The 121896-nt window shown below is 49.5% G+C and overlaps 7 protein-coding genes across 12 annotated transcripts; 3 read left to right on the top strand and 4 right to left on the bottom strand.

Annotated features, from left to right (window-relative positions):
• Positions 1-16605: 16605 nt before the first annotated feature.
• RHCG (Rh family C glycoprotein) lies at positions 16606-28801 on the bottom strand. Its single transcript, XM_053988416.1, has 11 exons — positions 28715-28801; positions 24301-24681; positions 20776-20962; positions 20166-20316; positions 19686-19833; positions 19136-19302; positions 18323-18460; positions 17831-17967; positions 17177-17301; positions 16921-16994; positions 16606-16826 (listed from the first exon to the last, which is right to left on the bottom strand). Exons 2-11 carry the CDS (start codon positions 24509-24511, stop codon positions 16761-16763), a joined length of 1404 nt encoding a protein of 467 aa, XP_053844391.1. The 5' UTR covers positions 24512-24681; positions 28715-28801; the 3' UTR covers positions 16606-16760.
• Positions 28802-29330: 529 nt separating this feature from the next.
• TICRR (TOPBP1 interacting checkpoint and replication regulator) lies at positions 29331-46661 on the top strand. The gene is made up of 22 exons (XM_053988415.1): positions 29331-29997; positions 30548-30833; positions 31388-31629; positions 31892-32135; positions 32614-32749; positions 33434-33576; positions 34295-34507; positions 35151-35299; positions 36038-36132; positions 36490-36583; positions 36754-36833; positions 37154-37390; positions 37816-37912; positions 38133-38205; positions 38891-39031; positions 39537-39627; positions 40153-40214; positions 41007-41159; positions 41885-42042; positions 42248-44540; positions 45779-45883; positions 46228-46661. Exons 1-22 carry the CDS (start codon positions 29350-29352, stop codon positions 46344-46346), a joined length of 5859 nt encoding a protein of 1952 aa, XP_053844390.1. The 5' UTR covers positions 29331-29349; the 3' UTR covers positions 46347-46661.
• Positions 46662-48344: 1683 nt separating this feature from the next.
• Positions 48345-59317, bottom strand: KIF7 (kinesin family member 7). 2 transcript variants are annotated; one of them, XM_053988735.1, is made up of 18 exons: positions 59017-59317; positions 57333-57533; positions 56671-57082; positions 55588-56119; positions 55160-55297; positions 54790-55014; positions 53867-54030; positions 53464-53570; positions 53006-53161; positions 52499-52701; positions 52191-52388; positions 51880-52005; positions 51231-51407; positions 50718-50933; positions 50307-50513; positions 49639-49837; positions 49397-49546; positions 48345-49191 (listed from the first exon to the last, which is right to left on the bottom strand). In XM_053988735.1, the coding sequence occupies exons 1-18, from the start codon at positions 59315-59317 to the stop codon at positions 48806-48808; spliced, it is 4098 nt and encodes a 1365-aa protein (XP_053844710.1). In that variant the 3' UTR covers positions 48345-48805. The 2 variants fall into 2 exon arrangements, with proteins under 2 accessions (XP_053844710.1, XP_053844711.1); XM_053988736.1 differs by having other exon boundaries at positions 48345-49188.
• A 653-nt stretch (positions 59318-59970) lies between these two features.
• LOC128813587 (ras-related and estrogen-regulated growth inhibitor-like protein) lies at positions 59971-63015 on the top strand. Its single transcript, XM_053988844.1, has 4 exons — positions 59971-60258; positions 60681-60734; positions 61000-61076; positions 61590-63015. The coding sequence occupies exons 1-4, from the start codon at positions 60120-60122 to the stop codon at positions 62013-62015; spliced, it is 696 nt and encodes a 231-aa protein (XP_053844819.1). The 5' UTR covers positions 59971-60119; the 3' UTR covers positions 62016-63015.
• A 237-nt stretch (positions 63016-63252) lies between these two features.
• PLIN1 (perilipin 1) lies at positions 63253-69684 on the bottom strand. 3 transcript variants are annotated; one of them, XM_053988843.1, is made up of 9 exons: positions 69216-69684; positions 68529-68587; positions 67714-67912; positions 67501-67583; positions 66901-67153; positions 66380-66714; positions 65714-65860; positions 64816-65049; positions 63253-64294 (listed from the first exon to the last, which is right to left on the bottom strand). In XM_053988843.1, the coding sequence occupies exons 2-9, from the start codon at positions 68571-68573 to the stop codon at positions 63920-63922; spliced, it is 1671 nt and encodes a 556-aa protein (XP_053844818.1). In that variant the 5' UTR covers positions 68574-68587; positions 69216-69684; the 3' UTR covers positions 63253-63919. The 3 variants fall into 3 exon arrangements, with proteins under 3 accessions (XP_053844818.1, XP_053844817.1, XP_053844816.1); XM_053988842.1 differs by having other exon boundaries at positions 68529-69684; XM_053988841.1 differs by lacking the exons at positions 68529-68587; positions 69216-69684 and having other exon boundaries at positions 67714-68309.
• A 4999-nt stretch (positions 69685-74683) lies between these two features.
• PEX11A (peroxisomal biogenesis factor 11 alpha) lies at positions 74684-77647 on the bottom strand. 2 transcript variants are annotated; one of them, XM_053988615.1, is made up of 4 exons: positions 77517-77647; positions 77145-77327; positions 76878-76993; positions 74684-75351 (listed from the first exon to the last, which is right to left on the bottom strand). In XM_053988615.1, exons 1-4 carry the CDS (start codon positions 77570-77572, stop codon positions 74786-74788), a joined length of 921 nt encoding a protein of 306 aa, XP_053844590.1. In that variant the 5' UTR covers positions 77573-77647; the 3' UTR covers positions 74684-74785. The 2 variants fall into 2 exon arrangements, with proteins under 2 accessions (XP_053844590.1, XP_053844591.1); XM_053988616.1 differs by lacking the exon at positions 77145-77327.
• Positions 77648-77732: 85 nt separating this feature from the next.
• WDR93 (WD repeat domain 93) lies at positions 77733-89196 on the top strand. 2 transcript variants are annotated; one of them, XM_053988614.1, is made up of 16 exons: positions 77733-77919; positions 78414-78725; positions 79468-79663; positions 80290-80354; positions 80594-80676; positions 81511-81634; positions 83078-83165; positions 83711-83888; positions 84082-84149; positions 84624-84710; positions 85031-85162; positions 85676-85907; positions 86569-86629; positions 87338-87494; positions 87618-87819; positions 88906-89196. In XM_053988614.1, the coding sequence occupies exons 2-16, from the start codon at positions 78462-78464 to the stop codon at positions 89015-89017; spliced, it is 2049 nt and encodes a 682-aa protein (XP_053844589.1). In that variant the 5' UTR covers positions 77733-77919; positions 78414-78461; the 3' UTR covers positions 89018-89196. The 2 variants fall into 2 exon arrangements, with proteins under 2 accessions (XP_053844589.1, XP_053844588.1); XM_053988613.1 differs by having other exon boundaries at positions 77734-77919; positions 80594-80672; positions 81507-81634.
• Positions 89197-121896: the final 32700 nt, after the last annotated feature.

Genomic DNA, 121896 nt, shown 5'->3' with positions numbered 1-121896 from the left:
GTGACTTTTCACCTGTGACTCCCAGCTTGGTGACCCTGCACTGTAGGAGCTGATGGATTGCAGCGCTTGGCTGGGAGTGTCCCTGCAGGGTCATCCCGTGGGACAGGGAGGGAGGGATGCAGGCTGAGCCACCACTGACTTCCCAAGGTACGTGGGTGTGTGCCTGGGAAATCCTGGGAGCTCTCCTGACCCTGCAGCATGGTTGCTTTCTGGCATGGGTAGGAAGCATCTGGAGCATCTGGGCCCTGAAACTGCAGGGCTGCAAGGAGAGCTTTCTTCATCATTCTTCCTGAATACAACCACTGCTCCAAGCTGCTCTCCCATCACAGCATCTTCTTCCCCACCCCTCCACACACACTGTCTTACAGGGCAGGACAAACCTCTGTCCACGCTTTGGGTTTATCTCATGGGGCTGGGTTTTGGCTCCTTCCAATCCCTCCAGTATAACCAGCAGTAAGTCTGGTAATGAGAATGGCCTGAGGAGAGTCCAAGAGATCTGGGGAGAGGTCAGAATGTGAGCAAGTCTCGGGCTGCAGCACCATGTGACACACTGGAAAGCCTGGAGATAAGGGCTGGTGTTCCACACTGGACTGTCCCTACCTGGGGACAGGCACAGGGCTGGCACCCATGGCACGGAGGTGCCAGATGCCAGCTGTACCCCCAAAATGGGGTAGAATGCGAGGTTCACTCCCAGTACAGGATCTGAGCAGCTCTGCCTCTGGCTGCCTGATTGCAATAGCAGATGCCCCTCTTATGCTGGGATAATGATTTGATCCTGACAACACCTAACAGCACAAGTTACAGGGTGGCTGAGCTGTCAGTGCTCTGATGAACACCCTGGCAGGAATTCTGGGGCTCCCCAAGCCTCCTGCATCCACTGCTAATCCAGCTGCAGCAGCTGAAGCCAGGGGCAAAGACACAGTGTGAAACATTTTTGCAATAATCTTAAAGAGGTCTTTTTTATTTTAAACCCGATGTGTTATTATAATGGAAACACACAATTTGAAGAACTTAACAAAACAGTTCAATGAAGCCAGGTTAGCATTAGAAATCAAAGACTGAGATCTTTCAACCCCTTGCAAATCACCATGGCCTGGGAAAGTGTGCTCCCCCGGGCAGATTTCTCTGACCATCCAGTGGTGGATGCAAAAAAAGTGAAAGTTTTTTATTAGGAGAGAGAACAGCCCTGAATCTGTGCTCCCTTCTCACCTGCTCACCTCTGGGTGCCCACTCTCAGCCAGGGGCTCATGACCCTCTGGCTGTGCCCACTCTTGGGGTTGCTGTGGACAGCAACTCTGTGGGCACTCTGGAATGAAGCAAGACCTCAAACACTGTTTGCATCAGGAACAGATCGCTACTCACAGCATCCATAACCTTTTCTGGCTCTAGACTGAGGCAACTGGCAGAGCAGGGCACCCACACCTCCACATCTTAATAAAGACTCCCAGTTGCCCTGTCTGCTGCGGGGCAGAGTCAATAGGCAGCAGTTTCAGCATGGAGTCTGGCTCCAGGCACGTGTGCTGGGTGGGATGTGCTCACTCGGCAGCTCTCAGCCCTTGTGCACCTTGCAAAGGGGGCTGTGTACCCTTCCCAACAGCTCCCTGCACATACAGAAACTCAGAGCTAGAGGGAAACAGGAGGAACCCTAGTGAGAGCTGAAGGAAAACTCCTGGTAGGGCCAAGAGAGGCTTTGCTGTGCTACAGACTAAGCAGCATCACTGCTGCCAGAGCTGGGAGCTCCACTCACCAGGTGATTTTCACGCCCCACTCAGAAAAGCAGAACCATTGCTCTGTAAAAGCAGCTCTGTTGTGTTTCTTTTTTATTTCAGATGAAAATAAAAGCATTTCAGTGTCTTTTGATGTGCCTCACTTCCTTTCTGACACATTCAGGATGCTCACAAGCATTTTGGTGTGGTGGGTCCCCATACCTCAGCAAGGTCCCAAGATTCCCTGGGGAATTGCATCCATGCAAGTACAACCAGCAGCAGAGAAGCAAAGCAAGGATGGGATGTGTCCCCAGCCCCCCTACTTTTCCCTGGCTGTCTCCCCTGTTGCAGTACAAGCCTCAGGGTGCAGAGATGCTGATGCTCAGGTACTTGGCAGGCCCAGCTCTGGGGGTACGCCGGGCTCCTGCCCACCTGCAGCAGGTATTGCAGGGCCAAAGCTGCTCTCTGGAGTGGTGGCATTGCAGTCCTGCCTCCTCTTACCGCCCTGCCCAGCTGCGACAGCAGCTCAGCTCCCTCCCTTGCTCTTTGTTAACCACTGAATTCATCTGACAACTCAAAGAGAGAGAGAGAGAGGGGAGAGACCCTGCGGCCCGCCGGCGCGGTTCCCCGGCTCCCCCTCTGCCCTCATTTGCAATGCTTGAGTGGGGATTTCTCTATTTACTAAGCTAACAATGTGGGTTCCCAGGGCCTGGGCTGATGATGACATCCCGGCGCTGGTGGGTGGTGGGGCCGGGGGGGCGGCGAGGGCTGGGGGGGATTGCATAATGCCGAGGCAGGCGTGGGAAACCACAGCATCTGCGAGAAAAGTCTCTGCCAGCCGCTTTGAGCATGGCTCAAAGGGCTCCGGGGGAAGCCACGGGGCAGAGGGAGCCCTGGGGACCCGGTAGCAAGGGGAGATGCTCAAACCCACATCTCACGACCACGGCCCTGCTGGCACGTCCCCGCAGAGCGGCAAACGGCCCCGCTGCCACCGCCTCCGTCCCCGGAAGGGTTAACGCGGGCTGCCACGGGTCTGCTCATTACAGGGTTAAGGGGGAGATGGCACTTGCAAATCCCTCAATTACCCGGGCCAGAAGGCTGCTCAGGAAGAGCTTTATTAACGGTTGCCGTCTTCATTAACCGCTTCTCCACAGCTGCCTAATTACGGCCGCCATTAGGCTCACTGGGTCTCCCCACCACCGCCCTGATCCCCGGCCCCCTGATTAACCTTAATTACACCTCCATCCTCGGAACCGGGTGCTCACCTGAGCGGGGCCACGGCCAGGGGCTCAGGGCTGCCTAATTGCGGGCAACCCCGGCGGGGCGGCGCGGGGAGGGGGCCGGGGCGGCCGTGGCCAGGCGCCCGCCGCACGCCAGATGTTCGCTGCTGAAAAGGCGAGGGCTGCCCTCGCACTGAGCTAAGCGGTGGCAATGAGATCGGTAGCAGGGCATTGAGGGAGGCGGTGAAAGGGCTTCCCACCTGAGCCGATGGGGCTCTGCTGGGAGGAGAACGGGGCTTGCCGGCGAGGGAAGGCAAAGGGTGAGGGTTGGGAGATGCTGTGGGTGCTGCTGCTTGTCCCCCGGAGCTCATCCCTGCCAGGAGACTCAGCATCCTTGGAATGAGGTGGTTGGAACTAGATGATCTTTAAGGTCCTTTCCAACCCCAACCTTTCTGTGATGATCCTTCTGGGTTTCTCCCCAGCCTTGTTTCTTTCCGGTTAGGCTATGGGATGTCTCCGGGGCTGGATGCAGCACATGTGGGTATCAGTGCCCGGATGCGGCTCTACGGTGCACGCCCAAGCTCAGCATTTCAGGCAAGGCCACAGATGCTACGGAGGGTAGCAGAGATCCCACTGCCCTCCAGCTCTGCTGTCCCCAGGATGCCACCACTGCTCCAGGACAGCCCCAGTCTGATGTGCCACCCGAGCCTCCTATCACAAAGAAGATGCTGCTGCTTTTTCTCTCTCCCTCGACTGAACAGGGCAAAGCTCAGCTCCTTAGGCACAGGGAAAATGGAGTCGCTTTCTCCCTCTCCCTCGAAATGCCCCTACCACCTTCTTCCCCCTCCTCACCAGACACCTCCCTTTTGGGAGAAAAAAAAAAAAAAAAGATAATAAAGTTCTTATTTCCACCACATTTGCCATTTCCTGGTCTAAGTAAAGAGTGTCATAAGAGTGACAAGCTAAAAGCCACTGATTACTGTGGATTCATGGCATTTATTCTCCTCGTGAAAAGAGCAAACATCAGAAATAATGTGGTCCGGCCTGCCTCGGAGCCTAACCCTGCAATTAATCAGCATTCATGTGCAGAAGGTGCACGAGCATCTGATATGTAGAGAGGGAGTAATTAAAGGCAGATGCAATCTCTGCTTCCCGCAGGCCTGGGGGAGGTAACCACGCTCCCCCCTCATGGGGGTGCAGCCCCCCAAAATCACCGCTGCTCCCCCTTTCCCTTGGAACAGCCGTTCACGCTGGCCCCGCTCGCCTTTGCCGGGCGCATGGGAACCGGCTGCGCTCCCGGAGCGAACGGGCCCAGCGGCTCTGCATCGCTCGGCTGTCGGCAGAGCGAGCAGGAGGGCTGGGGATGCGCTATTTAGGCGAGCTTCCGATGCCGTGAACCCTGACATGGCTCGGTGACACCGCGAAGTCCCCGGAGAGGGGGATTGCTGCGGGTTGGAGCTTGCCCGGGACTATCAGTGGCCTCCTCCCGCCGGGGTCTGCCCCGCTGCTCCCGCTGATCCTGTCGAGACCTTTAATCCGTGGGGGATCAGCAAATTAATCCACTAAAGCATGAAGGGCCTGAGCTGTGTTTAATCGCTCCCTTTTGTGTCAGGGGACGGCTAAATGACCATACAAGAGAAAAACCCACAGAGGGGTCAGAGGGGAGGCGGTGGGCGATTAACCCCCGTCACCTCCCTCCAGGCAGCGGCGCGGCGTGAGACGGGGCCGAGCCCGCAGCCGCCGGTCCCGGCACCGGTTGAGCTGGTGTCCCCTTGTGCCCCGACAGCCCGTGCCACCCATCGGGGGTAGCACTGCGGCCCATGGCGCTCTGCAGCCCCCCAGCACGATCGGAGCAGCCCCAGCCGCGGGCCAAGATGAGCCTTCCGAGGTCTCAACCTGGCTCCCGGCAGACAAGATGTTATCACGGCAATTACCCCCCAAAACATCCTTTGGGAGCTATTCTGGCCGAGGGGTCAGCGGTGCTGACAGCGGCCGAACACTCCCCGTGCTCCCGGCGGAGGAGGAGCCGTGCCGGGGGAGGCTGAGCACACACAAGCCGTCTGCCTGCTCCGGCACAGATTGTGCCAACGCGTGGTTGAGCGCGGCGAACGCTCGCAGCCAGCACCCTTCAAAAATATCACTCGGGGAACAAATGACACCACCTCCCCCTCGCCATCCTCGCACACCAACGCCCTCGCCCAGGCAGGGGCGGCCACGCCAGCCTGGGTGCTGCGGCCCCCCGGTTTCCCCCCCTTCCCATTTTCTTCAAAAGGAGAATAACCTGCAGTGTGTATATATATATATATATATATATATGTATATATATATATGAATGTATATATATATTTTTTTCCTTTCTGGAAACTAATGGACTCCTTAAATAGCAAAAATTGCACCCTGTAATTAAGATCTTGCTTTTTAAATGATTAATCATTCTAACCCCTTCCAGCGGCATCCCACTTACTGCTGCTCTCATATTGAAATGCAGATCTGAGAGGGAGGGAGCCGAACAGGTCTGTGGAGAGGAGCAATTAAATCTTCCAGCTGTCGCTGGTCCACCCCATCCTCCATTTTTTTCGGGAAGCCCTGGGCGTTGTCCACCGGGCTGGCTCTGTGCCCTGATTCACATCCCCCTTTATCATCCTCTCATCTTCATCCTCCTTCCCACCTCCACCCCTTCTTTTTCTGTTGCCTCATCGTTTCTGGGCTCAGTGACACTTTTTCACTGCAAGGTCTGACCTTCCTTTCCGTGGAAGTGCTGTATGCTCCCCAAAAATCTGCCTGTACCCCTCTTCCCAGGTGAAAGGGGAAAGGATGTGAGTGCATGGTAACACAAGCCTTGGAGAGCCAGCAGTTGCAGTTCAGCCCATAAGAACCAGATGCCTGTTCAGGTCCTGCTGCTCTGCATCTCTGCCTAAGCCAGTCTTGGCAGCCCTACGAGGTTGCACCCTCCTGTACTTCCTTTGGCTTTCCTCTGAACCACATCCTGCTGCAAAAAATCAAATCCTGCAAAAGACACTCATGAACATGTGCCACTTTCCTGCAAGGGGTTTCCACAGCCTTGGCAGAGAACCTCATTCACACTTCCCCAGGACCAACTACAGATTTCTCAGGATGCTTCATCAGGAAAACTGCTCAGCTGTGTATAAACCATAATCAAAAGAATGTCTTCTGGCCTAAATCCATCCTGTAGATTCTCTTTGGGTTGGAGGGTACCCTTCAGGGGTTTTCCAGAAGCATGCTGCTGGTTTTCCAGCCCATTTTCTGAAGCCATGGGTAGATGGAAAAAAAACTGGGGAAAAAGCATTAGGTTTCAGTCCCCAGCAGTGTCAGGATAATGGTTTGGGAGGGGCAGGCTCCTTCCTAATCATCACCCAAAGGGGAAGGACCTGGGGTGTGCGTTTCTGTGTCAGTGCTCTGCAATAAATCCCCCTTTCTGTCAACCCCTCAAGCCAGTCCCATGGCAGGTGTGTGAGATAAATGGGACTGCAGCCTCAATCCCCATGGGCCAAGGAAGAACCTGGTACTCTGGATCTATTGAAAATGGACAAGAGTTTCTCCAAGAAATCAGAGAAGGGACTCTCTGAAGTTTCTGTGCCTCTCTGTGTGTTTGATTTTTCTGATATGGAGACAGAGAGGAGAGGAGAGGAGACAGGAAAGTGTGTGCTTATATGAGATGGGGGAGAGGGAGTGATAGAGAATAAAAGAAGTGGGGTTAAGATGGGGAGAGAATGTTCCCCAAAGAATGGAAATGAGAGGAGAACATGCTTTCCCAAGGGAGTGGAATGGAAAGGGGGTTCCTGTGCTACTGTCACCTCTAAAATACTCACCTCTCCTCTCAAATATTTCCAAAATAGAAGATTCCCAGATCTGGGAAGGATGGAGACTGGAGCTCCTCTGAACCATCCATCCCACAGTCACTGCATGGCACGTTGGGCCAGCACAGTGCTGAGCCCCAGGGCAGAGCATGGGAAGGATGCTCCATGATCTGGGGGAGTGAGGAGTGAGCTTCCTCCACAGCACACATCAGACAGCAAGCCCTCAGCATCTGCACTGCTTCCACTCTGATTTTCAGGCTTATTCCTCATATTCTGGGCTGCAGCTTTTCTGGCTATGCAATAGGACATGGTTCTCCCCACCAGGTACTGACCTGTCCCAGGGCACAATCTGCCAATGAGGCCAAGGTGAGTTCCATCCCTCCACCCTTGGCCTCTTGACATGGATGTATCCTAGAGGGAAGAAGGTCCTTATGTACCTTGTTCTGTCTGAAGTCTGTTTTGGTCTCTGTGGTCACCAGCATGTCTTTTAATGGCATGGACAACACTGGCCAGGGGCTTCACTCCCCCCTCACCCAGCTAGAGCTCAGAGGCCTTTTCCCCATGACAAAATTGAAACATCATCAACAGGCCACATAATGAGCAACAGGGAGACATAGAGAGCATGAGCTGCCCTTCCAAAAGGAATCATCCCTTGCAGTCTCCCAACTGTCCTGGCACCCTCTCTCATACAGTCTGGATGCTCCAAGACAGCCAGTGATCCTCCAGGATTTTAAAGCATTAAATGCCTGGGTTTTTGCTTTGTTTTGGCTTTGGTCTGGGAAAAACATAGGCAACCAGGCTTATATGGCCAGGAGCACCACAAGGGTTAATCAGTGGGAAGCAGAGTCGGATACAGATGAGTCTTGATGAGACCAGATTCCCAGGGAACCCTGAGGAAAGTCAGCAAACCCCACCAAGCACTCTATTTATGGATCCCTACTCCTCTGCATGGCCCCTTTCTTCCTCCTCTTTGCTTCCCTCTTTTTACTCCCTGCCCTGAGTTGCAAGGCGCAGGACCCCGTCCCGTCCCCAAGCCCCCTCCATGCCATCATTTGCATTTTCACCAGCCTTGATTAATGCCAGAGCCTGTTTATAGAGTTACAATCTCCAAATTAGGTTGCCGAAGGCATCCCGGACCAGCCCTGGAAAAATCTCGGTGGCTGAAAGGAGCCATAACTAAGCCTCAAGCAGACGTCTTTATTCAGCTGTAATTGACGTTTAACAGACGTCTGTAACTTCGTCTGGACTTATAAAAAACCCCGAAAAAAAGTTCTCCCCTCTCTTTATGTTCCCCCCTTTTATCCAGCAGTCAAAAGTGTAAGAGCCCACCACACCGGCCCCACTCGGTCAGTGTGCAGCAGGGGCCGTGACAATAGTGGGGCTGAGACAAAGCCACAGCCCACGCTGCACACACTGGCGCCTTGTATGTCTATTTACCTCCTAGAGTGGTTTATGCTAATTTATTGGCGAGCAGCGACCACTCCTGCATACTGATGTGCCGCCACTTCTCTCTGAGCGGGGGCCCTCGTCTGCAGGGAGGCCTGTGGGGGGACCCCCTTCCCTGCCAGCAGCGCCCCAGAAAAAGATTCTGCAATGCTCAAGGCTCCCCGTGTGCTCCCAAAGCATCCAAGCTCCCATTCTGATCCCATGATGGCTCTTTGTTTTGGTTTCCTTTGGACACAGGGTGCTGATGCTGTCCCTTTGCACAGGGATGCTCCAGGTGCTGGAACCAAACAGGCAAACCCAACCCACAGCCACAGGAGCTAAGGGCAGGGAAAGAAACGCTAGAGATAGCTGTGGAGACAAATGGATTTTCATATAAATATATCTCCATGGTGTTCTGCTGACATGTGTGAGTATGGAAGGGTGCTCACAAGTCAGGAAGACACTAGAAATCAGGATAAAATTATTTTCTTCTTTCCTGAGTGCTTACATTGTGTACTATTCTTTGCTGCACAATGGTTTATTTCATCACTTGCACATGAATTCTCAGATCAGGTTTTACCTGCTAGTTCTTGAAGGCAAAATTTCCTTTCTTCCTCAAGAAGACATGGTGTTGCTCAGCCCTGGCCATGGAAAGGCCCTTGTGCTCTCCTGCAGATGATCAGACCATCAGGAGGACAGTCAAATCTCTCTGTAGACCACATCCTTCCCAAACAAGTGTTTTATAGATCATTTCCAGTGTAGACACTACCCAGAGTTACAGACTAAATTGGTTTTAGTGGTTCCAGATTCCCCAGAGAAAAGGGAAGCCATATGGGATGCTCCTGCTCTCATTCACAAAGCACCTTCCAGCACCTGCCAAGCACAATCCAAGGCAAAGCCAAGGCTTGGAAGCAAAGCCAGCAGACAAAATTGAGACAAAAAGAATAAAGCCAGGAACAATTAATTTTGATGCTGTGGATTTGCTGTATGTAGCACATGGAGCTCCTAAAAACCTGGTCAGTACCATGACAGTGTGAAATTCGGGAGCAGTCAAAAATGGGTCTTCATGTCCATGGCGTGAGCAGCAGGTCATTGTATTGCAGATGGTGAAGTCAACGAGTCAGAGAGTTTATCCAAGAGGAACAGAGGGCATTTTCAGGTTTAATCAAGCAATGGGCCAAGAAGCTCTAAGATGTATGTCAGAAGTCATTCAGCCTTCCCAGGAGAGGATGAAGGGAGTTGTGCTCCAGCCCCCACCCAGCTCTCTCGCTGCTCGTTCACACAGGTGATTCTTGGCTGCAGAGCAAGGCAGGAGACCTGTCTGTGCAGTGGAGAGCATGACTCATGGCTGGCAGAGACACACACAAAGAGTGAGAAATCTGGCCTGAAGTACCAGAGGACTGCTAAGGTCCCAAAGCTGAGAGCTTGCCCATGCCAGAATGGCCAACAGCCAGGAAAAAAGGGTAACAGAGAATTAGGTAGGACTGTGTGAGAGCCTCAAAAGTCAGCAGACCTTGCCTGTGCTTTGCTGGCTCAAACCTAGAGAGATTTGAGCACATCCTTCAGAAGCTGCTGGCTAGGAGGGATCTATTTGGCATGGGTGCCCTCTGCCAAGAATGGGAAAGAGCCCACGCAGCCATTGCTGCCCATGGCAAGCACAAACTGATAGAGCACCTGCACCCATAACTCCACCTTCCTCCAGAATGCCAAATGTAGGTGGTTGGGAATACAGGAGAAAGTCATCATGCCTCTGATGTGACTTAGGACAAGCTCTAGGTGCTGGGAAAGCTGTCCCATTGCCCATGGCACTGGAGGTGGCCATGAAATCAGCACTGGTGCTGCCCCTTCAGTCATCGAGGGACCCTCCATGAACTGGACAAGAGCTCACTGGGCCAGAGAGGCCAGTTGCTCAGCTGCTTAGTGCTGCTCGAGACCCAGAAAGGGGCTGCATCACAGCCATGGATCCAGCATTTTGTGTTTCAATCCAGGAGGCTCAGGGTTTCTTTCCTTTTTGTGCTGCTCAAAGCAGCAGTAACTTTTACATCCCCTCTGGCATCTTTCCCTGGGGCTTTTTGCACCAGCTGGGCACAGGGCATGGCCTGAGGAGAGGGAGCAGCTTGTGATGCTGTGCCAGAGTGGTTTATCTTTCCCGTGGAAAAGGAAACAGCCTCTCTGCATGTCTCTTCCACAGTCCTGCACGTCAGAGGAGTGAACCCTGGTCACCTCTGTCAAGAGATCAAGGGCTTGCAGGACTCTGAGGTCAAGCAAGACTTCCTGGGCTGAGGCAGAAATGAGTGGGTTTCTCCAGGCTTCCTGCAGCAGTGGAGAGGGAGATTTCCTGCACAGGCTGCTCACAAAGAGCCTGAGCTGCCGTGCATCACTAACACTGGGATGCCTTTGCCTGGGGCTGGTGAGGGAGGCTCGGCAGCAGCACTAGAGAGTCACTGGAGGGGTACACGAAGGACTGAGACCTTCCTCCCCCCCACACTCTGCCTGCGAGTGAGGGCAGGCAGGGCGGGCAGGGCTCTGAGAAGGTGCCAGCCCAGGCCCTGGCAGCCTGCAGTCCTGCCTGTACGGCTGCCTTGCAGGAGAGGAGGGAGATGCGAGCACCATGTCTTAGGCGAGGGCACCTCATGCTGGCAGCTTCAGAAATAGCCTGGAAGCCTTTGTTTTAGTCCTTTCCCTTCTTTCTCTCAGGGTCACACGGCTGGTGCTGACAGGATAAGACGGTGCTCTGGAGCAGAGCGAAGCTGTGGGGACTAAAAAAGCATCCGAAACCTGGAGATTAGCCTCCTGTTTTCTCTGCCACATGTTCCCCTGCAATACCATGCCCAGAGCCACCCCTGCATGAGGCCAAGCCAGGTTTTTCTCAGACACCAGCACCAAGCATCCCCCAAGTCCATGTCCCCACAGTCCCACTATGCCCAAAACCACCAGGACATGGGGGCTGTGGGGTGGCTGCCCTTCCACAGCCCAGACAGGGACAGCCCCACATGTGGTAGCAAACCCCAGACATTTGGAGCTGAGTGCCTGACCCCAATGCCCCAATCTGCCCTCCAACAGCTTCTGCATTTTCCCTTTCCTCCCAGGGCAAGCTGCCTCAGCAGGAGCATCCCCGGGCCTCGCTGGCGAGCTGTTATTTGCCACTCAGAGGTGGGTGAGAAAAGAAACATCCTCCCTAAAAAACAAGATGTCTGGTGTGAATATCCTGATCCTGCTAACCCGAGGGCCCGGCTGGAGCCGGCCGCGTGCAAGCAGCAGCCCCGGGTCTCGCTTAGCAACAGGGCACGGCTGGCAGGGAGAAAAAAGGGTCTTTTCTTGTCGGTGAAAGATTCATCGTTGGGCTGAAAGTGGCCCCTCCCCTCTTTCAAATACTTGTCAGCAGGGAGAATACAGCTTAGATACTGGGCTGATCAGATCATGGCTAATCTGTTATTCCTGGCCGTGAAAACTGCCGGAAGACTTTCAAACAACTTCACTGGGAGCGTGTGCGGCGGGAGGGAGCGGGCAGGAGATGCCGAGCCACTGGCAGCCCCATGCCGGCATCCTGGGGGCATCCCCTGATCATGAGGTGCACAGGGAGGGCAGCACTGGTTCCCCACCCCGTGCTGACCGGGCCATCCTCAGTGCCATGGGCAGGGGTGGCGGAGGGGAAGGGGTCAGTGCTGAGCAGTAGAAGATGGGCTGGCCAGAATGTCCCTGTGGTGAGAACAGGCTGTCCTGGTTGCATGGCTTTTTCTCCCAAATGAGGTGGTTTGAAGATGTTTGTCACTGTTGAAGGACTTTGGCCACTCATGTCTGGGAGCCTCATTGGCACAGAGAGTACCAAGAAAAAGATGGCCAGCTCAGAGAAAGGTGTTTTCCTCCCTCTGGGCTGAGGTGTTTGTAAGGGGAAAAAAACAGACAAGACAAATCAGACAATTTTGTACTCATTGGCTTGCAGAAATTTCACATGGTAGCCCAGATTCTGCTCCTGTACATGGGGGTATATCACAGAGATGCAGTATCCTACAATGTCTCCTACATGTCCTGCTATGCCCAGCACTGGGGCCAGTGTGTCTGACCAGCCCAGGGAACAGTGGCAATGCACCCCCACTGCCAGAAACCCACTTCTCCCCACAAAACCAGGGCAGGTGGAGCTGCTTTAACCACTGCCACTGCACACACAGGTAAAATCTGATCCCCAGGCCCAGCACATGCTGCTCTGCCTCTCCCCAGATGCTCTGCATGCCCATACATCTTGGTCATGCACCTTGCCCTGCTCCCTGGCTTTCCTCCTGCTGCCTTGTCCTGCTGCATTCCACTGTCAGCTTGGCTTTAGCCCTGAATCTGCCTCTTTCAGGCTCAGTAGTAGTAGCCCAGGTTATTGTCCAGCACATGCCATGAAGATGGACCTTTGGTGGAACAGCTCTGTGATAGAGAGGAAAACCACCCTAAAGTGGCCCAAACTGATGGGAGGGGGATGGATGCCCAGCGAGCCTGGGGACTGGCCTTCACCTCAGCAAGCTCCTCTTAGTCAGGAATAATTAATTACCTTCTCAAGGATCTTAGCTTCAGCCCTTCCCTGCTCATGCCCCAGCCCAGGAGAAGAGGGAGGAGGAGACGGCAGCGAAGAGGGTAGAGAATTAATTGGACATTGTGTTGGGAATCGCCTCCTGGTTGCTGTCAATCTTGGGAGTGAACAGCCTCTTGTCTCACTCAATAGGAACTTTATATGCTCCTTTAATCCTTCAGTCTGTATTGTCAGAGCTTCCCCCCTCCTCCTGTCTCTCCTTCCCACCACAGGACTTTTGATGACCCCAGCTGTCTGAGGCAATACAAAGAAGCCCCTTAACTAACACCCTGTGATCTATACAGGCAATAAAGAGGGTCCCCTTGACAAGGATTTGCGGGCAGAATATATGCAAATGCTGGGAGGTGCGCGGGTGGGGAGGTGTGCCGGGAAAACCACAGTGCAGAGGGCATGGCTCCTGGCCCTGGGGATGCCGTGGCCCGAGCGGGCATGTGGCACAGGTGAGGGGTGGCCAGAGAAAACCAGGGCTGGCTGGGGCTGGTCGGCCATTGCACACCCTGCCATGGGGTAAAGTAACCAGGAGAGCCCTGTACATCAGGGCTGCAAGGCCGTGCCATCCATGGGCACATAAATGGGGGGCTCCCGGCCCATGCCCCCCTGTGCTTTGCTCCTTGATGGCCACCTCCCGAAGTCAGGAGGCCATGCTCCTTCCCACATTAGCACATGAATGGGGTTAGGGGTGGGGGGGAGGTGTGGAGGGGGGCAAGCCCCCACTGTCCACTCAAGCAAACAATTTGGCTAGCAAATTGACATAATTACAAGGGACAGAGAGAAAAGAAAGGCGAGCCCCCTCCCCTGCGCTCCAGAGGGCCCGACCCCTGCCGAGTTACTTAGACCCTTTGTGCGACTCAATGCTAGGTACTGATGAGGGGACGTATGCCCTTTTCAAGGGCCCTAAGCGACCGGCTGCCCTAATCTGATTACAATTTACAGCGCTCCTTCAGAAGGGGCTGGAGCGGTGCTCACGCAGGCGTGGACACGCCGGCTCGGACACGCACGCGCTCGCCACGGCCCAAAGGTAGGTGGGTAGGCACAGGTGGGAGGATGTGCACAGTGGCACCACGGCCAACACCATGTGAGCATCACCAGCAGCACCTGCAGCGTGGCTTTCAGTGTGCCAGCCGTGCAAGGGCAAGAAGGCTGAGTGCACGGCTGTGGGGACGTGGCTTTGTACGCGTGGGCACGCTGCCAGCAGCAGATACGCAGTGGCCATTGGCTGGGGCGTGCAACGAGCCCGTTTCAGCCCAAATCCGAGGTTGACACCGTGGACGTGCACCCGTGCACACCAACACACACATGGGCACAGATGTAGTAAGCAGGCAAGCCCCCTTGTCCCAGGCAGATCCACAGATGGGAACCCTCTCCACCAAGAGTGGGGGGCAGCAGAGGTGAGCAAAGGCCTCTTGCCAAAATCTCTGCAGCAGCTTGCAGGAGCAGGAGTGCGAGCAAAGCCCACCACCTGCCTATTAAAAGAGGGATTAAACAATGCTGTTCCTCCCCCCACCTCCTCCCTTCTCTCTCTAACATCATCCCCTTGGGGAAACCACCACCTTTACATGAGATTTTCCCTTTTTTTTAACCTCTTTTCTGCTCCGTGCCACAGAGATCCCAGGGGATTAGCAGCCAGGCTGGGCCTTCCAGCCTCCTTGAAGGCAGGTCGTTTCAGCCACCCCCCCCATGGGAACCTGCCCCAGGACAACTTTGGTCAATGGCTCCGGTGCTTCCCAGCCAATTTGTACCACCTAATCCCCGCGAGTATCTACAGCCCCTTTCTCACATGTTCTCCCGCCTGCTGGAGCAGCTCAATCCTCTGCTCTCCACGCTCCCCCGTTGAGAAACCCTCCGTCCACTGCTGGGGCCGCGACCGCACTTCAAACGCGCCAGCCCGATCCCGGCATTGTTTGCCAGGGAATTAAGACTGCACGGCCAGCCCCAGCAAGTGATTTAGGTACTGAGACCAGACTGAGCCCCGCAAGAGCACGGGCAATAAAACGCTTCGCTGCCCAGCAGCCTGGGCAATTTGGGTGTCTTCCCACGAGGAGGAGGCACAGCCCAGAGGGCCAGGGAATTGGGTCAGGGCTTCTTCCTCCAGCATGTGCACATGGGACAGGACTGTCTCCCAGGGCTCACAGTGCTGCCCCACCAGAGATGTGGGTTGGCCACCTTGCTGAAGCAGTGAGGGTCACCCAGTCTTTGCCATTACTGAACCCCATGGACCCTTGTAAGCTGCTGGGAGGAAAGACCAGAGCCCATGAAGGTTGGACACACAGATTATCTGGGACACAGACAGAACATAAATGGTGTGGGATGAAGGGACACCAGTCCAGTCACACAGGAGGAAATGCAGTGCCCAAAAGGTCTGCTTCTGCTTTTAGATTTTGCAGGCTTGTGGGGAAAAGTTTTGGACTCCCTTTCTGAAATGGCATTATCTATGGTGCCTGTCAGTAAACATCCCTGTGGTGGTTTCTGAGGCACTCTCTGGATGAAGCTGTGAGCACAAAATGGCTGTTACATCCCTTTCCCAGTGCAGAGAAGCTGGGATGAGATCTCCCTCCTTCAGCAGATCCCAGCACAGGGAAAACACTTGCCCTACATTTTCACATCCCTTTCTTAGAGAAAGGATGCAGCTCAATGTATGCTTCAGCTTCTGCAGGGATCATTCTCCAGACACCATTTCTGACCCCTGTCAGACCTGCCTTTGCCATCATAAAAGACATATATGATACACCACTTGCTGGCAAGAGGGCTGGAGCTCCTGATGGCCTGGCTACGATATTTCTGAAATTCTCCTTAGCCAACCAGCCCTTTCCCTGCATCCCACACTGCTGCAGTGCTTGAGACCAATCCTATGGAGGATTTTAGGCCTTTTATTAGTCTTTTTTCAGTGGTGAGGTTGTTTCAGGCCAAACGTGTACAGGAGAGAGCGTCTCCCATGCCTGGCTGTCCCTGTCCCCGCCATGGCAGGGGAACACAGTGTTTCGGCACCTCCTCCTCTGTCACAATGTTTTTCAGCTCCACCAAGCAAAGTGTCCAATTAGAGCAGAGCCTCTTGCTTCCATCTTTGCCGACATTTAATTAACATGCTGCTGCTGGCAGCCGCTGACAAATTCCAGAAACATGTTGTAAAGGGTTTTTGTCTTTACCCAGCATGGAAAATGAGGGTGTCATATCCCAAGGGGATGTGAATAGCTACTTTTGACTCCCCCCCTCAGGTGTAAGAATTACAGCTAGATGCAGTGAAGAGACCTATCAGCACTCCTACCTCCTTTCCCCCTCTCCCTTTTCCTTCCCTGCTCCTCATATTATATCATCCTGGAAAACATGCAGGATTTTAGGCCTGGTTTTCATCCCTGCTTCCTCCAGCTCTGGCTGAAGGCAAAAAAAGAGGAAAGGGTCCTGTCAGTCTGTGCTGTACATGCAAACAAGGTTCCCAAGGAGCTGATGGAGGCCTTGGTAGGGCAGTTCAAGGGAAGGTGATGGCAGAGGCCATCATGCAGAAGTGTAGCTGGACTCACAGACAGCCCTCACCACCACCGTGGATGGCAGAATGAGTAGAGGCTCAGCTGCTGCACCCCAACATCCCCTCCTCAAAAAGAACCAGCCCAGCCTGTGCTTCCCACCGTGGGGCTGTCATCTCAAGGTGCCAGCTCCCAAACCAAATACCTCCCCAGACTGCATTATCTAATACATTGCCTAATACACCCAGCCTCCGTTGCCACCGTTCGTGCCTCCACTTTGTCCCCAGGGCACCTGGAGTGTCCCAGCACCTCTGCTTTGCCCCGGGCAGCCAAGAGCTCTCCTGGCAGCTGCTGTGCCGCACATCCCATCCCGCTCGGCCGCTGACACACGGCAGCACAGGCCTGGAAAGAAGAACACGACTTTATTATATCCACAGCAGCTCGTTCCAAAAGCGGCAGAGGAGGGCAGAGCCCTGTCGTCACGGGGAGAAGAGGATCCTTCGGCCCGGCAGCGGGGCGAGGTCCTGCGGCGGGGACGGCGGCCGGCGGCGGGGCGCGGCTCAGGGCGAGGCGGGCTTGTCGGGGTTGTGCATGTGGTACACGTCGCTCTCCTCGTCCTCCGGCACCTGCGGCAGAGCCCCCTGAGCCCCCCGGGCCGGGCCGCGGGCCGACAGCGCCATCTCGTGCCCCCCGCCCCGCTCCCGCCCGCGCCCCCCTCACCTCCCAGTAAATGTCATCCTCGAAGCAGTTCTCGGCCGCGGCGTCCCCCCAGATGGGCAGCTTCAGGATGCCCCCTGCGAGGAGGAGGGCAGGGCGGTGGGCACGGGGGGATGCGGGTGGTCCACCCAAGGGGGCAAACGCAGCCCTGGCACAGCGCTCGGTGCCGTCCCCCCGGGATGCATGCGGCACATGGATGCCGCTGTTTCAGCTGCAGGCTGGCTCAGCGCTCCCCTCTCCGTGCTCCCCTCCGGCTTACCCACGATGCCCCCCCCAGCAAATGCCATCAGCAGAGACACCACGATGCCGGCTGCCTGGAACCCTCCCTGGATGCTGGGTGTCCGCCTCTGGTACACGCCCGTGAAGTCAAACGCCTTGATGAACCTGCCGAGGGCAGAAATAGTGATTGCCCCTGGCAGGAGGCATTCCCTGGCTCCAGAGGAACCATGCTGCCCTGCTCTCTTGGGAACTCTTCCCTAGCCCCATCCCTCTTCTGCAGTGGACCAGGAGAGTGTTGCAATGACCAAAACACCGCTCGCTTCTTTCTCTGACCCCTGGCAAAGCTGTACCAAGGAGGAGCCCAAAATATAAACATTCTCTTTGTAATTCAGGCCTTTAGCCTTACCTGACCCCACAAAACAGTGCAGGGGAGAGGGAGAAGCACTTCTCTCCCCATTGTGGCCCAGGATAATGCCAAACAGCGGGACTGTGGCTCACTTTATGAGGCCACCAAGAGTCAGCTGCATGAGGCTACAATTCAGTAAGCCAAACACAGTCAGTGCACCCCATGTTTTTGAGGGATAACTCTGGGTAACTCTGAACTATTAACAAAAGCTGTTATTTGCTCCCTGCTCCCAGCCCACAGAGCTTCAGGTAAAATCTATTCTCAGGGAAGATTTTCAAGCCATCTTACCCTTCCTTTCCATACACATCCTCCGTGGCTGCAGCTGCTGTGATGGCCCCCACAATGCCCCCAATAAGGCCTGGCATGGCGTGGAGGTTGTGGATGCCACATGTGTCCTGAATGTGCAACCTAGACTCCAAAAAAGGCTGAGGGGAAAGGAAGTAGAGAGAGATCAGGGAGTTGAGCGTGGATCTGGAAAGGATTAGCTCCTTCCATGGGAGACTGGGATAAGCAGAGAAAGAGGAGAGATACTGTGTCCCATTAAAGAGCTAAAAGCTTGTAGACAAAGATGTGAGCCAAGCTCAAGATAAACTAACAACATATCCTCCAAACATGCTCCTGTTGGGAATCTGAAACTTCCTGAGCATTTTTGGGCCGTAAAAGGAGACAGAAGTGCATCTCATAAGGGATTCTGGAAAGCAGGAACCGTCAAAGGGAAATGAATGCATTTCTGGTCTCCTCAGCAGGACCAGGGCTGCAGCCCCCTCGAGCAGCACTCACCGTGAAGTAGACATACCCCACCGTGGACACGATGCCAGAGATGGAGCCGACAATGAGGGAGCCGTACGGAGTCAGCATCATCTCGGCGCTGGTGCCCACGGCCACGCCGCCGGCCAGTGTGGCATTCTGGATATGGACCTGCAGGAGCAACCACTCTGCCTTGGCATCTCAGGGAGATTGCAATTGCTCAGGGATGGTGCAAATGGCAAAGTGGGAGAATCAGCTCTGAAAATGTTTCCAGAGGAAATATCAGGGCCCATTTTCCTACTTGGTGGTGAAAAACAAGAAAAGAACAAGCAGCTTCTGTCTGTAGCACAGGTGCACATAGACTCCCACTCCCTGTACCACACACGTTCTTTGCATCTACAGATATGGGTGGGGAGTTGTGATGAGATGGAAAATGTCTCACCCGTGTGTCATGCAAGCTCTGTTGTCACAGAGACATGTCACCCACACATCCAACACGTACAAGTCAGCTCCCCGATTGCTCATGAGCTGCTGCACAGGCCTTGTTTGATGGGGAGCGCTGCCAAAAAGGGCTCTGCAACGTGCCCAGCAGAGCAAGTCCAGTCCCTGCTCTGACTTGGGTCCACCACAGGCAGGGCATCACCCCACACCTCAAGCCCTGAGGACCCATTCCCACTTTCTTATTCAATATAGCTTCAGAGTTTCTGCCTGGATGCTGGTTTCACCATCATACCCAGAAACCCTGTGTCTGTTCAGCAAAACACAAGTGCCAGCTGTTTCCTAGACCCTTGATCAACCTCATTACATGTCCCTGGGGCAGTGCAGGGCTCTCTGCTCCCATCTTACCATGTCAAGCTTGCCCTTCTTTTGCAGCATGCTGGAGAAGGCCATGGTGGTGAGGACACAGGCAGCCAGTGAGCAGTAGGTGTTAATGGCAGACCGGTGCTGGGCATCCCCGTGATCAGAAATGGCTGAGTTAAAACTGGGCCAGTACATCCACAGGTACAGGGTACCTGGTGGGATGGGGCACATGGGACGAGGAAGAGAAAGGGAAAAGAGAGAATACAAGGATTGAAAAAAAACCCTCTTCTGCACAGGGGGACGTTACATCCCGTAGTCCTGCTTCCCCAGATCCACACCCTGCATGGTAAGACCAGCATCAGGAAAGGCTGGCAGAGAAAGGGAACCAAAATGCATCCTTATCTTCCCAGGTACCACCTCAGTCCAGCTGAGATTAAGGGAGCTGAGTAACTCTGAAATGTGAAAGACCTCTGGGATACAGAGCTCCTCAACTCCATATCCTGGTTTCAGTTTTTCCCGGAGACACAGGAGGAGCCAGCCCTGTGCAGCCGAGTGCTCCCCATGCAGCAGCACCCCGAGCTGAGGGCTGACTCACCGATCATGGCAAAGAGGTCGGAGTGGTACACGGAGCCCTGCTTGTCCTTGCTCTGCTCCAGGTTGGGTCTGTACAGGATCCGTGTCACCGTGAGGCCAAAGTAGGCTCCGAAGGTGTGAATGGTCATGGAGCCACCTGCATCCTTTACCTGCAGCCATGGGAAAACAGAGGTTTGCCTCAGCAATCGCCACTCATTCTGGAGCTGAGGCCTGATTTGCATCCTGCCCAGCTTGTCTGCACACTTGACAGAGGGACCTGAATTGCCAGGCTTATGTGTAAAACCCCAGAAGATCTCCCTTCCCAGGGAAGTACGACCCACTGCCCCTCTCCTTCACAATCTGCCTACTTTTGCTGCCTGAATTCTTGCATTTTTCATGCTTATGAAGGCAGTGGCTTGGTGGAGCCATAGCAAAGGCAGACAGTTTGGAGAGGTGCAGAGAGGAAGGAGCAGAACAAAGCAGGTACTACCTAAAGCCTTACATGAAGAAGGTTGAGGAGGATGTACTCATTCACTGAAAAGAGTGTGACTTGAAACAAAGTCATGACAAGGAGCTGTATGGGGCTGGTTTTTCCCAGGATGGCCCCAAAGGCAATGCACACAGAGCCCACGCAGAAATCAGCATTGATCAGGCTGAAAAAAGGGAAGGAAAATTCTGGTTTAATAAGGAAATACTTCTCTGTAAATCACTCTTACCCACCCCCAGCTCTAGAGATCCCACCTGAAGAGGAAGTAGTGATTAGGAGACATCCCTGGATTTCCCACTGACCTTCCTCCCACCCCTACACCCCCACATTATTCAGGTAAGGTGGATGATACATGTTCTCAGCACTGACATCCGTGGTGCCTGGCTCGGCACTAAGGGGTGACACTCATCTCAAGTTTCCCTTTGAGCAGTACCACCACAATGGCAGGTACCTTTGGACTAGAAGATGGAAAGCAAGTGGAAGTATGTGGAAAGAAAGCAACAGTTTAGAGACTGATTTGCATTTGACATAAGTGAGGGACAGTGTTGCCAACTGCTTGGCTCTCATTCCAGCTCTTCCACTGGCCAGGCCAGAGGTGCCACCCCAGAGCCCAGCTCCTCCTTACTTCTCCACTCCAATGAGGATCTTCCCATCCTTGAAAGAGTGGAACCAGCCTTGCATCAGGAGAGCCCACTGGATCCCAAAGGCAGCGAGGAGGAAATTGAAACCCACAGCTCCGAATCCATAGCGCTTGAGGAAGGTCATGAGGAAGCCAAAGCCCACAAAGATCATCACATGGACATCCTGGAAAGCTGTGCAGAGGGAAGGGACTGTCAGCTCTGTGGGGACAGCAGGGCTGCAAGTGCCACATGCATTTGGTGTTGAAAAGAAAATAATTACATCAGTAGCAGTAAGGGAAAAAATCAAGAGAAAATGTGTGTTTGCCTCATGTCCCCATGTTTCTAAATCTGAAAATGGCTCAGCTTTTAGAAACTGGCTTTTGGTTAAAAGGCTCAGCCTTTAAAGTAAATGTTTACTAAAAGCTGTGTGAAAAAGAAGACCTGAGAGTAATGGAGTGTACAAAGGAAAATATTTTTCTATTCAGATTGTTTTTTCTCCTTTTGTGAAAAACTCAAAACCGTAATGCGAAATGACCAGTAGAGTTTTGTTAAAACACATAAATGGTCATTTTGGGTAGGTCCATTCAGTGCAGGGTTCTGGTGATGGCTCAGAGCAAGGAGAGCACAAGAACAAGGAAAGTTTACAAATACATTTTTAAATGCTTCGGCAAAGTACCCTTGAGAGCAGAAACCCACCGTGTGAGATTTTTAGTGCTTAAACCAGAGAGACCCAGTTCTTCCCACTAATGGTCAGACCTACTCACCCAAGCCCCTCAGATGCCCTTCCCTGGGGGAAACCAGATCTGTGTGAGCCTCTTAAAAGACCTTCTTGGTGCAGTAAACCTACTGAACTTTTTAGTGCTGCACCTTTCTATCAGATAAGCATTGCTTTGCAATTAAGTGAGCTGAAACGCTTGCATACTTACAAATTGAACCATGCAAACCCTAACACTGCAGGCCACTCAGCCAATGGAAAGAACAGGAGACCCCAAGGCTGGGAACCCCCTTGGGAGACTCCTGCCAGCAAACCCATGCTGCAGAGCAGATAAATAGAGCAGTGATGGAGCTAAACCAGAATGTTCTGCATTTTGCAGTCCACAAATCATTATAGCCACTACATCCACCAAAGTCTGTGCACTCAGAGAAAGTGTAAGCTCAGGGCAAAGGAAATTCTGTGGCTGCAAGTCTGCTCTACCCTGAAACTGTGCTGAAATCCATCAGACCCTGGTCCATTTCCACAGGGCTTATATCTGCTACTTCCACTGAGGGCGAGTGAAGACTTGCATGAAGCGCAGCTCTGCAGAAGCTGAGAGTTTTGTCCTTTTGTGCTTTAGAAGACCTTGCAACATGTTTAAGGATGAGCATTTGGACAGGCTTAAGCCATGTAGTGCCATGCTAATCTGATTGTTTTTAAAAATGCCCCCCATGTCTATGAAAACACTCTTTAAAAAGGAAGGAGATGAGATCTGCAGCTGGCACTGTTCAGCAGAGGTCACTTCCAAAGCACTTCTCCACATGTCCTAAGAACCAATCTTAGTTACTGTGGTTTTACCACACAATCCCATGGACTTTCCCTCTGCAGCTGTATTTATTTCCCCTCTCTCTTTTCCAGTGTAAGCAGCACAATATAAGCTAGATTAATCTGCTGCCATTTGCATCATATATTTATTCTTTCATCCTAAAAGCAGAAATACACAGGTCAGAGTTAAAGCTGTGGACTGTGTGCCTTCCAAAAACCCAGAGGATCCCACTCTGTGTTGGACCCTGTATGAACTCAGGAGGAAGAGCAGATCTTTCTTTAAACCACACCCAATCTAAAACCTTTTCCTAACCCTTGCCTTTGTTTTCCCTTAGTAGGAATAACACTGTTATCATTCAGAGGCAGTACAGGCATTGCCATGCCCTACAGGTTTTGTAAGCCTGCTTTTGTGGCAGGACAATTGCCATAACTATCAAGAATAAGTGTTTGGGCTTTGGGAACGCTCCCATTTCTTTTCCCCTAGAGAGCAGATGAGTCACTGATTATGGAATCTCCATGTGCAATCCCAAATGAGAAGGAATTGTCACATTGACTGGACCTGGCAATGGGCACCACTGACACAACCACATATTGGCTTCCTGAAACCAGGACAACTTCCCTCTGCCTCCCTTCCCAATCTTCTCTGGCTTGGAGGACCTGTTCATTTATCACTCTAATCCCTCTGCCACTGCAGACAGGTGCTGTGGACAGCACTGCTCGCAGATACGTTGGTACAAATGATCTTCGGGTGACCAACCACCACAGTCTTCTGAGCAGCACTGGATGGACACAAGGATTAAAATTCCAGGGCTTGGCCACCTTGTCATGTTCATCCATCTTTGCAGAGAGAAAAGATTTCTGCTTAGATAAGGGAGAAAGAACAGCTGTGCTTTTGGGCACGTGAGCCCTTCCTCAGGTCTGAAACAGAAATGTATTTCAAAGCTAAACTGAGCAGTTGCCCTTAGACTGATTTAGTTGTGTTGAATCCATCTTGCCATTTGAGGGGGAATATTTGGCACTGCAGAGCAGGAGTGGGATATGAGGACAGAAGAGATGTCACTTCCTTAGCTCCTACACACTCTTTCTTGGGCTCCTGATGTCCTCCCAGCACACCAGTGACAAGAGCAGCCCTCAGGCACTGCTGCTGCTTCACGCCAACCTGTGTGGGGCTGGTCCCAAGGGCAGATGTCCAGGGAGAGCCCAGGGCAGCCGCGACCGTACATGAACCTGGAGGCTGACTGAGCAGTGGGTTTCCGTAAGCAAACCCTTTTCTCAACTAGCTAATCCTCAGCAGCCACAGGTTGCTATAGCTCCTTTGATTTAGCAGGTGTTTTTAATGGAAATGTTCTAAATAGATGCATGACTCAGGCCTGTTGCTTCCTTGGAAACAATTGCCTACAGAAGCAGCCTGTTCTGAAAGGCTCACAAAGATGACCAGCCCTGGAGATCAAAGCCACCCAGAGGCACTGGATGGCCAGAAGAGCTTTAACCTTCTGAATAATTTCTGTGCCACTATGATGCAGAGACTCAAGAACCCTGGGAACCTGGCAGCTTAGGAGGACTGTGGCACTGAAATGCCAGTAGCTAAAGGGTAATTCACAAGTGAGGGGGTGGACGGAGGAAGAGGAGGAAGATGTCACAGGATCTCGACAGCCGTTCCTCTGTGAGCACAGAAAGGCTTGCTCTGATCCAAGGCTGAGGGAGGGGGCAGAAAGCTGAAACTTGCAGAGTGTTGGGAACACGTCAGCCCTATTCCTGGAAAAAAAACGTCACGGTACCCTGCTGACAGAGCCTCAAGGCACCGGAGGGCCATGAGGCTTTTCTCTGGTTCTTTGGTGAACCCCAAGCCAGCCTCAAGGCAAGAGCACGGCTTTCTAGCAATTGGTGGGGACAGCGCCTCTGACAGGCTCTGCCACAGCACAGGACAGGATGGATGGGATAGAACGGGTTGGGATGGGATGGATGGGATGGGGACCAGCCAGCACAAGGATTAGGCTTCCAGAATACTCACAGGGGTATCGGAAGTAGAAATCGTTCTCTATGTCACTGGTCAGGTTCATCTCTCGTTTCTCCTCCTCCCAGTGTGCATCAGCTTCAGCACCGAAGCGCACGAAGACCCCGAAGAGGACGATCATGGCCACCTCCCAGAGGAGGCACACGAGCGGGAGCCGCCAGCGCATGTTCGTGTTCTTCGCCATGCCTTGGTGCCTCGGCCTGTCCATCCGCAGGGACTCCGGGGGACTGTCGAGCCGCGTCCCCCGCGCCCGCCCCAGGCCGGACACATATATAGGTCGGAGAGGGCGAGGTGGGGCCCAGGGAGGTGCCTCCGGCAGGATCACATTTCAGAGCACTGGAGCTTCGGTAGGGTTGTTCCTCTAACCCACCTGCCGCCCTGGGAGGAGGGACAGGCTTCAGCACCTTTCCTCCGAGCTGCTCCGAGCACCTCTGAGCCCTGCCTCCACGGGGACGAGCAGATGTGGAGGCCAGCGTGACTGGGGAGTGGAGCCAGAGCGTCCAGCCCCCTGCTCTGCCCAGTCCCACACCCCTTCCCTGCCCCTGGCCGGAGAACCTTGATCCCTGCTCCCCTCCCTCCTGGCTCTGGGTGCTCCCCTCACCCCCTCCCCAGCTCTGAGATTGCCCTTCCCCAGCTGGCACTGTTGGTGAAGGCACTGCCCTTTGCTCCAGCCCTTGCCTTTTGGAAAAGCAGCTGAGGTGCAGAATGGGAGGAAGAGGAAGGTGTGCGCTTCAAACCAGGTACCGAGATCCTGCATGAGTGCACAGACACGTGATGGCCCCGCCAAGGCTGTAAGGATGTTCAAGTGACACATGTTCTATAATTTCCCAAAGTGATTTGCCCAGAGCATCCTCCTGGCAAAGCAAGCATAACCAGGGCAACACTGTGAGATGGTGCTGGAGGCCTAAACAGCCCCTCCTCTGGTATGGTTTTCCTTTAATTAACAAACATAAACACAAAAGTCCATTTTTCCTACTGTTTTGAATTATATGCTCTTTCCCCAAAGAGCCAGACAAGTCCTTCAAACGGATCCCAGCTCCTTCCTCTGCCTGCAGATCCCTGGGTTGCCTGTCAGTCTTCAAGAGATGAAAGACTGCAGCCCAGGCAAGCTGCCCAAATTTGCTGATGGCATCTAATTGTGGCCCGCAGGCTGAGCAAGCAGCACTGATTTTGGTGTTGATTAGGCAATAATTTGAGTTTATTATTTTTTCTTGTGTGCTTTCTTCTCAAAATGACAGATGGCAGAAAAATGCTGTGGATGGTCTTGAAGAGACTGACGGCCACACAAAATCATTCTCCAACCTCATTTGAACCCGTGCAGGCAGCAGGATTGAGACAGCGTTGGGAAGAAGAGAGGAGCCCATCTGCCTTAGCCCTTACCCCGCATGAGCAGAGCTCCATGTGACTGGGGCCACTTTTTGGGGACGCCTAAAGCGAGTGGATTTTGCTGTTGTCTGAAGGACGAGCTCCCCCTCGAGCAATGCTGCTCAGGGTGTGGTTTTGGGTCTCCCATTACACAGGGTGTCTGCAGGGCTGTCTCAGCCGTACACGCCAGGATACAAAAGATCTCCAGCTAGAAGGAACCTGAAATCCCCAAACAATACTTGATCTCTAATTGCTGGAACACTGTTGACAGTTGCATGTTCTCGTGCCAGCTACGTGCTAAGAGTGGTATTCTGCCCTGCCCTAGAGCAGCCTTTAGTCAGCTCGAAAAAGGCAGCACAGAGGAGCGTTTTAAAACAAAGGGGGACTTGCTTAGGTACTGTAGCCACCGGCAGCTACACTTTGTGATTACTTGAGCAGAAGAGGAACTGCAGAGCTTATCTAATCTATGCCATCACTGAAATGGCAGGGTCTCCAGAAAAGCAGCTTGCAAAGCCCTTGTGCAGACCCCAGAGGCAGCAGTTCTGTCCCACCTGCTGTCCCCAGCCCCTCCTCCCATGTGTGGAGGCCAGGAACAAAGGCTAATGGCTTTTCTGCTGGCCTGATAGTCTCACCTTGCTGCACTGCCCCTCCTTATCAACCTGCAGATCAGCACTTTGTCACTGCAGTCCCATCAGGGCTGGCATGCTCCACTGGCTGTCCATGCTGTGAGAGCCCATTAAAGGACCAGCTTCTCTCCAGGCTCCTTTTCAGGCCCAGGATAACACTGGGAAGGCTGATGGGGCTGTGCCAGCACATGTGTCTGCAGCAGTGCTGGCAGAGCACTTCCTACAGTGGGTTAGACCAGCACTGCATCCACCCTACAAGGGTGGTAGGACACACAGGGCAGGTTTCACCATGCCTCAGTCACAAATATCGAGGTGCTTAAATGCCCTGTTGGAAACTTCAGGCTGGTGTGAGCTTGCTCCACCACAGAATTTTGCCCATTGTGTCCAGCACCCACAAGAGCTGCAAGCTTTCCCCCCAAAAAACCTCTGGGATGACGCTGGGGGAGAAGGAACATTTGCCTTTCTGCTCAAGAGATGTGGGACCAGGTCTGGCAGTGTCCAGATCTTAGTTACCTTGGGTGAGGGCTGTACAGTACTGGTCCCAGCTGGCTCTCTCCCAGTTTCTCACTTTTATGAGCACTAAGTATATTTGAAAGATGTAGAGACAAAATCTAAAGCGCAGAAATCCTTCCCTCTTGCCTGGAGGCCTTGGGGCAGCTTCACCCTGGACAGGAGGGAATGGGTGCTCCCCAGAATCTGTGCTCAAAGCAGCCACTACCAGTGGCCTTTGGGCACATGGGGTGAAGAAGGCACCAGAGAATGAGGATTTGGGGAGTCTTGGAAGCCTTGATGCAGCACAAGTGAGGCTCTGGGCATTGCCCAGTATCAAAGGTGACTTGTTGCTTGTTCAGGTCCTTGAGGAGTGACCTGAAAGCAAAGCATCTGAGTCAATACAAAACAAAACTTTTTTTCAGGCAAGAAAGGCTAACAAACTTTCCACTGGGGCAGGACAGAGTGGTGGTATGAGTGGAGATCAAACAGTTCACTTAGCTCTGGGCTTTCTCATCCCTTTTTTCAGCTCCCACCATTAAGTATCCCTTGGAAACAGGACAAAATAAAGCGAGACTTTTTTAACCTAAAAAAAAAATCTTATCTGGATCAAAGTGACAACCACACATGAGCCAAATTCACAAATTATTTTTCTTGTGCCCTCTCCTTCCTCCCAAGAAACAGTATTTATCAGCAAGTAAATGATTGTCCAGAAAGAACCCAAGGACTGTTTGAGAGGGAAGTCGGTGTCCTTGTGGAGCAGGCAGAGAGGGCAAATGTCTGTGAAAGCAGCACAAACACGGGACAGCACAAGAAGCAGGGGTGTGAGCAGCTCTGGCTGTCACACTGGGAAACACTGTCACTGGGCTCAGCCAACACCTCTGCTGGCCTTCCCAAGAGCTGGGTAGGCTTCCAGAGCAAATACACTGAGGTGGGCAGGAAAGGAGAAGGGGTTTGAGTAGCTAGCAGCAGTTCCTGTGTTGGAAGCTGTCAGACTTTGCTGGGAAACTCCCCTTTGCCCTGGGTTTGTTTCGGGTCCCAGGTGGAGTGTGATAAGGCAGGTTTTGGTCACACTCTGCTAAGCGTCCTCAGCAGACCGCTGGGACAGATGCCAGTGGCTGGACAATGGCAGTGACATGGTGTGGCTGGCTCTTCTTCAGGGCTCAGACAGCAGAGCGAGGTCAAGCAGCACGAGATGTCAGCCCAGGGGCAGGAGAAGGGGGCGCACATCCCCAAGGCTGCAGGCTGCACTTTTCCAGGGACACCTGTTGTCCTTCTCTTGCTCTTGGTGGCAGGTTACTCCTGCCCACCCGAGTGGATCAGCTCCTGGTTCCAGCTCATTAAACCCACTTGTGTTCACAGTCACCAGCAGAGCCGAACGGGCCCTTTAGTGCCCCTTGTCTTTGTTGCTCTATAAATACCACTGGCTGCTGGTGACACTGGTTTGGGCTGGGGTGTTCAAGCTCTGGAGGTGAGGGTGGAGCAGACACCTGGGTGGGGATGCTCCGTGGGGATTCCTCTGCTGTTACCCACTGTGATCACACCGTGACCGCTGACACCATGGGGACAGACGTGCTTCCAGCCCTGCAGAGAGGGGCTGCTCCTGGGCAAGGCAGCTGATGACAGCTCAGGGTCTGTGTCCTCCACAAGCATCCTGCCCTGACCCTACACTTTTTCATAGAATCATCATGTTTGGAAGAGGCGTTTACAATCAAGTCTAACCATCAACAGAGCATTATCACTGTAACCCCCAAACCATGTCACCCAGCGCCAGATCCAGATGCCTCTTGGGCACCTCCAGGGATGGTGACTCCACCACTTCCCTGCCCAACCTGTTTCAATGTCCGGTTTTTTTTTTTTTTTTTGTTTTGTTTTTTTTGTTTTTTTTTTTTTTTGGCAATATGTAATCTGAATTTGAATCTGAATTTTACCATGCGGGCCCTGGGCTATCCCTGCTGTCCTCCAGGGAGGCTCGGGAAGGAGGATGCCGGATCGGCAGGACCCTTGTGTGCCGCTGTGCCTGCGGCCCGCGGGCGGCAGCGGGGATGGGGAGGGGCCGGTGGGCGGGCAGCCGCGGTCCTCTCGCGGCACCGGAGGAGCCTGCGGGGCGCAGGCCGGGCGGGACCGGGCCGGTGTCGCGGCTCGGCCCCGGGTCCCGCTCGGGGACGCCGCCGTGCCCGGCACGCCCCGCCGCCCCGCCCTGCTGACGTCATACCGCACACTGCATGACGTCACCACCACGCGCGCCCTGCCGGCTTTAAATTTTAAACCGGTGGCGGCGCCCAATCGGCTCGGGCTGCGCGCGGGCCCCGGCCCCCTCCGTCACTGCCCTCCGCCAATGGGATGGCAGCACTCTCCGCGCGGCTGGCCAATCAGCAGCGAGCACCCCTCTCACCGCCCCCACCGCTCCGCCCTCCCGCTCCCCGTTCTCCGCCAATGGGAGAGGGAGGCGCGGGGAGTGGGCGTGGCGGGCGCTCCGCGGCAGCCAATGGGAGCCCGCGCTAGGCGAGGGCGCGAGCGGCCGTGCCGGGCGGGCGATGGCGGCGGTGGCGTGAGGGGCCGCGCCATGTCGTGCTCGCACAGCGCCGTGTTCCTGCTGGACACCGCCGGCCCCGCGCGCCGCGAGCGGCTCCAGCGCGGCGCCCTCCGCCTCCTCACCCTCCTGGGCTGCCGCTTCGGCCTCTCCCGCCTGCGCTGGGCCTTCCGCTTCTTCGACTCGCTCGGCGGCCGCGGCGGCGCCTCGCGGGGCGGTGGGTTCCGCCCGCCGGGGCCCCGCGCCTGGGAGCGCTTCGAGGAGGAGCTGGCGGAGCGGCTCGGGGCACGGGCCCCCGCCGCCCTGCCCGGCCCCGCGCCGCGCGCTGCCCTCACGCACAGCGGGCTCAAGGAGACGCTGCTCGACTTCCAGTGGGACCGCCCGGAGATCGCGTCCCCCGCCAAGCCGGCCCGCAGGAGCCGCAGGACGGGGCTGGCCGCCCGAGAGCCCCCGGAGGCGCCGCCCGAGGGCTTCGTGAACGCCGTGTTCCTGTTCTCCCCCTGCCCGCACTCGCGGAGGGAGCTCCGGCAGTTCGTGTCGGGGAACGACGCCCCCTCCTCCCCTGGAGAGCCTCCCTCGGCGCAGGAGCTGGCGGAGAAACTCCTGCCCAAGAGCGTGCAGGAGTTGCTTGTGGAACAGAAAATCACCCTGTTCTGGGTGGACACTGCCGACTGGGCTCAGGTAACGGGGCTACACGGCACAGCTTTCAGCTCTGAGCACTAGTGGGACATCTGCCACGCTGCTTTGTGGCAGAAGTAATCTTCGAGTGGTAGGGAACCACGCCAAGGTTCACTCACTGCCACATAATCTTCATCCAGGGACTGAAATCTGGAGTGGAATCATCCACGTGGAGACTGAGCTACATCTGCAGTGGAGCAGCTGTACAGTGTTTATTCATGGGATGTCTTGTGATTTGACTTAGAGGGGTGTTAGAGCTGTTCAGAATTGCAGATAAACAGCCTGATAGTTCAGGTGTCTAGATACCAGATTAAAAAAAAAAGTGTCTTGAAAATATTGCTAGCTTTTAATTCACTGGGAATAGTATTTACTTTGTTAGGTTCCTATGAAGGCTGATAAAGTCCATAAAAACACTGAGAAGGCACCGTGTTTAGGTGCTGTGGGTATGTTTCATATGCCAGCTGTTCTGAAAAAGTGCAATATTTATTTGTTTACATGAAAGCTCTCTCACTGCCAACCTTAACTTGAGACTTCTCTGTTACTTTTATTTCAGCTGATCGAATGCCCGGATCATGGTGGCTACTGGACAATGTTTGAAGTGATTTGTCAGATGGGAGGCACCATTTTGCCAGCTGAAACCTTGGTACACTGTTTGAGTCACCCCAGGGCAGCCGCTGCTCCTGGCTCCCTTGGAGACTCCAGGTTCCCAGAGCCACAGGCTGTGCCTTGGGCCACGCTTCTGCCCCTGGATGGGACTTTGAACTGTTTGTTCTCCAGGCCATCCCTGTATCGATCAGTGTTTCCCCAGCAAGAAGGAACATTGTTTCTCAGCATGCCTGGTAATAAAAAAAAAAGGAAAATATAGATGTGCATGGTAGTAACTGATCTCTCATGCAGGGTCCTTGATGAGCTTCCCTTGTGAATAATGTGTGTAGGAATTACTTCACATATTTGAAAGCCTAGGTGTTTTTCTTTTAAAGTTCTACTTGTGCTCTACTACTTCTGATACGAGGCCTGTGAGCCCATGTTTCTGATTTAACCTCTTCAGTTTGCCATGCTCCTGGAAGTTTGGATGGAGAGCTCTTTGCTGGTCCCACCTTATAGAGGTGTACTCCCTTTTCTCATTCAGTTCTTTGATTTAGCTAAAATAAGAACACAGATTAAAAACCCCTTGCAAAGAAAACAGATCAGCTGTAAAGCAGCATTCATGGGGTCCTTCTTTAGTGGTGCTTCCATGCACTCGGCTCCTTGAGAGCATGGGAAGGAGGTCAGTTCTGCAACACACTTACTGTATAGTCCCTGTTTAATCTTGGAACTCACTTCTTTGACATTGAAGTTGTCTCTTCACCTTGATGGAAAAGGGTTGCTTTCTGACTTTTTTATCTTTGCACAGGAGGGAAGAAGCAGGAAAGCTGTGCCGTGATCCTGGAACCTCTTGCCATGAGCCAAAGACAGCTGCAGTGTCCAGTCAGCATTGTCGTGAAGGGAAGCTTGACAGGTTGGAGCTTGGCACAGGCTGGCCACTTCCTCACAGAGAGCTGGATACTGCAGAGCTCACAGCCTGAGCAGGGAGAGTGTAACAGGTCTCTGTTTCATCAGCTCTTGAGGAGTCTGGTGGCTGAAGGAATGCACATGGTAAATCTTCTTCTTTGCCTTAAACTAATACCTGCTCTGAAATGAATTGTGCCAAAAGGGGTGGCTGTATCATGTTATGAAGACAATAACAGACACTGCACTGCAAATTGCTCATTGGAAACTAAATTCAGAACTTTTTTTTTTTTGAGGTCATGTAACTCTATAACCTGCTTGTAAAGTATCTGTGCTCCTTAGGTCTCTGTATTTCTAGCTAATGTAAACTCTTCTCTTTTCCCCTTTTTTTTTTTCTTTTAAAATGCAGATTGCTGACGTATCTCTGTCTAAAACTTGGTGTCCCTGCACTGCTGTTCTGTCACCTCTTTCTGGGGATGCTGCAATTCTGACTGTGCTTGGTCCTGAGAAGGCTGCTGAAATTCAGGGATGCAGCCTTGAAGGAGCTGTAGTGGAAGATTCTTCCCAAGACTCTGCTACTCACCTGCCAGAGATTGTGAATAGTGTGTTGAGTAAAATTGACATGTCAGTGGAAGATTCTCTGGCTAGTCTGGGTAGGTGTCAGGAAATGCAAAACTTGCCATCTTTTGATCTCTTGATCTGCAGTAAAAAAACCCTAAAGTTAATGATTTTCTCCTTGAGGAGTCTAATTTTTGGGACTTGTTCATTGTGTCATCTGTATCTAAGGCCTTGTGATGTGATACAGAAGGAAATCTGTATGGGGGTAGCTTTCTGTTTGATTGACAGTGTTAGTTTCCATTAGCTTGCAGATAAAACAGAGCTACATGTGCCTGAGGACATGCATTTAGAAGGAGGCTTCCTGAAATGTGTCACATGGGCCATCCCTGGCCAGTAAAGCCTGTGGGTGGGACTGCAGCAAGGAGACTGCTTTTACATGAGTGTTCTGTGTTAGAGTGAATCTTCTCATTGTCTCTCCAGGATCAAAGCTCTGTCTTTGAGCTTCTGTGAAGGCTGGGACCTTCTGCCACTTAGTTCAGCTTTTCTCATCTTTGTGTATGTGTGTCTGTACAGGAGAAGAAACTCCAGTGCCAGAGTGGGTCCAACGGGAACTGTCCCATACGGGGGGCTGGCATCCTTCAGTGCTGGAAGCGTGGTATCCTGCATCCAATGCTTGTGGAGCAAGCTCAGATCTGATGGAGTCATTCAGGTATTTTTCTGAATGTCTCTGAGCAATAATCAAGGATTTCTGCTCCCTATTAAGGGAGTATGGCTGTAGTGTTGCTTAGAGTTCTAGAATTCTGCTGCTTTTGTTTCTGTACTCAGTTTACTGGTGGCTTGTCTCTTGGTGGGGTATATAGAAAAAAGAAACTGGGAACAGGATGTTTGGGTATCAGTTTGCATGGATTAAAATCTTGGTAGTTTCAGGAGTCACTTAAAATGACCTTAAGCTACTTGGGAAATTACAAATTTCAGCTTTTATGGGATGGTAAGATCCAGTGCAAGTACTGAAGATGTGGTTGTGTTCTCACAACCACAGTTGGTGTTTATTCGGAATGAATAAGCTTGCTTTCTTCAAAGAGCTTGCTGAGTGAAACAAAAGAGCCTAATGCAGGGTAGTTTAGAAAGTACAAAGCTGCTAATTTAGTTTTGTGGTATAGGTCTGTGCCATATCCATTGCACATTAATATAATGCTTGTTTCCAGTATTTTAAGAGGGTTTGGATTTTCTGCATCTCCTAAGTGTGTGGGGAACAGGTGCTGGAAGAGTTACTAGTGTGTGCTACTAGCACTATATTGCTGCAGACTGGAATCTAGAAAAAGCCTTGTTTCTGTGCACAGGAAGGAAGGGATATGCCTCCTTTTCTTGATAACTGTATCGTTCTTTCATACAGGCTCCTGCAGGTTCCTTGTGCTAACAAGAAGGATGGTGCAGACCAATCTGATGTGGAACTCTCAGAAAGTCTGTCTGAGCTGTACCAGAGAAAATTCAGTGAAACCTCTGCTGCAGCTGGACCAGGAAATAACAAAAAAAGACGTATGTATAGTTTGGAGTTATATGTGCTTGTTGTCAATAAAAGATGGTGCATGAACTCCAGAGATCTGTACTCTTAAGTAGTACCATGCTTTAGATTTTTTTTTTTTTTTTATTTAGGGACAGTCTCATTTGCTTATTAGTATTAGGTTAGTCCTAGTTATTACAATAACCCAAGTTATTGTAATTCAGGAGTGTGCAGTGAGTGACAAAGCTGCTAAAAGCAGCATGCAGAGCTCTGCAGTTTAATTAGCTGTTGAAACAGGGACTGCTTCAACTCTACTAATAAATATTACAGCCTCTCAATTTTGTTCTAATTAGAAAAATAAAACACTTTTTTTTTGTAGAACAGTTTAATCATTGCATTTCTCTGCACTAACTACAGTTGACTTTACCTTGGCTTCATGTATTTGCAAGTCCCTATGTCAGCTGTTTCTATTTCTGTGACATAAGATTGCTGCCTGTATATATAACTTCTGTTTAAACCTATATAAATTCTTATGCAGAGCAATATGCAGCTGGCTTTTTATTTGGAGAAGTAGCTGCCTGCTACACTGCCTATATGTTGATTTCACAAAGAAATACTAACATTTTTGGCCATGTTTTCCTCTAGGAGGTTACTAAGGTCACAGTAATCCAGAATTTAGTGTTGTTCTCTACCTTGGATGGAGTTCCTGCCCCAGTGTGCCTGATGGTAGAACTCTGTCTTGTGGCATTGCAGGTGGGGTTCCCCGAACTCCAGTCAGGCAGAAGATGAAGACCATGCCCAGATCCCTGCAGATGCTCAATGTAGCAAGACTGAATGTAAAAGCTCAGAAGTTTCAACCTGATGCTGTGCCACCAGCAGGGAATGAGAAGGTTCCACAGAAGCTTTCAGCAAAAAGATTGGATGAAAAGGTGGAAGGAAAGGCAAAAGCACTTAAAATATCAATCGGTGTGTGTTATCTTTCTGTCTTGATACATCCATATGAACTCTTGATATCTTGATGTAGGAGTCATAGAGGATTTTTATGGAAGGGAGAGCAAAGGATAATAATGGAGTATTCAGTACCAAGGAGCAAATCAGCATTTCAGTTTCTATATTTTCAGCATGGCAAAGGGTAGACATTTTTCCTATCCTTCTGCCATTTGGTTTCTGATTCTTTACAAACTGGTGTTACAGCTGCTTCTGGGGTTAGTTTCTTGCCTTGTATCCATCTGAAAAAAGCAATAGGGATTTACTTTTTAATTTTTTTTAACCAAAAGAAATAGAGGGAAGCACTCATCAAGGTATAACTGGAAATGTAGTCCTAGTTATTAATTAGGCAGAAATAAAGGGCATTTCTTGACTGCTTCAGTAGTCTGAAAGTTTGCTGATCTTAAGCAAACTTTGTTGATTGTAGGACTGATGTACCCTATAATATGTCATGGTCCTGGACCTGGGACAGTCTCTGTTAGTGTGCTGTGGTCTGGATGCATCACTGCTGGAGGAAATATTTATTATTACCTCCTCTGTTCCCTGCTTCAGCTGGGGTGAGTATTTTATCAGGGAGGTGTGGTGAACATGCATTTAGTTAATGGAGACCATTTCCTTGCAGACTTCCAAACAGAGGAGGAGCTGCAGTCCCACTTGACTGCAAGCTACCAGAAGGCTGTTGCTGAGGGAATTCCCTCATCTGTGTGTGCCCAGAATATGATCATGGCCATTAAAAGGTTCTTGAAAATACAAGATGCCAAAGAGAAAGAGGTAGGTGAGAGCATGTGGGCAGGGTTGTTACTGATCTGGAAGTTAGAATTTTTACTATTTTGTGCTACCTTTTCTTCATGTTCCCTGAAGTTTTATGTGGAGGTGCACCATGGTCACTGACTGCTTCTGTCTGTGAGGACTGAATAGTGAAAAACTGGATGCTTGTAAAAAATGTAGCAAAATCCAGTTCAGTTATCAGTTTACAACTTTGCTAAATGTTGCAAGACGTCTTTTCTTTACATTGACCTCCTTACAAATTCTGATTTCAATGACAGTATTAAAAAAAAATACATTCTTGCAAACTGTATTTTAAAGAAGGTACATCTTTTGTTTTTGCATTATGTGGCAAATCTAGGCCTGGCTTTGTCAGGTAAGAGAAATTGTTTCAAGCTATTTCTTACAATCTTTAGCACTATTTATAGGCTTACAATAATCTTAAACCAAAACTGGTAAACCTGTGATTAATTTAACAAAAGCACTGTGAGAAACAAATCCAGAGTGGGTCCAGAGGGAAGAAGGCCTGAAGCTGCGAGCAAGAGTCCTCTGTGATTTCAAGGTCTAAGTTGTTTTATGTTGTAACTCTGCTACTGAAAGGAAAAGTAATTCCTTTCCTTGAAAGGAAAGGAAAAAACTGTACTTCCAAAAGAATAGGTTGGGGTGGTAACTGGGGGACAAGGGAGGAACCTGCCTGCAGGTAGGGAACAGTTTTGAAGTTCTTCTGTCATTATGTGTCTGCAGGTGGCCTGTGTGGGAAGAGTCAGAAACCATCTCCTGAAGACCAGCAAAATGCTCAGACAACAGCATGGCTCACAGAAGGAGACCAAAGTCAGAGAGTACGAGACACTGTATTTACTTCAGCTTCTGAGATACTGTGGAGTTGGTTAGCAGTTTTTAATGGTGGCTTTTTTGTACAACTGGAAAAGTATTTACATGGGGCGAATATTTCAAGAGTAATCTCTGGTTGCAGTAAAACCATTCCATTAAATGCAAATATACCCGTGCTGTGTGATAAGCACTGCAGCCTATATCTGGAGTGAGGTATCTCCCTTGCCACCCAAATGAAATGCTAACTGAATACTGCTGTCAAAAGGAACCACTTCCCTTCCCATTGCTTTTTTGAGCACACCTTTTGCAGTAAATCTGCTGTTTCCAGTAGAAAAAGAGGTGGTGGGTAATTACTTGTTTTCTAGGTGCCGACTTCAGGTATTTTTGCGCCTTGAGTTGTGCCTTCAGTGCCCTTCGCTGCAAAGCAATGCTGAGGAAATGGAGCAGCTGTTAGAAGAGGCAAGTAAAGTATAAACAGGTTTTGTTTCTGCATGGCACTAGAAATGTGGACTTGGAACCTGCTTTTCCTTTGATTTTACACTAACACTTTATATTTCTATATTACTAAAATATCTGGTGTTGCAGCTGTCACACCTTAATCCATTTTGCCACCTGACCTTCTCTTCCAGGTGACAGATATGCTGCGCATTTTATGTCTGACTGAAGACCCAGCCTATCTTACAAAGTTTCTAGAGGAGATATTAGAATTGTAAGTTATTTGGCATGACTTATGTATTGCTGGGAACTGTGGTTTGGGTTGGATGTTGTCTGTGAGTAGAGAACAATCAACAGTTTTGATTTACTTTGTAATTCTCAGAAATTTAGATGTGTTCTCTTTATTATGCTTATATTTTGGCTAAAGAAAAGTAGCTGATAAGCAAGTAAACTAATTTAAAATCTCAGTTGATACTCAGTTTGTTGTTTTTAAATTGACATGTGAGAACAAGGATTTAGTTCACACCTTGGGTTTGAAATAACCTAAGTTTTGAGGAGAGGTGTATTTCATGTGTGTTCTCTCTGGTGTTCCAGGTACATGAATTCTATACCGAAGACCCTTGGAGATATTTACTATGGTCTGGGTACACAAATACCTCCGAAGCTGGCATCTGTTCTGCCTTCAGACTTCTTCAGTGATGACTCGATGACTCTGGATAGCAAATCTCCAGGCCTTCCTCCCTCTTTATCATCTGTCTTAACTCCCAGTGCTGTTTGCACTGAGAGTGATCAGCTGGAGGAGCTGCGCACCCGATCTGCCAAAAAGAGAAGGTAGTAATTCCAAACAGGAGGCAGCTTTTTGTTGACTATAAAAAATACAGTCTTGATTCTGTATTTTTATCTTATGCAAAAGTAGATTTCAGGAGCATCTTCCATGAGAGGAAAAGCATGCTATGCTGTGCAGTAGCTGACCTATATTGTTAAAGTTAAAAGTAATTTACTGGAGATCTCTGTGTTGGGGATTCTGTGTTCATATTAGCAAATTGTGAATTAATTCCAATACCAACCTCAGGAATAGCTTTTTATATTGCAAATTATATCCCAGTGTTGTAGTTAGTGAGGTATCAATGTAGTTTGCAATTTGAATTTAGGTAAACATATCCTATCTCTCGAGTCACACCTAAGTTTAATTGTCAGTAGGTTGATAACTGTGCTGTTGATCTTATTTTAACTTAAATTTTTTGTGTTTTCTGAAGGAATAATGTGTTAGCCAGACACAGGAGCATGACAGAAGCACCACAGAACTTGCGTCAAATTGAGATTCCCAAGGTGGCCAAGAACCCCATCAGAAAGGTAAAACCCTTCCAGAAGGATTGTCTGAGAGTTGTGATGCTTGACTGCAAAAACTCTTGCTCTGTATTCCCTTAGTAAGTGTGCCATGTATCAGCTGTACAGAGGTCACATTGTTTCAAGGGAAAAATTGAAATAATGTGTGGTTCAGAGCATGTAGTTAATATTCATACTTGAACATAACATTGCACTGCTGCTGACGCTGATTTCTTATTTGTTTCAGGAGAACTTGCATTCTTACCTTGCCACTGAGAAGTCCCAGCAGATGCCTTTGTTGCAGAAAGAGGCAGTGCAAGGTATATTGACTTCTGGCTTGTTCGTGGAAAGGTGCATCTTCAGCACATGTTGTCCCTGTAAATTTTACTGAGCTGTGATGAAATTATGCTGAGGCATGCTGGAAATCTGAAGGAAGTTTTGCTGAGTTGTGCAAAAACTTTGAGGGGAAAAAAAAATGTGGTATTCTGTGTTCTCATACACAGAAAACTTAAATTTCATGTCCTCAAAAGAAAACCTTGACTCTTGAAATTATTTCCAACTTCTCTTTCCTGAAAATAAAATGGGGACAACAATGAACTATATATGAAAATAGGATATATCCCCACAAATACTTCATAAAAATAAATCTCACATGTGTTCTCTGAACCAAGATGTACTTTGGTGGAGATTTTGTAGTGCACCTAATGTTCCATATGGGAGACTGTGTTTTCTGCTATGGCATCTGCTTGTAGCTTATTGCTGGAATAATGCAAATAATATAAATTGAGAAGAGAAGGCTAGAATGGATTTAGAGGAGGACATGTTCCAGTAGCAGAAAAAACAACTTTTCAAAGCTTTTTAGCCTCTAAAAAGTTGTCTTTCCATGCTGGTATATTGTTCTATCCCTAGTGGCTTGACAAAATTATCTTTGTATTTTTTTCCTTTCTTTTTTTTCTTCCGTTTTTCCTTGTAATCTGATCTTTTCTTGCTTTTCTTTTCTCACAGAGGTTACAAAGGTAAGGAGGAATCTCTTCAATGAAGAGATACTTTCACCATCAAAAAGGTCACTGAAAAAGATGCTTAGAAGCCAGTCAGTATCTGCTGTGGAAGGCCTAAAATACAAATGCACCAGTGAGGGCAACAAAGGTAAGATATGACTTGCACATGTAGGATTGTTGTGGAAGAGCTTTTGCTAAAATTCCTAGTTTTGCATTCTCAATTCTATGAAACAATTATGATCTGTTTTTAATAACGGATTAAAGGAGGTGATTGCTGTGGTGTTTGGAGGGTGAATAATGATGGTATTAAAACTGAAACCTATTTTTACTGAACTCTTTACATCTCATAAAGAAAATTAAAGTTAAAAATGCTTGGTTAAAAAAGGATCTGTGAAATAAAGATGAATAATGAAAGTTATCTCAGTAGGTTAACAATGTCTGACATGGTACAATATTGAGGGAGTGGGAGGGAGGTGTAGACACTGGACTGAAATAATGATAACTTGTGAGTCCTGGGAGACAGCACAGTGGTTCTATATTGACTTAAAAATGACTTGTCATTCTTAAGCTGAAGCCTGTACAAAACTCTATTTATTTATTTGTTCCAAGTGCTTTATAATTGTGTGATGTTACAGCTCTTGCATGATTTTTAGATCATCGCAAGTTATTGACCAAGAGAGTTGCAGAAACACCACTACACAAGCAGGTGTCCAGGAGACTCCTACACAAGCAGATCAAAGGCCGGTGAGTTCTTTCTGAATTTCTTCAGTAACTACTGGCTGTCTAATTAATGGATGCCTAATTAATGGCTATGAGCAGAATTACCAGGTATTGTTACAGTCAAATAAAATTTTCACTTAAGGCGGTAAGAGAACCAGTGGAGGCTAAATGTCATTGCTTATGTGGGGGGAAATACTGCTTGCTTCGTCATGTAAGTCAGGCTGCTTTAATTCCTGCAGCTAATGTCTGATTAGGTTCAGTTGCTGATTCAAGGGCTTATGAAGAAAAGGCTCCTGCTGTATTTTGTGGGCTCCAGGCTGAACCGTAGCATTTTCTTTCATGTAGAACTGTTACCTGTACATCTAGGGAGTGACCCGTATTCAATTACATGTCAATAGGAGGCAAAGTGCTTACTGGTTGCTCACTTAGAGTAGCCCACAAAGCAATACTTTGGTGTAGAATAGAGCACTGCTTCTCAGTCTCTCTGGCAAGTTCTGTTCCTGTAATGTGCTCAGTATGCTAAACCCAAAATGTCTGTTGTTTCTCAAGGTCTTCTGATCCAGGTTGTGACACTGGTGTTGTAGAAGAATCTCCAGAGAAGGCCATATATGGTAAGCACTGATTTTTCATTAAAGGTGATTTGGCTGTGTCGTAGCTTGTAAGACGAGTGTGCTTTGATTTGGCTAATTCATTAGAAATCAGTCCAAAAGTGTTGTACTGTTCTGTTCTGACAGAACCACTTGCTGCTCCCTGCTTTAACAGCTCTGTACAGTTTAAGTTAAGGAAGAGAGGTAGATAGTAAGTCTTTTAAATGAAATAACATGAAGGACGTGAAGGGTGAACAAGAGTCTGAGCTGCTGTAATTACTGTCAAACCAGCGCATGCTTATTTTTAATGTAATTTCACCATGTTGTGCTGTGACCCTGCTCTGATTTCTGCTGTAACAGACAGCCACCTGGCTCTGGGGAGTGTCTCTTATGTTGGCTACTGCTGTTCCTTTTCCCCAGAAGGGAAGAAAAAAACCAGCATGTCTGGACAAGAAGGAAAATGAAATTGCTAGCAAAAAAGGGACAAGACCATTAACCCATCTTTTAACTTGGATGTAACTTGCATTGAACATGGCTTTTCTAGCATTCCTTTCCATGTAATTGCTAAAGAGGAATGAGAATAATAATGAGTTAGAGGAGGGGCATCATACTTTAGGAGATTTGTATGCGTAAATATTCCAAATCCTCAAGAAAACTGAACCTTTGCTTCACCTGCTTGCCTTCCTGGATGAGATAGGCATCTGTAGAGAAGTTTCTTCTGAGAGTATGTTCCTTGCAGTTGTGACCTGTTCCTGATGATGTGCCTATTGCTGAGGGGGAAAGAAGGCTCAGTCTCCAATGTCTTTGCCTTTTCAGAAGCAGGTTTGAGAAGAAGCCCACGCATCAAACAGCTGTCTTTGAATAGGACTTGCTCTGGTGCTTTCTGTTCCACTACACAGCCCAGCTCAAATTCACAGCACCTCCACCAGGGACAAGAAAAGGAGAGCTGTAGACGGCAGGATGTAGAAGGTACGGAGTGGCATTTGAGCAGACTGATACTGCTGATCTGAAAAGCTGGCATGGATAGCTCTGAGTTTGATTTGATTTGGCTCTACAAGAGGCTGTAAGAAGCTAAGAGCTGTCATGTAATATCTTCAGTAGACAGAAATTCATCCTCAGTAATTATTTTTTAATTGGTAATCTGAATTTTGAGGATGGTACGGCAGCTATTTCTATGATGAATTCACTGCCAACTTAACAAACCAGTCAGGCCCATCTAACAGAATACCACTGATTGTCAGTCTGCATTCCTTAAAAGCAGTGGAATCCTTGTAAAATATGGGACAGAAATCCTATAGCTTACTCTGTGGCAGCATAAAGCAATGACTGATGGGATCTTCTTTGCAGGCTTTCTCAGTAGGATTATCAGCTAAAAATGGTGACACTTAGTTCTTTATATTCTACTTATTAGAATCCTTAGTCATGAACCAGAACTATCTAAAGCTACAAGCTATAAATAGAATAAGAGGCTGAGGTATTTTATACCTTTTTTTACCATTGGAGCACTCTTTCTAAAGATGGTTATTAATTTCATAATGGGAAATAATAATTCTGGTGAAGCTTTAACTCTTGGTTAGAAAAGAACATGCCAGGGATATGAGCTTTTTACACTACTTTTCCACACATCTGACGCGATTCAGACAATTGTGGCGCATTACTTTGTGTTAGTTAAATTGTACTGTTCCATTCTATAGGCCTTAACCAGCATTCAGAGAGCGCCCCCGTCCAGACTCCCAAGAGGTTTTTCTTCGGTGCAGTCATTGACATGTGTAGTCCTACAGGGAAGCATTCACCTGGAAGGAGGAGAACAAGAAAAGATTCCTTACACTTAGAGGAGCTTACCTCATGTCAGGTAGAAACAGTTACCTACCTCCATTTCTCTTTCTTCCCATCCTTGTTTTCTCCTCTGTTCATCAGCATCTTAAATTTAGTGTTTGTTAAGTCTCATTCAATGGGTTTTTTGTTTCAAATCTTGGGAAGTAAATATGAAGATGGATAGGTAATACTCCTGGAGTAGAACAAGCATGATTCTTTAATTTATTATTTTTCCCCTGCAGACTCCTAGAAAAACACCTCATAAATTTGCTCAGAAGCCACTAAATTCTGCCAGTAATCTCCCAAGGAGATCGCCTCGCTTTGTCCACAGGACACCACAAAAGCTGGAGAAGACACCTGGCAAAAGTCCAGCAGCTAAGCAGAATGTAGCTAAATGTTTGGGAAAGTGCTTTTCTGATCTTGCACAAAGGCTCAAGTCTCCATCTGCGCTAACTGACAGCAGGAGGGTTCACTTACTGCAAGTAACTGCTGAGGACTGTTGTGCAGCTCTAACACTTTCCCCTCCTTGCAAAGAGCCTGGCTGGCAAACGCCAAAATGTGAAGGGTTCACAGAGCTTAATGCCTCTGTATTACCTCCAACAGATTCAAATCCAACTGCCTCTCCCCCCTCTGCCACCCAAGAAAGGTGTTTTACAGAACTTCAGACTCCAAGATGTTCCTTGAGATACCTCTCAAAATTAGCATCTCAAGTCAGTGCTCGGAGGCAAATCCTCACAAAGGAAATTCAGGTGCAGTCAGATCAGTTATCTCAAGCACCTAAAAGGACACCTAGGAAACTTGAAGATTCAGGTTCAAAGTTATGTACCAGCCCACTGAATACTGAAATACCTCAACTTGCTGTGAGGCCAGAGCCTCTCTGCAATTCTCCACTCTGTGAAAGTTCCACAAACACTGTGACAAGCTGCTCTGCTTCCCACACGCAGGCTGAGGAGTCTGACTGGGAACCTGCTGCATCTAAACCATCTTATCAAAAGACTCCAGGTATTACTGGCACTTCACTGAGGTCCGTGCTTCACACACTCAAGCAGGCCAAACGTGAACCAGGTTCTAGAGGAGAGAGCCTCACATGTGCAACACTTACAGAAAATGAGGACAGTCATCATGGTAGTGGTGGTAACTGTTCTGTGGAAAGCCTTCAGCTTCATCAGTCCCAAGTTACTGAAAATACTTCTGTATTGGAGAAAAATAAACAGATGGATAGAGTGTGTCAAAAGTCTCCTTCAAGAGAGGACGTGGAAAACTTGGAAAACCATTTGTCTCCAAAGCATTTTGCTGGAGGGCAGGAGCATGCACAGAATGCTGAGAGAGACTGTGAGCCATCAGTTAAGGGGGAGAACTGCAGTGCAAACACCTGCGAGTCCTTCCTAAGCGATGTGCAAACAGTCAGTGATGACTTGGAAGCAAGAACTCTGCTGAGGGAAGAATCTATGAGACTGAAGCCTCCAAGTCTCAAGAGGCGCTCCAGATTTGCCCTGAATACTTCGCCTCCTATGCAGAAGTCTCCTCCTGCCTATTCCTTACGCTGCACTGCAGACAGGAGGCAGCGGGAGGCTGCGGCTCGCATGGGAGAGCCTCAGTTTGCAGCCAAGTTCTCGACTCCTGAAAGTCGTGGCAAACTTCCCTCTGTCAGCCCACCGACCTACGAAGTGGAAATTGAAATGCAAGCTTCAGGCCTGCCCAAGCTTCGCATTAAGAAAATTGGCTCTTGCTCATCCTTGGAAGTTCAACCTGAAGCAAGTGCCAGCAAACCCAGGGGAGGAGAAAGCCCCTTCAGTGAATTTGCTATGACCTGGTGCAGCAAGCACCCAGGAAAACTAGCAGCTGCCTGTGTTTCCCCATCCTGCTGCCGTTCTTTCCATAGTACACCTGGGAAAGGTGCAGGACAAACCTACATATGCCAGTCCTACACCCCAACAAGCTGTGCCTCTACTGTCACCTCCCCGTTCCCAGTGGAAGCAGGAGTTCTCCGGACACCTTCTCCAAAGCAGAAGGGGAAGACTACTCCTGATGCCATCAATGACTGGCCTCGGAGGAAGCGAGCAGCAGGCAGCACCGCTAGTGTGAGCTGTGGTCAGAGCGAGAGGAATGCCGATGATCGGACACGGGCGTCAGCAGGCATAGAGAGAACGATGAGGATCTCAGAACACTGCAGCAGCAAAGTGACAAATACTCTTGGGGAATTTGAACTGGAAGGGATTTGCAGGCTCCAGGATCAGGCATCTCCTAGTGACTCTGAATCGAGGGCTGATGAGGATTCTGCCATGGGAACTTTTGGCTTGAAATCTCAGAAGCGGGTCTTTACTTACCTGTCACCAGACAAGGAGGAGAAACACAGTGCCAAGAGATCGTGTCCTGATAGGGGCAGCTTGGATCTCACTGGCTTTTCCACAGATGAAGGCAACAGAAGTAAATCAAGGACAGACTCTCTACTTCCTGAAAAACCAGGAGCATGTGCCCTCAAAACACTGGAGCAGCAGGGTTGTCTAGGGGATGATGATGTCTTCCTTTTGTCAGGTAATTAAATGGCATGAAAGACACTCCATTGAAATTCAGATGTGGTTAAAAATGAGGGTTAGACTAAATAAAACAAGAATAAAACAAGAACACAGTTATTTCCCATGTAATTATCTGAGGGAGAGTGAGGTGAAAGGGGATTGACTTGTAGATGACATGGAAGATAATTATGTGTAGAGGCAGACTGGATATGAGTAGTATTAATGATGGAAGAGAGATCAGAGAAATATGAAAGAGCAGAAAGCTGGAGGAACTAAAAGGGAACTTTGAAAACTTGAGGAGAGAGGATCACAGTTGCGACCAGCTGGTGACTTGTTCAGGTTTGTGTTGATGCCACTGCCTGTTTCTGCCCAGCATTCAGCTCCGAAGTCAACAAGCCAAAAATCTTAAGTGTAAAGCTTGGCTGTTTAACTGCTTCAGACTGGAGTCTTGGTGGGGTCCTGTGGATGTTGGTGTTTATTGCTGCTCCAGCTTTCTCTGTCTGTGCTGGTGGGCCACTTGAAAGTGCTACCAGAAATTATTCCCTTGCTAGCAATAATGTATCAGGAGGTGTATAGGTTTAAGCTGCCTCTCTGCTTTTGCTGTGGGTACAGACAATTCAGCCAACCTTGGTGAAACAGGCTGTTCAGCTCTGTAAACAAGGCCTTGTGAATTTCAAATACTTAATCCAGTATTGTTGTATAAATTACAGGGGGCTGTGGCAGGTGTTGTTCTGTAGTCATTGCACTAAGTTTGGTGTGTGTTTTCTCTTGCGAGGAAAGATTTGTATACAGAGGTACTGTCTTACTCAACATCATCACAGAAAAAGGGCCAAATCTTGAATCAACATTAATCTGTATTCAGGACATGACATAATAGCAATGCTTAGCCTTAAGATGGTCCCATAAGAGACTTTCTGTACCTTGTGTTTGTATTTTTATATCATTGTGGTTGTAGCAGTTTTCTTCCAGGAAATGTGAATTACCTGTGTTTAATACAAGTGAAGTGATTTTCTGCTAAACCAGCTAAGAAAACTAAATGTGCTAAGAGCGAATCCAGACTGCCATTTACCTTTCTCAAATGCTAAAACACCACTGTTTTAGTGGTCTGAGACTGTGACAGCCTAGAATTTATTTCAGATAAACTCTAAGTATCACTTACACTCATGTCGTTTTTGAGGTGGCATAAAGGCTGTGTGTGAGACTTATCATTTGAGTTGTTGAGTGGTTTTGCTGCAGTATCTCATTGTGCTTCTCCAGGCTCCACTCCACCCTTGAAGAGTGGACTTTCTGCCAGCAGCCTTCGAGCCCTGACCCAGTCTCCACTGCTGTCCCCACCGCCGGCTCAGAGGAAGCGTGTTCAAGGTAAGCACAGGAGAGGAAAGGCTGGGCTCGAGCACGCTGGCTGTGCTCTCTGCTTGCCTGCAGCTAGTGAGAACAACATCATTCTGTGCTGGGGGTTGGGGTCTGAACAGAAAATCTGTACCTGCCACTGCTGTGTTCAGTGTCTTGATCTCACATGCTTACAAGAAACTTGGCATGAACTGGGAAGTTTGGAAGGAGAGAAGAATAGCTGCAGAATGAAGAGAGTAGCTACATGGGAACTGCAACTTCCAGTTCTTGTTGTCTTCACTTGGTATTTGGCTTCTTGGAATCACCAGTGAATTCTGGTAAACTGTGGCTTTCATGTATTCTTTCTGTTTTTGTAGAAGAGGAATCTGATGCTGTCCAAATTACTGCCAACCAGGAGCTGTCTCCATTCCACATCATGATTTCCAGGAAGCGTCGCCTTAGCAGGACTTACTCACGGAAAAAGCTGCTCAGCTGAAGTTTAGAGCCAGGCCAGCATGGGAAACTGTATTATTCCAGCTGTACAACACACCTTCTAACAAAGACTGGTATTTGGTGCTAGACTGGAGCTGCCTTGTGTTGGTAGGACACTGGATGCAAGCACATGGCAGTAGAAATAAGGACCACTCTAAAAATGTATGGTGTCTTCCATCCATTCAAAGCCTAGCTTGGTCTTTTTGCTAGTGGAACCTTAGAGTGAGTTCTGAATTGAAGGTCCAATTCTCCCAGGTCAAGAGAGAGAATTGTCAGTTTTCTACAGCTTTCTTGTAAAATAAACTGATAGGAATTTTCATTGTGTCCTTTAATCCAGAATTGGTATTTGACTTGAGGAATGTGGGCTGCAGGAAGGAGGATGCTGGAGGCGAATGGGTACAGAACAAGCTGCGTGCTCCTGCTGTGTCTTGTCCTGATACTAAATGGATCCCTCTGTTAATTGCTTCCAGTTTGCCACAGCTTAGTGGGAAAATAACAAGTGGATTAATTAATTAGCCAAGTGCCAAGAGTACAGAAAAGGAGAAAGATAATTTAACTGGGAACATCCTTGTAGATCATGAGTGGTTTGGTGTATCCGCTCCTGGCTACTGCTGGATAAGCAGATGCTGATGGAGTGACTTCATTGTCCTTTTCTGCAAACTTGCAGTAAGCCAGAGAGAATTGGCTGGGGAAGTGTCCTTGAGAAGTAAAACTTGGATGGAATAACTGAAAATGACAGTTTCAAGACTACTCTTTACCAAACTGAGTCATGGATTAAATAGAGATTTAATAGCCTGTGACACATTTGTGTTCTAACCCCATGAAGACAACAGGAGCTGTGGTTCAGTGCCTGAGATGTAGCCTACAAGGGGCTAAAATTGTGCATAATATTGGAAGGGCTGAATTTTTTCCCTTGCGATAGTGAGCTGTTTGTGCATAGCAGGATCTCAGGGAACTCACACCACTGTGTCTACTGACTGCACAGGAGGTGGAGAGCTATGAAGATGGTGTAAGGTCATCCTAAAATAAGGCCATCCTAAAACCTCTGGGAAACCAGAGGTTTGTTAGGTGTCTTTAAGGCTTTGAGGGGCTAGATGGGATTGAGCGGAACTTGTTTCCTGGACACACCATTTGTTGCAGGAAAGCTGTTAATTTCCCACTGGGAAGAGGAATGGAATCCTGTGCTTAACAGTGATTGTTTTGCTTCTGGGAGAGCTGCACCTTCTTGAAGGATGTGGCATTACACAAGCTTGGAGCTCCAAATTTGCTACTTACTTCCAAGGAGGATGGATTGTTATTTTTCCTATTGAAGGTCTTTGCAACAGCAGGAAATGAAGTGTCTGAACTTAATCTTGAGTAGCTCAACCACATACAGAGCCCTCAATAATATCTCCTCCTCACTGACACCACTACAGGTAAGGTCAAGGATGTAGGAGATCAGAAGGTGGTTGTTATATCAAATGCTGGCTTTTAACTTGGTGTGTTACTCCTTAAGTAGTGGTTGTGGTAGCTGTTCTCATTTCAGGCTGAAGCAGTGGCTTGTTTTTTAGGATCAAGTGGTCAAGCAGCCCTTTGCCCCTACCCCTTGCCTTTCTTAAGGCAGATACCTGGGCTTTCGTTTCTTGCTCTGCCAGAGTTAAACTTAATCCACCTTCCTGAGCTGTCAGTGTTAAGCTGCAGGATTGTATTTAGTCTCTCTTAAATCCAGACTGGAAGTTCTTTCAACAATATGAAAACGCTGCTTAAAGCAGCTTAGAGGCTGCAAGAGAAAAACAGAACCAGAGTTCCTTTTATCATGGACATTTCAGAGAATTCTGCTGCTGGCTGGAGATGTTCTTCCTGTGGCAATTTAATGTAAGAGGCCTACTAGATGTGGCTGGGACTACTTAAACAAAACAGATATTTAAACATCAGGCCAACAATGTGACAGCAGCTGACTTCCCATGCAGTGAGACTTAAATACAACTTCCCTACATACTCGAACCCTTCTGACAAGTCACCATTTCATAAAACTCACACTGCTTTATTAGAAAAGTTATAGTAGAAATGTAAAAAACCTGAAGTTACTACAAAAAGCTATGTACAAATTCTGCAGGACTGCAGAGCATCTCCATCTGAGGCTGCCAGGGCTGAGCAAGCTCTTCAGCTGAGAATTCCACATTGTAAACAAGATTTTAGTGTTAAGAGGCCTGGAAGCAAAGTGTCTCCTGCTTCACAGTGTTTAAGCTGCTGAGGGAGCAGAGGAAAAGCTTCGACTGGCAGCAACAAGAAGAATGTAGGCTGGTGCTCCCACACCTTACACACTCAACTCCCTCATGACAACAAGTCACATCTTTCTCTTCCTCAGGCCTCTGAAATGTAACAGGGTTGTCACCAGGCTGATTTGTGTGGCAGGAGGGCTCTCAAGCTCAGGTCAATACCTGCTGCTCCCTGCCCTGTGCCAGGTGAGCGTTAAGCCTGGCTCTAGAGCGGGTTTTTCCTCACGTCTATCATGGCTGGGTGATAAGGCACTGGGCTCACGTTCAGGCTGGCTCTGCGCAGCTCCCGGCGGGGTTTGGGAGCAGCAGCCAGGCTCCGTGGTGGGAGCAGCTCGTGGGGCTGCCCTGCTCTCAGCGAGTGCTCTGTGTCCCTCTGCCGAGGGTCGCCGGGGCTGTCGCTGGGCAGCGAGGAACGCCTCCATGTCGAGGGCAAAGGGGCGTGCACCAGGTCCCTGCTCTCATCCCTGGCCCGAGGGCTCTCTTCAGCGGCAGCTGGAGGCACGGGCTGCTCCCTGAGGCTGAACTCCTCACAGGTGCCAAGCTCAGGGGCAGCTCTGTCCCCAGCCCCATGAATGCTCCTCTCCATCCCTGCTGGGAAAAATTGAGGGTACAGTGAGGAGAGTATCAGGGTCTCTACTTTTCTCATCAAAATTGGTGCCTGTATAGCAGCTGCTGAAAGACTTACACATGCACTGCTCTGGACTGTTCCAAGCTCTCTCTCACTGCCAGGCATGGGAATTGAACATCCCTTTTAATCTGGCAGAACAGCAGAGCTCTAGCCTGGGTTTCCTCTCACCTTTGGTCTGTCCAGGATGGAGGTTCATGTTACTCAGTCTCTGGTTCAGCTCCTGGTTTGCCCGCATGTAACGGCTCAGCTCCTTTTCCAGCACTTGAATCCTCGCCTCATACTGCAGCTTGCTGCTGGCCAGCCCCTCATCCATGTGCTCTACAAGCAAAAACAAGACTATTTCAGCCTGGGAGCCCTGTGAAAGACAAAAGCAGTTAGCACTGCTGCCCATTTGGAGAGCTGGGGGTTACCACGGCTCTGCTGCAGCAGTAACTGCATGTTCTGCTCGTGCTCCTTCTGCTGCAGGGTCAGCTGGCGGTCCATCTCCAGGCGCTGGCGCTCCACGGCCGCCTCCAGCCAGTACACCAGCTGCTGCTGCTCCTCCAGCTGCATCTCCAGCTCTGAGAAGGCAATGTGCTGCCTGTGCTGATCCTCTCGCAGCGTCACCACCTGGCCAGGGCCCAAGAACAAGGAACACTTCAGCTCCTTCATGCCTGGGAAGATTTCCTGCCCCACTGAGCCCCAGTCACGTTAGTTTTTTGGTACAGCTCACGAAGATTAGCAGTACTGGGATGTCAGAGCTGCCTTGTGGAGGGAAGAGCAAGGTGTGGCTGCACTGATGTGGCAGAGCCACTTCAGGGATCCATGCCTCCTATGACTAGTTAAGCCCTTCTCCCAGCTAGGGGTTGTGGTGCTGTGGCTTTGTGGGCTTACTTTACAGGACAAAACTACAATATGATGCAAGGAGAAAGCTTGAAACTGAGGAGAAGAGGAGTGTGGTTAGGCCATCATTTTTCTTAACAAGTCTGGTCAAGCTCTGTTATGGTTATTATGTGTTCTGGCTGGCTATTAATGCAGTCACTAACAACCGCTAAGTGAAATACAGCTCCCACCAGCACAGAGGGCAGTTGTCTCCCACCTTGTCAAAGTACTTGCAGAGCAGAGCTCGTGTCTCGGAGGAGGAGAGGTAGCTGAGCTTGGCCATGAGGTTCATCTCACACTGCGACAGCAGGCTGGCCGAGGCCCGCAGGACTCGCTGCCTGCACGTGATGGACTCATTCTTGTACTCAATGGCTGCATCCAGAGCCTCAATTGCCTCATCCAGCTGGAACAAGATCCGTTCTTCCTGCCAGGGCAGAGCTCTTGTTACCAAGAAGCAAAGGGTTTGCTCTGTCTCACCCTGTCCTAGACTTCCTTGTCATGTCAACAGTGCTGGTGAGAAGCTGGGACATGCACAGTTAGGGATGTGGAGGAGAATCTGCCAATGACCTCATGTTCAGTCTTTACATTTCTCCTACAACCTCCTGCTTCCCAGCCCCAGCAGAGGTACCTCTGGGGACAGCAGCGTGCCCTGACGCAGCTTGTTGTCGAGCTCCAGCCTCTGTTTGAGCAGCTGGTCCTTCTCCTGGCGCAGGCTGTTGATCTCCTGGCGGATCTGCTGCTGGTCGTGGGCACTGCCGTGGCGCAGCTGCCCGTTCTTCTCGCTCAGCTCCTTCTCCAGGTGCTCCAGGCGGCTGGACACGCGCACTATGTCATCTGTCAGGGCCTGCGGCAGAGCACGCTCAAGGGGATCTGCTCTGAAGGCAAGTCGGGCCCTCAGCCCCGTTCTACTCCCTCTCTAGGTCATCACCCTCCCAGGCAGACATAAGCCAAGGGCTACCAAACCAGCAAGCTCAGAGACACAGCACAACCAGACTCTTTCATAGAGACAGGATTTCCTACCCACTTCCCAACACCGCCTCATCCTGGCCTGCAGCCAGACCCAGGATGGCACCTGGGTCTTCCAGCCTCCACCTCTGCTGGAAATCAAGCAAAAGGTTGAGGTGTCACACTCTTGTCTTACCTGGCTGGAGCGCAGCCGTTTGCTTTCCAGACCATTCTTCTCCTGCAGCAGGGCTTCCTTTTTGGCCACAATAGCTTCCCGCTTCCTCAGCTCATCTTCCAGCTCATCCAGGGCCTGGCGCTGCTCGAGAACTTTATCCATCTCCATGTCCAGCCACTTCTTCTGTTCCTCAATTTTCTGACGGAGGGAGAAGCAAAAGGCTTACGTGTGTGCAGACAGCAGCAGCAATGCCCAGGACTGCTGGACTAAAGAGCAGTGGAGTTGAGATCCGAACAAGAGTCCTTATTCCATCTCTGCTAACCCCCATAGCCCAGACTTTGCTGGTTTTATCCTTCCATCTCCTCCACGAGGCAGAGCTAAACTAAATTCCCAGCTGTCAAGTTCTTGGAGGGCACATCTCTCATCACCCTTCTGCTAACAGACAAAACTTCAAAACTTTTTTACCAGTGCTAGCATTTAGATGAGATCCTGTTTCTGGGCTAAGAGAAGATCTTAAGTCCTCTGCTATTAGATGCAAATGACATTATGGACTGTCCTTCTCAAGGGTGAAATGGGCTCAGGTCTCTGTTTTCAGATCTCTCCCATCAGCCTGCAGTCTGCTCAGCATCCCCTCTGAACAGGAAAGCAGAGGCAGGCTTGCTGTCTGTACCTGCTGCTGCTCCAGGCTGATCACAGAACCATTGCTGCCACTCCGCCGCTTCCTCTGGAAAGCCGCAATTTCCTCTGTTTTGATGCGCAGGATTTTCTGGTGCTGCTCGTGCTTCAGTTCCAGTTCCTGCATGTGAAAGAGCAGCCATGAGCATGGAGGGAGTGGGATGTGTTTGCCCAGGGGCTGGGGGTACAGCTCTTTGGATAGAGCTGTCTCCATGCTCTCCAAGACAATCACAGACCACATCAGAGCCCGCCCACTGTCATCCTCACAAACCCCACAGTAGCACAGCTGCTCCTGCCCTCTCCTACCTTGACTCGGTGCTGTCCCTTGTTCACCTCTGTCTCCAGGCGCCGTTTCTGCTCGCTCTCCTCGCGCAGCCGCCGCTGCAGCTGTGCCTGCTGCCGCCGCATCAGCTGGATGTTCCTCTCCAGCTCCTGCACGCGCTTCTCGCTCTGCGCCGACAGCGACACCAGCCTCTCTGTCGCCTGCTTCTTCTTGCGCAGAACCTGCCAGGGGGTGAAAACCACCCTTGGCCTCGGCAGCTCCTCTCTTTGCAGAGATGCCCCCAGCTCTGCCCCTGCTCAGCGCCGGGGTGGGCCGAGCCCTTCCCCCTCACCTGTGCCTTGCTCCGCGCGGCCGCCAAGCGCGTGCGGTACTCCTGCAGCTTGCGCTTCTCCCCAGGGTCCCACGGCTCTTTGCCCTCCAGCTCCTGGAGCTGCTTCTGGCTGTCGCTCAGCTCTGCCCGCACATGCTCTGCTTCCTGCTCCAGCTCGTTGATCTTCTGGCTGTACTGCTTGTTCAGAGCCTGGGCATCCTTGCCTGCAACACAGCCCCCTCTCTTACAGCCAGAATCCTGACCCTTCCTCCCTCTCCCCAAGTATTTTTTGCTACAAAGACTGAATGTTCCCTTTCCCTCAGCCACTCCAGGGGAAGGGACAAACCAGTGGGAAGGGTTTCTGTCAGCTGGAGGGATGGAGAAACAAGGCCCTGCTGCTTATAGGGGAAGAGACTGAGCACAAGCAACACAGAGAGAGAAGATGAGGATGGAATAAGAGACTAAGCACCACAAGTAGGAGGAGGTTTCATGGCAAATGGGTGCATATTCCTGCCAGTAGCCCTGCACCTGTCTTAATGAGCTCCGTGATCAGCTCCTCCTTCATGCGGATGTTGATCGCCAGCTCTCGAATCTTCTGCTGTGCTTGCACCAGCCTCCACTCAGAGTCCTTCCCTGGCAGGCGCTCCCAGGAACCAAGCAGTGACTCCCGCTTCCCACAGACTTCTGGAACACAGATTCCCAGGTCAGGAAAGTCCTGTCATAGCAGATGGGTGACAGAAGGGCAATCTGATCTTGGATCTGTAGCTGGAGTCTGGCACAGCATTGCCCAGTCACCTGAAGCTTCTATGATAGCATACACCCTTGCCAGACCCTATGAGTTCAAGTTTCTCCCTAACAAAAGTAGCTGGGCTCCATCTTTGCTCCTTTTTTGTCCTCTGGGCACATCCAGGTAGGACATCAAGATCTTCCAGTGAAGCACCACCAGCCCATGGAAGATTATCCAACAACCTATGGGTGCTACTTGCCTTTTGTCAGCTCCAGCTGCTCCTCCTGCATTGAGTGGGCATTGCCTCCACTTGGCTCCTCGCTCCACTTGAAAATCTCTTTCTTGCTCAAATTTTGGATCCCATTTCTAGAAGGAGAAGCAAATTAATCAGTTTGGTCTGGGCACTGCTAAAGCTGTTCCCAGTAAGGACCCTCATGATCCACAGGCTTCAGAAGGAGATGGAAACAATAGCTGTGGTCAGGAATGATGGTAATGAGCTCCCCAGGGAGCAGTAAGGTGTATCAGCAGCATCACTGACCCCACAGGCAGCATTTGCCTCTACATCAGAAATGAGAGCTGAGCTGCAGCGGTGGGGCAGCCAGGTCACAGCCAGGGGCAGGGACACAGCACAGGGACAGCTGGCTGGGACGGCCCAAACTCACCGGCACTGGGATAGGGACTGTTTCTGTTCCCATTCCTCCATCTCTTCTCCTGAGGACAGTTCTGATGGCTTCTCTGAGTCCTGGCTGAGCTCCCTCCTCAGCATCACCTCTCTGACCTCAGGATCACCAGTCAGGTGCTGTGTGTGGTTCGGGTGCCCGTCACCCTTGCGCCAAGAATGACACAAGAACAGAGAGACGCAGCGCAAAAAGGAAGAAAAGAAGGCTTCAATGGAAAGGAAACTTTGGCTTAAATTGACTGATATGATACATTCTATTTGATTGGTTAGTTAATAAAAACATCTTTCTCACACACCATCCTTGAGAGGAACAGAAAACACCACCTGCAGATTGTTTAGACTAACAAGTTAACACATTCCTACAACTCCCTAAAAATTCTCACATGCCACTGTGAGAAATGATTGCCGTTTCTCTCTCCCTGACCAGGCTGGCATCCACAGGTGCCAGCCTGCCAGTTCCTCCTTCTGCAAGGAGGAGCTGCTGCTGAGCTTCTGGGCACAGAATTGGAAAGAGAGAAACAAGCTGTGTGAGAGCCAGTGTTAGAAAAAGCGGCTCCCAGCTGAGCATCACTGCTAGACATAAAAGCAACAAAATGGATTGAGTGTATTTTCAAGAGAACTGGTGTGTTGCCAGACCCAGCTGCCTGTGCTTCTGCTGCTGAACAATTCTGCTTCACTGAACAATTCTGGGACTCACCCACAACATGAAAGCAAAAGCCTCAGTTTTGAAGCTGGGCTATTTTTGCCAGAGTTGTAAAACTCTGGATTTGAACACTGAGCACAGTCCTCTGAACTACACTTCTGACAAGTATCCCATTGAACAGCAGGGCAAAAGCTCTCCCTACAGTGGAGAGCAGCCAAGTGAAGAGGCAGCAGTTCTTCAGTGGCACGGCCTTATGCCCTCACCTTCTTGCAAAGAGCTCTTCCATTCTGCTCAGGAAGCAGCCCAGAGGGAACCCCACCAAAGCCATGGGACGGGGTAGCATCCAGCGGGGCTGTGTGAGGTCTCTGGCTGGCAGTGACCAGGTGAAGATTTTCCAGCAGTCCTGGCACACATAGGTTTGGCATTGCCATCTCCAAGCGCACGTGCAGTTCTGAGATCTTATCCTGCTGCTCCTGCAGTTTGTCACTCTAGGAAAAAATGAGAAAAATGTGGTTACATATAAGTTGATCTGAGACCCACTGCAGAGGAACCTGAAAGCTGGGCTGAGCACCCCTGGGCAGGAAGAAGAGGAGTGGGGCAGGTTCCTACAAAGAGAGCAGAGCCCAGAAATACCTGCAGCTTATACTGTTCCATAGCATCCTCCAGGGCAGCCAGGAAATCACGGTTCTCCTCCTCCAGGCGTTCCACTTGCCTCTGTAGCTTGGCCACTTGCTCATCTTTGATGGACTCACACTTCTTCTCAGTGCTCACCTGATCCCCAAAATAAAAGAGAGGCAGCATCAGCATTTGTCCTTCCCTTCCTATCTCTGCAAGGACACAACAGCTCTGCAGACCCAGATTCTTCCTATGCAATAAATCTCTCAGCTGCAGCTGAATCTAATTTCTCCCTGACTGCTGGGAAGACTATGTTCTTTTGCCTCCCTAGGGCTTCCTGGACAGGTTACTTCTCCTGCCCCGCCTCTCCTGACCCTTCCATCATGCTGTGCTGGGGCTGCTGTGGCCATGAGATGTACCTCAGAGCTGCAACACCCCACAATTACCTGGGCTTTTGCCAGTTTTGAACCTTGAGCCTCCGGTCCCTGCTCTTCCATGGAGGTGCTCTCAATGCCGCTATCCAGCCCGGCCGAGGTCAGCTCGCTCCTCTCGCTCTCCACGGCGCACAGCCACTCCTTGACGCGCAGGATCTGCTCCACGGTCAGGTTGCTGTCCTCCTGGAGCTCCGTGAGCAGCCGGTGCGCGGCGTCGGTGCAGGTGCGGTAATGGGCGCACTCGGCCAGCAGCCGGGCCGTGGCGTCCGGCGCGCCGCGCTTGGCGCTGCCCGAGCGGTGGATGATGCGGGTCTCAGAGCGCTGCCGCTGCTCCAGCGCCTTCTGCAGGTTCTTTATCTGCAGGTGGAGCTCCTCGATGTGCTCCGTCTCCTTGCGGCAGTTCACCACCGCCTTGTTCTGGATGTTCTGAGCCCGGTTGGCGTAATTGAGCGTGTTGAGGCTCTCGTCAAAGTCAGAGGACGAGGGGCTGACACAAGCTATCATCACGGTCTGGGCATTCCCCCCCAGAGAATCTTTCAGGATCCTAAGGAAGAGCACAGGGATTAAAATAGCAGAAATACAAAATAATACAGGAAACAGAATGTTTTCAACCCTTTTCAGAGGTTAAGCCCAAGGAAAATGATGTCCTTGCTCTGTAGTTGGTTTGGCACCAGTGAGGTGAATGGAATCATTAAGCAGAGGATTAACAGTTTGCACCATGGCAAGTCTCCATCCAAATAACTCCTGAAGTTGGGAGCTCCTTGACCCTGTGATCGCTGCTAGGAGTCCTGCTGGAGATTGCAAAGGCCACCTGCCCAAGCTAAGAACTAACTGTGGACCATTAAACAAGTCTACTGGGGGTATTTTTTATTCCCTGACAGGCAGGAAGGGCAGGATAACCCACAGCAACACCTCATCTCAGCTTTAGCAGTGTAACTCACGCAAGCCTCATTGTCTCCAGCACTGCAATGAGCTAGGCCTGCATTCCTATCCTGGTCTCATTGCTCCTCAAGATTCCCCACAGAAAAACCCACAGAGAGGGCAGATCTGTCAGCTGAGCCCATGAGACGTGGGGGGTCCTGCTCCCAGTGGTACCTGGTGATTTTGGAGTCCCTGTACGGGATGTGGGTGGTCTTTCTCCGAGGGTCTCCCAAGGCACTGATGACGTTGCCCAAGGCCAGGAGGCCACAGTTGATCTGGATACTCTCCTTCAGCCTCTCCCCTGTGTTTCCCGTCTTCACAATTCGCTCTGAGCCCGCCAGGTCCACAAAATGAAACTTGGACACCAGGACCTGTCCGGCGGCGGGCACGGCGGGGGGGCGGTGGTGCAGGGGCAGCCGGCCAGCCCCGCGCCGCTGCTCCATGGTCACCGTGAAGATGGTGTGCGAGCGGCTCGACTGCCTGTTGATGTGGGTGGCTCCCGTGTGCTTGGCTGTGTTCCCCATCTCCAGCAGGCTCAGCACCTCGTCCAGCCCTTCCACTTCTGACTCCTTCACACCGCAGAGCACTGCAAAGCAAAGGCAGCTGTGGCTGGGAGGGATGGGCTGCCCGAGGATGCAGCTCCTCGGCACAGCCTGGTGCTGTCACCCTGCCCGTACTGGGCCTTGCCCAGACCAGCTTTCAAGATTAAGCACAGCAAACTGCTGCACGAGACAAAGGGATAGAGGAGGAAGATCTGGCTCTGCTTTCATGGATAGATAACCCAGCTCTGGCCTACAACATGGGGAGAAAAAGAGCCTGTGCAGAGCCACACATACCAATGTTCCCCTTGTCATCCTCCCGGATCTGGATGTCTTTGCTGGCTGTATCCACCTGCAGCAAGTCCCGAAACTCCTCCTTGTACACTTCCAGGTAGGACACTCGGATGGTGTAGTCGATCAGGTCATTCTCATCGATGAGCCTGAAGGTCTCAGCCATGGCTCGTGGGATGATGCCCTGCTCGTCTTCATTGATGGAAGCTGGCAAAGACAGGCACACGCTCATGGAGCATCCAGGGAGCCCAAGCTGGCTGGGGATGGAGCTGAGGTCAGAAACCTGCCTGCAACACACATCAGCTGGAAAGGAGCAGCCTCACAACTCTCCCACAGCTCAGCCCTTGCAACCTGGATTAAACATCCCACAAGACCTGTGGGCAAATCCTAGCCCACTGCTGTGCTGGATTCCAGCAAAGCTGCTTGTTTCCAATCCTTCCTCAAGAAGGAAAAAGCACCTCAGCATTTTAGTGAGTGTCAAACACCATGCCTGCAGCTGCAGTGTGCTGTCCTTTGAAGCCAGCATGACTCCACAAGTTTTCCCAACTGTGAGACGCTTTTCTCTTTTTTCAGTGCTTGCTGTTTGCTTGTATCTGGCCACAGCACTTCACTGTCTGAATTTTAAATGTTTTACCTTTTGTCTCCAACAGCCATGTAAAATTGCAATTCCCAAATCTGGTGAATGATAGCCTGAACTGGGAGACTGAAAACAGACGTACATTAAAAGTATGAAACAATTTAGTGTTTACAAACGAGGCAATTAACTGAAGATGACTGAAATGCTTACAGAACATCCTCTGCAAGAAATCACAATGCTATTAAACTAGAAAGAAAAACTTGTCTCTTTCCTCATTTCCTTCATATAAAGAAACGAACAGGATTAACACTTGCAAACCTCCCTCTCCTTCAGGTTTATTTCAGGACCTAGGACTATCACCACCACCTCCAGAGCTGGTGGAGGACCAGGTCCTGTCACTTGTCCTGCAGTGAAAGAGGAGAAACCTAGACACTGTGATCTCAAAGGTGTGGAGACACACCTTTGGGAGGTGGCTACAGAAACATAGGCAGGGGGAAAGGAAAGGCTGCTGGGGGTGGGATGGTGGGGGGAGGTAAGCTTGAGCTGGAGGGGCTGGCAGGGTGGAAGGGTTGTTTGGGAGTGAAACTGGAAGTGATGGAGATGATGATGATGCAGTTGGATTTGGGTAAAGAGAGCAAAGGTGCTGAAATGGGTGTGGACAGCAGCATCTGTGGGGCTGGTGGATTGGGAGAGATGGCTGGGATAATGGTGGTGTGGGTGGCTTGGCTGGGAAGGGAAGGAGATGGAGATGGAAGGAGGTGGCGATGTGGGGCTGCTGGGGAGGGCAGGGGGGTAGTGGGGATGCCAGCAGGACAGGGATGCTGGCGGAGCAGGGATACTGGAGGAACAGGGATGCTGGAGGAGCAGGGATGTTCGAGGAGCAGGGATGTTCGAGGAGTAGGGATACTGGAGGAACAGGGATGCTGGAGGAACAGGGATACTGGAGGAGCAGGGATACTGGAGGAACAGGGATGCTGGAGGAGCAGGGATGCTGGTGGAGCGGGATGCTGCCGGGACAGGGATGTTGTCGGGACCGGGACGCTAGTGGAACAGGGATGCTGGCGGAACAGGGATGCTGGCGGGCACGGAGCCGCGGCTCGCGGCGAGACTCACCGACGCTGGCCTCCCCGATGGTGTAGGTCTTGCCGGAGCCGGTCTGTCCGTAGGCGAAGACGGTGGCGTTGAAGCCGCGGAAGAAGGCGCGCAGCAGCGGCTGGACGCAGGCCCGGTACACGGCCGCCTGCCCCGCCGCCTCGGGCAGCACGGCGGCGAAGCGGAACCGGCGGCGGCCCAGCGCCACCTCGCCGGTGGCGGCATCGCTCCGCAGGCAGGGCCGGTGTCCCCGCAGCGCCTCCCGGGGCAGCAGCGGCCGCACCCGCACCGCCACCCGCACCACCGCCGCCTCCGCCGCCATGGCCGCGCCGGGCGCGCCGCGATGGCGTCAGCGGCTCCTCCCGGCGGGCCGGGGAGGAGGATGCGGCGGGCCGGGAGGAGGATGCGGCCGGTCCTCGTTACACCCGGGGGGGAGCGGCCGGGGGGAGCGGGGGACGCCCGTGGCTGCAGGAGTTGCGCGGCGGCTCCCCGGTGCTCCAGAGAAGCTCCGTCACTCGGGAGACGCTCCATCACTCTTGGGATGCTTCATCACTCACAGGGGACTCCATCCCTCGTGAGATGCCTCGTCACGTGCGAGGCAGCGCTCCGTTAATCGTGAGGTGTTCCATCGCTGGTGAAACAAAGTTCCACCACCCGTGAGATGCTCACGTCTCTCATCAGCTGCTTCATCCCTGACGAGACACCCCAGCGCCGGTGACACTCCTCCACTCCCGGCTGACATTCCCACGATCACCGTGGGGAAGGGACAAGGGGCTGCGTGGCCCTGCCGAGGCACAGAGTGCTTTGAGGTGGGGGCGTGGGCACCTCCGGGGATGCAGTTTGCGGAGCAGCTGGTGCCGACAGCTGGTGCTTCCCGGCCGCCCGCCGTGCTGGGGGCTGGCAGGGCCGGCTCAGCCACTGACGTATGCTCAGGACAAGCTGAGCGATGACAAAGTTTTTCATCCGGCTGCCTGCAGTTCCCTCTGCACCGCCCCTGCGGCTGCGGGGAGGGGTATGGGCCTTCTGGGTCCCCTGGGTGCCGTGGGAAGCACTGGGCTGTCGGCTGTGCCGAGCCGAGTTGAACACACGGCTGGGACCGTCCGAGGGGCTCGGCCACGCTCGGCATGGGGCTGCGGCTCCCGCTGCGCCGGAGCACCAGCTTCACCCCCGACCACCCTGCCCTCATGGAGGTGCCTGGCCCCACTGCCCTGAAGATGGAAGCAAACGTCCTTGTCATGGGAGCAGACAACGTAGGGAAATCAGGTGAGAACTGACCGTGAACTGTAGCAGGGGGTTCCCAGGCTGAAAACTGCAGCGGTGTTTGGAGGACCAGTGGTAGGGAGCAAATTGGACCAAAATCGTGAGATGGGGCTGAGCCCCTGGGGTGCAGCAGCTGTGATTCAAGGTGGGGAGGCTGAGCACAACCTTGTAGCCAGCCGGGGAATGACAGAGGAAGGTATTTTCCACTGAGCTGCAGTTTGCTGATGCTCCGGATCGTGCAGATGCTTTGGTTCGTGCTGTGCCTCTGCTGCACTCACAAACCTGCTGGTGGCTGGGGAAACTCAGAGGTCGTTCCTGCTAGTAGGAGTTTACAAGGAGATGGTGCCTGACTCTGCTCTGGATTTAGTAAGGAGAATCCTCCAGGTTTTGTGTTATTCTGATGATTCCTGTCCTTCCGTCTGCAGCTCTGACCGTGCGTTTCCTGACCCGGCGCTTTATTGGAGAGTATGGAGACATGGGTGAGTGCCAGGCCAGGGCCAGGCCAGTTCCCAACAGGGACTGGGGTCGAGAGACAACCCTGCTTCTGCCTGTGGGATTTCATTGCAGCCCATCCTCTCCTGCCTTTCTCCAGAGCCTTTGCCTGCTCCCAGGGGCTCAGTGTTGTATTTGTTCAGTGACACATCTCTTTGCTCCAGAGCTGCTTCTCTGGGGTGCAAAAGGTCCAGAGTGGCAGCTGGTGGCACCATGAAGATGACTATTTTTTTTTTCTTTTTGGGAGTGCAGAATTCATCTACAGCCACAACCTGACTGTGGATGGCCGAGAGATCCTCTTACACATCTGGGATGTCCCCAATTCCCAGGTGAGATGGCTCTACTCCTATCACCCGTTTCTACCTCAGGAACAAAAAAACCCTTAACTGGAAGTTACCTATGGGGAACCACAGGCTGGGAGGTCCAGTTGAGCAAGGCTTTCAAATCAGAGGGTTCATAAGTGACTGAACTCTTCTCACCTGCCAAGCAGAGGACAGCAATGTTGCTGACAGGGTAGCAATAGTTACCATAGCCCATGGCCCTCTGGCTGAGAACACTGGAGCTGAAGCACTGATGCTAATACAGGACTCTGCTAAAGAAGTAGAGGTACTGCTCTGAGATCCCCACACTGTTATCACCTACAGCCTGCAGTGCTTGGCAGCTGGCTGAGGGTTAGGATTAGGGTGTGATGCTGAAAGCTGAATCATCCCCCCTTGGTTAGTGCTGCCAGGTGCTGCTCTGCCCTCCTTGGTACTCCTCTTTCTCAAGATTGCCCTCTTCTGTCAGGCAGGCCTGGAGGGAGGGAGCCCAATAAAACAACCCTTCCTTTTCTCTTTCCCCAGGAGCAGGCAGAGGATGGCTCCTCAGAGGAGAAGCGAATCCAGTGGGCAGACAGCTTTGTCCTGGTCTACAGTATCTGTGACCGTGCCAGCTTCAACATCCTGCCCCTCAAAATCCAGTTCATCAAGGCTGCCAAGGAGGGGCAGAGCCAGGAGAAGGTGCCCATAGTCATTGTGGGCAACAAACGGGACCTGCACCACCAACGGGTGGTGTCCAGTGAGGAGGGGCGGCTCCTGGCCCTCTCTTTAGACTGCGGTTTCTATGAGGTCTCTGCAGCTGAGGCTTATCACGGGGCCCTCATGGTCTTCCATGGACTGGCCAAGCTCATCCCGGACACCAAGCTGGCCCTGAAGAAGGGCACTGGGATCCGTGGCATCGTCAAGACCATGTCGGCCGTGTTTGCCCGTAAGCGAACAGACTCCCTCTGAGCTCCTGCACGGGTGTTGCTGCTCTCTGTGCTGCCCTGCTGGGCCAAGCCTCCTCGCTGGGTGCCCATGGAGGTGGTGTGTCTCTTTCCATAAGTATGACGGGTTCCTTGCTGTCCTCCTAGTGTCAGGGTCTGGGTGTCCTGCCTCGCACAGCCAGTGCAGCTGAGGACTGTAGTGGGTTACTCTTGGCTCTGCTGTGGGACAGGCTCATCTCTTTGCTGTACCAGCTCTTTAGGTGCCTCCTGCTTTCTCCTTCTGTCCTCCAACACTGGAAACCATGGGGGGATTTTGCAAAAGCTCCAGGCAGCAGCATCCCTAGCTCCTGCCGCTGGAGCTGCCCAGACTGTCAGCGATTAGGGAGGATATCCTGCTCTTGTACAGCACACGACTCCCTGTCTCTCCACTCCTACTCTGGGATCCTTATTCCTGTTTAACCCTCATCAGGATCCTCTTCAGTAACCTTGGAGCACCCATGAGCTGGAGAGGTGGGGCTTTCTCCACTGGGGAGTCACTGGTAATTCCCACGTGTGTATCACCCAGTGAGAGTGTCCCAGAGCCCAGGGCACTGGCGATCCTGGGGGACTTTGGAGAGGGCTGGTGCCTCCCATCCCCCCGCCGTGCTTTTGAACAGCCGTGCTCATGGCCTTCTCCCCCACAGCCTTTCAGTGATCACAGCCGTTTCCCTTGTGCGGGTGAGCTGTACAGGCTGTGCCTGGGAAAAGCCAGGCATGGGGCTCGTTCCCAGGATGGGAATTGCACCACACGCCTTCCCAAGCCACTCCTTCTGTAGGGCTGCCTGTCCCCGGGGAGGAAAGGAGCTGGGGAAAGGGGTCGCTGGGCTCCTCGCTGAACCCTCTGCTGCTGGGAGGCTTTTTCCTGCCTCTCCTAAACCCTTCTCTTTGTGCCCTGGGAAAGCAGTGTGTTGGAAGAGGGTTTGTGTGTGCTGTAGGGACACTGATTTCTCTGCTGTGTTCTTCTGGAAATGCAATAAATTGTCTTTGGCAGGAAGCCCCGGCTCCTTGGAGCTGTGAATTTGTACTTGGGGCATGGGAAGAGACACGTACCGTGCTGGGCATGAGCACCCACTCTCCCAGTGGCAGCTATCTGCAGGGAATGTAACAGGATGTTTCCCGCACCCACTCCCTTGGCCCTGAGTTGGAGGTCTCACCCCACTGTGTTCCCTTGGTTTGGTGTCTCACTCCCACAGAGAAGTCGAGCAGATGGGGTGAGTGGCAGGTGGTTTATTATTGCAGGTTTATTATTGCAGCAGATACAACAAGGTGTTGTGGGAAGCCAGGTGATCCTGTGGGAGAGGGGCTCCAGGAGCTCCACCTGTTCTTTTTCCTGACCCCACCATCCATCCCAGCTGGGAGAGAAGTGCCCAGGGCTTTCCCACTCATGAATCCTGCTGGTTGGTGGGGATCTTCATCCCCTCCATGGAGGAGCAATCTGTGCCTAGGGATGGGCCCTGCAAGGGGGGATGGAGGGAGGAAGGATGGGGAAGTAGGTTTGCTATGGTGATGTTTGACAGCTTTGCCATCCTCCCCTCTCTCTCTCAATGTGTAGCCCATCTGAGTTCACTCTGTCTGCTGAGCAAGGCCCCAGGTAGCCCAGTGCCAGCCCTGGGTGGTCCCTTCTTCTTGTCTCACTGGTCTTTCCACATCTCCTTCACCTTCCTAGTCCCACCTTCCCCTACCTTCTCCTTCTGGCAGCAGGGCATTTCATTGCCTTTATTCCCCTATCCTGGCCTTGATGCACTCCAGAATAAGCTCTCCCATGGCCTGTCTACCACTTTAAGCTCCTGTCCTGGAACAGGGGTGTGTGTGGGAAGCTGGCAGGGGCCCAGGCAAAGCGTGCTGAGGGGATTTGAGAGGGGCTGGGATGTGCTTGTCCCGCCCGCTGGCTCAGTCCTTCTTGAAGACAGGACTGTACAAGTTGCCGTAGTAGGCCCGGCTGTACACGGAGTCGGGGCTGAAGCGGTAGGAGCCCTCACTCACCCGCCTGTTGTAGGGGGAGAAGGCGGATTTCCGCGGGAATGGGTAGTCGGGGTCGAAGGCAGGGCTGCGGTAGTAGTTGTGCCGCAGGAACAGGGGGTCCTCGAGCCCCAGGAAGGAGAGGGGGTGATGGCCACGGTACAGACGCCAGTCATTCCTCAGCTGGGATTTCTCCTCATTGGAGGGGGCAGCAGGCTTGGTCTCCTCCTCCTCCTTCTCTTTCTTCTCCGTGTTGGTCTTGCTGCCCCTGGATGCTTCTTCTTCCTTCACCGACTGCCTGCGGAGCTGAGAGATGGGCTGAGCACCCAGCCAGGCTGTACCCACCTGCCAGCCCTGCTCCACCTGTGCTTCACAGCCCCCCCTTAAACTGGGAGGATGGCAGGAGAAGCCAGTTTGCCCCCAGAATGGAGAGGAGTGGGTGGCTTGTAGTCCTTGAGCAGCTGTGGTGGAGAAATGCTCCCAGGGGAACAACAGGCTGAGGTAAAGGACAGAGAACAGGGTCTCAGCCCGAACTTTCACCTTCCCAGGAATGTGGTCACACCTTGGCTTGGGCATGAACTGTGTGAAGGTGTCACCACTGTCTGACCCATTTGTTCTGTTGGGGGACTCACTGTCATGGCTTCGGGGATGCTCAAGAGGAGGGTGGGTGAAGACACAGTGAACACACTGAGGCGTCTTCATGGCACGCCATCTCCCCAGTCTGGTACCCCCTGACATTGCCTGCAGCTGTGGGGTGCTCATGGCAGGAGATTGAGCAAAGGGGGCTTTGCTGGAGATGGACAGGGCCTGGCTGGGGGCAAACTCACCGGCACGTAGCTGTACAGGGTGCCCAGCAGATGCTTAGGGGCACTGACGAGGGTCCCCCCGAGAGCATCCACTGTCTCCATGGCCCTGGACAGCCTGCGGGGGGTGAAGAGGATCAAGCCCTCTGCCGCATCCCAGGCCACGGCTGGGACCTTCTTCACGCTGGAGATGCCCGAGGCGCAGGCGGTTTGCAGGTTGTGAGCCACGCTGCCCACGAGCCCGGGGTCCTGTCCCGCCTGCCCAGAGAAACCAGCTCAGCTCCTGGAGCTGCCCCACCTCCAGGCAGGACAGGGGTGGCCCTGGTTTCCCCTATCCTCCTTGCAGCTCTAAGCCTGAGAGATTTCAGCTTGCTGCTCTGTAAAAGCCACCACAGCTCTTTGCAGCAGGGTCTCTGCCAGCTCCCCCCACTCCAGGCCCCGGGGGACCCTCTGCTCGAGGCTGTGCTTCCGCTGCAGGCAGAGGCAAAGGGCACTGACCCCAACCTGCTGCTTCCCGTCCCCAGGTCCCAGCGGAGCCGATGCAGGAGATGTTCCCAGCCCCACCGGCTCACGCCAGCCCTCCCTGCTGGGACCACGGCAGGGGATTTTTCAGGGGTGTTCAGAGGATCAATAGGGAGTTCAGTGCTGACATCCCACAGCTCCAAAGGAGTTTTGAACATACAAGCCAGGGTGATTTTGCCTGGCACAGAGGCTGCCCACAGCTCCCAGCTTTGGGGAAAGGGAAGGGGACTCCTGGGGCTGCCGCACTGCCAACCCACTCTTGCATTCTCCAAGCTGCATTTCTGGATTGAGCAGGGATAGGGGCTTAGTCCCCAAAGGTACGGGGGAACAGCCTCCATGGTCCATGGGTAGGAGGATGCTTGGGAGCATTCCTAGCTCACTGCTCTGCTTTTCTCCATACCTTGGTGTGGTTGGTGTCTTTCTTCCCTGCCTTCTCCTGCTTCTGCTCCGGTGCCTTGCTCTGGCGCCGGGTCAGCCATCCCGTACTGCCCTGCCCATCACTGCGGGCCTGAGGGGCCGCAGGGGCACTCGGCTTGGCCAGGCTTCCCTGGAAGGGGAGCAAAAAGCCACCACTCAGAGGGAGCTGGCTGGTCCCATCCACTCTGTCCTGTTTAGCCTGAGGACTTCACAGGGGTGCACAGGGAGCAGGGAATTCATTTGTGCATCTGGGGAGAAATCCTGAGGGAGATGGGAGCTCTGGGATTTTGGCACAGGCCAGGGAAGTTGTTCCCACTGCAGCACAGGGTAGGAAAAGTACCTCCTTCTCCCCATCCCTTCTGGGTCTCTGCAGGGGCTTTTTGCTTTAGGAAGGATGTTATGGCAAGGCCATAAATCAACAATTACATGCTGGGAACCTGCTAAAAATAACTTGTCCCACTAATGTGGTACATGGTTATGTGTGAAGATCACGCAGGAACCGCCAGACGCAGCTTGTCCTGCTGAGCAGGGAAAGTGAACTCTGCTCAGATTTGCTCCAAGGAGCCTGAAATGTCCTGTCTGAAAGCAAAATCAGCTCAAAAGAGGATATGGGGGAGCAGGAACCCAGCAGGTGGGTTCTGGCACTCACCAGGATGGGGATCCAGGAAGCCAGCTCCTGCCCTTTGGTTTTGGCACGCTGGAGGCTTTGGGTGGTTTGCTGGTAAGCGCGGTGGGACACGGTGCTGACCAAAGCGCCAATGCGGCCCAGGGTGCTGGGAGCACTGGGAGCACTGGGAGTGCTGGGTGTGCTGGGTGCCCTGGGAGCGCTGGGAGCCCTGGGAGCACTGGGAGCACTGGGAGCCCTGGGAGCACTGGGAGCCCTGGTAGCACTGGGAGCACTGGGAGTGCTGGGAGTGGTGGTAGTGCTGGGCTGGTGCTGGGACACCTTTGGTGTTGACAGACGTTTCTTTTTGGGCTTCTTATCTAAAGGTAGAAGAGTACAGCAGAAGAATGGTGGGAAGGTTACATTCTGGTGGGACAACCCTCCTAAGCAGCCTTATGCCAAAATCCAGGGGCTGCCTCCTGCACCTCCATGCACCCCACAACTGAGGAGCCACCGAGCCAGCTGTCACCAGACTCCCTCAGAGGGGATTTGGGCATCAGGACTACCTGCTTCTTCATCCTCCTCTGGCAGCAGGTATTCCATCAGCTTCTCCAGCCCTCCCAGGGCTGTGTCGACCCCTGCAGCTGCCATCTGGGTCACCGAGTTCTTCCTTGTGTACTTGGCTGTCGTTTCCACTGTGCTCTTGGTGGCCTCATAGCCCTCCGCTGCCAGCTCTATGATCTTATCCATGGAGCTGCCAATGGTGCTTTTGGCACTTTGGAGGGGGCAGGAGATGGTGTCCTTCAGTTCAGATGCGAGCTGTGGGCAGAGAGGTGGAGAACAGCCCCTCTGGTGTGCTTGGGGTGGCATAGGACAGCCAGAGGGACCGCAGGGACCCCAGCCATGTCCATGCCAGTAAACAGCTCCAAGAGGGGCATAACAGCTCTCTCCCACCTGGGCTGGAGGTAGCTGGCAGGGATGGGACACCGGGCATTGCTGACTTATATTTGGGAGCCCCAACCATCGTTTAGGCTGCAGAGGCCCTCGGAAGAGCCCTCACTTGGAGATGCTGCCTTGTTTCCCAGCCAGCAGCCTGTCACCATCCAGAAACAAGACTAGAGGAGATGTACTGTGGGGGGTCCCAGACTGTCCTGCCTGTGACTTACCTTGTCAACAGGGTACTGGAGAGCAGGGATCTTCTCCTCTAGGTGGTCCAAGCCCCGGCAAGCCAGGTTATTGGCCACAGCGACTGCGTTGTGCAAAAGCATGGTAAGAAGAGCACCTGGGCTGCGGCAGGCACGTACTTGTGCCAGCGCTGTCCCCCCTGGGGACGCTCTGCCGGGCCCCCCTGGCACGTCCCCCCCAGCTCACGGACTCACACTGCGGCTCCAGCCGGCGCACCACGGGCTCCATGCCCCACATGGCCAGGGCGCCGGCGCCCTGCACGCCCCGCTCGTACACCTCGCACACCGAGGCCATCAGCGGGTGGGACTCCTTGGTGCTGCTGTACTTCCGCTGCAGCGTCTCGCACGTCGAGCTCACCACGGGCAGCTGCAGGACCCTCTGCAGCACGTTCTCCTGCGCATGGTGCATGGACATGGGTGAGCCAACAGCTCTTCCCTGAGGAATGCCCCACTGCCCACACACCAGTGGCTCCTGGTGGGTGGCAGTGACCAGAGGACCTCGGCTTGCACAGGAAGAGGAGGAGGCTGTTTCTCTAGCCCCGCTGAGGGTCTCCCAAGTATGTTGAGTAAGGACAAACAGGCTGGCTGCTGCTACTGAGGGAGCAGGGACACCGCAGGCATCGATCTCCACTCCTCCAATATCCCAAGCCCAGCTGTGCTCCCTCTGGCTTTCCACCCTGTGGAAACCTCCGTGACTGCTGGAGGTCTGGGAACTAAATGGGGCACAGATGAAGGACAGGCACAGTTGGCAGCTATCACTTAGTACTTGCATCAGCTCAAGGGTACCTTTTCTGAATCGGAACTATTTAATTTCAAGTATGCAAAAAGGTTTGTCTTTTCCCTTTGATGATGCTCCATACTACTGCAGGTAAAGATCCATATAAAGAGAACATGGGAACATGTGAGACAGCATGAGGTGTGGCTGGTATTCATCCAGCACAGTCAACACACACTACCTGGCCCTCTTGGCACATCTCTGCCCTTTTCTCTCTCCCTTTCCCTGCACCCACCTTTGCACTTCCATCCTGCAGAGCCTGAGTCTTCTTCACCGTCATTGTGGCGCATCCACCTGCAAAGCAAAGTTGGGAACCGCAGACTCTGCCTGAAAGCAGGGCTGGGCTTGGGCTCCCCCCTCACTCCTGCAGCCCCAAGTACAGCAGCTGGGCTGACACACACCTCTCGTGGGTGCAGTGGACGTGGCATTGCCCAACACTTGACTTTTTACCAGTTAAACTGTAAAACCAAATCTTCCACACAGCCCTGCCCTGCTCGTGTGCCTTAACACCCAAAGATAAAATAAAATTCCTTAAAGGCATGCAATTTAGAGAAGTTATGGTAAGGGCAGGATAAAGTATGCTGGCAAAGCAAACTCAGAGCAACCAGGATGCTAACAGATGTGCATGAGAGTAGACTCTGCCTGAGAAGGGGTAAGAAGGCAGGACAGGAGCAGATAGAAGAGCGATGGGTAGGGATATGTTGAGATGTCCAGCTGAGGTCAGCATCCCCCTCATATATATCTGCTGCTCATAATGCCAACACTCATCCTTGTGAAAACACAGCTCCAGCCCCAGCATAGACCCCTTTTTCTTAGCAGCAGATGAAATTCTGGAAACCTAGAGAGAATGAGTGATCCCTGCTCTCACTCCCTGGTCCCACTGAAGCTGTCCCGGAGCACCCAGTGGGCACAGACTACTCACCGAGGGCCAGCCTGTCCCCAGCAGAGCAGGAGCAGAGAGTGGTGTCTGCACTGTCCCTTCACCCCGGTCCTGTGAGGGTGATGCACCGTGCTCTGGCCACTACCACCACCACGAGGCCCCACCTCCCAGTTGCGTGGGCTCGGGAGCTGACGGATTGTGGTGGAAACGGGCCAAGGAGCTCCCTGAAACCACCGTAATTGGGAACAGATGATGGCAGAAAATCCCCTTTGTCGCCTTCCCTGCAGAGTCCAGAAGCCGCAGCACGGCTGAAGCGTTTTGGGGTTTAACACCACTCCTTCCACAGAAGATGAGAAGAAGCTGCCCTGGGACCTCACCACCTCAAAAGCAACAGATCATGAGCAGACAGGGAGAAGGTGAAGAGTCAGGGTTTCCTAAGAGATTAAAACCTTCCTGTATTTCTGTAAGCCCTCTTGTGCCTCATGATGGACCAGGGTACGATGCTGCTGGGAAACCTATCATAGAACAAGGACGTGATTCCTCCCCAGGAGAGTTTACTAAGCACAAGGAGCAGAAGGCAGATGTGGGGGACATACTCTGCTTGAAGCATTCTGGTTTGGCCAGGTCTGCAATTTCTAAGATGATTCATGAGACTTTTGGTGAGGAGGCTTTAGCTGAGGGTCAGGGCAGACACTACATTAGGAAAGCTTTAGACATTTGGGGTAGATGGAGAAAAAGATCAGTTTGGAAGTGATCTCTGAAGATCACCTCATTCATCTCTTGCTCAAAGCAAGGCTACCCTTAAAGCCAGATCAGGCTGCTCTAGGTCTTGTCCAGTCTTAAAACTTCCAGTGAGGGGATTCCCCAGTTCGTGTGCTAACCATACTAATGGTTAAACTATTTCTTCCTAATGTCCAGCTGGAATTTTCTTTTTTGTACTTGACATCTCCTATCTTTGCTTTGTGCACTTCTGATCAGAGTTAGTGCCCCATTTGGTGCTGGTGCAGCCTGTGTTCCATGCCCCTGAATGCCTTACCCTCTCAGTGATCTTCTGAAAGACTATTCAAGATGTCTCCTGTGATGGTGGGATCAAAACAAGACATGGTTCCCCAAATGTTATTGACTACAGACGAGCTACACTGATGAGATGAGGACAGTGTGGTGGAAAGAGGACAAATGCCAGAGGACAAGGCAATAATCAGGGAGATCAGTGCAGATGAGAGGTCCAGGGCTGCTGTGTGTCCTGGATCAGCTGGTGAGGCAGGGAGCCCCTTGGCATGTGGCTCACAATGCCCACAGCTGCCCAGCACTCCCATTCAGCGCATGCAGGTGAGCACCCAACACGGCTCCATGGCTTCCTGCTTGTGGCTGCACTGCTCCTACGTGGGGGTGGGGGGCTTCTCTGGGGAATGGGAAAGCCAGAGATGGAAAGAAGATACCCCCTTTCCTTCCTGAAGAGCCCAGAATTTGCTCCCAGCCCGGGGCTGTGCCTGCCTTTCCGGCTGGGTACAGAGGCACATGAATGTGCTGGGCTGCCTCCAGATGGTGCTGGGGTCAGTCACTGCCCTTGAGACAGAGGGACAAAGGGCACCAGCCTGCTTGAAAGTTTGCTCTCTTGGCACTGAGATTTTTCCAGCCCCGCTGGCCTGGCTAAAAGTGCAGAGGGCACAGCAACCTCCTCTTTCCCTTGGCTGGAGTCAGGAGCCAAGACAGCCTTTGCCCTACTAATGCCTGTGCTCATCCCCTCCCCTTTCTCTGGGGCAAAGGCTGTGCCAGCCCTGGCTCTGCAGGGCAAAGGTACCATGGCCTCCCTGCCCCACCACTCCAGCTTGTACCAGATCCCTGTGCTCCTGCAGGCAATGTTTAGAGCTCACAGATCCACAGGGTACAGGGAAGCAGTTTCACACCCCCGCAGTCTGCTCCATACTCAGTAATATACCACAGTGAGGGGACCTACAAAGGTGCCTGCAAGGCACCTTTATACTTTGGTCTGGGAAGGGGCTTGAGAAGTATCTGATTCATTTCCGTTCAGGATCAGCAACCCCATAACCACTGCTGACAGATGTCTGCCCAATTTCTTTTTAAGGCTACCCTCCTAGGCAAGCTATTTAGATTTTTTATTTTACTTTCAGTTCAAAAAATAGGTGTGATTTAATTCTTTGTGGCAATATAAAAGTATCATCTCCAGGATTTGGAGACCGATTTATTGCCTTGCTCTTGGCAGAAAAGCTTTTAGACACTTGGAAGACTACTCACACCCTCCCCCAGTCACACTTCCTCTACAGAACGGGTGTATTTGGTATCTCCCCGGAGGTGTTGGGTTTTAACCTTTGCCTGCTCTTGACGCTCACCTGGGAATCCCCAATGGCTCATGTATTCCTTGAAATGTCAGTGTTCATGTTCCTAACAGTGTTAATGTTAAGAAGGCCTTGTCTGTAAGCAAAAGAGAAGAAGACCACTCTCCTACTGTTTCCATTACAAAATGTGCATGAGGCCACTAATCCAGAAGGAAACTCTTGCTAAAGCACTCCTGAATGCCATGCTTTATACATTGTTCAGGAGCTGACATTTTGGAGCTTCCAAGTTTGCAAGACTTTGACTGCAGGGGGTAGGAGAGAACAGTGAGCTCAGTTTAATGGTTATCCTGGCTCCATCCCTTGCCACCTCTGCCCGAGATGTTACCCTTTGTTCCCTCCCTGAACTGGAATTTGTCATTAAACTATGACCATCCAAATGAAAAGCTGTTTATAAGACACTTTCACCCAGCTGTGCCTACACTGGCCATAAGGCTCCAGCCCTCACTGCTGGTACTCAAAGGCAGCTGATGGCAATTCCCAAAACACCACCTTGTTTCAGGGCATTCTAAGGATGCAGTTTCATGTCGTACTCACGTATTTCTCAATGTTTTTGCAGCTGAATTTGTGATTCTAAATTAGCTGGATGAATCTAGCTGCCAATTGGCTACTGCAAAGGGAAAGCTCTAGAATCTAACCACAGGCAATGTCTCTTTAGGAGCGTCACCCTTCATAAAATCCAGAGATGGGAGGAATTCTCCCTCCTTCAGCACCTCTTTACACCACTTTCCAAGTTATACACAGACACAGTGTCACCCTCATCACAGTTTATTGCTTATATTCAAACATCTTGTTCTTACTCCAACTGTTGTATTAAAAACAGTACAAAAAAAGGCACTAAAAGGATTTTCTCCATATGATCACAATCCTATGGCGTCAGTCACATTATGTTAAGGTACCTTAAATCACCAGTCTCCAGCTGGGGAGCAGAAGGCAAATATTAGTGCTTAACATCCAGTAAACAGAGGTACTCCTGTGTGTTCCAGCCTACATCATGGAGAATGGGACAGGTAGGGCTGAGACTGGCTGAAAACTCACACCCCATTTCCCTCAATAAGATTGTACAAGCTAATCCACACCAGACCCTATGGGAGAAACATCAAAGCCTGGCTCAGGGCTTTGCACAGCGTTTGCCTGCAGGGTACAGGGAGGTAAAGATTGGGCTGTATCAATGGCTTTCCCTGAAAAGTGTAAGAGAGAAAGAGAAAGCAGTTGGCAAACCAGTGAAAGTATTTTGTGAAGTATTTTGCATCTAAGAGCTCCCCTGAGTGGGACTGAAAACATATTTTTAGCAATAAGATGGAATTCTGTAGACAAAAGCTGGTCAAACCTCCACTGTCAGATGATGGAGACTCCTCTTCCTTTCTTCCAGGGGTTGCTACACACTGGGATAATGATCAACTCTGACTAAGGTAGGGATGGCTTCCACATTGCCAGGAGATGAAAGATAAATGGAGAAAGAAACAATATTATAAAGGAGAGGAAGCCTAGAATATAGCCCATAATACATATCCTACATACAATGCTCCATTTTGGCCTGAATTGCCAGTATGCTTCTACTTTTAGTGCCACTCATTTCTATATTAAAAAGAAGAGCTGCTGAAGGCCACATCTGGTCTTCAAACACACTTAATTATCCTGCCCAGCAACCTCTTTCTTTTCAAACACTTCATTGGCAGGCTATCACTTCATATTCAAACTGGAAGCAATTCCAAGCCAAACCACAACTTCAGGTAAACAGGAGCACTGCCTCACTTGCCTACTTAATTCCACACCCTTTGCCTTTTAATAGAGGAGACCCATGCCTTTTAACTTTCTGGTTTTAGATAGCATCAGAAATAATAAGAGAGCACCTTGGTCCAGGTTAGAGTAGTCTGTTCACATCTCCCTGACAGATTAAACAGGACTTCTTACAGGAAGCAGCAGCAGAACACACAGGCCGAACTCTAATGAAGAAAAATGTTAAATTTATCTCCTGTATAATGTGCAATTTTGTCTCAGATGGTGTCAAACTGGTACTCTGCAAAGACAGGAGCAGCAAAAACTGCATGCCATGCTAGACAGCTGGACACAGCATTTCCCTTTGAACCCAGTTACACTGCCAGCCATCACTGCCAGTGAGGCCAGTGATGAACAATAACACAGTTGCAGGGCAACAAAATGAGGCATTTTCAAATGGTTGAACCCATTCAGCCAGCAAAGGAACACACAAGCAATCATGTGGTCATGAGCAGGGAGGTTAGGGAGCACCAGACAGGAAAGTCTAAACCATGAATGCCCAAATCCAGTAAAAAGCTTTCTTCCACATGGGATTCTGATGTTATCATGATAAACCCCATTCTCTTCCTTCCTGGAGCTTACACAACTAGAAACACATCCTTGCAGTTTTTCTGACTCAACGAGCTCTGAGCCAGGCTTTTCTCTTTAACTGCATGTTCCAGACTCCTTATTATACTGGACATTTTCATGTAAAATTTAAAAAAAAGCTCCTTATCACAATATTGTTAATGGAAAATAGTTGTGCTTGCAGTTACAGGGGTTTGGGAGTTAATATGCTGTCCTGCACCAAAGCCCTCAGCTGTGGCCTGCTGGAGCAGTTAGAGTCACTGGCCAACAGTCCTTGGCTCACAGTATCAAAGGAAACAAAGAAAGTGCAGATTTCTTGGGACAGGAGTTGGCACTCACTAGAGTGCAGCTCCAGCACCACCAGTGCACACACCACAGAGACCATTTCCAGGTACTGTGTGCTCAGTGCCTGCAGGACACAGGATCCATCAACCCAAATCCATCAGAACACTCATCCCTGACTTCAGGCTGTTCTAACTGCAGCTCCTAACCTGCCTTAGCCCACTCTAGACAATCTGACTGCAGGGACCTTGGATTAGTGAATTGAAACTTTCCAGTGTAAACATGATTAGTGTAGTCATGACTCATGTACCTATTACAGTTGCCTATGCAGCTATTTCACAACCCTGTATTAAAATACAGGGATATTTTCTTATCTAGCAGCCAAGTCCTCTTTCTGCTTGTGAAATATTACTCAGCCTTTTCCTCTCTCCACCCCATCAGGGAGTGTGTCATGGCACCAAACGCATCTGCAAAGGCACAGGGAAGGAAAAGGGGCAGAATTCACTTCTTCAGAGGACAAAATTAATCTTGAGATTATTTTAAGACATGTTCATTCGAAAGTGCTATATGAAGATAAAAATCTGTCAGAGGATCAAAGCTGCAGCCTTATACTATACAGCTCCTTTTATATCACTGTTTCATCTTCAGATGTGGGCTTGCTAATGTGAGGATCCCCACCAGGGAGGAGAGGATGCCGCAGAAACCAATCACTCCTGGGTTGGTCTTGTAGATTCCCAGTGTATCTAAAGGGCCTGAGAGATCACAGAGGTTCTTCACCAAGTCCAGCAGCAAAGGAGGATTCCTTTTCAGTATCTGAAAGAGCTGGCAGAGAAAACTCTGTAAACCATCGCTTTTCACACCGTTTAGTTCCTCGTTGTGTTTCTGCCAGACAGAATTCTCCTTTGTCTTTTCTTCCAGTGCAGCTTGTTCCAGCCTCCAGGAGATCTCATACCAGTCCCTGGCCAGATTCATCAGGAGGGAGCAGTAGTAGCACTTGGTAGCCCAGGTGTGCCACTTGGGTTTGTCGACGTGCGGCTGCAGCCCGACGCTCCTGAGCCACAGCACGGCGTCGCACACGAAGTACAGGGCCCGGCTCAGGTGGGAGGCTGTGAGGCACAGGCGAGGAACCACCTCTGGCAGCTCTGCAGCTCTCCTGGCTGCCACCAAGGCGTGCACCATGTTGCCCAGTCTGAACACTGCAAGAAACCCCACACAGGTTAGCACGGCCCGGCCTCACGCAGAACTCAGCCTGCCACAGGCCACGTGTAGTTTTACAAAACTTGGAGGGCTTCAGGCATTTGTATGCTTAAGCACTTCCTAGAATTAGTGAGGAAAGGGGTGTAAACATCTCAGTTCTGTGTAAACATCACCAGCCCAGGACATACACACGTTTGGTCAATAGCCAGGACTTGCAGCCTCTCTTGCCACTCTGTTCTTGCACCTGGGGGCCCTCTGGACCAGTATCACCCTCGGCTCTGCAGGAGTCAGTGCCAGCAAACAGAGAACACCAACAGAGCCTCTAATTTCAGCTGGACATTTCATTGCATTTTACCTCACTTTGTGGACAGAAGATGCTACTGCATTAATCCTATTGCAGCCATGAGATACAAGTTGTCCATGAGGCTGTGAAAGCCGGTGATTCACGTGCTGAGCACAGACACCGAAGTCCCTCCTCAGCCATGAACCTGTCAGAGGCACATGTAGCTCCCTGCAAACTGTGTGGAACAGTGTACTCCATTTCAAGCTACAACACGTGGCAAATCTGATTTCACCCACTGCACCGTTTGGGTTTTGGCCCCTGAATGTCAATACAGTATTATTCAAAACACTTTTTACACCCTGCTGCCTTGTCACAGTGACAGATGTTGACAGCACCCAAGCCTGGTGCCCAAGCACAAGAGCCCTGATTTTAGGCCTGGTGTCTATTAGTGATTTATTTAGCAGAAGCATGAGAATTATGGCTATGCTGATAAACCACCTGGCTTCCCCACTAGAAATTACCATAACTCTGAAGCTAATGGAATAATAAACAAATCCATGGCAATATGATAGACCAGAATATTTGTCTCATATGTTGCAGTTGTTCCAGGATTGAGCAATTGACAAGTGGGTGGAAGATCGAGCTGAAAACAAGTGATACACACATAGTAACAATGTAATCATCGTGGATGCAACCATGACACAGAACCGAGTGATGCAAATGGTCAGGCTGTGCAAGAAGCATGGAAGGGTTTGTGATTTAGTAGGGTAAAAATGCTAAAGAAAATTAATATGTTAAGTAGGATATAAAAGCCATATTGAAGGATGGTCCTTCAGAGGTGATCTTGTGGGATGATGATCTTTTAACACTGGGCTGTCTCAACCCATCAGCTGGAAGGACTAATGAGCACACAGTGAGCCAGCCTTGCCTCATAGCCCTGGCTCTGCCCTTGAACAGAGTTTGGCCTCTACAGCAACAGCTGACTGTTAACTTACTCCTCTCATCCTTCCAGGGGGAATCCGACTGTCTAACTGAAGAGGAGGCTGAGGAAGTAAAAAATGTCTATTTAGCCCTACCTAGCCCGGCAAGCCATGGTAGGGATAAGGTCTATTGACAGTAAATATACTAAAAGAGGTTTTGTGGCTCAAGGTAGCTTAACGACGGGAAACACAAGGCCAGGAGCTGTTTTACTGGAGGGAGCAAGTGAAGAAGGTCTTATCCCTCTAGATACCGGGTACTTACTTTTCCGGCCAGAGCTCATGCTAGATTCCAGCTGCTTGAGTTTCATTACCAGCTTCTTTTTATCGGCTTTATTCTCTATTAAATAGCTAAGCAACATGCATGTGTACTGAGTGGCTCTGGAAGGGAAAAAACGAGGAGAGGGGGACACAGGTGAGACACAGACAATCAGAGGATGGCAGCAGCAGGACAGGTTTATTTCACAGACTCAGAACTGTCAGGGTTGGAAGGAGACCGTGCAGTACAACCCCACTGTCAAGGCAGGATCACCTGGAGCGGGTGACACGGGAACGTGTCCAGGTGGGTTTGGAATGTCTCCAGAGAGGGAGACTCCAGGACCTCCCTGGGCAGCTGCTCCAGGGCTCTGCCACCCGCAATGCACAGAAGCTCCTCCTCACGCTGAGGTGAAACTCGCTGTGTTTTAGTTTACGGCCACTGCTCCTCGTCCTGTCGCTGGGCACCACGGAGGAGAGTCCGGCACCATCCCCCGGCAGAGCGGGAGGTGCCCCCGGCCCGCGGCAGGGCCGGGCTGGCTGCGGGGCCGGGGCCGCGGCCCGGCGGGACGGGCACGGGCGCGGGGCCGCTGACCCGCCCTGGGTCGGTGCTGGGGGTCCCGGGGAGGACACCTGCCTCCACACTCACCGGAAGAGCTGGTCGCGGCCCTGGCAGCGGTTGGTGAAGTCCACGAAGCCCTCCATGGCTCGGCGGCGCCGCGGGAGCAGAGCGGGGGCCGCGGCCGCTCCGCCCCGCCGGGCCCCGCCCCGCCGCGGAACGCTCCGCTGCGCGCCGCGTTTCCGGCCGGGCTGCGGCACCAAGATGCCGTTACCACGGCAACCGTCAACAACGGAGCAGCGGCGGTGTCGCCCCTAAAGGTTTCCCCCGCATCGGAACCGCCGGCTGACCTGCGGATCCTCCCGGGAAACCGGAGCCCGGCACGGCCCCTCGGCTCCCGGCACGGCCCCTCGGCCCCCGGCACGGCCCCTCGGCTCCCGGCACGGCCCCTCGGCCCCAGGCACGGCCCCTCGGCCCCCGGCCCCGCTCCGAGGTCAGGCCGCTGTGCGGGGTGGCGGCGGTGGGGTGCACCCGCGTGAGCACGGCCCCGCCGCAGAGCTGAAGCTCGAAACCACCCGGTGTCTCGGAAATGAAGTATATAAAACTTCCAGGGAGAGCGCCTGCTCTCAGAGTTAATCATTGGGATTTTACCCAGGCCGAATAACTCCTGGGTAATTAACGAAGAACAAGATAATATTTTTGAATACTTTTGAATCCTTTGCCATAATTCTTATACAAGCTTGTGACAAAGTTTTTGGGCTCTCTTTACCCGTGCGCAACCTGCAAATCCCTGTGTGGCTGAGATCCCCAGAGCAGGACAAAACCCCCGGGAAACATAGGAGATACAAGGAGAATTGAGCTGTACAGAGCAGAGTTGCTCTGGCTATCAATACTAAAAGGAAACCCCCTTAGACATCATTAATCAAATTTTCTCCCATTACCTCATGAAAGAAAGTATTGAAAGACTCTTCATTCTTCTGCATCCAGGGTGATTCCTGCATCCGTGGTGCGTTTTGAGTCTGGAAGGGGAGAGCCATGGCGGTGAATACCCGGAAGCATCCCCTGGGCATTCCCCCACCATCTGGAAAGGACTGGCCAAAGGAAGATGAGGAAAATTTCTTCCTGCTGGATCCTGATCGAAAGCGTGATGTGCTGCCGCAGCCCTTCAGGATGATCAACAAACTGGTGATGCAGGTTTTTGAGAGTGCCGTGGAAATCATTGAAAAAAGGGAGATGCTCCGAGAAGCACAAAAACGAAAGGTCCAGCCCAAAAAATGCTTTCCTACAGCTGAATTCCAGGTACAGAACTTCTCCCAGCAGAGACAGCATTAACCACCGCAGCAGATTTTGTGCATTCTTCTGTTCATGACCTTCCTCAGAATGCACCACCATCTCACTAGTTCAGTTTAAAAGCCTGCAGCTTCCCAGCTTGTCTGACAGGTTCTGCTTCCCATCCAGTTATCACACCTCTCTGAAAAGAGAGAAGCAGGTATTAAACACTAAATTCACCTTCTGCTCCCCAGGCTGGCTCCACCCTTGTTTGCTGGGGAGAAGGTAATTAGTCAGTAGCACACAAGTGGGCAAGCTCAGCTCTGTGCTCTGGTGAATACTCCAGTGGGAGCATCGTGAGCAGAATGACAGTGCTGCCTTCCCCATTATCATGTGGGGGTGTCCAGGAGGATACTCTGGTGTCTGCTGGTGTTCTGGGATTGCCTGGAGGAGTTCAGCATCCCATCACAGCTCTGCACTAGAATGGAAGGCCTGAATGCTCCTGAGTTCCTGGCCTTTAAAGCCCCTTCTGTTTGTGGGAAGGGGAAAGATGGGAGAAAACTTTCTCATTCCCAACACAGACCAATCTCTGTGACAGAGATGAGAGACCCTCCTTTGCTCTTGTGGGGAAAGAATGTGTCAAAAGGTTTCCCTTGTAGAATAAATCAGCATTTCCTGGTGAAAAGGCCAGGAACATATCATTAGTATGGCTGATGCACCCTGCAGTGAGAATGCAGATGGGTGCACTCATCTTTTCCCTTTTCTTTGGCAGGTAACTGAAAGAGCCAATTGCCTTGCAGTGTCTGGAAAACATGTCTTTGTCGGTCTGTCTGTGGGTCTGGCTGCCTTCAACATGTGTGACTTCAAGGATGTCTGTGCTTGGAATGAAGCCAAGACAGAGATCTGTGCCATCCATGCCTCGGATTTGGGGAATGAGTGCCATGTCCTGCTTGCTGTGGATGAAATGGGTTAGTGTGCCGTGGATTTCCTTGCCCTAGCTGGGGATTAACTGTGCTGAATTGGCAGCTGTGCTACAGAACACTGCTAGATCAGGAGGAGCATTAGGGTGGCTGAGAAGTTTCCTAGAAAGCCCTGCAGAGTGGGCACTGGACAGCTAGCAGATTGCAGGGTGACAGGGTGGCCTTAGGGCCTTGTGATTAGCAGAGGCTGTGGGTTTGGTGGCCTTTCTGGCACAGCAGAGGCAGGTGCAGAGCTGAGGGTGAAGCACAGTAAAGTTTAGGAACATCTTGGGCCGGGCAGAAAGAACTCTTCTTGGTATGACCTCCTGCCTGTGAGCTGCTCCTGCACCTGTACAAGTTTGCTGGTGAATCTGAAAGTTGTCCGTTCTGGTGGAGACACTTTTCAGACTGGCTTATCCATCTCTGTGCACAATCAAAGGTTTGCTGGTGTTTGCATAAGGAAGCCAGCAAAAGTTTAGTGCTGGAAACAGTGTGATATTTTTCCTTGGGCCCAGGAAGTAATGTAATCCTGTTCACTCTCCTGCACATGTTGTAACAGCCATCTCCCAAGAGCATGGCTAACATTCATTCATTTTTCTCTCATTCCTTCTGCTGCTTCTGTATTTCTGTTTCAGGGCTTGCCTGGCTCTTCTGCTTTCACAAGGAAAGCTTCCTGCTCATTAAAATCCTGAATGAAGTGGTAAGTGCTGAGCTAATACCATAGACACTGGGCACAGGCTGGGAAGTAATCAATCATGAGGAGTACCAGTTGCCCTCAGAAATTCATTCATAGGCAGTGGCCCTCCAAGCCTGCTGCCCAATATTTATTTTTGTTCTTCCAACAGTCTAGCTGGCCTTCAGCCTGTTGAGAAGTGTGTAAGGCCATGGAGCTCTCTGAATCAGTGATCTTGCTTTGATCAGCCTGATTTTCCTTGGCAGGAGGACATCAGCCAGCAAAGCCCTTGTGTGGAGGTGGTGCTGTCCCGAGGAGGTGAATATGCAGGAATCCTGCTGCAAGGCAAGTGCAGGAACATGCTGTGTTTGCAGACTCTTGTGTTCTAACAGAGGGGAAGCAGCAATGTTTTTAGAAGGCTGCAAAGTGGTCTGGGTACCCAGGGATCCTGTTTTAATCCTCCCAGTTTCTCCTCCAGGTTAAAGAGCAGCCCCTGCCACTCCCTGTCCCTTCTAAAACGCTTGGTGTGCATCAGGACTGATCCCAAAAGCGAGCTGTCTGGAGCTGGTCAGTGCAGTCCCCAGCTCCCAGGAGGCTCGGTGAAAGCAGGTTTCCCTCTCTCCAGAAGTACCAAACTCAATTCTTCCTCTGGTTTGCTATGGCTCATTTTTACACTGGAAAGATGTAGACCTGAAGAATTTTCTCTGCAGATGTAGGCCAGAGAGCATAGAGGACCTCTAAAAACACTACAAGAAACTCCTTGTTAAAAAGTTCTTCTGTTTCATGGCAGCTGAATCCATGGCAGACAGGTTTTCTGGACCTATGTTTGGTGGGATCTGCCTGGACACATGCTGAGAATGAGACATGTAGCAGAGAACTAATGTGAGACCATGCCTCACTTTCTACTTGGCTACAAGTCAGGTTCTTGACTGAGTAGCTTCATGGAATTTCTTTGATGGATGTGGGACCTTGAGGAATTGAGCTGGAGGCTGAGATGTCAGTCTCAATCAAGCATGTCAAGCCATAAGTGGGAGGAGAGGTGGGCTGCATGGAGTTCACAGAGATTTTATATTTCAGAAAATACACAAATCTTTTTATAAGGATAGAAGATAACAGGCTGGTTGCCTGGAAGACCTTTTCTTCTCATTTCCAATTGCTTAACATGGTTTCCCAATGCAGACAGTACAAAAGCTTGGCTGGAGATCTACCAGTTGCCTAAGGATTCCTGGCTGACAGAGATGGGAAAGAACGCAGGAGCTGCAGAAGAACTGGCTTGCAGTGAGAGGAGGTCAAGCTGCTCATCTGTGGTACAAAACAGTTCCATCTCCCTCTGTGCTGTTTTTTCTTAGACCTTTTTGCCCACAGGTGTTCCCCCAAGCCTTGCTGCTGCAGACAGTGACAGCAAAACACAGCCTGAGCCCCAAGGGGATGGATGGTGTGTGTGTCTCTGCAGCTGCTGCAGCCACTCATCCCACATTTCATAAGGCCTCTGTGCTATTGGGACATGTTTACTCTCCCAAAACAGGCTTTCCAAAGAGATTCCCCTGGTCCCAGGGTTCATGTTCCTGCTGCCCCTCCCTGAAACTGGCAGCTCATTTCTCAGCAGTATTGCTCCATCTGAGGGGGCCCTGTTTAAGGGTATTCCCACAGGGCTTCTCCCTTGTGTTACTGGGGGAAGGAGAAGAGGAGTGGGGATCGGGCAGGATGCCTCTGTTTGGGAGTCTGGCCCTGAAGCAGGGTTTGTGTTTTAGATTACATACAAGAAGAGCCTGGTGGGGTCGCAGCCTCACCCACCTGAGCAGGGCAGAGTCTCTGCCTGCGTGCACTAACCACAGTCAGCTCTGGTTCTTTGGCAGAAAACTGAGGAGCTGCATGGAAACAGTTCTGCAGAGATGGTCACTGGCCTCAGGGACTGTCCTGAGCTGCCATGGGGAATTTTAAGTACTGAATCAGTGCTTAACCCTCCCCTTTATCACTTTCACTCTGTGGGATTTCACCTCTCAGCACACAGACACGTCCTTCCCAGCACCTTGAACTAACCCTCTCTGATAGCAACCTCCCAACTCTTTCCTCTTCCTTCAGCAAAGACTTTCCTGGACATTTAAGAGGGAACTGCTTCTCAGCCTTGTTCGCAGGGCAAACACCCTGCTTAACTTAGCAAAGCCAAAAACAAACACTCAAGCATTCTCTCTTTGCTGATTCTGTGCAAACTATCCAAGCTCCTGCCCCCTCCTTCTCAGACGTGGCTGATTATTAAGCCAGACCTTTTCTGTTTAGCCCAGTGTCAATGTGTGTGGGGTGATGTTGGCCCCCCGTTACAATTTTCTGTTCCCAGCCTCCTCCAGTCCTGGGCTCTGTGAAGTAAAATCTGGTTCTTGCTTTCAGGAGACACTCTTCAACCTTTAGTCCTGCTTCCATCCAGTCCCCCCCACCCCGATTTTCTGAGTATTGCTGTGACTCACACAGGCCTATGCTAAAACAGGAATAATTGAGAGATGGCACAAAGACAGGAGTCTGGGCAGGACATCCTTGTAATGTAGTTGGGAAAGTAGTGACGCCCTCAAGCTTCTGTGTTTTGGCCTGAAGAATGAGCCTAAACCCAGTATGTCCCAGATAGTGCCAGCCAACCTTTGCATCCACAAAGGAGTTTTCCCTAAATTCTTTAGGAAGCATTTGATTCCCGTGAACAGGTGAAAACTCAGCAGTGTAGCACACAAGGCAGTTCTCAGGTGGGCACTTTTCTGTTGCAGGAGCTTCCTGTGTCTGCAATCCAAGCTGATGTAAAGCTGGATCCCCCAGTGCTGCTGCTGACAGTGAGGCCACCCAAACCCATTACAGGTCAGGACTGAGTTTCTATGTGCAGCCTGCAGCTGTTTCAGGTGGCAAAGGCATCATGGCCCCTATAAATACAGAACAGGTCAGAAAGTTTCAGCAACATGATCCCTGGTCCTTTCTAGTTACATGTAATCCTGTAGTGGGAGTTGCTTCCTCCCAGACCATCTCACCTTTGCCAGCACAAAGTGCTTTAGAGTGTCTCAGAGTGGGTGTCATTGGAGAGGGAGGAGGCTGCTTCCTAGATCTAGCAGCACTCCTAGTTCATCAGTCTGAGTCCTGGATTTACTGAAAAATGCCAAGGGTGAGGAGGGGACAGACTATATGTTGGAAAATGCTACAGAGAGGCAAGGTGAGTGGGGTCCTCTGAAGTCTTGCCCTAATCCCTGCATTCAAATACTGGAAAATGAACTTGTGATATGGAAAGTCCCACACAGGATACAGTGTTTTCTGCTTCAAGACCATGCCACCCCCAAATGCCTCCATGGTGTTTGCTTCATGGTTTCTGCTTCTCCAGGGCTGTGCCTTTTCCCTTTGTGTTCCCAACCCAGGCACTAGTTTTAAAGGCCCTTTGGATGCCTTGAAGGAAGTGGATGATGGCAGCATGCTTGGCTTGGGGTACAACCACCTAATCAAGGATTCCCAGTGGGAGCTGCAGGAAGCAATCTTCTGTAGCACTTACCAGGAGTATCTGGAGGCTGAGGGTGTGATCAAGGAGGAGATCCCCAAGTGAGTGGCAGCACCAACCAGGATTCAGTCCATGAGTCATCCACACTGAGCTGTATTACTTTGCTTCCTGTATTTACTTTGCTTCCTTCATCCCAAGGCTTCAGGGCAGGGGGCTGGAGCCATTCCACCTCTTGTCATAGTGCTACTCACTTATCAAAGCCTTTCTTTTACATATATTTCTTCCTCTTTTCAGATATGCTACCTTTCATTTCCTCCTTCCTAGCCGGATCCTGGTGGGACCAGAAATGAAAGTACAGCCAGGTAATCCAAATGGACAAAAAGCTGTTAATCTGTGAAGCACAGTCATTGCATGACATTGAGCTCCAGGAGAGCTCACTCGATCTGGCTTGCATCCACTCTAAGTTCCATCTCCAAGGACGTAAACCTGGGTAAAACTGTCAGCTCTGAGACTTATAAGTCAGTTACTGGCATGCAGTAAAAAAAACTTATCTTCATATTTAAAAAAAAAACTCCACAACCTTCCCTCTGAAAAAAAACCCAAATCAAAACAACCCCCCAAAAAATGAAAAAGGAGGCATATAGTCAAGATTTAAAAAAACCCAAACAAACAAAGGGAGAGGTTGCTCTGGTTTAGTTTCTGTGTGAGCAGAATTTCTATCAGAAGTACCATGAAAGCTCTAATGAGAGCTTTCTAATGGTGTTTTGGTGTCCTGGATTGTTCCTTTCTTTGTCCTCAGTCGTCTTCTCTTTTTGTCATCCCCTTCTCTGTACCAGATATTCCAGTTGGCATTGGTGTGCATTGGCATGGGAACCACAATTTCTGCTTGTACTTACTCAACCATTCACTCAAGGACAAAGAGGGTAAGAAAGTTTTGCTTTCTCTAGCAGAGCACTCTGTGGGGAGTGGGAGTGTTCTGTGGCCAGGGGCTCTCATTCTGCCAGGTCTTCATGATTCAGGTAAATGAGGAATTGGCAGGAAAGCTGACTCATATCTTGTGGGTTAGGCTGGCATTTGGATTGTGGGGCTCTGTGTTGCACAGGCTGGCAGTGTTTTTAGTGAAGCCACTCTGGCAGGAAGCAACAGAATGGTGCATGTTTGATGAGGAAAATGGATGCTAGACTATGTGAGAGGATGTTCTGCATCTTCTTACAGTTGTCTCTCTTCATGCCATTCTGTTTAGGTTCTGATCTGAAACCTGATGTTGTGTGGCCATGTGCAGCTCCAATTGCATGCTCGGCTGTCAGTTCCTGCTCCAGGTACCTGGCACTGGCAGGTGAAGATGCAACAATCACTATTTGGGATAAGCACCTAGGTGAGCTTGCCCTTTGGGACTCTGTGTTGGGATCACTGTGGATAAATTGCACTTTTGCCTAGGAGTTTGAGGCTCAGACTTAGTGTGAATAAAGGGCTGATGGTCAGTTTACAAGGAAATCTGAAAATAGTTTGGATTCAGTCATCTATTGGATGCTTGGCCAGAAGTTGCCAGCACAGCATGACTGCCCTGGTCCCTGCAGAGCCATCCCCATCCAGGGCAATGCAGGGGCTGGAACTGCTGCAGCAAGGACTAATCAATCTTGCCCCAAGGCTATGAGACAGTGACAGTCACTGCTTTGCCACTGCACTCTAAGGTCACTTTTGAGACTGTTGTGGCACCACAGATCAGGCTGCCATCAGTGCTAGAGTCATCCTGCCATGATGCAGGGACTCTCCTGGCAGAAGACTCTTCTTCTGCCATCTGCTGGTTCTCTCTCTGAGTGGTCCACACTCCAAACTAAGCTTTGCTTGGATAAATTACCAGTTCCATTTTTCTTCCTTCCTTCCTCAGGATACCCACTGTCTGTGACTGCCATTCTAGAGGAACGTTTAATCCGTAGTATCCACTTTCTGTGTGATTCTGCAGCTGCCAGTGATGAGACATGTGGTACAGATCCTGTCTATTGTGGTGCAGATCCTGTCTATCCCATCATACAGCTTCTAGTTCTGTGTACAGACAGCTCTTTCTATTTGGTGAAAGCACCCAGGGCTGGGAAGTCCAGCATCACACTCCTGGCAGACAGGTGAGGTAGACTCCAGCCAAAGAAGCCATGGTTATAGTGATCCAGTCTTAACAGGGAGGCCCAGGTTTCTGTGGAGTAGAGAACTTCCTACTGTTTTTACCCAGATGGCTCTGCCATGCTGCTGTCAGCAGTGTGGTTTTGTTAATGCTAAAATTCAATGGTTTGCCAGAATTAGTGGTGTTTCTGGGTTCTTCTGTGCACCAGAACACAAATACTTCTAGCACAGCTCCAGGGCTGATGCTGAACTATTTGTGTCTCTGCTGGATACCCAGGGGATTTTTTTTATTTCCCCCTTTGCCCTTAACAGAACACCATCTCCCTAGAAGTCAGAATAAACATGTATTGCCATATTTCTATCATTTTTGTGTTCACTTATACCCTTGGTTTGAAGAGGAGGGAAGCTGCTGCTCTGAAGACTCTGGATTCATGCCTTCATGACAGGCAGGGATTTGTATCTCCAATGTAGTTCCCACGCAGGTTTGCACAGGGATGGCCTCAGGGGTTCCTGCCTGGGAGGAGACAGGCTTTGTCTCTATAAGGGAGGGGCCTGGCTGAGACTTTTTGCCAGTCAGTGTGCCCCAAATTGCCACTGTCATTATCACAGTCTCTCAGTACGTGCTGGGTACATGCAACAGCAGCATAAACCTGTGTCTTTTTACAGGCCTGAAAATCCAAATCTTACTGTCAGTGCAGTGATGCCTGTCCTGGCCTTCCCCAGTGCAGTGAGTATTACTGCCAGCTCTCTTAACAGCTGCGTGGGAACTCATGTCCAGCTGTGCTGGGATCTTGTTTCCAGCAAGGACAGTACCTGGGTGCCTAGAAGATAATGAGCAGGGCAATCAGATATGATTGCCTCACATCCTTTCCAGCCTCCAAATATTTTTGGTGTGAAGACCTCCTGCACCAGTCACAGGTCTGTGTGTAGCTGGTAATGCTCAAAGGATTTCTCTTCCATGATCTTACTCAGTATCCCCTTACACTTGTGTCCTCTAACTGGTCACTGGGGTGCACATGGACAGGTCCCTCTGGAAGGTGGGAGGGTTCAGCCATGAAGCCTCAGACATCAGGGTCAAATATGAGAGGGCATCCTGGGCAGAAAGTTACAAACACAACCTTACAAATGGCCTCAGAAAGTTTGCAGGCGTGGCGAGGAAAGGACTAATAGCCACTCACCATAGCAGCCATGCAGAAGGCTGGCTCTAGCTCATTTCTAATGTGTCCTGTTGCCCTTTTCCAATCCAAACCTCTAGCAGTTTTGGTTCAAGTTCTCTGCAAGGGCTGTTCTTCATCTCTATCACCCTATGACTATGGGGCAGGCAAAGAAAACAGCATCATAATTGGGGATGTGAAGCCCTGGATATCATCTCAAGTCCTTTACAGAAAATGGTTTTCACTTGTTTTACACATACTTGTCAATTTTGCTGCTTCAGGTCCTGATCTTCACCTGGGATGGCACAGTGTCCCTGATGAACACTGACACATCACAGACTGTTTACTGCTTCTGCACTCCACCTTCTCATGCTGTAGCACCTGCCTGGCAGCCAGTGTTCACAGTGGATTGTGTGAACTGCTGCTTGCTGCTCCGAGGTGGGTGACACCTTGGGGTGGTCATTGGTGCACCATCACTGGGTGCATTCAGCTGTGCACTGATCCTTGATAGTTCTTGTTGGATTTCTCCTGATGCAGTAGATTGTTCTTGTCTCTGTCTAGGAGATGAGCACCAGCAGGCAGATGAATTTTTCCAGAGCAAAGCCACTCACAGCACCATCTTCCTTTTTGACTTTAACTCCTACCCACTGAGGGAAGCTTTCCCAAAGAAACCAGATTTGCCTCTCAAACCCATGCAGGAACTGCAGTGGATTGAGAGATGTAACATTTTTTTACGTAATAGGTTTCGCTTTCTGCCTGAGAGGTAAGTGCACCTGCATTTTTATAAGCTGTGGTGTTGCTGAGTTCATGCAATGTCTCACCCTGGAGCTTCTGGGTTGTTCTGTGTGCTGTGAGAGATTTGTTTCTAAGTGAAGTTGGTGTCAGGATACCTGACAGCCACCCAGAATCCCTCCTTGTCTCCCTTCTGTCCTTCCTAGAACAGCTTCAGCTGTAAGTCAGGATGCAAGTTCTAATGTGCTTTTGTGCAACACAGTTTGTGCAAGCTTGCCAGGGAGTATGATCCTCACGTGTTTGCGTCTTCCTTTAGATCCCACAGCCAGGCAGAGCTGGGATCTTTTTGTGCCTCTCTCGACCCCCGAATTCCCGGGTCCATGTGATGTTTAAGTAGGTTTGTGCTGGAGGTTCCTTGGTTGGAGAAGGTCCCCGGCAGCCTCAGGGATGTGGCATTGCGTCTCTGCCGTCATTAGATGGCACTGTGACATCTCTTTTTGGGGTCCTTTGCCTGGAATTCTGTTGGAAACCTGGATCTAGATCCGTGTCAGTATTTTGTGTCTTCTTTTCACTATACTTTAATTTTCCAATTTGAAACGAAACAGGTGGGTGCAGGTGTGACCTTATAGCACATATTTATTGCCTGGTGGCCTTCCCTAATTCCTTGTCTCCAGGATGAATCCTGTGGAGTTGTCTGGCTAGTTAAGGGCAGAAAAATTCCATCCTATGCTACCAGCCAGCAGTTCTGTCCCTCCTTCTCAAAATGCTGGAGAGGAGACTCTTGGCTGCCTTCTACCAGAAAACTGGGGAGTCAGCACTTCCAGGGATATCTTGCTCCCTGGGAACTGAGAGCTGAAGCCAAAGTAGTGCAAATATAACTGCAGTGAGACCTGTGTCTACAGAGGTCTAGAGACAACAGAAATTCAGAGTTCCTTGCTGTCAGGAACAGTGAACTTGAGTACTGATTGGCACGAGGGAATCGCTGAGATTTTTGGACACAGGAAGTAGAACTGCTTAATTGGTAGTGAGCCCCAGGGGCCCTTGGGGGTGTTGTCTGAGCACCGGGGGAATGTCAGGGATTGTTTTTGTTTTAACCACCCTTTCCCCACCATTTCAGGCAGCAGGTACTGCTGGAAATGGAGAATCAGGAATACTGGGATTGTCTGCAGGCACAGGCAGCTGCCATGGACAGTGAGAGAGAGAAAGTGAAGGGAAAGAAGAAGCAGTAGCCAGCCTTGCATCCTGAGGGCCAGGCTCATGATCCAGCAATGACATTTTGATAGACACTCTATTGCAATCATCTCTCTCCCAGAGACCTGGAACATCAGAGCAATCTGGTATGTTACAATAATAGGGTGTACCTTAATAAAGCCTTTCTTCCATTAAAAGTCTCTTGCTTTTCATAGAATTGGTGTTTCATCAGACTCTGATTTTCTGTCCTTGTGTTGCTGGAGCTCACCAGTGGGTCTCATTTTCTGTTCCTACCCAGATGGGCAGCCATCAGCATCCTTGTGCTTAACCAGAAACCTTGTCCTTTCAAAGGAAGCAGCAAATTGGCTGTGGAGGTGTCCTCCCTCAAAGCATAGCAGTGCTAAGCAGCAGTGACACTGCAGAGTGTGACAGGCCCGACATAGGATGTTCTGCAGTTTTCTCTCTTGACTTCAAAGCGGGCAGTTTTGGGATAACACTGCTTAGGAATTGCAGCCTGGAAGGCCCATGAGAAAGCTTCAGTCTTTTTACAACTGATCATGCTTCTGGGATGACTGCCTAACCCACAAAGAATCCGACAAATCTCCCAGGAACAACTCCAATCTGTGTGCACAGGGAACATTCCCCACCCCCCACCTCTCCCCCCCCATCTCCCTCCAGTGCCTCCCACAAAGGTTTAGGAGAGCACCAATGCAGGGTGTCAGGGATTCAGCACAGACTGTGCTGTGTAGACACTCCCATGCCAAGGTCCCATTTCAGTTTTTCATAGCAAGTTGTCTTGTTTTGGGTTGAGTTTTGATGAGAGGTTTCAGCTCATCCTCTGGAAATGAAGTCAGCCAATCTGTTGGGGAGGGAGGAAAAGGGAGAAGCATTCAATTTGTTTCAGTCTCAGATGCCTGGCTTTGCTCTGGAGAAGGACAAGCTATTTGAATTGAACCTTCCTATTTGCTACCTTTGTGAAGGCTCTGAGGCCTGTAGTAAAAGCTTTTGTGCTGTCATTTTCCATCTGCCACAGATTACAGCTTCACAGCTCATTTGATTGTTACGGATATTGGGACTGGGCCGTGTGAGCTCTTGCCATCTGCCTCAGTGAGAGCCAGGCGGGTGAGCCCAAACCACCCTCAGTGCCTGTTTAAACCGAGCCACCTGGGCCAGCACTGAAGTGAACAAGGAGCAATCCTTGATCCTTCCTTCTGTTCTTGCTGTGGTGGCCTTAGAGCTTAATTATTTTGTTTCTATGGTACTTTCAGAAACAATAGACCTTCTGCCATAGCCAGGCAAAGGGGATTACTCAGGGCAGGAATTCCTATTCCGACATTGCTTCCAATGCTGCAGAAAGCCAGCACAACAAATATGTGGCCCCTTGAACAGCACTGGGTCTAGTTCTTGCTATTTGTGCAAATATAAAGGGTCTGGGGATCTGTGCCATTAATCCTACCCCATCTGCTTTTCATCCAGAAGAGGAGCAGGACTTGCCTGGCATCAAAAGAGGCAGGACAGGATCTGCTGAACAGTAAGATGTACTGTGCATCCACCAGTCTGTGTGTATTCCTCTCAAGATGTACTTGTTTGTTTGCAGCTGGAATTTGCTCTAAGATTCTAATCATGTGCTTGGCCAAGATAACCAGGAGCTGGCAGGCTCCACAGAGAAAGGAAAACAACAAGCAGCTGCAGGAGGCTGATGAAGAGCCTTTGTTTTAACTCATGATTTCAGCAGGGGACCATTTGTTTCCTGCTTCTTCGAGGAATACAGAAAAATTGGCATGATCAGTGTGTTGACATGTGTATTAGTGATGGAGCTCTGTGCCGAGCTCCACAACATGTTCTGGAGACAAGCACAGGCACCTGATTGCTTGTTCAAAGACAGTGCCCTTGGCAGCCACGCTTTCATTCCTGGTCACTCTGTGAGCCCTAGGCAGCTGCAGGTCTGTTCCAATTTCAGCTGTTCTGCTGCTGGAAACTATAGAAAGGCCTTGAGTAGTATCATATACATGTGTCTCACCATCAGAAGATGAAATTGTGAATTCTGGCTGGGCCAGCTCCTTGCTCAGTGCCAAGTTCAGTGAACTCAGAGGTGCTCACGGTATAATAGGAGCAATTTGGCACTGTATTTTGAAAAAGTAAAAGACAGTTAAAAGATCAGTTGATGGCTAGAGAAGGCTGTAAGGGAGGAAGAGGAGCTCAGATCCACAGAGAGGCGCTCGAGCAGCATCGTTCCAGCAAAGACGGGTCCCTGCCCAGCCGGGCGGAGATGGTTTTTCTGCGCGAGAAGGGAGACGAGGCTGTCGTTTAATCTCGCTAAATTATCTGCTGTTCTCTGCAAGAAGCCAAATGTCATCTTCCTTCTTTGCATACTTTCTTGTGCTGTGAAGGCAGAGGAAATCAGAGGCTGATCTGACCTGATTCCCGTGCTGCTGGGGCCAGCAAAAGTTTGGGCTGTTTGGGTAAGCCACGTCTGTGTCTGCTGGCAGGACTGCGGTCCTCGGAAGAGCTGAAGTGCTGTGTGCTCTGGGATCTGCACTCCTTGTTGCCTGTGTTACCAATTTTAATGCAACAATCCACATATCCTGCACTGTCTCACCACATAAACCTGAAGCCATTCTGAGGAGGAAGATGCAAATACCTCTGTGTCCTACCTGGGGGAAATAAAGTCCCTGCAAGACACTGTGGGGCATGCAGTGGTGCCTGGGGCAGGACAGTCCTAGCAATTGCTTCGTTTGCTCTGGAAGTAGCAAGGGAAGGTCAAGCTGCCTCCCCTGCCATTCTAATTTGTGTCTAGATATAGGTGACTATGTACTGCATCCCATTCCTAATTTATGAAATAGCTCTCATTGTCCAAACTAGTGTTGCCTCATTACCTCTAATGCCAGTTCCCTGTACCAGGGTGAGGTTTCTCATCATCTTCCGAGTCCAGGCTATCACTGTTGGATTGTGCTGTTCAGCCCAGCCATGCAGATCAACTCTTTTAATCTTTCCTAATGCATTGTGCCAGGCATCTCAGTCTGGTTTCATTCGGGTCTTCTGCAAACCCTTCCAGTTTGTCCCTGTTTCTATTCCAGTTTGATGGTGTACAGTGCCTCTTGTGCTGATCTGTCCAGGACCTTGTACAATATTCACATGTGGTCTCACATGGAGAGCCATGTTCTGCTGGCCTTGATGCCAGATTTTGCAAGAGCAGGACAATTGGCTGGGATGAGAAATGAGCCACTCTTTCAAGGCCAAGATACAGGATGAGGTTGGCTGAGCTTAGCTGAGGGTGCTCGAGAGATTTGCACAATGACGAGGGTGATGCTGTGTTTTGGCTCTTGGCCCGTGGATTTACAGGCACTCCATGCAGCTCAAGACAGACAGTGCTTGTGCTCTGAGGAACTCACACCCTACACAAGCCAAGTGCTGGGCCTGGGGTGTGGAGGAGCAGACTGGTTGTGCTGTAGGGGAGGACTTGTCCTCGCAGGAGCCGGGTCTTCACATGGCACACCTCTGTGCAGGGCCATGTGCTGGCTCGGCCCCAGGGAAGTCCATGGTTAAAAGAGAAGGGGAAGGAGAATGACTCATGTCACTGCAGGGCTGCAGATCAGACAGGAGGAAAATATACAGTGTCTGAGTAGTGAATTGGCTGTGCTGCCAAGTTTGAAACACTTCCACTGCCTCGAGCTCGTCAGACTAAACGGCTCGTTTTGTTAGAAGCTTCAGGTCAGCCTGCTTGGGCAAACAGCAGCTCTTCTGCACGTGAGGGGCTGGACTGTCAGAGGGAGAGGGAATAAATTTGTGTTGTTGAGAGGGTGTTCATAGGAAAAGGAAATGTGTAGGGGGAAAACAACAAGTCCTGCACTTAGCAATGAGGAATATACGCTAATTAGGCAAGGAAGAGGAACCTGCTAGGTTGCAATCCTGACCTAACAACCAATTATAGGATAATATAGCACAGTAATACAGGGTAAACATTAAAAGAAGGATGCTTCTGAATTAATTCCTTTTTGAAACACAGCCGTCATTTAAAAACATCCGGCATCCTAATTTTAAACTGCCCGTTGCTGATGCCAGCACAGCCCGTGGTCAGTTGTCACAGCTGTTAAACTACCTGTGCTGTGTAAATTTGCACCCTGTTTCTGATCTGAATAGCTCACGCTCCAGCCTCCAGCTTGCTGGGTCTCTGGGAGATGGAAAAGCCCACCAGGAAAAGGTGTGGGATTCGTGGAGGGACTTAGAAGCCATGTGTGTGTGTGTAAAGCATATAAAGGGGGACTAAACAGGCTCCAGTGTCCATGGAGGACCTTAGCAGTGGGTTCAGGTTAGAGGTGAGGGGAAATTTGCACTGGCTGTGGAGGCAGCATAAGTGTAGATTTCTGGGGAGTCATGCAGCATCCATCAGTGGAGGGATCCTCCTGGCCAGGGAGATTAAGTAGGACAGAGGGCACTCTTGAATTCTTTCTAGCCCATATTCCCTGTGATTCTCAGTCTCTAGAAATGAAATGGACTGTGTTCCTGAAGTGTTTCCCACACATTCTGCATTTGGGTCCTTTCTCTCTTTGAAGGCTATAACAAACAGAAGGAAATGAGAAAAGCATTTCACACAATTCCTGGGACAGTGCAGAGGCAGCAGGAGCAGGGCTACAAACCAGGAAAAATATTTGCAATTGTCCAAATGGGAATGGAATGTTCAGTTCCATCACTAGTAGCTTTTGCTCTTTATGGATCTCCCCTGTGACAGAGTCCTGGCAGAGACTGGGGCAGTGATGGTGGATGAGACAGGACTAAACAGATTGTACTTGCCAGGTTGTACTTCCCTCCTGGTTCAATAACTTGTATCCTTCATGGTTCCCAGTGAGCAGGCAGTGCCTATTATGGTTTTGTAATTTTTTCTTCTGGTCCTGTCTCTGTGGAAGTTCATATTTTAGCAATTCATTTTCTTAAGATTATTTCTGCTAAAAGCATTGCCAGAAGGTCCCTTGGCACTGGCCAATGTTTGCAAAGGCTGAATTGTGTTGATCAGCATTGCAAACAAGCCCCCTTCCAGCAGATTAAATCAGAGTCAGTGCTGTTGAGTGGAGTAACAAGGGGTAAGGCAGGTATGAGTGATAAAAGGAGGAAGCCGTGAGTTATTTGGCTTTGCTATGATCACTTTAATCAGTGGTTTTCAGGAACAAGTTGTATTTTTCTCCAGTGCACATTACCAGTTGTAAATCATCATTCCTCAGGGATCAGAGAGGCTGAAGTTATTTACTTGTTGGAACCAGAATGAACAGATAGAGACTTACACATTTCCTTTACAAAATTAATCTGAATCAGAAGCCTTCCTCTGTATATTCTCCATCTCTTGAGGCAAAACCTGAAATCCAGATCTGGATTTTACACTTGCATCTCGCTATGATCACACTATTCCTAATCTTCCAGACTGGGGAAGAAACTATAAAGCCTAGCTGCCATTTAGGCTACCTGTTCTGCTTTAGTACTTCCATTTAGTCAGCCTTAACAGCAGTTTTTCTTTCTGAATGCATTAAGACAGTCTCATTACAACAGAATTATTTTGTGGAAAGACATGCATCTTGTTTCCTCATACCAGAGCTTCTGGAGGAAAAATACTAATGCAGCCTGCAGTTTGATTATCATTGTGGTGACAGTTGTTTTCCCATTTAATTTTGACTTTTCTTTCATTCTCTGGGAACAGAGTGATGGCTGGAGCCCCTCTCCCTCTTTCAAAGATGCCATGCTGCAGCTAGGAAATATTTAGCAAGGCACTGGGCAACACAACAGACACATAAAAGGCACGTAATGAAATACAATGAATTGTTGGTGAAAAGATCAGCCAATTAATGCTTTCAGCTGTTGCAGCACAAAACCCCCCATACTCCCTCCCAAAAAGGTAGATCAAGTGCTGTTATGAATTCCTAAAGCCTCTTTAGAGAATTTAAATGCATCCTCCAGCTCTAAGCTGTGGACTCACGTAGCATTCCAGCAATAATGTTTTCCCAAGGATGAACTGTTCCTGAGCAGAATGGCCACTGAAGTGCATTTCATATGTAAGGGATTTTAAGTTAGCATGAGCTTATGGTTCTATAAGTAAGGTTTGTATCATCTATCAGAAAGCTAAACATTTCCCCAAGAAGTTTGTAAAGAACCCTGTGGGTTTCAAATTTTGAATCCAACTCCAGTGTTTTTTCACTTGTCTTTGTTATCTAATTACACACACTGGATGAAAAAGGAATAAGAACTGTAAGGAAGAAGGTTTTTTTTTTTTTTAATTTTTCTCAAAGGAGAACTACTGCTGCATTTTGTTTCATTAGTTTAAAAAATGACAATCCTTTTCACTGAAATGGTCTTTTGAGCAAAACTTGTTTCAGTGTTTTCATGCACATCCTCAGTACTGTAGGAAAGAAGAGACGTGGTTTGCAAAAGAAATTAATGATTTTGGATGCCTTTACCTCACATACTCAACTAGAGTTTCCTCAAATGGACTGTTTTCACTGTCTCCCAAAGGCCTCCTTCAATTCGAATCAGAATGTCTTGAGATTTTCAGATGAACTTAAGATATCTCTCTAGAAAATGCACTGAAGATTTGGCTGTCATTCATGTGAAGAAACAATTAAATTTTCCACTGCCCCTTAAAATAGCACTGGGCTGGGGCTGCAAGGGCCATTGGGCAGTTTCAATGGACACCTGAGTCTGTGACATGAACTGCCCTGGGTCAAATTCACTCCTTGTGTGCCTTCCTTGAATGTCCTGACTTTAGTGGATTTACACCATGGAAAAAATTTATTTCCTATGTAGATCAACAGGAGGGAACTTCAGTTAATTGCAGCCATGCTGAGGATTTGCAGGTGAGCAGAAGGCAGATGCCTCCATACATCCCTCAGGCACTGCACCAGAGCCATTCAGAACAAGGGTGTGATGATCTGCCATGCTCTCTGCACCCCCAGCCCAAGGCACAGCCTCATGGCCTTCCACCCAAAGTCCCTTTGCTGCAGTGCCACGGCCACCCCAGCTCTGAAATGCAGCAAAGCAGTGATTTTGTTTGTCAGCCTGCTCAAACATCGAGTTCTCTCAGCTGAGCCCTGCGTTTGCTGCAACCCCTTGGGCAGAGCCCAGGGCCTGGGATCAGAAGAGCTGAATGGGGCTGAAATTGTGAACACATCTGCAGTCACTGAGCCCACAGCCCTCCCTGCTACAGCTCTGTGCTGGTGACAAGTGGCTCGTGTGAATGAGACTGTCTGGCAGAGACAATGCAGGCAGTGCCCAGGCAGGGGCAGGAACCTGGAAATGGCCTCCCACTGGCAGCACGTTGCTGAGATAGTATGGGGGGGTGAACTAAATCTACTGGAAATTCAGGGGCCTTCTGGGAAGGATGCTGATGAGGGCAGGGAGCTGCAGGATGTCTCTTTTTCAGGAGCAAATGCATTTTATGCAATCATTTTAGACCCCCTCTTGGCTTCAGTGCCCTCCCCACAACAGTGAGGCTGATTATTTGTGCTAATGTCCTCATCTCTGGTGAACAATATTGCTGCTATATTTAATATGAGAGAGGGTTATTACAGTATTATCTAGAATGAGCCATAACCATTATAGGTTGCTCTGTGTCTCAAAGCTAGTTTTAATTAAAACTGCCAATAACTTCTGAGGTGTTTGACTTCTGGAGTTGAGACAAAGGAAGAAGATGCTCAAGTGGTTTCATTTGGTTGTGAATGAATTATTAGAAGGGTGGAATCAAGTTCACTGGCAGTTGAGCCCTGCACTTTCTGTGATGTCTGTGAGAGTCCATAGAGCCTGACTGGCCTTCCCAACACGTGTATATATTTGGGAGCAGGTTACCATTTCCTACAGGCCCATGGAAGGAGATGTTATCCTCCCTCACACCACTCAACTTGATTTTATTATGAGACAAACCATCAAGTGGGACTTCATGTTCCTGGTATGTCATTTGAACAAACTCCCTGCTAGCCAGAAATAAAGAACTGGGTCCTCAGAAGTTGCTTGGTTTGAAGTAAATTCAGAGATTTTTTCCAGCTCCCTCCCAAGCTTCAGCAAGTCTGGACATCTGCTCCATCAGCAGGTGTGATGGAATACAAGGTCATGTCTCCCTTTACCTGCAGCAAGTAGAAAAGCGCCTCACAAGTGTGCTATTAAAAGACTGAAATGAACATGCAATTAGAGATCAGAGAAGCCTTCTGCAGGAAAGTGCTAATTACTCCAATCAGAGATTCCTGTATCTCTCTTTACCTGTGCACATCAGAGTTCAAGATTTGATAGTCACAGCAAACTCAGAAAATCCATTTATATCCACACTTGATGTCTGGTGTAAGTGACATAATCGATCTGCTTTGCTTAGACCTTTGTCCACGTCCTACACAACATCAATATGCAAGCACAGCAGAGCTGAGCTCGGGGCTGAATTCAGGCAGTTTGCAGTTGGATACATTCTATAGTTTGGAACAATTCCCCCTCTACCATGTGCCTCCACCACCCTCTCACCCTGTGAGACTGTGGGTGTGCCTGATAAGTTACAGGGCACATTCCTAGGAGGGGAAGGGAAAAGGATCTGGGATTTTGTGCACTTTAATGTAATTTTGTGAGGAGGGCACCACTTCAACCCTAAAATCAAAAAGAAATAATGAAGAATTGAAAAACCTTTCCCTCCCACTTCCTCTGCCTGTGTTTTTTCTCCTCAATATCACACAGTATGTGACAAGTTTTTCTTCCCTGATGGAAGGCACTGGGCAATTTCCCCACCTCAAGTACTGATGGGTGCCCTTCCATGTACTAATACTGTAATCACTATCTCCACAATGAAAATCATCTCAGGTTTACCCTTACAGGAGTTTTACACTCAGGTTTACAGCCTGTCCCTTTCCTTGGAGTGCAGAGACAATACTCCACCTTTACCTTGTTTGAATAATCTGGAATCCTACCAAGTAATCCATCCCATTGCTGAAATAATATCATTAGAGGCCTTTGTAAGAAACTGTATGAACTTTGGCTTTATTTTCATATCTAATCAGTACACATTGAATCATAATTAGCACCATAATATGAGGAAAAGACAGCATATTTGTTTGGGAAAATGCAGGCAGGCAATGATGGTAGGTGTGAGTGATATTCTTTCTTAGCTGTGCCATGAAACCATTTTTTCTGAGCCTGAAACTTCAGTCTCGATTTCCTTAATAGCCAATTCTTTCATTTTGTTCTCCTTGTTCAGCCTTAAAAGTTATTTACAAGGTACTTCTAAAAGCATGTGATTTAGGCTGCTCTAATGCTTCGTTTGTTTTTGTCTCATCAAATTGCCTGCTGACCTGCAAGTAGTGGCCAAATCAGACTGAAATTAAAAAGGTGGTGGAATATGCCCCAGTCTCTCCTCAATCAATACCAGTCTAAATTACTGCAAACCTGGAGCCATGGTGCATGTAATACATCATTTTGTAACCCCATAAATTGCTTTTAGCCAGTCTCTTCTGATTTCTCTGTAATGGCCTTTCAGCTGAGATCAAGTGTAGCATCAGTTCTGCATCAGCTGTGCACCCTACCCTGGGACTGGCTCACACTGGCACAGGGATGAGCTCAGCCAAATGGTGAGAAGCCCTCGATGTTGGTCATTTGGAAGCTGCTTTGAGATGCCTCCCCTCTGAGACTCACATTCAGAGAGCCCATACCTGCCTGCCACAGACTGTGAAGTCCTGCCCAGGGCTGGATTCTTATCTCATCCTTTTTCCAAGAAAGTGAGGAAGAGAGTTGGAGAGATAATACTGGAATTTGTTATTTAACCCCTGGATTACATGGCCCTAGAGCACTAGCCCCTTGCCATGACTAAAGCCCTTGCCTTTAGCCCTTCTGACCAAATGGAGCAGTTTCAAATCCCCCTGGGACCTCCAAAAGCCATGGCCCTGCAGAGCTCTTGCCATGGCCTCAGCAGCCACAGCTGCGAGGAAGCACCCTGGGCAGTGCATGTCCTGCCCGTGGATCATCCCTTTGCTTGCACAGAGCCATGTGTGTCTGGAAGAGCAGGTGTTTAGCCTCCCCTCCTCCTGAGCGAGCCCTGCAGCTTCTGCTGAGATGGAAGATCCTCACCATCTGCCAGGGCTGCTGGCCTGGCCACACCACTCCCTTCCCAGCAGGATTGTGCCTGTGTCACAAATCCCGCTGCAAGAGAGGTCCTGCCCTGCCTGCAGACCAGCCACCTCTGCAGCTGAGCTGAGGACGTGACTGGCTCTGAGACAGCAGCTTGACCCCTTCCACTGGCCCTTCCCAGAGCCAGTGTAGTTTTCAAATAACTTTAGAGAGAGAAGAGTTAAGCCCAACCCATCCAGAAGCGGGACCACCACTGCATCTCTTCAAACAGGACTCTTGCTTTTGATGCTTTTGCCATCCTCAGCCCCTTGTCTCTGGTTGCTCACACAATGATCCCAGTTTCAGGGGAGGAGACACCTTCTCATTTCCCATCAGCTGTGTTGTAGAGAGACATCTGATCTGGGTGCAGCCCCTGCACCCACTCATGCCCCCACCCTGGGACACCCACAAGCTCCCACTCATTTTGATCAGGATCAGGCCTAGAGGGATTGTTTTGTCTGACCAAAATGTGAAGATGGTTAACTAACACTCTATATGGACTTTAGAGTTATATCCTAAAGCACTACAGGATTTGAAAAATATAAAAGCTAAAATCCTAGGGCATCAACTTCTGGGGTGACCCGCTGGGGACTTGCAGGTTCCTTGTTCCAGCAAATAGAGTATAAGGAAATTGGACAGATTTTACAGAGCTCCACTGAAAAGAAATATTTTTACAAAAAAATCTTTAAGAAGAAAAGGTTCAACTTTTGGCAAAGAAAAAACGTGTCTGTGTGTGTCTGCTGAACTGCCGAATATGCTTGGCACTGAGAGCAGTTCCTCTTCTCTTGGCTTTTCTGTTCCACTTTTCCCTAGCAATTGTCTTAAAGAGTTATTAGGAACTCTTGGAAGAACTGTGGAAGATGCTGTAATTAAAGTACAGCCTTGGTCTGTGTTGGTGCAATGTGCAAGTGAAGTGAATCCCTGGGCTGGGAGAGATTCTATGAACTGAATTACTCATAAGATGCCTGAAATTTGTTGACTTGATCTGTGCAACTTTCAACACTCTGAAATGTCAATGTAGGCTGCAAAGAGCTCAAAACACTTTCAGATGTTCAGAGATGGTCAGAGATCAGCTTTCCCTATCAGAAGTATCAAACACCCCCTCCTGCCAAAACACAATATTTTTATAAACATCTTAATAGGAACAACATGCCTGCTATTGGAGGGCAGAAATGCAAATGTCCTATTTCAAGCTGGCATTTTAAAATGAAATGAAAATTTCCATTTTGGTTTGTTTTCAGTTTTCCCAAGAGGAACACCATCATTTTCCCACTGGAACAACAGCCTTCCTTTCAAATGATTTTTACTTTGGAAGAAAACTAATTTTTCTCTTGAGACAGTAGTTACAGGGTCAGTCTCAAAGAAAACAAAACACTTCTGTGACTGGGAGAAAATGCCATGTTCCCCTCTGTGGTCCAATGCCCCCTTTGCTGCAAAAGCCATGTGTACATAAAGAAAGACACAATGGGCAGTGCTTGTGTTGGGGAAAGATCCATGCAAGCAGTGGCAGAGCAGGCCATGAGTAACTGGCCTTTATTTTTCTAGGAACTTAAAACTAGATGCAACCCAAATCAAGTCAGGGTGGGATTTCCCAGCTCTGGCTGCTGAGGAACAGAGCAGTGTAAACACTTAGAGGCTGCTTTGAGGTTTGCTGTGCTTCTGCTGCCTTTCATCAGGAGTCGATGGAAGCTTCAAGGTGACACAGAGAGGCCATTCTTGTGGCCTTTTTCTCTTGATGGACTTCAAATGGATCAAAAGCTGCCCAGAAGTCACTGTACTTTACAAACAACACAGTCCTGGATGCAGGGATGTCGCTGGTGGCTTCGGGGGAGGGTGCTACTTGTCACTGTTAGTCACTGCAGGGAGTCTAAAAGTTCCTCAGATCTCCTGTAACTGAATAAAATACTACAAAATTAATTCATTTTCCTTTCTCTCTGAATTTCAGGAAGAGCATGCTATAAGGTGGGTAAGCCCTAATGCTTTTTTACATACCTTTATTTGAGACTGCAGAATTTAAAACTTTCTGTTAATAAGAGTAAAGAGGCCTCTTAATTAATAGAGCTTGTAATAGCCACAGTGGCAAACAGAGCAAAATTTGACAAGAGAAATTACTTCTGCAGAAACATAATAATGAACCTGTGTGCAGATCACAGTACTGATAGACATAATGTACTGCATCTGGTTTCAATTTGCAGCTTTGACCTTTCACCAAAAATGAATTTTAATAGGCAATTGACTTAAATAATTCGTCTGTGTTCAAATCAATACTGGAACGTGATGGTTAAGCGGTTAAAATAATTGAGGTGTATGAAGGGGGTTTTTAAAGGGTTTCAGAGTCTGATCAGAAGGCTGGTGTTTGTGGAGGTCGGAGCTCAGGTCTGTGGCTGTGCCATCACTGACGCGCCGTGTGCAGCCGTGACTTCAGCAAAACTGCTGTGGTACCTCCTGCAGCCCTCCCAGCCCCACACTGCTCCCTCCTCCTGCTCTTCAACAAGGGCTCATGGAGCTGAGTAGGATGCTGTACTCCTTGGATTGCCATGGGAGGGACAATCCAGGTGCACATCCACACTGAGCACACATCACATCCCACCCTGCTGCCCCAAGCTGGCCACGCACCAGGGTTTTGAGGCTCCAGCGCCTGTGTGGTCTGAGTGAGCTCATCTTCTGCATGTGCAAAGAAAAACCATGATTTGCAGAGAATCGTGTCTGCAGTGGCCCACGAGAAGGTTCCCTTTGGCTGTACAGCACAGCTGTTACTCTGAATTTCATTCATGATGTGTGGATAAGAGTAGGAGATGTCACATTGCACCCAGCAGCAAGTGCTCTCAGTTGTGTAATGCTGGGGACCTGTTCTTGCTTCGGAAGATAATGCAAAGAATTTAATCCTACATACGACAAACAAGGGATGAAAAGTGAAGGACAAGACAGCACACCGTAGTCTGAAGCCTCATTCTCACAGGTTTTGGCTGCAAACCTGCCCTGCTGGCCACTGCACTGGGTGACAACACCAAGCCCTGCCCTTCCTGCCACCCCAAGCCTGGCTACAGTGAGGGAGGACAACTGTGCCAGTGATTTATGAGGCAAAGGGGAGTCCAGAGGTAGTTTTCCACTGCTGAAGAGCAGAGCAAGACTCTGATGCTTTTTTAATATCTGTACAAACGTATTTTTTTTTAGTGCAAAATGTGTTCTTTGCTGCTGACCCCTAACACTTCTACATTTCTTCTGCATAGAAAAGGTTTTCTTTATCTATAAAGAGAAAAAAAAATGCCCTAAACACCGAACTTTTCCATTTATGCCATCCCTTTCCTCTAGGTTGACCTCTCTTCTGCCCCTGTGAAGGAATGCAAATGTTTTGTCACAAAACTCATACATTTCTTCCCAGGGCAATCCAGGAGAGTGGTGTAAAAGCTTTCAGGTGGGGAAAATGAGGTTTTTTGTGCATTGAATCCAGACGACCTGAAAAATCATTAAGGGCCATGAGTATAAAAGACTCCAGCTTGGGGAGGGAGGAAGGGATGGATGGAGTGAGTACCTTTGCAAAGGAGGAGCATGGCTGTGGGAAATGGAGCTGCTTGGGGGCCTGGATGGTAAGTTGAGGTGGTGTCTGCTCTGGTTTTCCTTGGGCTTAGAAAAGCTGCTTTTGTTTGAGGCTCAATTGTTTGTTGAGGGGTGCTGAGGAGCAGCAGAGGGCTTGTATTCAGGCAAAGCAAATGAGAAAGCAAACCCCCTTGTGTATGGTGAGCTTCTCTGGTCCCTCAGGCAGAAAGTTTAGGTAGAGGGGGTGGTTCAAGCAGCTTTCAGTAGAGCTGCTTGACTTGGTGCTGGGGGAGTCAAATGTTGACCTGAGTTTGAAGTGGGTGTCCAGGGGAGATTTTTCTGGTGTAAAGTGCAGTTCTGACCCTAGTAAGTGGCAAACATGTTCTGGATCCTGGCACAATTTCCCTTCTCTTACACATTTATATCAGGAAGAGGAGGCAGAGCTGGTTAATGTGCTTGGCTCAGGTTGAGGGACAGAAGGGCAAGGGCTGTGGCTTTTGCATTTATAACAAACTTTACCTTTTTTGCATTTAACCTGTCTGGTTCTTTTTGGCAACAGAGAGCTGGAACATATGCATGCATGTTTCAGCTTATTAAAAAATAGCAAACCTCAAAATCTAGGGGCTTTACTGTTGCCTAAGGACTTGTGATAATGCTGCCTGGTACCTCAAGTCGGGTGAGTGGCCTTGCAATGCTCCTTGTCTGTCTGGTGGGGCCTGCCCAGGGAGGAGCAGGGTGCAGCTGGGCACCACAGGCTGTGCACGATGCTGTGTGTCCCAGGGCAGCACAGAGAAATCCCACATCTCCAGGGAAGAGCTGAGCGTGCCAGGGTGGGTGATCCATGCCAGGAGGCATCTCACTCCCAGCACACCAGCCTCAATCAAGGAGAGTTGTGCTGCAAATTCTGAAGCTAAATTTAAGAGTTCATTTGCAAGGAGTTGCCTCTTTTTTTAGCCCAGATCAGTTCCTCACTCTGCTTTTGCTGTGCCAGCTGCACGTACAGCTGGAGTTGGGTGATGGAGGGAACAGCACAGGGCTGAGGGCAGGGGAGGGATCAGCAGGGCTGTGTATTGGCTGTGCTCAGTTCATGTGAGGGCACTGAGCTCTCCTTGCATTTGATATGGAAGGGTAAGAAATTTAGTCTCTGATGCTGGTTTGCTGCTGCAGTTCTGACGTGGCCCTGGGGGTCGTCTGCTGTCCCCATAGTCACCCCAAACTGGGCAAGGCCCAGTCACACCTGGGAAACCAGTAAGTGCAAGGTGACTGAGTGATGGAGTAAAAAAAACTTGGCTGGACATGCAGCAAGCTGGGGCTGAGCATCATCTGACTCCAAATGAGATTTCTCTCTTCTTTCATCTACTCTTGATCTCAAAGCTGGACTCATAAGTAGACTGAATAATGACAGCAACATCATTGTCTGCATTTTAGCAAATCCTTCATACTTAGGAGATTCTTCATCAAAAAGGGTGGGCAGGAGCTGGATGACAGTGGGAGGGATGTGTTCTGCATGTGCATTTTTTTTTTTAAATAAGGGTTGGAAATTCTGCAAAATAGAAAGCCTTTTAAGCTATATTTGCTTTCACAATGGAACAGCTGCCAGCTCAAATATTTTTGTGGTGCTTCTGTAAATAAGGTTTGCAGGTATGACTGATACAGCAATCTGTCATCATGCCAAGTGGCTGTTCCACTCTGCAACTGCTATTTGATCCCTATGCAGAATAACCCCTTTATTATATAGGGGAATAATCATGGATTGTTTTCCCAGGATATCCCTTCTCTGGGAAGATAAAGAAACTAAATCTTTCCATTAAACTACACTTCCTCCTAATGAATGCATGTGCAGACCCTTTGGTGGAGTTGTTGTTCCCAGGCGTGACAAAGATGAACCCAGCAGTGGATGGCAGATGGGTCTGACACAGACAGAAAAGGAGCAGGGGGAGACATTTTCCCTTTTCTCTCTGAGTAAGTGGACATCTTCAGCAGTGCATCTGTCATAATGCTGCCCAGATAATCTATCTTCTGCAGCCTGAAATCTGATAGGATTTGAGACTGACAGTCTGGAAAATAGAAGCTGTCTTGGCACTGAGCAGGCTGGCAGGGAAACCTCTTCCTGGGGGTGGGATTGACAGCGTGGCAAAACCAATTACCCTGGACCCTGGTCTGGGCTCGCTGGGGCTGTGCCTGTGCAGACAACACTCCTGATTGTGATGGCTCTGCTGGTGCTCAGGTGAGCAGTTGCCATATGCTGAGGGCTGCAGCTTTCAGGGATTTTGTGGTCCTGAACTGCTCCATGGAACTCGTGCTTAAAAACTGCTTTTTGCAGCTATGCATTATGTACTCCTACTGTGCTCCAGTGTTAAAGGAATGCCTGGAGGAACACTGCCTTCTGGAAACATCACTTCACTCCTATATCTTCTGGAAAGTTCATTGCTGCCTTGACGAAATTCGTTTTTTTATTTAAAATGATTAATGTCTATGAATTTAATCAAGGCATGTTCACACAGCGGTGGCTCTGCTATAATAGCTCGATTTTAAACAGCTTGTGTCCTGATGCGTGAGGTGTGTTATATTATTTGACAGCAGTGACATTTATATTTGTAATTACTAAATGGTGACGATCCACTGGAAAGCCTGCCCCACTTGAGGGAAGGAAATGGATGGAAATGCAGGGCACTGAAAAGCACAAAGAGTCACAATACATCAGTGCATCCCGAGATTAAAAAAGCCATGGATGACGTTCTCCTACTAACAAAAGCACATATGTGTTCCCAAATAAATTGCTGAGTTTTAACTATTTCTCTTGTATTCTTGAAATAGTCTCTTGCTGTTTATTGCCTGGCACAGTTACCTCTTTATTTCATAGCACAGGAATATCTTGAAAAGCAGAAGATGTCATGCCCAAGAGTCATGGGCCTCTTGGGGTTTGATTACAGAATGCTGAAATATTGGGTGAGTCAAACTGGAGCACAGAACCCAAATCCGATATAAATCTTGATAAATTGGTCAGGGAAAAGTGTTTGGAGCTGCTGTTTGTGAAGTGCTGAGGTATAGGATAAACTTATCAGCTGGTAGGCGCTACTTTGAAAGTGGCTTTAGACCATTAACACTTTGCAGATAGGATCCCTCCCCCTGCAAGAGGAAAGGTATTTATCAAAGCACTTGAGAGTGGGTTAGCAGTGAAAGGAGATATCCTCAGGCCTGCAGGTAATTAATGGTACTTATCTCCTAGTTAAGAGACGCCATTGGATGAGACCAGTATCTGGATTTTGCAGGTGTAGTGAGAACAAGGAGCTCTAAATGAACTTTATTACTTAGATGGTTTATGTGACCTGCTGGGGTGCCTGGTGACGCTGGGCTGTGCTCGTCCTTGACACCAATTTCTTTCTCTCATCTGCTTGGTCTGTTAAAACTTCTCCTGCCCACTCTAGGTCTCTGTCCTGGCTACACAGCAATGCATGGGGGAAAGTGGACTCTGTTGTTCCTACAGAGCGTGCAAGTGACCTCCTGCAGACCTGTTCCTCTGGCAGATCCAACACTTCTGCCTGCCCAGCCAGCCCTCCACCACCTCCCAGCTGGGGGCTGAGCATTTCCAGGAGTTCTGGCATGTTAACTAACATGAGCTGGGAAGGATAGTGCCCTGATGGGTGTACACCCATCTTCAGGGTGTCTAAGATTTTAGTAGCTTTGGTTTGGCTTGTTGTTTTTTTTTTTTTTTTTTTTTTTTTTTTTTTTTTTTTTTTTCTTTCTTTGCAAAACTCCAGTTGCTGAAGAGGTCTGGCTGTAAATAACAACCTTGTGACTTCCTCAAGTTCATGTTGCACCTGGAATTTTTCTGATAGTCATAATAGATATTTTCTTGTGCATTGGATTTATCCTGTGCAGGTGCTAATTTATACTGATTGCAGCTCATCAGTCTTGCATCTTATCTGCCACGGGGGTTTCTTAGGCTTCCTGATTTCCTGAAGGAAATGGGTATCGACAGCTCTCAATGAATCCCACAGTACAAGGAGGTGCATGTGGTGCCAAAATCTTGCAGAGTGCCGAGTCCCAGATACTCTCTGACAATGCCTAATGGTTTTAGACTCAAGCAAATGTTTCATTATATTAATCCAACAAAGGCTAAGTAGCACAAGACTTATGATAGTCCTTTTTTTTTGCCAAAATAAACTCTATCAAAAATAAGTGACCTATCATCTTATAGGCTCTTCAGTCTTATCTGAAGGACAGTTTTTGCCACCTACTGAAGTCCTCTTCCTCAAGTGGTTTTCTAGTTTTTTAATCAAACTTTCCTTTTGGGAATGATCTATAAACTCTGTCAGTACTTATGAAAAAGATGTTCATAATTCAAAATGAAGAAATGAAATATTTAGGCAAGATTAATCCTGAAAACATCACTGCTTTAGCTGCATAGTCATTCATCTTATGACATGGACATATTTGCTTGGCTACAAACTTTTCCTTTGAAAAAATCTAGTTCCATTGCCGCTTAAAATATTAAAGTGGGGAGAAAGGACAAGTTTTGGAAAGGAACAATATGGGAATAGAAGCTGATGGCATTTAAACTGAAGGTAAAATGCCATATGTCTGGCACAGGAGCAAGAATAATTAAAGCTGCTGTGTTTTGAAGGTGGTCCCTGACCATATGTACCCACTCAGTGCAGCTCTCCAGGTTGCTGTCCGAGATATCCCTGCAGAGGACAGAGTAGTTGTGCTGTTTTTCTCAGCCTGGGGAAGATGCTCCAATGGTCTTTTTCATCCTGGGATAGGTTAAAAGTTGTAAGAAGTACCTGAAGGGCATCTTTGCAGCAAAGAAATTACTGATGTCTCCAGGGTACGCTTTGGTGCCTTCCTCCCCACGGGCACTAAAGCCCTGTGCTCCTGTGTCATTTTGGGATGAGGCCACTGCAGAGCTGCCACAGATCCCATCCCCACCTCCAGTGCATCTCAGCTCTGTAAGATGGAATTGAATCTCCAGCATCTTGAGGCTGGGAGGATTTTTTTGCTTAATTGTTTATAGCATTTCCTGAACTAAAGCCTGATTGCTGTTGTGGCAACCTTGAACTTTTGCAGTTTCTCATCCTCCAGCTAAAATGATTCAGTCTGGCAGGAGTCTGGTGAGGCTCTGAGCTGCTTATGAATGCATAGCTTGTACCAATAAGGGAAATTAATAATTCCTCAAAACCATACAACAGTTTAGTCAGCTGTTCATTTTCTTGTTGGCTTTTTAAAGTTGAAACTGTCTTAAAAGGCACTGTGGAAATTTTACCCTGCTTGTTTTGGGGGGACTGGTGCACAGACTGAGCTTGAGTGTTGACTGGGGTGAGTGGCTGGCAGGGATCACTGCTCCTTCAAGTGCAAGATCCTGTGAAACCTGATGGGAAATAGCTATGGAGTAGGAAGGTTTCACTGAGCAACTTGATGTGAAATCAAAATCCACCCAGATCTCAGGCAGGTGGAGCCACACAGATCTTCCAGAACTTGCTGAGTCCCCATCTTGGGACAATCAACTCAGAACAGGGCTTCAAATGAGTGTGGGGGCAAGGGGCTAATGTGGAACAGCTGGCACATTGAGCTCAGGCAACTGTGCAATAAATCTCTAGCCCAGAATATGCACAAAATATCTGTCACAGATCCCTATAGGCCTGAGGACAAAAGTACAGCATGTTTTGCAGACTGTGCAAGCACCAGCACTATCTGCTCTGTCTGCTGGGGTCAGCTGCGGCAACTGCTTGGTACACAGCCCTGCCCTTTTACAAATAATCTGGGACTGCTCTGAGGAAGCTGCCTAAATCCTGAGGTTGGGTCATGGTTTTGGAGAAAGGAAAGCTGTTCTCCTGTCCTCTTGATGAGCAAGAAGCACAGAAGCTCTGAATTATCCTTGTGGGGGACACTGTGCTGGAGGCCAAGCCCAGCTGAGACTTCCCCATCCTTGTTTTGCATAGTTCTACACTCACTTTTGAGAGTGGAGCAGTTGTACAGGACATGAAAGCAAATGAGCTCTCAGGTGCTGTGCTTATCTCTGATTTATCCTTAGAAGAACAGAGCATCCTGGTGTGGTTCCCATGGGGGAAGCAGCTGAGCCCAGTTGCTGTATTTACAGCTTGTGGTGCTCCTCAGCCTGACCTCTGCTCTGTGGCAAAACCCTTTCATGATGCAGGATGGTTCTGGAGGGGAGATAAATTAAAGGTCTGAGAGTTTTTATTAGACTAAGTATGAATGATAAAATTGCACTGGCATCCCTGCAGTGGTATAATTTAACACAAGATTCAATTAGTTTTATCCTGCCCCTAAATTTTTAATTTTTCATATATTAAACTTGCTTCCCCATATCCCTCTTCTAAAAAACCTGCTTCATGGAAATATTCAGCGATGAGGAGACTGAAAAACATGAACAGCTTTGGAGATGCTGCTGGGGCTGTTGGTATCCACTCAAATTGGTTTGTGGGGTCAGGCAAGAAAGGAAGTGGCTGAAAGTTTAACTCAGTGTCTTGGCTCAAGGAAGGATCCCAGTCCTTTTCAGAGAACTGGCAAGCAGGTGGGATCCTTTTAGTAAGGGGTGCTTATTTCTTCCTCTCCTATGGGAGAGCTTTTCCAGCTGTGCCCTCATCTAGCACTTAGACATTTAACTAGGCAATGTATTTGTGCTGGAAATTAAATGTAGAAATTCCTCTTGTGCCCATGCTGCTTTTTTGTCTTGCACATTGTTGGTGGAGTCAAGGGTCACTCCAGCTCTCAGTGTAAAAATAGGCAGGGTCTGATGCTGGTAATCTCCCTGATCTATTCAAAGACTGCAATTGTGCCACTAGACTTTCATTTGCAAACTGAAATGAGTTATTTTTAATCTTCTTTTGTGAGATTAACTAAACATGTATGGTTCTTTGTACCTGTTTCAGTCTGAATGAGATCTTTCCTAAATTGGGATTCCTGGGCCTGAGCAATAACTCTGATCTTTGGCTTCTCCTGAGCAGACCTTCTGTAATAACTGCAGAAACTCATTAGCCTCTCTTGTGGCCCAGTCACATCATCAGCTTGTTCTATCAACAAGTACACAAAGGTTGTCATCTTCCCAGGCCATCTATTACACTGAAACAGAAACTATTGTTTCCCATGGGTTATTTTTTCCTAGTCTTCTTTCAACACTTTCCCTGAAATGAATACCTGGTTGTTTCAGGATTTTATGGGTACGTGGGAGATTGGCAGCCATCAGCTTTGTGTGTCTGAGAATCACCTCGGGGTGAAGGATATGGGCCAGGTTTGTCAGTGCTGCTCAGCAATCCTGGCTCCTGGGCAGCAAAGCAGAGCAGCTCTGTTAAGGGCAGTCTCTCCTGGCAAGGATGGAAGCACTGCACTGGGATGCTGGAAAGATGCCTCTGTGGAGATATTTCCCTCTCTGTGGGGTATTTCTGCAAACCCTGCAGGTGGCTGGTGTGGGCTTTCCAGCCTTTTTCCTGCCTGGTTCAGGAAATGGTGGAAGCAGGAATTTGGATGCGTGAAGGTGACAGGATGAGAGGAAAAGGCCTCAGGCTGTGCTATGGGAGGTTTACAGAACAGATGTCAGGAAAAACTTCTGCACTGAAAGGGTGGTCAGGCAGTGGAACAGGCTGCCCAGGGAAGTGGTGGAATCACTGCTCCTGGAAAAGTTCAAAGTCAAGTGAATGTGGCTCTGGAGGAATGTGGTTTGGTGATGAGCGTGGTGGTGCTGGAGTCGAAGATCTGTGAGGTCTTTTCCAACCTCAGTGACTCTGTGATTTTTAAAGTGGCTTTATCTCTGATCTCTCTTGATTACCCAGAGACTGTGGTGCTGACTTTCTGAGTAAAGAAATCAAGTGATTGTCTCTCTTCTCAAGAAGGCTTTAGAGGAGGCATTGTTGTGATCTCAGGGGGCTGTTTGGGTGGCACTGCTTGGGTTTTCATGGTCCAGTCTGCCCTGCTGCACTTCAAGCTGTCCTAATTTTAAGCTATTTAAATAATAACTATGACAATTGTCCTGCAGAGTCGAATGCAAAGCAAGTATGTTGTACAGTCATTCTTAGACAGCATGGGTACTGAATGATGCTTAAGGTCAGGTGGCCTCAAGAACCCAAAATTGGCCACTTGTAATAAGGTACAGTTGATTTTTCTTCTTCTTGCACTGGATGAAGTAACATGCAAAGTATTGTCTCTACTCATCAGGTCAATTCCTGTGAAAGAAAGTCTGATCAAACCCTTAATTTATCTTCAATTGATTAGATAGCACTGACATGTTGAGAAGACACTTATAAAGATACTTCAACCTTAATAAATTCCAGAGGAAAAAAAGACAGTTTTTAATTTTCCAGTTGGCTACATAGAATTTGTTAAAGCCACGTTCTGTGAAAACTGGCTCACTCTAGAGAGCTTCAGGTCTATCCCACTGTGCCTCAACAAAGGGCCTCAGTAAAGCAGCAGGTGAGTATCAAAGGCTTGAATGACTGAGTGTGGTGGGTGGCTTAAAATTACATATTAAGGCAATTGTTATTGCCCTTGTGAGTGGTACAGCTTTTAGAGCTTTTGGTGATCTCAGAAAGGGGACCTTAGCAACAGGAGGAGGAAATACAAATTGATTCAGCCAGGACTGGTGATTTTTGAATTTGGAAATTACTTTAACGCAGGTCAACTTAGTTCTTTTGTTTTTCCTTTTGGAATCCAGCCACCCAAAAATGCAACTGGGGCTGTGCAAAGGGCCTGGTCCTCCTCAAGGGTGTGAGGACCCACAGAATTGGCTCCTAAATTTCCAAGGAGTCAGTCCCTGTGAGATATATAATTTACAAATGAGACCCTTTGCACTGGCTTCACTGAATGCTCTCATTCCCTAAAGGAACGAGTGCCTTACCAGCAGTGGGAATGTGTGTGCTCCTCATGGGTTTCTTTTGTGGATGCCTTGCAATAAATGTTCTTTATACTGCTATTGGCTGAGCTGCTGCCCACAGAGGGGACTATTGCATAGCAAGGGTGTTGTGGAAGCAGAGTGCCTCCTGTCTGGGGGTGATGCATGCACCTTCCAGTGCTGCTCTGGATTCCAGCTCTGTGCAGGGCCTGGTGTTTGTCCAGCAATCCCTTCAATATTTGTTAAAGCTTTCTACAGTAAGGGCTAGGGCTTCCTTTTCTGTTGGAATAGATTTACTGAATGTATGCAGAGAAATGTTTTCAGTAGGATTATTTTATAAAGCAGAAAATAAAACAGAGCACTCTCCAGCTTGAGAGACATACTGGGCTTTATTTTTTTCTTGAATTCTTACTGAATATAGAAATTAAAGCTATTCTTAAAGAAAAAGGTTTTTATTTTTCTTTTGCAAGGCCAAGTCTGATGTTGGTGCCATTTTGGATCCCAATGTGTAGCCACAAACTTTCTACTATGAGAGTTAGAAGTAATTAAAATCTAAATGGGCTGTTTCTGGCTGAGGTCTAAGGACTTCAAATATTGTGGCTGCAGAATAGAACATATTTTAATCAATTGATCTTTACTTCTCTTTAGGATTTGGGGAAAAGTGAATTCAGTAAAGAAGAAAATTTTAAAAAGAAGTCTTATTTTTGAGGGTAGATATTCTTATTTCTTACCCTGCCCCCCTTTTTTTGCCATCAGTGCTGCTCTTGGTGAGAGCAGGTGAATGAAGGCTGTTTGTGAGGAATGGGGTGCATCCACCAGAGTGGATTAGGAAACTGAATCTGTGGTTTACTTTTCTACTCACTTGTGATGGCTTGAAAATGAATCCAAGTTGAAAACTTAAGGTAAAGTAAGCTCCTCTTGATCTAGTGGTTTAAAATCAGTGATGGGGAGGGCAGGCAAACACCAAAGGAAATCACTGCCTTGATGTGGACTGTGGCACTTCTGTCTTACGTAATTTTTTCCCATATGCATCTGGGAGATGAGCTCTGGCCAGATCCTGGATTTCCATCCTTCCCCACCTTGAGCAATACATTCTCAAGGACAAGTTGGAAGCACTGGAGCATTTTGCCTATACTGCAAGTATCACAGTAATGAAAACTTCAGTTCAAATCACTGCATAACTCCAGGACAATTGGAGGGTTTTTTTTTTTTTTTTTTCATTTAGAGCAAGTAAATTTCTAGCTCTTGTGGAGAGAAACCTTGAGCTAAGTATAGCCTAAAGCATTTAAACAGACGGCAGATGAAAATAATGCAATGGTTGCAGTTTTTTTAATAATGACTCTTAGGGCTTAATTCATGACTTTAAAGCTCTTGGGGTTGGAAGTCTGAGGGCTCCTGAGGTCTGAGGCACATCAATAACAGTAATAGCCTTTTCCTGGATTGATGAGCTGAGCAATGAAGGGAACCAGCTGTGTTCAGTAATGGTGGCAGATACATCACAGCTCCCTGCCTGCACACACCTGGGGTGCTTTCACCTGCCAAACAGGGGCCTGAGCAGATCAGCTGGGGGATGACCTGGTGGATGTAGTCTTCAATTTTCAGTTGAGTCACACTTCATCTCCAGTGTGTGCATATTCCTGAGGACAGCAGGCCTCAGGGATGGTTTCCAGGCTCTTCACAGTGCCCCCCTCTCCCATCATGGCCATTTGTCCAAATGGAAACTCTGGTCTTGGTTTGTGCCCTTGAACCTCCCCACATCAGAGCCATCACCTGGGGCTCGATACAGCTTCTGCATATCAAAGGGCTCTGCTGGAGGTGCACAGAAGTAAAATCTCTGAACCTAAATGATTAATGGTGGGGGTTGTAGCTGCAAATCCCTGGATTTTGTTCTTAACAAAAGTAGTAAGGCAATATATCCTGGCTGTCAGGGTAGTAGTTCAGGCAGGGCTGCTACTGCTGGAGTGGAAAGCTGTTCCTTTCCAGCAAATAGCTGTATGAGATTCCAACTCCCTCCTCATCTGAATGGAGGAAAAAAACCCCAACCCACCCTGTTTAGCAGGCAAGTCAGCTCTCCTGCAGTCTGATAAATACTCCAGGCTGGATAGTCTTGCTTCCCCCACAGCAGTGCTTGTAGCCATTTGCCAGCTGCTTGCTCTGGCCTCCAGTCACCAGTGGCTGTCAACACACTGATTTTCAGAGGTGGCAGTGTGAGATCTAGCAACAATCAAGTAGTCTGCACTGTTGCCTGAAGAGCTATTGGGCAAAGCAAATGGGGCAAGAGCCAGAGCTGGAGATTTCCTTATGTCTGCAGTCTTAACAGCAAGAGGTTTAAAAAACAAGAAGAAAAAATAAAATTTCTAAGTTGCATACAACTACACTCATAAGCCAGGCTGCCTATGAACAGCTTATATGAGAGCATCTATTTGGCCTAATGTTAATTTGATATAAGTATAGGAGGGAAAGAGGGTTCTTGAATAGGCTTTTATGTGCTTTGTGCACAGCAGCAGGACAACTGTGTGTTCCTCTGGCTACTCTGAATTTCAGGCTCTTTTCCCAGGTGAAATTAGTTTGGTTAACAGGAACTCAAGAACATGGATGAGTCTTGTGCAGCTCCTAGCTGCTCCTGGCAGTCCTGGTCCCATGCAGAGGGGTGAGTTGGCCCACTGGTGCAGCAGATTTGTTTGGACCTCTGAGAAGTAACTCCTCCGTCCTGACAAAACTTCTGATGGGGTAAAGACCTGTCTGTGGAAAGAAGTTTGAGCTGTGCTGAGTGTGTAGATTTTTATCACATCCCATAAATATTCTGCAGCAAATAGCAGTGTCTATAAAACAAAAATGTATATGATTTCGTTATCAGCAAAACACTTGCTCTGTCACTTGAATTCTCAATCAGACACTTTGCCAAACCAGCAATTTTTTCATTGTTTCAGCTGAGAAAGTTTCTTGGAAACAAAATCACACTCCAGAATTAATAAACGCTGATCTGAAAGTTCCCTTTCAAGAGGATGGTTTGCTGGGCAGGAATTCAAGTTCTCTTGTTTGAATGAGGCAGCTTGTTCTCTTCTGGAGCACTGTGAGGCAGCACCTGTGCCACCAAGGGTGGTTCCCACTGGGCTCTGGGACACCAGCTGCCAGCAGGGGTGGGATGGCAGCACATGGCTCAGGGTCCAGCTCTGCAAAGCAGCTGGTGCCCTCAGTGGTCTGGCTGCTGGGCACAGCTTGCTGTTCACTCATCTCCTGCAAGAAGGACACTCAGGTTCTCTTTTTCTTTGCCAACAGCTCTGATACAGTCCAGGAAAGTGGATTTTTCTCTGCCTTCTCGTAATGTTGTTCTTCTTGTTCTGTTCAGGTGGTTGGTTGGCATTGAAAAGTCTCTCTGTGAGGACAGAGCAGGAAGGCAGCACAAACTGCACACTTTGCATTGGTGCAAAGTGTGCTGCTGCAATCCTGCTGGCCTAATGCTTGGTTTGAATTTTTTCCCAGCTGTCTAGTGAGAAGAAGGTAGTAGAAGCCCAGTGTGTTCTTGGAGCCCAAAGCCTCTCTGAACATTTTCTTGATGCCCATCTGAGCTCCTTGCACAGTCCCCTTAACACATCAGGTGAGAATTGGCCAGCACAAAGTCAGTGGCCTCTTGGCCATTCACTCTTGCTGTGAGCTCAGGGCTGAAAAAGCCATTTTGTGTCTGAATGTGCAGCTGGTGGCACAAGGTGTCACAAGAAGCCAGGGCTACTGCATGAAGAGAGGTATCTCCCAGCAAAGCTGAGACAGAGCTTTGTGACTCTGAAGTCCCTCCTGTGTGTGCTTTGCCTCATCTCCTGGCTCTTCCTGGTCTCCCTGTGTTGTTCTTTCTATATGAGCTCACAGGAAAATGTTCTTGCTTGCTTCCCGCTCCCAGCTGTGCCCCAGCAGCCCTGTTGGGATCCTGATATGCAAAACAAACTGGTGATGGCCCTGAAGAGCTAAATTCCTCCACTCTGTTTAGTGCTGACACTTGAGATCACTGGCTGTCTTGTGTTAGACCTTAATGAACTTAAGTTCATTTACCTCTGTTAAGCCATCCAGGTGTCTCTGTCTGTAATTACATGGTCTGCATCTCTAGCACACTCACTTTCCTTACCCATTTTCTCAGCCTGTGTTGAGCCTTCTGCTCAGGTTCCCATGACCCTGGGTAAGACCAGTGGTCCCTGTAAAACAGTTGGTTTTACAACAGTTTGGTGTGAGCTTGTACCAGGTCTTAGGCTGGCTGTCCCTCTCTTGTCCCAGCCTGTGGCCCTAGTTAGAGGTGCCTTTATTGAAATGCCAAATCTGCCTGCCTTGCAGTCATCTTTTAACCCTTTCTATCAGCTAACAGCTCACCTGGTGCTTTTGCAGCAGGTACTCATCCTGGCCAGCAAAACCCAAGCTGAGTTAATTCTTGGCCGATGAATCCTAGATTATCCTGAGCTGGAAGGAACCCACAAGGATCATTGAAATTAACTGGACCACCCCAGGAATCACACCACGTGCCTGAGTGTTGACCAAGTAGTTCTTTAAACTCTGGCAGGCTTGGTGAATGAGCCAGCAGTTTTCTTGAAAGCAAGTGCAGGTTTATTTTCTTTGGGTTATCCTCATTTATTTTTCTGTTGTATTGCTTCTACAGCAGTAGGTTGAGGAAACAACTCTACTGTGTGAGATGCAGCAGAGCCTCTGGAAAACAGCCTGCCACCTCCATGCAGGGCAATGTCTGTGTTGTGCAGAGTAATCTGCACCTAGTGCTCTGGGGTGTGCTTGGCACTGGCTGTTTGTGTTAATTGGGCATCACTGCTGGAGCCCTGAAGTGCCTCAAAGACACAATCCAGACTCACAGCTTTCCACTGCTCCCTTTTTATCTCCCTGAAATAAACAGCAGAATTCTGAAATGGAGATTTTACAGGTGCTGTATTCCCATGTCACACTGCAGAGCCTTTAACGCTCCATGGCAGCTCACTGGCTGGCCCTTGGGGTGCCAAAGGGGGTCTGCTCCACCTCTCCCCCCAGGCACACACTGATGGAAGATGGATATGGGGGTCTGGGAACACGGTGTGAAGACTTCCCAAAGGTTTGATTGCTGCTTGAGACTACTACTCCTGCTGTTAGAGATTCTTCCCTCCCTTAGGAAAGAAGAGATAAGCCAAAGTCACTGTTAATCTGTGTCTCATTAGTGCTTCTCTGCCTTTTGCTAATCCTCTCCAGTGGCACCTTCTAGGACATTATCACTTCATCTTATGATCTGATGTGGCTGATGATGTCCCACCTTGATTCCTCCTTGCCCAGCTTTGACCTGGGGAAGTTGTGCCAGGACAGAGCCTCACAGGGGCTGACAAAATTTGCTGCCCTTTGCTGTGCACTGCTGCTGACTCCAAAGGAAGTCTGTGCAAAGGATGCTGCTTAAGAGTTGAGCATTGGGATGCTTTTGAGTGCCTGTATAAATCAGGATACAGCTGTGGCTAAGAACCACCCAACCAGTGACCACATGGGGTGCACAGGTTGGAGGCAGATTTGGAAAAGAGACCCTGATTTGGTCACTTTGTGGCCATTCAGAGACCCCTGTGGGCGATTGGAGGTGAACCTGGACCTGTCTGTGCTCAGCAGCCACCCCTGATGTGTGGGGGTGGGAGAGCCAGCAAGAGGAGCACTCTGGGAGGATGAACTCTGCACCTCTGCATCTGTAACTTCTTTTGCATCCTTTAATAGGTCTTTGGAGCAGTAAGGTTGTTCAAGAAATGCCCTCTCTACAGTTGGCATTAATCTGAAGGAAATGTTAGATTACATCTCCCACCAGCAGATTTTAATTTGAAGGCACACTGTATTTCAACAATCAGAAGTGTTGTTTGGATATAAACCAAAAATTAATTCCTGTGAAATTTACTGAATTAGCATTAAATATTTTGAGCTCATTAAATGCGATTTAGGTTGTTTCCAAGAAAGCTTTAATTTAGAAAGGAAATGGAGATTTTTAACTGCTTATCTTCCAGTCTTGGCCAATTATACTCTGTAGCCAGAATTAAAAAGCATTAGATAAAATATCTTTCCATTAGAACAGAATGAACATGCAGAAAAGGAAGAGCCTTGGAATATCCTTGCCTTGAATTTCAAATAAGCTTCTTATCTGATAAAGCTGGAGATACTCATCCAAAGTCTCTGAAGTCAGGAGGGCTGGGGTGTGTTGTGAGAACATCCATAAAATACTGCCCTGGCCTCACTTGTGTGAAGTTTTTGCCTGTGCACTGCAATTAGCATTTGATCAAGGGAGAGTTTTGTCATCCTGTCTGTGCAGGACCCCTGTGTCAGCCCTGAGCAGACCTTGTACCAGCCTGCCAGCAGTGCTAAAACAAGGAGGCACTTTCTGCTCTTGGGCTGAGCCTGGGGAATTGGTTGGACTCGAGGACATTCAGTAATACCTTCTTCCAACTTAATTGCCAAGACTTTTGGAAAGACTTCCAAATGCACTTCCCAAATCCCTAAAACCCTTTCTGAAAACTCTTTGCCCCCTTTAAACTGCCGTGAAATATTTTAAGGACAAAAATATTTTCCTTTCAAATACTACAGGGGTTTAAATCCTCCTCCCACTCATTCCTTGGGCTGTATTTTCTGCAAAGCAATTATCGGCCTTTGCTAATTTTTATCAGCATTATTAAATGCTTGTGGTCTTAAGTAGATCTTACATTCACCTGAGTAGTGAATACTCAGTATTTAAACCCTCTCACAGTTTTGAACTCTGATCCTGTTGTACTTTTAATACGTCTGTGTTTGGTAGATTTGTACAAGGCATGACATGCTGGTAGCTCTGTAGTGCTTTTAGCTGAGCTATTTTGTAGTGCCAAGGAGACCCAGCCCTCCTGGGTGGTGTCACAGCTTTCTTGAGGACTCAGCATGGCTCTCCAGTGCTCAAGATGAGGCCCAAGTGGCCCCTCCTGTTGAAAAATGTGTCTGGCTCCTGCCCTCCAAATGGATTCTGTTCCAAGTGTTTTGCAGGGCTTCTCATCAGCATGGTGTGCTGAGTCAGAAAAATGTAATTCACCATGTATTAGGAAGAATAAGCAATTATCCCTTGTCAATTATGCCTTCAATCAGTGCATATAAACAACTGGTGATGCAGAACAGGCTTCACTTAAAATCAGAGAACCTTTTAGGAGAGTTGGTTCATTTCCATATATTTACCAAAATTTCTTCCCATAAAAATATCAAGTCTTTAGGAAAAAAGAGTGACTTAATCCTCTTGGTCTCTGGGGCAAATGGTGTATTTTTAGGTGTGACTAATTAGCAAACGCAGAGGGGGGATTTTAAAGCTGCTCTGAGAAGAGCTGTCACTTGAAACATCCAGGAGGTTGTTGCTGGTTATTATGCCTCTCCAGCTGTGTCTAGCTCAGATGGATGAGGTTGGTTCCTGATCCACAAGTGTCAAACTCTTGCCCACCACCTTCTCTGGCAGCCTGATCCATGGGAACACTCCACAGGCAATCCCAGAGGGAGCAGCGTTGGTGCTGTGCGTGGGGTGGTGCTCCTTGGAGAGCATCACTAATGAGCCGTTAAAAGGGGAGGCATGGCAGTTAATTTCGACTTTAATTTTATTTAATAGTTCATAACACTTAATTTCAATATTTAACAAGCTTAAACAGAACGAACAACTTGTGTGCTTTTTATGTTAATTGGCAATGTTTTGCTGCTGACTGCTCCTGTGCTCTTAACCCTCCTAGCTCTTCCCCTTGACCTTAATTAATGCTCTCCAGGATTTCTGCTGTGACACAACTAAAAGGGGTTATTTCTTTCTTCGGGTTGTTATCACCTGTGAGTAGAGAATATTCACCAAACTGAGGGGGAAGGACATCAGAGTCACTGGTGATGCCTCCTGAGATGGCTGCATGGTCTGGAGGGGTGTGTGGTCAGCCAGGCACCTGCAAAACCTTTGGGGAGGATGTTTGCACTTTCCCTTGAATGGCAATGCACAATTTTAATGGCAGACAACCAGGATTTCGAAACATAAATGCTTTGAACCACCCGAGGCCAAGTACAGTTCCAATTGCAGGCAAAGGGAGGAAAACTGCACATCTTCTCCATGACTGATACACCTCATCTGCCAAAAGAAGCTGGATTCATTTTGCTTTGCTAAATTGTTGCTGTTTTAGGCCAAGATAGACTTTACCAAGGAGTGGAACAAATGACACCATTTTGTGGGTGTGTGCAATGGATGGCATGGGACATGTTTATTTTTGGGAAGAGGCAAAAAAGAATGAACGGATCTCAGGGATGGTTTTGTGGAGAAAAGGCCCTCAACCCTTGCCCCCAGTGTGGCATTAATTTTTCTCTGCCACCAAAGCTAAGCAAGGATTGTTTTTCTCCTCTTGAGGGATGATGGGTAAAACAGAGCAGAAACCCTGCTGTGCACTGTCTCCTGCCTGATTACATTTTAGTCAGAGGACTTCTTTCTGTCCACAGCCTCTTTGCCTATCACTTATAAAGTAACAGAGTGCAGTGGTTTGTCCAGCCTGTGTTCCTCTTAATAGACTACAACATATTAGAGTGTCTAATGGGTACTTGGAGCACTTCTACAAAACTCATCAATATGCTTATGGAGTGCACCTTCCCTCACCTTTCTCCAGGGTATCAATAAAAGTATGGCTATGCAGTCTGTGAACATCATTAAACCAGAGGCAGTAAGTATTATTTCTTCTCATGGGATTGTGAAAGTATGGGCTGTGTAAACTCATTTGCACCAGCCAGAGGTTAGAGGCCTATATCTAAACTCCATCCTAACACTATCTTATCACTGGGGTTATATGTGGTGATAGATGCAGATAGCAGAATGATCGATTGACTGAAGTTAATTTGTGTGCTGACTGAGAGATGTGGTAGGGAAGGGTGACATCCATCACAGGAATGTGTTCTATAATATATATATATATGTGTGTGTGTGTGTATTAGGATCAACTGCTGCTGCTCATATTCTCAAGAGGAGTAGAAAATTAAAGCTATGTCAAACAAAACTAAAATTATTTGTGTGTCTGTCACTGCTGCTTAATGTCTTGGCTGGATCAACCTGTACTGAGTTTGAGACTTGGCTGTGTTGGGATGTGGAGGGGGTGTTCCTGGAGGGTTCTGTGGGGTGGGACATGTCTCATCCAGTGTGTGCAGAGCTGCTCTGTGCTGCTCATGGTGCAGGGACTCACGGGGTCTCACCTGATCTGCCCTTGCCATGCTTTTGCAGGATCAGTCTCTCTGCATTAGCAGCATGCAAGGATCACTCTCCAACAGCCCAGTCTGGCTTCCTTTCTCCTGTCAGAGGAAGATCACGTGTGGAGAAGCATTCATTCCTCTTGCTGCAAAATGAGAGCTCCCAGCAGTGAAGTCTGCAGCACATGGACAAGTAATAGCCAAACTGAGGCTGCAGTGATGCTGGTACTGAACAAGTGTGTGCATTTTGCTGGGCTGTGACCTTCAGACAGGGACACTGGGCAGCCTCTCATAATCCTTACAGCTGGGATGGCCCTGGCAGCAGGGAGGTGCTGGTTGTGTCTCTTCCTTCTGCTCTTCTTTCCAAGAATTCCCAGCTCGTGGACAGAAACTCTTAAAGCCACGTACTGACTTGCAGAGAAGAACAATTCATTGCTCCTCCCTGGGCTACGAGTGAGTGCTACAGGAGTGACTGATGCTGTGAGCCTCCACCCTGGTGTGTTGATGGAGGGCTTGGCAGGACTGGCCCTCTGCTTGGGGCATCTCTGCAGCTCAGAGCACAGCCAGCTCAGCTCTCAGCAAGGGAACAGAGCAGCTCCTGGGTGGGAGAGGCATGGACTGCTTGTTCTCCATGGGAAGCAGTGTTAACAGAAATTGGAATTTACAAGGCCTTGCTGCACAATTATTTAAGTGTGTATTGGTCTCTCCCCTCTCCTACCTCTTTTATGGGTTGGTGCAGTCCCTGCTCTGTTAGGGGAGCCAGATGACCACTGCCAGCTGTAATAACTCTGTGAGCAATAACAGGAGCTGCTGCAGTTTAGCAATTGTTAACTATGTTCTTCATTGAATTTTGTTATAGCTGTGCAATTAAGCTCACTGTAGTATGTTACACCTAATGTGTTTATTAAGAAATCTACTGAACCAAAACAAACATATCCATGCTGTCTGACAAACTTGTTTTCCACCAAAGTTAATTAAAGAGGAGGATTCCTCCTGACTTAAATATTTTTTTTTCACCTTGCACCTTAAAACCAGCTAATTTAAAACTAATTGGATTGTTAACCATTCTCAACAGAGAGCAATTCTGACTGCAGGGGTTTCCCAAATGCATGGGGACGTGGTGGGCACCACGCAGGTTAAGCAGGACCGAGCCTGGAGCAGGGCAGCAGGGCAGGGAATATTTTATAGGTGTATAGGTCAGGCAGTGAGGGGAGGTTGGTTCTCTGAAGCCAG

The sequence above is a fragment of the Vidua macroura genome, chromosome 12, assembly GCF_024509145.1.
Source record: "Vidua macroura isolate BioBank_ID:100142 chromosome 12, ASM2450914v1, whole genome shotgun sequence".
NCBI lineage: Eukaryota > Metazoa > Chordata > Aves > Passeriformes > Viduidae > Vidua > Vidua macroura.
Note: the sequence above shows the minus strand (reverse complement) of the source record. Positions and strands in the feature narration are given on the sequence as shown.

Excerpts from the sequence above, each read along its gene's own strand:
- RHCG (XM_053988416.1), bottom strand. The coding sequence starts at position 24,511 with ATGGACAGGCCGAGGCACCAAGGCATGGCGAAGAACACGAACATGCGC. Across the intron at positions 20,317-20,775 it reads ATCCTCATTGGAGTGGAGAA|CCTGATCAATGCTGATTTCT; the intron begins GTAAGGAGGAGC and ends CCCTTTTTTCAG. Across the intron at positions 17,302-17,830 it reads GATGTGTATGGAAAGGAAGG|GTTCATCAAGGCGTTTGACT; the intron begins GTAAGATGGCTT and ends TGCCCTCGGCAG.
- TICRR (XM_053988415.1), top strand. The coding sequence starts at position 29,350 with ATGTCGTGCTCGCACAGCGCCGTGTTCCTGCTGGACACCGCCGGCCCC. Across the intron at positions 39,032-39,536 it reads CACCAGTGAGGGCAACAAAG|ATCATCGCAAGTTATTGACC; the intron begins GTAAGATATGAC and ends CATGATTTTTAG. Across the intron at positions 42,043-42,247 it reads AGGAGCTTACCTCATGTCAG|ACTCCTAGAAAAACACCTCA; the intron begins GTAGAAACAGTT and ends TTTCCCCTGCAG.
- KIF7 (XM_053988735.1), bottom strand. The coding sequence starts at position 59,317 with ATGGCGGCGGAGGCGGCGGTGGTGCGGGTGGCGGTGCGGGTGCGGCCG. Across the intron at positions 55,298-55,587 it reads CAAAACTGGCAAAAGCCCAG|GTGAGCACTGAGAAGAAGTG; the intron begins GTAATTGTGGGG and ends TTTGGGGATCAG. Across the intron at positions 53,162-53,463 it reads GCAGCTGGAGCTGACAAAAG|AAGTCTGTGGGAAGCGGGAG; the intron begins GCAAGTAGCACC and ends TCTGTGTTCCAG.
- LOC128813587 (XM_053988844.1), top strand. The coding sequence starts at position 60,120 with ATGGGGCTGCGGCTCCCGCTGCGCCGGAGCACCAGCTTCACCCCCGAC. Across the intron at positions 60,735-60,999 it reads TGGAGAGTATGGAGACATGG|AATTCATCTACAGCCACAAC; the intron begins GTGAGTGCCAGG and ends TTGGGAGTGCAG. Across the intron at positions 61,077-61,589 it reads GGGATGTCCCCAATTCCCAG|GAGCAGGCAGAGGATGGCTC; the intron begins GTGAGATGGCTC and ends CTCTTTCCCCAG.
- PLIN1 (XM_053988841.1), bottom strand. The coding sequence starts at position 68,290 with ATGCAAGTACTAAGTGATAGCTGCCAACTGTGCCTGTCCTTCATCTGT. Across the intron at positions 67,584-67,713 it reads GCGCCGGCTGGAGCCGCAGT|TCGCTGTGGCCAATAACCTG; the intron begins GTGAGTCCGTGA and ends TGCACAACGCAG. Across the intron at positions 66,715-66,900 it reads AGAGGAGGATGAAGAAGCAG|ATAAGAAGCCCAAAAAGAAA; the intron begins GTAGTCCTGATG and ends TTCTACCTTTAG.
- PEX11A (XM_053988615.1), bottom strand. The coding sequence starts at position 77,572 with ATGGAGGGCTTCGTGGACTTCACCAACCGCTGCCAGGGCCGCGACCAG. Across the intron at positions 76,994-77,144 it reads TCCCGTGTCACCCGCTCCAG|AGCCACTCAGTACACATGCA; the intron begins GTGATCCTGCCT and ends TTTCCCTTCCAG. Across the intron at positions 75,352-76,877 it reads CATGAGCTCTGGCCGGAAAA|TGTTCAGACTGGGCAACATG; the intron begins GTAAGTACCCGG and ends GGTTTCTTGCAG.
- WDR93 (XM_053988614.1), top strand. The coding sequence starts at position 78,462 with ATGGCGGTGAATACCCGGAAGCATCCCCTGGGCATTCCCCCACCATCT. Across the intron at positions 79,664-80,289 it reads GCTTGCTGTGGATGAAATGG|GGCTTGCCTGGCTCTTCTGC; the intron begins GTTAGTGTGCCG and ends TTTCTGTTTCAG. Across the intron at positions 80,355-80,593 it reads TTAAAATCCTGAATGAAGTG|GAGGACATCAGCCAGCAAAG; the intron begins GTAAGTGCTGAG and ends TTTCCTTGGCAG.